The sequence below is a fragment of the Cygnus atratus genome, chromosome 13 (assembly GCF_013377495.2).
Source record: "Cygnus atratus isolate AKBS03 ecotype Queensland, Australia chromosome 13, CAtr_DNAZoo_HiC_assembly, whole genome shotgun sequence".
NCBI classification, from domain to species: Eukaryota; Metazoa; Chordata; class Aves; order Anseriformes; family Anatidae; genus Cygnus; species Cygnus atratus.
In genome coordinates, this window is record NC_066374.1 from 5,879,801 (window position 1) to 6,011,832 (window position 132,032).

A 132,032-nucleotide genomic window follows, 5' to 3' on the forward strand; every position below is an offset into this window, starting at 1 on the left:
GTGCCCGGGCAGAATGAAGGCGCTCAGCTGGTGGCTCAGGGCTGCTTTTCCTCCTGGCACCTGCCCCTCTGCGGGACAAACCGGGGTCCTGGCCGCTGCCTGTCCCCAGGCACCGTCCTGCCTCCAGCGCACAACCACTCCCCACACTCACATACCCCTGCTGTTAAATTCCCACTCCCCTGGGCAAATAAACACCTTTCCTCTGACATCCCTGTCTCCAAAGTGCCTGGCATGGGGCTGCAGAACCACTTGAAGCAGTTCCAGCAGCAAAGCGAGAGGCGGGAGAGTTTCCCAAAGCTTCTGGCCTGCCCCAGGAGGTCCCAAAGGCTGCTTTGGTGGGGCAGGGGCTGGTCGGCTGCTGAGGCTGACGGGTGACAGCTGAAGGAAGGCCCGCTGAGCCAGTGAGCTGCACCCCCTGGAAAATTCCCCCAAAATCGGGGATGCGATGGACGCATTTTGCTGGCAGCTCCCTGCTGCGTGTGTGGAAGGGGTGCTGGGGCAGAAGCAGCGCCCACGGTGGGGGCACAGGGGACACCCCACAGCCCCCTCTCTCCCCGCAGCCCCGCAGCGTGCAGGTGGCACAGGAAGGAGCCGGGGCTCGCCCGCCCGCAGCGAACCCCACGGCGCCGAGGGGCTGAGCGAGAGCCTCCGACTTCCTCCCGGCCCAGGCGAGCGCAGCAGCCGCAGGCGATGTGTCCTGGCCGGCGCTGCTGGGGCCTCGGCTCCCTCCTGCTGCTGCTGCTGTTGCTCGGTGAGTTGGGGATGGGGCAGCTGCCTTCGCCCTGGGGACAGCCCGGGGGCTGCGGCTGGAAAAGCCAGCCGGGAGGTGGTTGGGGCCAAGGGGCTGGGGGTGCAGGTGGTGCAGAGCCCACCCTGGGGTGGCTGCATCCGATGGGGTCCCCAAAAATAAGGGTGCTGCGCTGAGGTCTGGTGTCTGGGCATGAGGCTTCTGTCAGCGGGCGGTGGGGCAGGGTGGTCTGCGAGCGCTGTGCTCCAAGGGGGGAGAATCTGCCGCTGATCTGCTGATCTGCCTCTTCCCCTCTGCAGGGAGAAACCTGGGCTTCCTCGTGGAAATCCCGCAGGATGCAGTCAATGGCACCGTGGGGCAGTCCGTGCTCCTGCCCGTCTCCTACACATTCAACAGCTCCCCTTGCTTCCCATTGCCAATTCACTGGATGTTTGGTCACCCCTCACAAGTAATCATCTCCTGCACAGTGCTGAACTGCTCCTTGGGTGCTGGGGGGGCTCCCAAGAACTGCTCCACAAAATGTTTCTATGCTTCACATGTGGGCCGTGTTGAGCTCTTTCCCGACAACGCATCCCTGCTGCTGCGGGACCTGAAGCTCAGTGACAGCGGGGTGTACCACGTCAGCTTTGTACACCAACAACAAACCAGGCACATCACCCTGACCGTGCTTGAGCAGCCTGTCCCCACGGGCCCTTCCAGTGAAGGTAAGTGTCCCTGTGCCAGGCACAGGCATCTCCTGCACTGCTCTGGCCATGGGTAGCATCGGGCGCAGGCACAATTTTGGTCCCTCTTCCCACGGGGCCAAACTGCTGCAATGAAGAGAGGATTCCCAGGGGTGTCCTAGGTGGTGCTGGTTGTGCTCCTCCAGTTGTAGCTGGAAGCCCATCATTCCCCCTTCTGCCACCATTAACTAGAGTACGAGTGAGTGCTTCTTGCCCAGCTGCTTGTCTCTGCAGGAGAAAGGCTCCACTAGCAGCGTTGCCTTTAGCTAAAATGAATGGCTGCAGAGAATGAATGGGAGGGGTGGGCTCAGGAACCCAAGCACCAGGTCTGAGTCCTGTACTGGGGCAATTGTAATATTTGCTGGGGAGAATTGGGCACTTGGGGGTAAATCAGCGGCCACAGAGTCTGAGAAGAAAATGCACCAAATGCTCTCCTACCACTCACATACAACATAGATGAAATAATCACCACGGCAGTATCTGCTGCTACTGTATTCCTTTAGGAAGCACTTACAGCATCTGTTGTCTTCCAAATGTCAGGCACCAGCAATCAAGACCACACCCATAACTACATAATTGGAGCTTGCTCATTAATATTCCTCCTTCTGCTGTTCCTGGTCTTCTGCGTTTGGCGCTGGGGTAGGTGGTTCTGCTCCTGCATTGCAAACTTTGAGGTTGCACCTCTGGTTCCTTTGGGCATATTCCCTGGGGATAAAAGGTAGTGGGGAGGCTCTGGAGAGGTTCTGCTCTTCACGCCAGAATTATTCCTTTCCTGTGAGCTCCCCTTCAGTGTACCACCTCCTTCCATTTGTAAAGAGTCATAGTTTCTAGTTTGTGATGCAGCTTAACAAAGCAGAAGCACAGCATGGGGCTGTTGCAATGGTTTTCTGGAGAACCCATACCTTCTGGTGCTGAGACCAGAATAAAGTTACTGCATCACTTCTAGTCTGTAAAAGAGGTACAACGCCATGGACTCAGAAACGCATCCTCTAAGTGTGGCCAGACTGTTCTGTTGGGGACACTTTAAAACTCCAGCTGGGGAGAATACCTTGGGATGTGTGCACTGGAAAATAAACCAGCGAGGTGCCTATCTCCACAGCTCCCATCAAAACCTTCATCCCTGAGGATGCCTTTGTCAGGAGACAAGTTCATTTGTTTCCAAGTGGGAGATTTCACCCATGCTTGGCTGGAGCAGCCACAGAAATCTCTGTCTTGATGGCAAAATCCGCATCAACCCCCCTGGTGAAAGTGCCAGTATAGTACCTCTGGTTCCCCAGGGCTAGGAGAGGGGAGGGTGCAACCTGTCGGTAATAAAACCCTCTTTTTCCGAGGTGCAGTGCAGCAGAAGAAGATGAGAATCGTTAAACAACAGCAGGTACAGAAAAAAAATTTGAAAGCTCTTTGGGTAAATGCTAACTGCTGGCTTGAATAAGATGCACTGAGCTACAAGAATTGGTTCTGAATTTAAAAATAGGAAATTAATTCCGTGTTGTAAGGGCAAGCTGCAAAGTGGTAAGTGACCCTGGGGTACTCCCTTCCCCCAGCTGCACATTTCCCCTTTGCCTCCCTCCCCGACCCCAAAAGGACCTGATTTTACCTTCATGGCTGAGAAGCCTAGGGACAGCTTTGGCTGACAGCAGCAAGGAGGGTGCAGAATGGTTAAATGCAAAGCAACGTGCAGATAATCACCCTTCCCTGCTTGGCAGCCTCACGGGTTTATGTCGGGGCACTACTTCAGGGGTCTCTGTGGGCCATGCAGACAGCCAGGATCAACCCCAACCCTCCCATGGGCAAAGCCACCTGGGCTTTACATAGCTCCTGCTTCTGCTGACTCTTCCTGGCTTGCTGTTAGCAGCTCCAGGACCCCTCCTGATCCCAACATCCCCTGGAGAAGGCTGTCACCTTGTGTGTTTTCTCTGTGCTTCTCTAGGCCTTGAACACACAGGAGCCCCACGTGGACAACACTGCGGCGAGGGAAATAATGACCATTTATTCCAGAGTCGGAGACAGCTTTGAACATCCAGAGCTGAGAGCATCACCACAGGTCATCTACTCATCTATAACCTCCCTCAATTCCTGAGGACAGGACTGGGCACCACCAGCTCCTGCTTTGGCTGCGGGAGCTGCCTGGAGCAGAGCTCTGAACTTTGCAGGAGATAGCCCTGCCACAAAGGTGGCTGGTGATTTCGTCACTGACCAGAGGAAGGTGCCCAACGTAAAGGCAAATCAGCAGTGCATCCATGGGAAGCCTTATTCCACTGACTCACCTTAATCTGAGGGCTAACGGAGAGCACTGTATTTCAGTCCTGTGCTCCAGGGTCACTTACCAATTGTCTTGTCATATTAAAAGAATGCATGAAGAAGATCTTTTGACCTGGAAAGCTGTCCGTATTTTTATGAGTATGCCAAGTCACTGTAGAGCAGACTCTTCCTGCCATGAAATCTGCTTGGCCTTGGGATCCCAGGGCAACAGGTTCCTCTGCTAATCTTTTGAAAAGTCCCCTTGAAGGGCAAGGAGATGGGACTTTCTGTACAATGGAGTTCCTAGCACATGGTGGCATTCCTTTAAAACTGTTCGTACAGGTGGATGAAAGCTGAGACGCCTAACTCTGTTTTAAAATTAAAGGCCACATGTCCCCTAGCAGCACCAGCTTTTTAAAAATGCAGTAAGAGTATAAATTGATTTTGTTTTGCTCTGGGCTTCATGGAAAACAAGACAGTACATACCGATACATGGGGCCCCATCAGTAATAAATGGGTGCTAGGACAGGACAAGAGTGCTAGGCATCTCCCAACCATAGGAATGCCCAGAGAGAGCATGGAAACTGCTGCTGCTGCCTCCCTCTTTGCGTGCTCCTGTGTCGGCTGGGATGATGTTCAAGAGGGACAATGATGATGACGGTGGTGGTTCAAGCCCCAGCACCAGCAGCCCCTCTCCTAGCTCCGGGTGAAGGGCCTGGCTGCTCTGCTCTTGGAAAGTCCTACTAACCTTCACGACAGCAGAGTTTTTTCTTCCAGAAAACAGAAACTCTTTGTGACTTAATAAAACCGCAAAAGCTGAAAAGTTGCCTTAGGTATGCATGAAGCTTTTGCAGTGGTTAGCGTGAGGCCTTAAGTAGCAGGAGAGAAGAAAGTACTAAAAAAGTGAAGCAGTAGCAAATAATTGCACAGGAAATGTGGCTATCAGTCCTCAGACTAAAGCACACATGGTCACTGCTGTACTGGTTGTCCCCTCAGCAGACCTAATTTTGTTCCTGATCCCTGCTGAAGGATTTGGAAACACCATCCCCGGAGAGCGTGGCAGGGCAAGGGAGGACTGCTGAGATCTGCTCCTCCACAGCTGTGAGTGGAGCCCACCCCCAGCAGAAAAACTTCTTGATCTCCCTGGTGCCTGCTAGAGCACAAAATAACCTGCAGCAAAATGAAGACCTAGGTCTGAATTTGGACATCCAATGTTCACCCAGAAACACAACCACCCCTTTATGAGCCTTGTGTCTCCCAGAGCAGCTTCTTCTCGGAGAAGACATCTTTGGAGAGCCCGGTCCCTGAAATGTCATCTGCAAAGAAGACCTGCAAGGCAGGGGGGATTAAATCCTCCCTGTGGGACCAGGGTCTCAGGGGGGCACCAGGGAGCCCTTGCAGGAGGTGAAGTCCTGCTGCACCCATGCTCAGCTAAGGCACAGGGAGCAAAGTGCCCCTTCTGCTTCCACGGGTTTTCTCAGCTAAAATAAAGTTTTGCAAGAGTTCCCAGAGTTTTGCCTTATTCTCCTGCTCTTTGGTAGCATTGAGGCACGTTGTGGGTCTTGTGGTTTACTGCGAGCTTGGAGGAGTGGCTGGTGGTGGGGAGAGGAAGGGAGCAGACAGCTCATCCAGAGCAAAAGGGCAATTACATTTCCTGGACATTTCATACAAGTGCTGCAATTTTCGCTTTTGCTCTAACATGCCTATATGCTTTCTTTTTGGCAACTCACTTGCTTTTGAGCTAAAATTCACTTTCTGCCGTCCTTGGTCTCAGATGAGTGAGTTTGTCCTGCTGGACCGGTGCCACACAGAAGGGGCTGCAGGACATGGGATGATAGAGGAACTGCAGTGCCCAGTTCTGGAGATTTTGGGAAGCGTTTGGTCCATGCATCTCTAGAGGAAGGCCAGTGTCTGCTGGTGCTGCATTGGCACTGATTTGGCACAGTTTTGTGCTAGCGAGGCCTGCTGAGACCTGCCCTCCACGGTGGGCCGCACAGAAAGGGGATCCCTGCATTTGTGGCGTGGTGTGGGTGAAACTCCACGCTTTTTGGGGGGACTGCAAGTGTAGGCCAGGGGAGGGGAAAGCAGGCCCTACACTTGACTCACACAGCAGCACAGTGCAGGCAGACCCCACAGCGAGCCCATGGCTCCTCTCGTTGCCCACACTGCGTGCAGAGCGCAGAGGGAACTGCAGCAACCGATGGGAAAGAGAAACCGAAAGAGAAGAGGGGGGCTGGACAGCCACACGCTACATGGTGCTTTGCGTGCTTCCCCATCCCTGCCTTCCTCTCCCCCCTGCTTGCCCTGAGCTCCCACCACCAAAGGTCTTTTGTTCTCACCCACACTGCACCACATGTCTCGGCCTCTAGCCCCCATGCTGCAGTGTCACCAACTGCCTCTGCCTTTTCATTTCCTTCTCTGAGCGGCTTCCTCGCAGGGCTCTGCCTCCCAGGCCCCTTCTTTGCTTGCTCTTTGAAGCTCTTAAGCCAGTGTGGCTTTCTTTGTGGCTGCAGGCGGCTCGGTGCTTGCAGGTCTTGCAGGTGCTTCTCAGACACTCACTAGCTACACCTCAGAGCAACTTCCTCTGCTGGATACACGCGGCCTTTGAATTAACAACTTCAGGTAGTGCACTGGTCCTCTCAGTGGCCTTGCTGCTCATCCTAGTTTATTCTTCCATGTTTTAGTCACGGAATCACAGAATCACAATATTAGGGATTGGAAGTCCATCCCATGTGTCTGAAAGCCATTTTCTGGGCCTTACAATGAGTGGGGCAGGGGGTCTGGTGACAAGAGGGGTGGAAAATGCCAAGATACCCAGTGCCTTCTTCACTTCAGTCTTCACCAGTACTTTTGTTCAGCAATCCAAGGGCCTGGAGAAGGTCTGGAGCAAGGAAGGTGTGCTCTTGGTGGGAGGGGACCAGATCAGGGAGCATTCAAGCCAACTGGGCATATATAAGCCCGTGGGGCCTGAAGGGATGCACCCACAAGCTCTGAGGGAGCTGGCTGATGGCAGTGACAGGTCACTCCTGATCATCTCTGAAAGGCTGTGGGGGCTGGGAGAGGTTTCTGAAGGCTGGTGGAAAGCAAATGTCACCTTCAGAAAGGGGCAAAGAGAACATGAGGGAAATAGAGGACGGACAGATTCACCTCAATTCCTGGGCAGCATTTCCCAGCACATGATGGGCAAGTAGGTGATTGGAAGGAGGTAGCGTGGATTTATGGATGAGAAATCCTGCTTGACCAACCCAACAGCCTTCTGCAATGAAGTGGCTGATTGATGGACGAAGGGAGAGCAGGGGATGTTGCATACCTCGGTGTCAGTGAGGCTTTTGACACCACCTCCCACAGAGATGGCACCACAGCATCCTCACAAAGAAGCTGACAAAGTATGGGTTTGATAAGTGAATTTATCAGTCTGGTGGGGTTGGAAACCGGCTGAACAGCCAGGCCCAGACATTCAAAACCCAGCAGGACATGGTGGTGGGCAACCACCTCTAGGAGACCCTGTGTGAGCAAAGGGGTAGAGTAGGTGACCTCCAGAGGTGCCTGCAGACCCCCGCTATTCTGCCTTTCTTGGACTCTGATGCTGTTTGCTCAGAGGGAGAAGGTATCCCAGGGCTTTGCCAGGACTGACCAGGTGGAGGAGTCTCTTTACTGATTTTTTTTCCCTCTCATTTAATCCTAGGTGGAGAATTTAGGAATGCTCTGTGTGAACACTCAGCTGGGCACCTCCTTGGCAAAGGCTGGGGTCCTCTAAACACTGACAGAGCGATGCTGAGATCGACCAACAAACGTAATTATCTTTTTCACTCAGACATTTCTGTTTCCTAGCAGAGACCAATGACCATCCCTTCACAACTATTTGGGTTACAGTAGCGTGTGAGTGGGAGAGAGAGGCCTGGTGCTGTGCTTTTTGATAGGCTGTGGCATGAGATTCGCATCTGCTGGTGGTCAGACGCTCTGCTCATCTTTCTCCAACCACAATAAGCTGCACTGGCCCGAAGCAGCATGTGTGGAAAATCTTCCTCACAGCCAATATTTATAGGTTTGTGCTGCTGTATTTGCTGTTTAATCTCTCCAGGGCCCTTGAAAGGTGCAGGGTGCAACATGTGCCTGAAAGTAAGTGCCAGAAAAGCTTTTAAAAGTACATGTGAAAGGAGTTAACTTGCCTCATTTTTCATGCAGTTCATCCAAGATTAAGTGGAAAACATGATTTTAAAGTTTCCTTCCAAAAAGTTGTGGAAGGAATGATGTTAGAGTAGCCTGATATAGAAAAATGTCTCTTTGGAGAGGTGGGTCTGGATGATGGGGGCATGGTGGGACAAGTGGGTGGACTACCTTCATCTACGGCAGTTCATCCTTACTGCAAACAAATAACACATCTGCCCAGAGAAAGAAAGCTTCATCCTGTCACGTATTCTTGAAGGCAACTTCAACTGAATTGTCACCCTGATGGCTGTTGTTGCACGTTGATGCATCCATTGCAGCTGCGAGGGGCTACCCAAGCAGTGTGCTGCTCTAGGGAGGGGACAGAGCTGCTGCTCCCTGTGACAAATCACATTTCTCTGCTGCTGTTTTGCACCAGCACCCCTACACTTCTTTCAGTTGCTTTTAGTTTTGCAGCTCTCCAAGCTCACAGGATGCAGCAGTGCTTCACTATGACAGAATGCACATGGCCTGTGGTGTGACCATACATGGAGGAACCAAGGAGATGGGAACAGAGAACCTGCACTTTGCTAGGCACAGGGAGAAAGAGAAGTTCATTTAAAAATGAAAATACAAAATTGTGAAATGACTGGCTGCACGGACAGCTGTCTGGCTCAGCATCCATCTCACTCCAGTTTTGGTGGTCACACCGAGCCACACTCGGCAGGGCAGGAAAGCTTTCCCTGTTGCTCTGGGGCAGAGCTCCAACCTTCCCGAGCCTCTCGCCTCTCTGCTCCTCAGCCTAGAGCATGAAACTTGGCCCTCAGGTGCTCCTCTAGTGCAAACCCCCTTAAAATGAAATTCCCTTTGTGGAAAGCGTGTGGCACACGGGTGATCCCGTTCTGTATCTGTCTTGGTGGAGAAAGCCCCTGACAGTGGAACAAGTGTCTCAGAGCCCCTGCCAACACTAGAAGCAGGTTAGAGGACAAGAAACAGGCTTAGGGAGCTGAGGCCCTCTCCCAGGGGCAGGATGGAAGATGCTTGAGCTGCAAGAAAGGGATGGGGTTGGATCTTTGGCCTCAGGGCATGGAAACAACCTGGGACATCACCTGGAATTTATATTGCTTCCGGCATGGACATAGGAAACTCCTCCTAGGAGAGAAGTCAGATGGGTTCTTCTCCCTGGGTTGTCCTGGCCATCAGGCACTGCATTTCTTGTGGTGGGGCCGCTTCTGGGGTGCAGCACTGCTCTGCCCAGCTGCAGCCTGGCTCCTCGGAACGCAGTGCCACTCCTCCCCACAGGAACAGCAGCAGCTTCGCGGCACGCCGGGGCGGGAGCGGCTGCTGCCAGCAGAAAACCTCCCAGGAAAGAGGAGAAGAGGCAGCAGGAACAGAGAGGAGCGATCAGCAGGGAAACGGTGAGCCTGGAGCCAGCCCACCCTCAGCACTACCCTCCTGAGCATCAGGAATCCAGCCCCCTGCAAGCAACAACCTGACTTGCAATCATCATTACTTTTAAAGTACAGAATTTTTTGAGCCTTTTCTCCTTGGCAGATGCAGCTGCACCATCCCATAGAGCTGCTGGGGACCAGCTGGATGCTCCTGGCAGGTAAATTAGGAGATGATGCCATCCAGCAGGCTCGGGGCTGGATTCTCACCTGGTGCAAACCAGCAGAGGTCTCAGCAGAGACTTGCAATTGGGCATGGGGATTGCTGTTCCACGTGGATTAGGCTTTTTAAATGGGACAAATTGTTTGTCCTGTGGGGAAGGGCATCTCTGATCCACTGTCTAAAGGCAGAGGAGGTAGAAGCAACTCAGAAGCATGGTAGTGAGAATAAACATCCTCTGCAGGTAGGTTTATCTGAGACCAGTATATGTAACAACACAGAATTTATTGCAGTTATGGAAATAATCTCACTGTGGTCTTTACAAAAGTACTGACTGGCTTGAAGCACAAATGTACAAAGATTTTCAGGGTGAACATCTGAAATGGAAAATAAACCTGTTAAGGTATATACACTGTTTTCCAGATGCCATGGTTTCAGGGAGTGCTGAGCACCTACAGGAGGAGCTTTGGGTATTGCAGGTGTACAAAGATGCTTATAATGAAATATTTTCTCTTATTTTGTGCTGACAGTACCATGGAAAGTGTATTCTTCTAGAGCAAGGAAATTTTTCAATTATAAGCTTGTTTCTTCTCCTTGCAGACATCTTTTACAGTTTGGGGGGCACAAAAATAAAAACCGATGGCTGTTTCTAAATGTTGCTAGCCTGAGATGTGAAGAACCGTCAGGAGGGCTTGGTTTGTTTGCATTCTTACGCCTGACGCCTATCCTTGCGCTGCAAAATCACTGAGAGAGATTACCGGCCGGGGCCGAAGGAACAGTTCTCAGGAGGTTTGCAGACAGCAGGCGGCAGTGTGATGCACGCCAGCAGCTGCCCGTGGGGCAGGAGCGGTGGAGAGAAGGGAGGATGCTGAGCCTGCGCTGCCGGCTGGGGCTCCTGCTGCTGGCCCCGGCTCCGAGCATCTCCCATGGACACTCAGGGTCAGCCTGGCAGCCCCGGTGAGGAGAGGACCTCGGGCAGAAATCCCGGCTTCTCCATCAGGAGAGACACAGGAACTCTTGTCGTGCTGGGACTGCCACCGGCAATTCATTGGATCTGTGCCTGGGTAGATAAATACCCTGTATTTCATGGCTATCTTTATTTCTAAGTAAACAATTACCCTTCCTTTCATTTCCTCTGCCTAAGCTGGCTCCTTCCTCTAAACTCTTTGCCCTCACCTTTTTGCTTGTTTGTTTTTAAAGAATCCGCTTTACAGGCTGGGATTTTAGCAGTGATTTCTGCCTGACTTTCCCTGAAAACTCTTTTTTTCCACTCGGGGCTGGGCGCTGTGACCACTTGCAGTCCTTGGAGTGTCACTTAGAGCCCAAGCCATGGCAAAGCCATAAACTGCCACGCATTTGGGGGAAGCAGCTCCATCCTGCTCAGATGTTCACAGGTAGACGTTTTCAGCTCCAAACAAGACCAGGAGCTGGGGCTGAGATGCTTGGGAAGCCCTTTCTAGGCACAGACTGGGAGGGAAGGCCACCCACACACACACAAAACTCGAGCAGAAGTGCTCTCAGCCCTGCAGCCAGACTTCTTGAATCACACCTACCAGCTTGGGATGGGATGTCTCACTGCCTGGTGACGTGATGGTTGATGGCAGTGCTTTGTGAGACATGACGACCAAGCTGTCCAGGTGCCACCTGTGAGCCCTTGGCACAGCTTCTCCCAAGACTTGCTCCATCTCCCTGCCTTGTCTCCTCTCTGTCTTCTTCTGCCGTCCAGGGCTGCTGGTGCCTTTGCAACAGGCTGTGGAAGCAGAGGGAGCCCTGCAGAGAAGAGTGGTCGTGGTGGGATCCTCGGTGCTGCTTGCTGGGCCAGCTGATGCTGTGCACATCCACTCTGCGCAGTGGGAGTACCTCAATGGCACCGTCTCCCGCGCCATCGTGCAGTACAATGAGGGGTCGCACAATGTGGCCATCCACCCACCCTATGTGGGACGAGCCCTTTTCCATCCATCCAATGGATCTCTCCTCCTGGAGAACCTACAGGAAAGTGACAGTGGCATCTACAAAGTGACCTTCAACCTGGCAGAAAGGGAGAGCCTGAAGATCTTGCTGGATGTCCTCAGTAAGTGGTGGGCACGGGAGGGAGGAGTGGGGTGATGGATACAAGCAGAGTAATGTTTCTTGACTGTATATGGACAGACCATCAGCCGAGCCAAAGGGTTTGGAGAAGGGATGTGGGCTAAGTCTTATGGGCTGATCATGAGGATCTTGGACCAGCCATGGATGGAGACATCACAAGGGGGACTTGGGGAAGAGCCTCCTGGAGACCTCTGGGTGACCACCAGGTCTGGTGGTGCTGCCCAGAGAGACCTCCTAGAGCATCTGGCTGTGACAAAGGGCTGGACTCCATCCTAGAAGGTCCCTTCCATCCCTTGTTTTCTGCTTTCAGTGGAAGGACGGAGGGACCGGTGGGATTGTGTCCTTTGCTAACTCTGCAACATCTTTAGCAAGGGGTTCTGGTAGGACTAATGGAGCGAAGCCCAGCAGGGTGCTCTTTATGGAGAAGTCACCAAAAACCTCCCCATCAGACCATACTGGCTGAGCAGCTGTTTGCCATTCGCAGGCGCCAGCCGCTGTTGCAGAGATAAGAGCACATTTTAAACAACACACAAGCTCCTCCTGCTGCTCTTGCCAATTCCTTTAATTTGCTCTTGGGATTTCCTTCCTAATAAGGCTGTGGTCATGATGCTACCGCAGCTCCTCACCATCCATTTTTCCTTTCTGCTACACAGAAATCTGCCTGGGGACTGCCTCTCTTTCCTCTTCTCTTTTTTTTTTTCATATATTAAATGCTCTGTAATAACTCAAATGCAATAAAAACAATGACTCAGCTAGGAAAAATAAATACATACCAGAAAGCACAGCAGCTCCCAGCAGCGCAGGACCTTCCGGAGAAGGGCACCTGTGATTGCATCCTTGCAGACTCAAGGATGCTGTGGTGAAAACTGCTCCAGTTCGTATCTGAGAGAAGTGCTGGTGTTTCTGTCCTCTTTCCAGAGCCCGTGTCTCGCCCTCAGCTCTGGAGCAGTGGCCTGGTGGCCAAGGCCACCGGTGAGGTGCTCTGTGAGGTGGTGGAGGGCAGGGTGGACACCATCACGTGGAAGAAGGATGGGCAGGCGCTTCCCCGGGGCAGAGGTTTCTACGTCTCTGGCAGCCTCAGCATTCTGCACCTGAGGGCGGTGAAGAAGTCGGACTGCGGCTCCTACTCCTGCAATGCCAGCAACGGGATAAGCTGGCAGGAGACCACCCTGAACATCACTGTTGCAGGTGGTCACAAAAACGGCAGCTCAAGTGGCGCTTCCCCTGGGCCCAGAGAGAGATGGGGAGATGCTGCTCCCCAGCTCCCAGCACTCTTCCTGCTCTCCACCCATCCCCAGCATCCCTGAGTGGTTTCAGCCCCTTCTTCTTCCTCCATGCCCCAAGGCCTGGCCGCCCTCCCGTGAGGCGGTGGCCAACACGTGCCATTGAGTGGAGCTCCCCATCGTAGGATGATCAGCAGCAACTCCCAGTCTCCCATCGCACCTCTGCTTGCCCCCAAGTCATGGTTCTTGGTGTGATGGGCAGAAGGAGGTTGGCCATTCCCTCTTGGAGGAGGTCCCAAGGCCTGGCTGGTCATCCCAGCCCTTGGCAAGGCGATGGTGGGCAGGATGTGGGCAGAGGTTGGTGGGCAGGGTGCCTGTGGGCAGCACACATCCCGGCGCGGATGTTTCACGGACCAGACCCTCTAGCAGAGGCACTGATCCACCAGCTGGCAAGCAAAGCAAACCCATCGCAGCGATGGGGAGCTCCATGGCTCAGCAGAGCCATCCATGCTGGTCCTGTCGGTGGCCTCATTCCCAGAGCCGTGGGTTGTTTTTTTCCAGGTCTCTCCCCTCCCCTGAAGGATGTGCTGAGGATTGCAGTGGTCGCCGTGGTCTTTGCTGCTGTCTCAGGATGGGGATTAATTTTTCCTGTCTGCCAGTCCGAAAAGCTACGAATAAGTGAGTCTGCAGTGAGGGGCAGCCGAACCCCCAATTCCCGTACCCAGTGGGGCAGAGCGAGGAGCGATGCTGCCAGAAGAGCCGGTAATTGGCTCATTCCCCTTCCAGCTGCCTGAACATGTCACCTTCTCCTCATCTGGCGGGTCTTTTAAGAGTAAAGAGAGAAACCTTCCTTGGTGGATTTTCTTTTTAAGGGAGAAAACTGTTTTTGCTCTGTTTTCTGGCTAGGTTAAAGCCTGGCATTTCGTACACATTTTTGCTCAGAGGATTGAAATGACTGAGTGACACTCATAAAAATGAAGCGTCTCAAAGCATTATTTTTATGAGAAGGCTCCATTTTAATGAAGTCTTTAGCACATGCTGTGCCGTGGGCACAGAGCCCCTCCCAGCTTCCCTCCCTCCGGAGCAGGTCAACCCCTCCATGCCCCAGACAGGGACCCCCCAATGCTGCGTCCCACCCAGGGGAGGGCTGGGGGCTGGGGCGGGATACCCCGGGGGGACACGGATGTCACCTCGCACTGCTCTGGGTGTCTAGGGGGGGAGCTGTGGCGGTGGCTCAGCGCCTACACCTGCGGGCTGGTGTGCGTCTCCTCCATCCTGGCTGGCACTGCCGGGCTCCTCTGGATGCGAGAAGAAGGTACGGGGCGTTTTGGGGGGCGGTGCGGTGCGGGCCCCTCTCCTTTCCCCCATGCAGGGTGCAGCATGCAAGAGCAATCCTTGCTGTACAAGACACATGGGGTGGAGACCTTACGGGAGATGAACATCCCTGTGTGGGTTGGAGAGGACAGCAGTGCTCCATAGAAGGAATGGACCCGTCTGGGGTGATAGGTGGTTTCCCCGTTGTGATCTCAGCTTGTCATGGGCCACCCAGTGGGTTAGGCACCCATCCACACCACTGATGTAGTTACTCCCCTTTACAGAAAGCCCTTTCCCAGGAGTAATTGCAGAAGGGCACTTAAAATGATTAAGGGATGGAGCAGCTGCTTGCAGGGAGAGATTGAAAAGGCTGGAGGGGTGGGAAAGGGAAACAATGGAGCTTTACAAAATCCTGAAGGTGGTAGGCAAGTGGAAGAAGTGATGCTCAGCCCTGATCTGTTTTCTTTCAGGTCCATCCATTGCCATCATATTGCCAGAGATTGTCCTTCTGTACGTGATTGTGGTCACCTTCCTGGTGGCTGCCAACGTGACCTTCCAGCCTACAAAGCTCATCCAGCTCAAAAGCACAACGGGTGAGCTGTTCAAGGATGGCAGGGATGGAGATAAATAAAAAACAGGTGTGGGGGGGTGTTCTTTTGTACAAAATCTCATCCTTCATGCACACAGTGACGTCTCTGTGTCCTCTTTCCCATGGCCAGCACAGCGCACGATGGGCTATGCGGCTCCCGGCGGGGTGCTCTTGGTGGTGCTGACAAGCAGCTTCCACATAAAGAACATCCACCATCGCCACGGTGAGAAGCTTCTCTGCAGTAGCCCTTCCACTTGGCCATCTGGAGCTGGCGCCACTCAAAGAAAATGCAACCGATTGCTTTTTTTCAGGAAAATTTTGCTTTTTTTTTTTTTTAATAAGTACGCACATTTTCACAGTGGCAACCTGCCTTTCTCTTTTCTTTTCCTTCTGACTGAGTTTTCTTCTGCTTTTTTGCCTGTCTGACCGCAGAGGATGGCTGCACAGCGTTTGTGGACGTGACCGCCCTCGCGGTGAGCACAGCAGCAGTGTCAGCCCTCCCGCTCCTCGCCATCTTCCTCTGCTGTAAGTGCCCCCTCCTCCACTTCCCTCGCCACGTATGCGATCTAGCACCAATGTGAACTATACACAACTTGGCTTTCTCTGCTTTAAAGAAGAGCTCACAGCCTCTCTGGTGACCGTTTCCCTTCCCCGTTTGAGCCCCGGATGCCATCCCCCAAAATGCTGTGCCTCGCAGGCGCTTTGCCCAGAGCCCGCGAGCAGATTTGTCTTTTCGCAGATCACACCACACAGGGGTGGCAGAATGAACATGACTCTGGCTGCGCCGACAAGGAAAGGTAGAGCCTTCTTTTGCCTTTTTCTGTATAAGTTCACACCATTCACACCATCTTGGTGTGAAAAGAGTGAGATATGAAAATTATCCCATGTCTTAAGTTGTAGACCCCAAGAAAGGTGCAGCCCAGCTCTGCCCTCACAGCCCCTGATTTTACGCAGGATTTGGAGTGGGATGCTCCGATGGGGTCCATGCTTGAGCACCTGCTCAAATCTCTCCACAAATGTGTCACTCGTGGCCTCAACTTGAAGATTTGAGCCTTAATTCCTGCTGGTTTCCTCCACGCCCTTTGGATTTTGGTGGTGCTGTGGGTGCATGGGGGCTTAGCCCTGGGGTAAAGCTCTCAGTGCCCGTCCTGCTCATCACAGCCTCAGTCAGCATCTCTGTGCCCCAGCCAAAACCATCCAGGGCTGGTGGAACAAATCTTAGACATATCTGTAGGGTCTTGTTGGGTTTTGGAGCCATGCAGGGATGGGTGAGAAGGGAGGCCACCACAGCTCACACCTCTGCCTGGTGTGGGACAGGTCTGGACTGGTGGACGAGACCTTTGACTCCACTGATGTTCAGCACATGGGATTACAGCATGGTTTGGGTTGGAAGGGACACTTAGAGACCATCCAGTCCATCCCCCTGCCATGGGCATGGACATCTCTCACTAGATCAGGTTGCTCAAAGCCCCGTCCAACCCAACTTTGAACACCTCCAATGATGGGGCACCCACAGCTTCTCTGGGCAGCCTGTTCCAGTGCCTCACCACCCTGACTGTGAAAAATTTCTTCCCTGCAGGTCCTTCAGGTCCTTTGAAATGTCCCTGCCCATCAGCAAGGATCCTGTTCCCACCTGCTAGACATTGGGGGTGTTTCACACTTGGCTGACTCAACCCAATTTCTCCCCAACATCGAGTTTCAGTAGGTCTGAGCCTTCAATGTACTGATGATAAACAGCAATTAAATCAATTATTTCTGCCTTTTTTTTTATTCAGTGCAGCACTGGAGGATCCAAATGCACATTTTCTCTTTTATTTTCCTCTTTAAAACCAGGACACGGGGTAGAGAAGTGCCTTTAAGAATAGTTGCAAGTGTCTCTCTCACTAGTTCATTGCATCAATGAGGATGCAGCTGTGTGTGCAGTTAACCAAATGTACCCACCCCACCCCTTCCTTCTGCCGTGTGAGGCCACACTCGACTGCTCGCTCCCCATGTGCAGATGATTTCAACGTGCTTTGGAAGGGGAGGTCAGGCTGCTTTCCCCCACATCCACAGCTCTGTGCCTTCCCTGCCCACCCCCGATGCCCTTTGCAGATGGGACAGCATCTCCAAGGACCACTGTCCCCACCAGCAGCAGCACCCACGCCTGCAGCGACCTTGGCGTGCTTCTGAAGCTATTTGCTTAAATGCAAATCCCTCTGCAGAATTCCCCCTGTCACTGGGTGTTGACAGTAGCTACTCTGTTCTCTGATGGGTTTTTCTGCCCAGGACGAAAAATGTGAGGTGTTTTTTGGGGGGGCGTCATGGAGGCCAGGGTTTAGGTGTTGCCTATGGTCCTGCCCGTGCTGCAGGGCTGGGGAAGGGGAGGGCTCACTCCATGCAGTCAACAGGAATCTGGATCCTCGCTAATGCCTTTTTTTTGTTTTCCTGCTCTTCCCGTCTGGTTATTGTGTCAACTTCAGCAGGAACCATATTTCCTTCCTCCAAACACAATCCAACCTGGGACAAGCATGCCTTTTAAAGTTTGCCTTTCAGTGCCTGCCCCCCCCAATTATTCCTGCAACAGTAGCTGGGTCCTTGCAGTTCTGCATGTGGGAAAGCTCAGGGATGGCTAAGGGGAGGCAAACACAAATCAGACTGGTGATGAGGCCTCACTGCCCTTTGTAAGGGTGATTCTCTTCACGTGAAAACCAAGGTAACAAGATCTGGTTGGTCATGGATGGTAGTACCTTCTCCAGGGGGCATGGGCCATGTTTGCTTATCTCCCAGCCTTCTGTCACACTTCGTGGTTGCCCTGGTGCCAGAGGGTACCTGAATTATTTATTCACTTTGTGTTTGCTTAGCTTTTATTAGCAGTCTTTTGTTTCTCTGCAATACCATTTAGATAATTGTTGGACAACACTGGCCCCAGAATTGACCCCTGGGATGCACCGGTAGTGACCGGCCTCCAGCTGGATGTTGTGCTGCTGCTCCTAACCCAGCTGCTCAGCCGGTTTTCAGCCCACCCCACTGCCCACTTACCAGCCCCTGCTTGGTCAGCTTGTCTGTGAGGATGCTAGGAGAGATGGTGTCGTAAGTGCAGCTTGCCCAGCGCCATGAGGACAGGCAGAGCATACTTAGTGAGGTCCCTTGGAACGGGTTGGGCTGGATGTTTCCTAGAGCCAGAACTTCTCTCGAGGGGCAGGAAGCCAAAGGTCCAGGTCCCCACGGGGGTGGGCACATCGGTCAGAGCGAGCATCTCGGTGCGTGGCAGAGAAGCTGCTGCTTCCCATTGCTTAGCAAGAGGGGGAGCGTGGGGGGAGCCGGGGCTGAGCCGAAACCTGTACACGGCAGCTTTCAGGACCTCCTGCCACCATGGAGCTGGCTTTGGATAACACTGGTGTATTGGCTTTATGTGGCAAGGTTTTGGTAGCAGGGGGGCTGCCAACTGAGTGATGCTGATTGTGCCTCGGAGAGAGCAGACTTCAGAAAAGAAAAAAAAAAAAGTTGTGAAGTTGCTGTGAAGAAGCAACTGCTGTGAACAACTGCTGAAAACAGCAGGTGGGTAGAAGAAGGACGAACATAGAAACAGCCCTGCAGCCCCCAAGGTGAGTGCAGTAGGAGGGCAGGAGGTGCCCCAGGCACGCAGCAGCAGTTCCCCCGAGGCCCCTGGTGGAGCAGGCTGTCCCCCTGCAGCCCATGGGTCCCACAACGAGCAGATCTCCACGCTGCAGCCCGTGGAGAGGAGCCCACGCAGGAGCAGGGGATCTGGGGGAGCTGCTGCCCATGGGGTACCCATGTTGGAGCAGTTTGCTCCTGATGGGTGGACCCTGTGCTATGGACCCGTGTTTGGAGCAGCTCCTGGGGAGCTGCATCCCATGGGAAGCCCACGCAGGATCAGTTCGGGCAGGACGCATCTTGTTGGAGGAACTCCATGCTGGAGCAGGAGGAAGTGACTTTGTCAGCAGATAAATCGTTTTTTCACTATTTTTTTTCTCCCTGCACTTCCGAGGACGGGGAGGAAGAGAGCAGCGTGCTGAATCAGAGCTGGTGCTAGGACAGCTGCGCTGGGGCTCCACAGAACCACAGAACGGGTTAATTTTTTTTTGCTGGGAGGCTGGAGCGAGGCTGCAGGGACGGCACAGCCCTCCAGGAGTGCACTGCTGCTGCTTTAGGAGAAGAACAACAGGGCGAGGTGGGTACAGGGTCAGGAATGCACAAAGGGGTCGGGCTGGTGGGGTTGGGGGCGGGAAGATGGGGACAGAGCGATGGGGATGGGGACAGAGGAACAGTTACGGGGATGGGGACAGGGACAGAGCGATGGGGACTGGGATAAAGCCAGGGGGATGGAGCCATGGGGACAGAGGGACCCCCCTGCTTTCCCCTAGGGCTGCAGCTGCTCTCCCCCACAGGGTACTGGGATCTGCTCCCCCAGCTCAGCTTCCCCTCCTACCCAGCCCCATAAATATCAAATAAACACTCATAGGTAGTAGGCACTGTGTGGAGTTCAGAGCTCATAAACATCCCGTCTGTCCCCACTCAGCCAATTCCTGTGTTTTTCCATGGATCCAGCATCTTGCAAGGCTTTACACTTAACTCGGAGGTTGATGTAAAAGTTAATCCTCCTGACCACCATTGCTGGGTTCCCCCTTGCCTCCAACACCGTGGGTGGGGATGTGAGAAGCCTCCTCACCCCAGATATGTTCATCATTGGGCTTAGGGCTGAAATTTTGCCTTAAACTTTCCCGACGCATTTACTCCTTTTTGCTCACTCTCGCTTTTGTTTTGAGCACAAACTGCAAGACTAAAAATAATTTGCTTGCCAGTTTGCATTAGCTGCGAAAAGCCATGCTCCTCTACAGCTCTCCTGCTATTTTTAGAAGACAAAGCAAGATTTTTCCTTCTGTTTATTTACCGGTGAGTAGCATTTTTTCTGCTTTTCACCAGTTTTGGTAGTCCTTTTTGCTCTGTGAGACAGGGATAGCTGAGCTACACCTCTCTCACAACAGGGATTCGTATTTGCTAACCGGATATTTAATTTGAAGCTGTGGGATGATTTGCATCTTTTTTCATGTCAGGAGAGTCCAATAGATCATTCCAGATAATTCATTTTGCAGTGAGGTCTTTATATATGAGCTGTCAACAAGAAGAAATATTGACCTGCTGTGTATCTGCCCCATCCTGATAAGCACACCTAAAAGCACCAGCTCGTACCATGTGCTGTGGGAAAATACCTGTGGTCCTGAGTGTGGGAACTGAATTTGCACATTCCTGCTATTTCTTCCCATTATGAGGCCTTTTTCTTCCCTGTTTGAGGCCCTTGGCAAGGGCTGATAATGACCGACCACCTCTGCTCCATGCCCATCCTCTGTGCTTGCCCTGCACAGCTGCTGCAAAGCGATAACACAAGGGCTCACAGCAGTGAGGGGCCCACGAGCAATGCTGGGCAAAGCTGGCTGCAGACAATCCTGCTTTTGTCAGTCCACACAGGAAATTTTTTTTTTTGTTTTTGAGGTCTGAAGCTGCGTGCGAGCCGCCTAAGCTGGGGGAAAGCGTTTCCTTTTTCTAAAGGCTGTGTTGGCTCTCCAGTCAGCATAGAAATACCCCAGGCTGGTGTGGCTCCTCTGGCACAAATAGTGTTCCTGTTTGTTGGGGTGGCTTCTGGTAGTGTAGCCCTGGCCCCCGCAAGGAGCTCTTTTCAACAGCTGATATGCAGCTCATCCCTGCAAAAGGCTGGATAAGCGCTGCTGATGCATCTCCCGGGGCCGATGAGCTGGAAGCCCACGCCTTACAAAGAACTCTGTGAAACACCAGCAGGCTAGTGTGCTTCTGCTTCATTTTTTCCCCATGAGTGTTTTGTAGAAATGAAAGACAAGACACAGAAGAGATGCTAGTTATAGTCCTAAGTCCATCTATCTTCATGAGCCTGTCCCCCCTTTTCTGTGTTCTAGCTAAACTTCTTGAAATATCTGCCCTCATCAAAAGTCTCTGTGTTTGCAATTGCCTCTCATGCCACAAATATGTGTGGGAGGTGAGTTTGTCTCACTGAGATACAACGGCCTATGTGATTGCCGTTACACTTAACCAAGTGCCTGACTTATGTAGTCATTTCCTTCCAAGGGCTCTTCTCCATTTCCCCAGGTTTCTGAGGAATGAGATTTTATCTGCTGGAGGAGGGATTCATCTTTCAAAAGAACAGCAGCAAAGTGCACAAGAGGTGCATTGCACGCCCTTCTTCCAAATTTTCCTTACTCTCCATCACCTGGGGATCCTCAGTGCATCTCCATGGGCACAGGGAGAGCTGGGAGGGACTCCAGCCCCCAGCAGGAAAATAGGGCATTTCCATGCTGGTTGGGATGTGCCTGGAAAAAGGAAATTCTCCATCTATAAATGGTGCCAGCTTCCTACACAGCCATTGTTCTTACATCCTTAAAATAGTTGCATATGCCATAAAACAAAATATCTTTCCCATTTTCCTGTCAAAAAACACAACTGTTTCTTGCCCAAACTTTGGAGGATACCAGAGAAAAACAGCCAAAAAGTGGCTGATCATGGCACCAGCATGAGGAATAAGCAGGAGGAGTTAGAAATCCATGTTCAGTCGGGAGATTATGACCTGGTGGCAATTACAGAGACATGGTGGGACAGCTCACAAGGCTGGGCTGTGGCCATGGACAGGTATGTCCTGCTCAGGAAAGGCAGGCCAGCAAGGCGAGGTGGCGGAGTTGCTCTTCACGTGAGAGAGCAACTACATTGTATTGAGTTCTGCCCAGGGGCGGATGAGGAGAGAGTTGAGAGTCCGTGGGTGAGAATTAAGGGGCAGGCTGGTGTTGGGGATGGTGTTGTGGGTGTCTGTTACAGGCCACCAGATCTGGATGAGGAAGCTGATGAGGCCTTCTACTGATAGCAGCCTCACGATCACAGGCCCTGGTTATCGTGGGGGATTTCAACTACCCTGACGCTTGCTGGAAGGCCTACTCAGCCAGCCATCCGCAGTCCAGGAGGTTCCTCCAGTGCACTGATGATAACTTCCTGACGCAAATGGTGGACGTGCCAAATAAGAGAGGAGTGCTGCTGGGTCTTGTCCTCACTAACAAGGAGGAGCTGGTTGAAGCGGTGAAGGTCTAGGGCAGCCTTGGTTGCAGAGACCCTGAGATGGTGGAGTTCGGGATCTCATGTGGCAGGAACAGAATACTGAGCAGAATTGCATCCCTGGACTTCAGTAGGGCCAACTTTGGCCTTTTCAAGCAATTGCTAGGGGAATCCCAAAGGACATGGTGCTTGAAGGAAAAGGAGCCCAAGATAGTCGGTTAGCATTCAAGGACTGCTTCTTCTGAGCTCAAGATCAGAGCATCCCAACAGGTAGGAAGTCAGGAAAGAGAGCCAGACCTGCATGGTTAAATGGGGAACTGATGGGCAAACTCAAGTGGAAGAGGAGAGTCTACAGATCATGGAAGGAGGGGCTGGCCACTTGGCAGGAATATAAGGCTGTTGTCAGAGGATGTAGGGAGGCAACTAGGGAAGCTCAGGCCTCCCTAGAATTAAACCTTGCAAGAGGGGTCAAGGACAACAGAAAGGGCTTCTTCAAGTACATTGTGGATAAAACTAACACTAGAGGCAATGTAGGCCCACTGATGAATGAGGTGGATGCCCTGGTGACAGAAGATGAAGAGAAGGCAGAGACACAAACTGGGAGGAGTGGCTGACATGCCGAAAGGCTGGGCTGCCATCCAGTGAGACCTGGCAGGGAGAAGTTTAATGAAATATAATGAGGGGAAGTCCTGCATCTCTGAAACCTCATTTCTCAAAATCCTTTTAGCAGGGCAGAAGCCAGGCCATCAGCTCCATCACAGGGGTGAACACAATATGCCTGGCCTGTTTCCTCTTCCCTTGGGTTTTGGCTGCTCTTGGGGTGATGATGCTGGGCTGGGCATCTGCTTGGAGTGATCCAGAAGCAGCTCCATGGTTGAAATGGCTTTTGTCTTCTTTTCCTTCAGATGCTGTTCTGATGTTTGCAGGGGTCCATGGAAGCCAGCTGGATGCTGCCAGGAGGTAATGTCTCTCTGGAGTGGGCCCATCCTCCAGCACAGGTTCTCGTCTCTGCATGAGAAGCTCCTTTCCCACCAGCCTCAGGCTGTCTCTAAAACAGACCATGTCACTAAAACAGACCATCTTGACCTCTTCTGGTCCCAGCTGAGACTCTAATTACAGGACAGTGAAATCCCTTTGCCAAAAATATCAGCTCCTCCACTGTCATCTTTGCTCCAGAACTTTGCAAAACCCAGCAGTAAATGCGGTCCCTGTCATCCAAAAGCCAATGATTGCATCTGAGCTCTGCAAGCCTGCTTCAAGCAGTGTTGCACCCCATTGAAAAATGTGTTAGGCGCAGACAGTTTGTTCTTGTGATCTGTTGCACAAAGGGGAGGGGAAAGGGGATGTGATTGGGGTTTTCCAAGTCACCACGATGACGGATATGGCAGATGCAGAGCCTGCAGCCACACAAGTGCTCAAGAGCTAAATCTTCTCTTGTGGGGAGTGAGGGAGTGAGCTCAACCAGAGGAGACGAAGTGTTTCTGTACAGGCAGGGGGGCATGGCCGTCATGGGCAGCGGCTCTACAAATGGGTGTTGAAGGGACGAGGCAGAGCTGTAGCACTGCAAAGCTGCGGTGAAGGAAGGGCTGCAGAAAGCACCAGCACTGCTGCCTCTGTTGCCACCGGCTGGCAGCGCGTGGGAAGTGCTGATGGTGCTTTTCACGGTGTCGTTCACAGGCTGGTCCATCACTGCTAGAGCGACCCTCCTGAGAGCGCGTTGCTGCAGAAGGAGCTCAATCCTCGTGCCGGTTTGAAAGCACCTGCAGGTCTTTGCCATGTCCTTCGCAGGCTGTGAGTGTGAGAGGGGACCTGTCCTTGGGCTGGGTACCACCGCGCAACCCTGCTGCTCCAGCAGACCTGGGAGAGGTGGAGAGCGGGCACCTGCAGCATTTCCACGCTCTCTTGCACCTCTGTGCTACAGAAGGGCTGGTCGAGGCGTGAGCATCCTGACAAGTGCCTCCCAGTGCTGCAGCATCACCGTGCCTGGGTACCACCAGGTTCAGGTGCTGAGGGAACTGGGTGAGGTCCAGGGCTGAAGCCAAGCTGAACGTGGTGCCACTGAGCAGCTCCTGACGTGCAAAAGCCCCCAAGGAGCCCTGATTCCTGTTGTTTTCACTCCAAAAAGCAAGGAAATATTTGAACCAGCTAAGAAGCATTTTTATAACATGCCCATAATGTTATGATTTCTATCTTAAAAAGAAAAAAAAAAAAAGAAGGAAATCAGACGTTCACAGTGGGTTTCAAGAAGTCAGTTGGGGCCTTTCCAAGAAGAGCATAAGAGCAGATTAATTTGTCCTTTGGCTTTTGCTTTGAACTAACCCATCCTGCTCTGGCTTCTCTTCTGTTTCCAGACCTGCTGCTGCTTTTGAAGGGGTCCTGTCTTGCAGCAGAAATGACACTAACAGTGGCAGAGGAAGGATCCTCTGTCATGATGCACGCACCGGCTATCAAGAATGTGAACTTGACCGAGTGGGAATACATAAGAGACAGCACCCCCCAATTCATCCTGCAGTACTATGCGGACTCACAGTTAATAACCATTTACCCAGCTTACAAAGACAGAGTGGTTTTCTACCAAAACAATGGCTCCTTTGTCCTGCAGAAGCTGCGAGAGATGGACAGTGGCATCTATAAAGCAACAGTTGACTTGATGCAGGACAAAGCAAGAATGACCTCTCTTAGAGTGATCAGTAAGTCAAAATAGGTTGAAAGGATGTTTTTCTCTGATCATCAGTAGGATTTGCCGTCAGTAGGACAGACGGGTCCACAGGTATGCCTCCCCCTAAGTGGACTAGAGGAAAACTTTCTGGTTTCATTACTGCCTTGAATGACATGGACTGGAGACCCCAGAAGAATTGCTAGGAAATGTTATAGTGTATTCTGAGAATGAATCTGGCTGTGGGTTGAGCTCTGGGTCGGGAATCCAGGTTGCTCAGTGCCTCCATCCTGGAGTGATGGAGATGAGGGGCACCTTCTGCCCTAACATGTATCTGCTTGCTTCACCACAAGCAGTTGCTCACAGGAGGTGAATGTCATAAAATGCCCTCCAGAGACAGGATTTCTCACCCAGGCTTTGCAGCCTCTCCCTTCACACCAGCATTGCCTTCCCCTGCCTCTGCATTTCCCTGAAGGACAAACAGAAATGAGAGCTCACCCTGGTTTGCATTGCCCTTTCCTAGAGCTCAGCAGCACTGCGGGAGCACCCTCCACGTAGGACATCCAGGGAAGGAAGACTTAAGGAGCATGTGGTTGCTACCAGGTGAAGGTCCAGATGTAGCTAAGAGCAACCCCAAATGGTGCAGGCACCCAGGTGCTAGGTGAGGGATGGAGTCTGACATCCTTTTGCCATGGCATGGGTCTTCAGCATTGCTCCTCTGTGCTTTGGTCCATCTGGGGTTTGACCAGTTTAAATGCAGGCAACAGTGGAGTCCTACTTTAGATCCGATGAACCATAGAATCACAGAATGGTTTGGGTTGGAAGGGACCTTACAGCCCACCTGGTTCCAACCCCCTGCCATGGGCAGGGACCCCTCCCACCAGCCCAGTATGCCCAAAGTGCCATCCAACCTGGCCTTGGGCACCTCCAGGGATGGGGCACCCACAGCTTGTCTTGGCAGCCTGTGTCAGTGCCTCACCACCCTCATAGTAAAGATTTTTTTCCTTATATCTAATCTAAACCTACCCTTTTTTAGTTTAAAGCCCTTACCCCTTGTCCTGTCACTCCACTCCCTGACAAAGAGTCCCTCCCCAGCTGTCCCGTAGCCCGCTTTAGGTACTGGAAGGCTGTTAAAAGGTCCCCCCAGAGCCTTCTCTTCTGCAGGCTGAACACCCCCAACTCCCTCAGCCTGTCTCCATAGCAGAGGTGCTCCAGCCCCTTGATCATCTCCATTGTGGCCCTCCTCTGGACTCTTCTAATACGTCCATGTCCTTGTGCTGGGGCCCCAGAGCTGAGCGCAGGGCTCCAGGTGGGGTCTCACAAGAGCAGAGCAGAGGGAGACAATCCCCTCCCTCACCCTGCTGGCAATGCTGCTGTTGGTGCAGCCCAGCACACAGCTGGCTTTCTAGGCTGCAAGCACACGTTGTTGGCTCATGTTGAGCACCAACACCCCCAGGTCCTTCTCCTCAGGGCTGCTCTCCATCCTTTCCCCACCCAGCCTGTGTTTGGGCTTGGGATTGCCCCGGCCCAGACGCAGGACCTTGCACTTGGCCTTGTTGAACCTGATGAGGTTGCACAGGCCCAGCTCTCAGCCCTGCCCAGGTCCCTCTGGATGGCCATGACACCCTTCCCTCCAGCGTGTTGACTGCACCTTGCTGCTCTTTGGCTGAACATCAGGCCTTCTTTGACCTCCCCCCCACCCCACTGCTGTGCGGGAGCAGCGTCCTCCTCTTGGAAGTGTCCATAAAGTCCCCATCATCATTTCCCAGCATAATCCTAACGTGCAGCTCTTTCTGGTCGGTGTCGATGGCCCCAGGGTGCCATGCCTGAGCTCCAGGGGCTGGTGCTGCCCACCCCTGGGGAGGTACCGTGGCTTAACGGCAGCGGCTGGGACATCGGCTTTGAGCTTGGTGGATGTTGCCTTGCTCCTGCACTGTCTTCTCCCCTTCCAGACTCAACCGAGGCATTGAGCTGAGGTGCGAATGAGAAGGGGAGGTGCTGCTCACCCCTCATGGGGCTTGCCATTCTTGCATCTCATCTGGGGCAGGCTCTAAGGTGGGAGGAGAGGCAATCCCAGGCAGTGCTGCCATGTCGCTCTCTGCTTTCCAGAGCCCTTGCCCCAGCCCAAGCTCCTGAGCAGCTCAAACCTGGCCGGTTCACTCATCAACCTGACCTGCATGCTGCCAGAAGGAATGGTGGCTGATGTCTCCTGGAAGAAGGACGGACATCCCCTTCCTCCTGAAAAGTGCTGTCGGCTCACTTGGAAGACCACCATGCTGCAGATAAGGAAGGCAGAGAAGTCGGATTGCGGCTCCTACTCCTGCATAATCAACAACTCCGTAAGCTGGAAGGAGGCAGCCCTCAACCTGACCGTGACAGGTTAGCATTGCCCTGCCGGGGTGGGTCCGGTGGTTTGCCACCTTGTCACACCAGCCCTGAGCCTACAGGTACCTGGGTGAGACCCCCCAGCAGCTCTGCTGTGGTCCTGTAGCTGGCAGATGTATTGTTCGTTGGCTGTCACCTCACTTGGACCTGCAACCTTTGTGCATTTAGATGCCAGCTCAAGCCCGCTCTGTCTTCTCCATCTCTAGCAGGTCTGGGCACTAGCACTTTGTCTCTGAGACCCTCGCAGGTTTCAGCTGCCTCTCGTGGGATCTGCCATGCAAGGAAAACCAGTAATCCTTTAGGGTTTTGAGCTTGCTGCAGTCTCCTGGGATAGCCGCTCCATGTTGTGGGGTTGTCCTCCATGCAGGTCTTACACCTCCTGTCCGTGCTGCACAGATGATGACCGCTGCTGCGCTGGTGCTCGCTGCTATCTCTGCCGTCCTCTTCGTTATCCAGCTCTGTCAGCTGGGGAAGCACAAACTCGGTGAGTGCCCACGCCTGAGCTCCTCTCTCTGTGCCGTGGAGAGGGCAGAGAGCGAGGCAAGCCCCTTCTCTCCTAACTCACCACGGTAGTTGGAGGAACCTTGCTCGATGTTCATGGAGTTCATGCATTTCTTCTTACACTTCTGTGGCTTGAACAGAAAATAAAATTTCCTAGCAGCACTAATCCCAAATGGCTTTGTGAGAAATTGGGCCACCCAAAGGTATCATGGTATGAGGCACAGGAGATGTTCCTCTCTGTCCTCAGGAGTCCCTGGGTAGAAATAAAAAAGGCAGGACACAAAGAGCTTCCTGCGTGGAGGTGCTGAGCGCTGACCAAGGGCCACGTGGCATTGGGTTTGGCGACCAAGCACACTGGTGTTTGGGTCAGGATGGTGCAAACTGCTGTGCACCCATACCCAAGCTTACGGGTTAATGTGGGTGCTTCTGTAGCAACACGATGGTTAGCAGAAAGGAGACCGTAATACCTAGCCAACAGCAAGTACTCCCACACAGTCTTGGTAGCCTTCTACTGTGCTCTTCTACCCACCAAGAACAATCCCCAGAGCAACAGAAACCATCTGGAGAACAGAGGTAAAACCCGACAGCAGGTAGGAAGGTTCTCCCACATGGATTCATCTCCCACTACTAGCACTGGAGACATGCATTGGGTCTTGCCTTTGGGGTAATCTCTCCTGAGGAGCTCTACATGCCTGATGCTTGTGGCAAGAGCTTGTGCCATCTGGGCTCTTCCCCTCAAAGTGCAGTCTCCAGAAGAAATCCAGTGTGTGTCAGGTGGGCAGAATTGTATTAAGGTGTCAAACTAGGTGAAACTGGTGTCTTGGCCAGCTCAGAGCAAGTCCAAATCTGGCTGGCATCTCATGGTTCCTCCTCAAGTCAAACAAAGCCCTTTGGAAGCCCACCAAAAGCCTTTGAAGTCCACCAGGTTTTGTCTTTGAGGTTTCTACATCTCGGGAATTTGATTCTTTACAAGGGAAACCTGTGCCTGGTGTTCACCTTCCTTTCGCACGTTGCACCCTGGATCCCTTGGTCAGGTACCAAGCCCTAACTCAAATGTATTTGCCTTTTGCCCAGGAAAGGAAGCATGGAAATGGTTAATGATGACCATTCTAGGGCTGCTGTGCACCTCTTCTCTCCTCCTGTTTGCTGCCTCTGTCATCTGGATGCAGGAAGATGGTAGGATTCATTTAAACTGAGTTGTTCTTCATTTCTCTGGTGTCTTATCTTTGATGACACCGAAGACCTCCAGGTCTCTCCAGCAGCATCCTTGTCTGATGTAGTGCTGTTTGGTTTGGAGAAATCAATGTCAGGGTTCACTGCTCTGTAGCGTCTGCCTCGGCCAGGAGAAGCTTTTCCATCTCACCTCCTCGTTTAATTCTGCTCCCCACAGGTCATTCCGCTGCCTTCATCCTGCTCGGGCTTTTCCTCGTGGCTGTGATCGTGGCCACGGCGCTGACAGCGGTGGCGATGGCGCCGTGCAGACCAGCAGTGCTCACACACTTCAGGTCCAAAGGCTGTGAGTTGCTGTGGGTGGCCTAAACCTCTGGTGCAAAAGGCCTGGGAGCAAACTCGGCAGGTTGTCACTCCAGGAGGGACCAGGCTCTGCCGTGGTGCGAGTCCGTGCGCATGGCCCGAGCCTTGCTCACCACTGAGGCCCCTCTCCTCCACGTGCCAGCCTGCCCTCCTCTCCCATTTCTCTCCCATCCACCAGAACTTCTCCCCTCTCCCAGGGCACCGTGTCATCCTGTGCATTACAGCCACGACGCTGGTAGTCAACCTGCTGTTCACCAGCCTCCTGCTCCACAGCTTCCATCAGCTCCACGGTAATGGGTGGCCGGGTCAGCACAGCGTGTGCCCTTGCTCGCCTTCCTTCTGGGGAGGGGTGGGGTGTTCGGGGTGGGACTGGCCTCACCCAGGGCAGAGAAAGTCCTTAGGTGGCTTTGCAGGCTGGTCCTGCAGGAAGGGTGGCTCTAGTTGATGCAGTCGTGGCAAGCCTCGTGCTTAGCCAGGAGGTCACAGCAGAGCAAGGTTTTCCCCTGGAGCTCCACAGCGTGAAACACCAGGATGCTCCTCCCTGCCCCAGGGGAAGCCTCTGAATGACCTTCATGTTCTGTAGATGTTCAAGGGGGGCAGGAGAGCAACCACTGACAAGTTCTCACTGTCTCCTTAGCAGAGCGGGGCTGCTCAGAGGCTGTCGATCTGACCATCGGCTTCATCATTCCTGCTGTGGCAGCCCTCCCCATACCGCTGCTCCTCTTCCGGTGTTGTAAGTAGCCCAGTGGTTTCCTTCCAGCCACACCAAGTAGCTGCTCCGTCACTGAGACCCCGCTCTCAGCTCCCACCCCCTGGCATCAGGTCTTGAGAGAAGAGGCAAAGTGCCTCTGCTTCACCCAGGGATGCTCAAGGAGGTGTTCATGGAAAGCGAGTTTCTCCCCCCGAATGTGGAGGATGCTCTTTTGCTCTCCTCCTCACTCAGGAGACGTGGGCTGGTGCCCAGCTGGCCACTAACCTGAGCAGTAGTGAACCCACGGTGTGGCTCGCCGGCTCCCCAGAAACGCGTGCGCAGCCTTCAGCATCACCTGCAGGAACGGGTGCAGAAAAGGCTCCATGACGTGTTGAGGAGAAGGCTGGAAGGGGACCCCCTGCTTTCCCAGGGTGTGCAGAACATTTGGGAATCTGAAATACAAGAAATATTGCACTAACCTACCAATGGCTGGTACGTTAGAGATGCAGGGGCTTGCAGGCAAGGTGGGTGTCCATCTCTGTGCTGCCCTCTGGCTCTCCATCCAAAACAGAGATCTGGTTTTGGAAAGAGAGGGGTTTGGCCACGGGAAAGCCTCCAAAACCCATTCTTCCCTGCAGTCGCATTTTCACATGTCCCTGTGAAGCTCAGAGTGGCCTTGGAAACGCAGGAGCTGATGCCCTCTCCTTCATTTCCAGCTTACAAGAATAAGCGGGAGAAGCAGCAGCAGCCGGACACCCAGGAGGCCACCCACAGCTTACAGGCCACGTCCACCTCGGTGACTCGCTGCCCACTTCAGGTGTCTCCTTCTCCGGTTGCTGCAGAGCCTCATAATGTAACAATGAATATTTAATACTCACCGGGAAGCATCCATCTGCCTTTCTGCAGAACGGCATGGGCAGCTTTGTCACCACCCGGGGGGGTGACATCAAAAGAACCAGTCATTGGAAAATCTGGTACATTCCTCCTAGGCCAGTCCAGAAACGTAACGAATGCCAAAGTGGATACTGGATGATTTTGAGTCTTAAGGATTCTTTGTAATACATCTAAGTTAGATTGCTGCTCTTTTGTAAGTGAGCTTCCCGTGGTTCCTGACCGCTCACCTCCTGTCCTGCAGATCGGTGATGGGTGCTCGAGATCCTTTCCTTTTCCTCCAACTATGGTTGGGTTGGGCATTGCCACCAGAATGGACTGCTACAGCCTCACTTGTGCCACACGTTGGTACCATGTATGGTGACGGAGTGCACGGACTCTTACTGTGATCAAGTAAGAGTCTCTATTGCAACCCGGCTATGCTCCTTTTACACACTTTCCTTCCAGAGGTTTTCCTTCCACAAAACCCTCCAGCCCCCCTTTACAGTCCTTTGATCCTTGTATTTCTCAGGCTGGTAGGTACCTTATCGCAACCTCCTGTTCCCATGCCGGGTTTTGGTCACGCTTCGTTACTTTCCTCTTTCCTGGGCCTCATGGCAGTCCTTGCTCTTACCTCCTCTTGTTATTTATGTATCCCCCACATGTCTCTTGTCTTCAGAACTCCCTTCCTGGATTTTCATGAGTCTTATCCACATTTCTAATTAAACCTACTTTTTCTACGTTTCCCACAATTTATCCATATACATTGTTAATTAAACCTACATTTTCTATATGATTACATATCCCACACTGGTCTACCTTTTTGCAGTTGCCCTTTCCTGGGCCTTGACCATTATTCTTGTTGGCACCCTCTCCTTTTCTGATTTTTTATTTATAAATATATATGTTCTGTTTTTCTATATATATATTCTGATTTTTTATATGAATTTAAAAGCACCTGTGACCTAGCCTGAGCTGATTTCCCTTGCACAGGCACTTAGCTGACCTTGTAGTCATGCCACAGCTGTCAGTGGTCTCCATATTTGTGGGTTGAAGTGTTTTAGGTGGAGCTGAAGGTCCTTTTTTGTCCCTCTGGTATCAGCTGAGAAACGTGTTCATATATGAAAATAAAATAAATAAGTAAACAACCTACCTTAGGTCACCTTTTTCTTCGCTTTGCTAGAGCCGCTCCAAGACAAGGATTTCATTTGGATCCTCTGTTTGTGTCCCCACTGCGTCTCCTCAAGCAGAGGATGGCTCAGTGCTATTTGGGCCCCAGCTCTGGGGCCAGATCCTGCCTTGGCCAGCTCTGGACCAGGTTTCTCGAGGGGGTGGGGGGCCAGGGCAGACTGCATTAAAGACCAAACTAAAGCTAAGCAGTGCCCTGGATTGCAACAGATCCCGTCCCAAGGGAAAGCGCATCCCCAGGGCAAGGAAAGCCCCTGTCCCAGCCAGGCCAGAGCACAGCTTGCCAAGATGCCTCCTCCAGGCCAGGGCAGGAGCTCGTGGGGCCAGGACCCAGGCGCTGACAACGGCACAGCCTCGTGGCACTTGAGAGAAGAGCAGAAAAGCTTTTCTGCTTGCAGAGCTCGGTTAGCCCCCGCCCGGGACGCACCAAGCCGTGGTGCTCGGAGGTGCCCGCAGCACCCTCCCGGTGAGGTTACGTGGTCCGAGAGAGGACGGGGGCAGCACGCGTCCCCTTACAGGGGTGCCGGGGGGGCTCTGCAGGCCAACAAGGGCAGCCAGCGGTGGGAAAAGCACCGTCAGAGGCAGCAGAACTAAACCAGGTAAGGAACCAAGATCTTTCTGGCTTTCTGGATACCTGGCAGTGGGTGACCAGGTGACAGAGTCCCACAGGGTGGCTCAGACTCCTTCTCATCTTTCTTTCTCCGTGCAAGAAGATGCCCGTTGGCAATGACAGGCGGGGGAGAGCCCCCAAGGACACATCGCCCATCTCCGCATCCCCACACCTTCTCCCTTGGCCAGCCACTTCTCAGGCTACCGAAGTCTCCGGTCACTGATTGTGGACCGCTGAGAAATGGTGAGCACAGCTTCGCAGAGGGCTTTAACCTGGAGTAGCCAGGGGAGGCGAACCTCAACTCATCCCGCTCCTCCCGGCTGGATGCGTGTCAGTGACAGACGCCCACAGCCTGGAGAAGGGCCTGGAGTGCACTGATGACAAATTCCTTCTCCAAGTGACAGAGGAGCCAACGAGGAGACGTGCTATGCTGGATCTCATTCTCACCACCCAGGAGGGGTGGGTGGGGACTGCGAAGCTCAAGGGCAGCCTTGGCTGCGGTGATCATGAAACGGTGGAGTTTTGGACTCAGAGGGCAGCGAGGCGGGAGCACAGCACACTCGCACACCTGGGCTTCAGGAGAGTGGAATCCAGGCTCTGGGCTCCTAGCACAAATTGGACATGGAAGTATTAGAACGAGTCCAGAGGAGGAACATAATGGAGATGATCAAGGGACTGGAGCACCTCTGCCATGGAGACAGGCTGAGGGAGTTGGGGGTGTTCAGCCTGGAGAGAAGGCTCTGGAGGCACCTTACAGCGGCCTGCCAGTGCGTAAAGGGGGCTGCAGGACAGCTGGGGACAGGCACTTTGTCAGGGGTTGCAGAACACGGGGGAATGGCCTTAAACTAAATGAGGTTAGGGTTAGATGAGGTACAAGGAAGAAATTCTTTACTCTGAGCGCAGTGAGGCCCTGGCCAGCTCAGCTGCTGTTAAAGCCAGACAGACATGACATTTTTGTCATTATCATCCCCCATTCGCCACCTGATGCTCCAGCTGCCACTCCTGCCCGCATATCCCTACCCTGCTGTGGGTTTTGGTTACTGCACGGGGCCTATGTCCCATAGCCACAGACCACGGCAACGTAACAGGGATAACGTGTGCACTTTTATTTGTAGCAAGAGACAAGAAAAACTACACTTTCCCCAAACGATTTATAGACAACACTCAAAACAATTTGAAAATATATTTTTTCTGTAACATTTGGCTGTCCTGAATACCCGCAAGCACTGCAGGGAACTGAACAACTTGTAATACAGCTTAAAAATGAGTCTGAAAACTAGTCTAATACATCCAATTTGCTTCACTTCCTTTAATATTTCAATTGTGCTTTAAAACCCACAGTTTAGAGATGACATTTTGCTGCCAACCTATTTTACACTGGATATTTCCAGGACTTGTGCCATGCAGAGCCCAGCTGCACCTTCCAGCTCATCCTGCCACAATGCAACAAGCACAAACACAGCCAGAACCATTCAGCAATGCAAACAAGCACCAAACAATGTCCAACTTTTTTTTTTTTTTTTTAAGAAAACAGCTTCACTGAAATTTTGTTCTTCTGCATGTCAGCTTTAACTCCCCCTTCAGAGAATTCTGCTAGGATTTTCACCATGAAAATGGTGTAGGATGGCGTAGTCCTAGCCATAGGACATGATTTGACCCTCTCCTGGATGCACTTCCACTCCAAAGAGGTATCTCCATAGGGTTAATGCTGAGGACAATGAAACCTCTGGCTTTCCAGTGCTAAATTTTCAGAAATAAAGGCACCTTACTCATAGTCATCATCAGGGATGTTCCTCAACCTGCACCAGTTGAAGATCCCTGTGGACAAACATGACCTCTGTTAAACACCCCAGGGATGAAGATGCTCAATGAGTGGCAACACCCAGGCAAGGAGCCTCAAGCCTGGAGGCTTTTTTCACCACCCACAAGGAGCTTCCTATTTTTAGCCACCATATTCACTCCTTGGGCCCCAGTTTGGGTGCTTCACGACTGCGAAGCTGGCCCCAGCACTCACCTGCCAGCAAGCCGATGCAAACGAATACCAGGATGATGATGAAAAACGCCTTGTCATTGTCTGAAAAAAATAAACAAAACCCAAAATTCCCAGAATTTTGCCCAGGGCAAGAAAAACTCCTGCCACTGGGCAGTCTGGTACAGGGACATGAGGACACGAGTCCTCCATGAAGCTCTGCTGTTCCCACGCCTCGTCTCAGGCAGTGCTGGGAAGCCACGAGACCCCAGTGAATGGGGCCAGAGTGAACGTTTTGGGGCCATTTCCCAGCTTTCCATTCCCGTGCACGAGGAAGGAAGCCCCACTTACTGTGGACGCGCAGCAGGAAGGAGGTTTCGTTCTGGCTGACCGCGTTGCTGACTATGCACGTGTAGTAGCCGGTGTCGTTCATCAAGGCTCGGTGGATCTCCAGCGTGTTGTTGTGGACGAAGTGGAGGCCGTTGCTCTCCATCAGCAGCTCCCCGTTCCTCTTCCACCAGTACAAGTCCACCTGCCCCTCCAGCACGTTGCAGAAAAGCTTGGTGTCGCCTCCCACCTCCACCAATGAGTTGCCCAGGATTTCTGGCTCGGAGAGCGGCTCTGCACAGAGATGGAGCACCCGTCAGCACTGACACCCCCGCGTCGAGGGTGCCAGGACCCGGGCACCACCCTGGGCAGCAGCTCAAGCTCTCCGGCTGCGGCGCAGGGTTTTGGCACGCACCGACCACGCGCAGCTCGAACCAGCCCGTGGCCTCCGACTCGGAGCGGAAGCGGTAGAGCCCCCCGTCCCACCACCGCAGCACCATCTGCAGCGAGAAGTCCATCTCGTTGAAGCTCACGCGGCCCTCGTAGATGCCGGAGATCTCGGCCGACTTGTTGGGAACGTACGTGGCGATGACCGCCTTGCGCGGGCCGGATTCGTACTCCCAGGACGCCGTTGTGCCGGCTGCCGGCGGCTCGACGCTGAAGAGCACGGTGCAGCCGCTGGCTGAGACGAGGACCTCGGACGCCGGCTTGAGGTCAGCAGAGTAGCACGGGAAGAGCGTGCGGGCTGGAAGGGAGAAACGCAGCGCGGGGCTAGCGGGACGCACCGGCATCCAGCAGGCAGCTGGGCAGGGAGAGCAGCCCTGGCTCGGCTCCCGCGCAAGAGGAGGGGGGGGACGCGATTATTTCGGGGGGGCTTGCGGCGGGGCTTTAAGCAGTGCCACGGAGAAGCAGGAGGCTGCGGAGGAGCTGCCTTCATCTCCCTGAAAACCTGCGCTGCTTCGCTTCGCAGCCGGCTTCTGCCTGAGGAGTTTCCATGCATGGGTACGGCTGCGAGAGCTGCCTGCTCCTGGCCCTGCTCTACCAGGGGGGTCTTGGAAGCAAAGGAGCCCCCAGGGAGCTGCGGTCGGAGCCAGGGCAGCCCCCTCCCAACTGCCCATTTGCTCCCCGAAATGTTTTGAGAGTTGCTCCTGATGCTGTGGGCACACAGCAGGGGCTTTGGGGTGGGAAAAGCAGACGGGAGAAGCAGCCTGGTGGAGGGGGAAGCCTGCACCACCTGGCCTACCACAGCCACCACCAGCACCAACACCACCAGCACCACCACACTCACCACCACCACCAACAGCACCACCGCCACCACAACCACCACCGCCCCCAGCCCCAGGACTTGCCTGTGAGGGCCAGGCCGGCCGCTGGGCCTCCCCTGGCGGAGGCCAGGAGGACGAGGAGGGGAAGGGCGAGCATGGCAGACCCGGGGCGCAGCGCGGCCTGCGGCGGGGCTGGGGCTGGGACCAGGACCAGCACCGGGTGCCACCGCCTCCTGTCGCCGTCACTCAGGCCCCGACACGCGGCTGGGCTCGGCCCGGGGCACCAGGACACCGGGCATGGCACGCCCCGCGAGGCCGGGGGTTGTGGGGTGCAGCAGCCTCGGGGCGCCCAGGAGCTCTGCGACTGCAAAAGCAGCCCAGGCTCTATATAACGTCGTATGCCTTACAGATCTTTCTCACAGACCATTATTTATCTGCACGAACCAAGCCCGTGTTCTGCTCCACACCTTCTAAGAGGTGGTGAGCCCCAGAGCCCCCTGCTCCACCTTCCGCCAGCTGCACGCTCCATTGCCCTGTCTGGGCCTTGACCGTTACCATTGTTGGTGTTGGCACCCTGTCCTTTTGTGAGCCCCAGAGCATCATATCTGTTGCACAGGGGCACCTCAGGGGCAAGGGGGAGATGCCTCACTCTGCTCCGAGCAGAGACGAGGCTCCAGCCTCCCTTGTCATGCGAGTCCATCGGTTCTGATGGCTTGGGGCTGGAAGCCACTTTACCACTCCCCTTGCCAGGACTTAAGACAGGGCTGCTCAGCCCACACCAGCTCATGACACCTTGCTAGTCAACTTAACAAGTCCAAAAAAAAAAAAAAAAAAAAGACCTAAGTGACCTAAGTGCCAGGCTTATGGACTCTTTTGAGGGGTCTGGTCCAGCTGCCTCAATTGTAATGCATTGCTGCTATTGATTGGCATAGAAGACGGCATGAGAGCAATACTGACCAGGTCGATGAGGTTTTGGTATGAAAGGCTTGTGTATTGTTTGGCTTCCAGCAGAGCTTCTGAGGGTATTTCCTTCCTGCACTGCTTCCTTGCTGTTTCCTTGGCGTTATCTCTTTTTCGGGTGTCTTTCTGCCTAGAACCGTGGTGCCATCAGACCTGACAGCTCCATTACACTACGGGAGGGATTTTTTATATAAATTTAAAAGCACCTGTGACCTAGCCTGAGCTGATTTCCCTTGCACAGGCACTTAGCTGACCTTGTAGTCATACCACAGCTGTCAGTGGTCTCCATATTTGTGGGTTGAAGTGTTTTAGGTGGAGCTGAAGGTCCTTTTTTGTCCCTCTGGTATCAGCTGAGAAACGTGTTCATATATGAAAATAAAATAAATAAGTAAACAACCTACCTTAGGTCACCTTTTTCTTCGCTTTGCTAGAGCCGCTCCAAGACAAGGATTTCATTTGGATCCTCTGTTTGTGTCCCCACTGTGTCTCCTCAAGCAGAGGATGGCTCAGTGCTATTTGGGCCCCAGCTCTGGGGCCAGATCCTGCCTTGGCCAGCTCTGGACCAGGTTTCTCGAGGGGGTGGGGGGCCAGGGCAGACTGCATTAAAGACCAAACTAAAGCTAAGCAGTGCCCTGGATTGCAACAGATCCCGTCCCAAGGGAAAGCGCATCCCCAGGGCAAGGAAAGCCCCTGTCCCAGCCAGGCCAGAGCACAGCTTGCCAAGATGCCTCCTCCAGGCCAGGGCAGGAGCTCGTGGGGCCAGGACCCAGGCGCTGACAACGGCACAGCCTCGTGGCACTTGAGAGAAGAGCAGAAAAGCTTTTCTGCTTGCAGAGCTCGGTTAGCCCCCGCCCGGGACGCACCAAGCCGTGGTGCTCGGAGGTGCCCGCAGCACCCTCCCGGTGAGGTTACGTGGTCCGAGAGAGGACAGGGGCAGCACGCGTCCCCTTACAGGGGTGCCGGGGGGGCTCTGCAGGCCAACAAGGGCAGCCAGCGGTGGGAAAAGCACCGTCAGAGGCAGCAGAACTAAACCAGGTAAGGAACCAAGATATTTCTGGCTGGATAGGACAAGGGGGAATGGCTTAATACCATAATAATATTAAAAATAATTAATACCTTAAATTTTGTCATCATCCCCCCGATTCCCCACCTGATGCTCCAGCTGCCCCTCCTGCCCACACATCCCTACCCTGCTGTGGGTTTTGGTACCACACGGGGCTTATGTCCCATAGCCACAGACCACGGCAATATAACAGGGATAACATCTACGCTTTTATTTGTAGCACGAGACATGAAAAAATACACTTTCCCCGAATGATTTATGGACAACACTCAAAACAGTTCGAAAATATATTTTTTTCTGTAACATTTGGCTTCCCTGAACACTTGCAAGCATAGCAATCACTCCCACCATGGGACATGATTTTACCCTCTCCTGGATGCACTTCCGCTCTCGAGAGAGAGTATCTCCATAGGGATAATGCTGAGGACAATGAAACCTCTGGCTTTTCCAGTGCTAAATTCTCAGAAATTACCTGAAAATCACAAACAGAAGATAAAAAAACAACTGCAGGAACAGAACAGCAAAGAACGCACAGCCCGAAGCCCCCCATCTCTCTCCTTGAAGCTCACGACAGGACCCCAGCTCCGCGGCTCGCAGCCAGGAGAGGTCCCCAAGCCACCAGCACAGAGGAGCGAGCGCCTGGTGGCTGGGCACCGGGCCCCAAAACCCCATTCGACCTGCAGAGGTGCTGGGGATGGGCTCAGCCGGCTGGGACTGCCCCACAGCAAGGAACAAGCCGACGAGAAAGGCGCTTCGGAGCAGAGGCGGGCACGGGAGCATCCCCACATCTCCCCCACAGAGCACGAAGCCGTCCTCTGCCGCGTGCATCCTCCACCTCTCACCCACCCCGGGAGCCCTGCTCCAGCCTGCCAGGGCGACTCATGCAGGCAGTGGCAGTGCTGAGAAGTTCTGCACGCGGGCTCTGCTCCAGATTTTAGGAGCTCCCTTGGCAAACACATCTCTAGGGTGACTTATCTGGGCACTGGCCCTACCAGACAACCCGGAGCTGTTATTTTTGACTCGGGATGGGGTTTCCTGTCCTTGGGGCACCGTGTCCCGGTCCTTGCCCTCCTTCAGTTAACACCCTGCTGCTTGCACGAGTCACCTGAGAGTGAGCAAGCCTCAGGAAGACTGCAAAACCACAAATTTCCCAGAAACCTCTCAAGCAGTGTGGGGAATTTAAAACAAACAAAAAACAACAACTATATAAACATTAAGGAGCACATTTCAGGTCTGCACATCATCCCCATCTGCTCCACCCCAGAGGCTGCTGCAGCTATGAACCAATCTGGAAAACTTTACTGGAAGCCAGCGTCTGAGCCGCAGAGGTGCTTTGGGGAAGCTGTGTGTTCCTCCTCTGGGAGAGACCCTGCTCTGCTCGGAGAGCACAGCCTGACTTTTGGGCTGCTTCTGCAGCAGGAGACACCAGGAATGACTCTGGGCCAGCCCAGGAAAAGTTCTGGCATCCCTCAACACCCAGGCACAGCACACGGGGATGAAGGCACCTTACCTAGAGCGATCGTCTCGGCTGCTCCTCAACCTGCACCAGACAAAGATCCCTGAGGACAAACATTGCCTCTGTTAAACACCCCAGGGATGAAGATGCTCAACACATAGCAACACTCAGGCAAGGAGCCTCAAGCCTGGAGGCTTTTTCACCACCCGCACAGAGATTCCTACTTTAAGCCACCAGATTCTCTCCTTGGGCCCCAACTTGGGTGCCTCCCTGCTTTTTTTTTTTTTTTTTTTTTTCCCTCCCAGTTTGTAGCCAGCAATCTGAGAAGTCAAATTGCTGTCATCCTGGAGATGGATGGGCTTGGAAAAAGCGCTCCAAACAAGGAAGAGAAGCGAGGCCACAGGGCAAGGATGCACGCTTGTCTTCTGCGGGCAGAAAACCCCAGCGGGCTACACTGGGGGGCAAAACTGCTCCCACCACAGCAGGGATGCGAGGGCTCAAGCAGCGTCCATGGGACCGACCCAGGCAAGGACAGTGAGAGGATCTGCCTCCTGCTCTGTGCGCGGGAGGCCTGCTCAGCACGACCTCTGCTCCCGAGGCTGGGGCAGGGAGGCAAGGCAGCGCGCGGTGCCTGCCACGGTGCCCACCGGCAGTGCAGCAGAGCCCAAAAAGCCAGGGGAAGCTGGTCCCAGCACTCACCTGCCAGCAAGCCGATGCTAACGAACACCAGGATGATGGGTAAAAACGCCTTGTCGTTGCCTGAAAAACAAACAATTCCCAGAATTTTGTCCCCATGAAGAAAAAAATCCTGCCACCGGGCAGTCTGGTACAGGGACATGAGGACACGAGTCCTCCATGAAGCTCTGCTGTTCCCACGCCTCGTCTCAGGCAGTGCTGGGAAGCCACGAGACCCCAGCGAATGGGGCCAGAGTGAACGTTTTGGGGCCATTTCCCAGTTTTCCATTCCCGTGCACGGGGAAGGAAGCCCCACTTACTGTGGACGCGCAGCAGGAAGGAGGTTTCGTTCTGGCTGACCGCGTTGCTGACTATGCACGTGTAGTAGCCGGTGTCGTTCATCAAGGCTCGGTGGATCTCCAGCGTGTTGTTGTGGACGAAGTGGAGGCCATTGCTCTCCATCAGCAGCTCCCCGTTCCTCTTCCACCAGTACAAGTCCACCTGCCCCTCCAGCACGTTGCAGAAAAGCTTGGTGTCGCCTCCCACCTCCACCAATGAGTTGCCCAGGATTTCTGGCTCGGAGAGCGGCTCTGCACAGAGATGGAGCACCCGTCAGCACTGACACCCCCGCGTCGAGGGTGCCAGGACCCGGGCACCACCCTGGGCAGCAGCTCAAGCTCTCTGGCTGCGGCGCAGGGTTTTGGCACGCACCGACCACGCGCAGCTCGAACCAGCCCGTGGCCTCCGACTCGGAGCGGAAGCGGTAGAGCCCCCCGTCCCACCACCGCAGCACCATCTGCAGCGAGAAGTCCATCTCGTTGAAGCTCACGCGGCCCTCGTAGATGCCGGAGATCTCGGCCGACTTGTTGGGAACGTACGTGGCGATGACCGCCTTGCGCGGGCCGGATTCGTACTCCCAGGACGCCGTTGTGCCGGCTGCCGGCGGCTCGACGCTGAAGAGCACGGTGCAGCCGCTGGCTGAGACGAGGACCTCGGACGCCGGCTTGAGGTCAGCAGAGTAGCACGGGAAGAGCGTGCGGGCTGGAAGGGAGAAACGCAGCGCGGGGCTAGCGGGACGCACCGGCATCCAGCAGGCAGCTGGGCAGGGAGAGCAGCCCTGGCTCGGCTCCCGCGCAAGAGGAGGGGGGGGACGCGATTATTTCGGGGGGGCTTGCGGCGGGGCTTTAAGCAGTGCCACGGAGAAGCAGGAGGCTGCGGAGGAGCTGCCTTCATCTCCCTGAAAACCTGCGCTGCTTCGCTTCGCAGCCGGCTTCCGCCTGAGGAGTTTCCATGCATGGGTACGGCTGCGAGAGCTGCCTGCTCCTGGCCCTGCTCTACCAGGGGGGTCTTGGAAGCAAAGGAGCCCCCAGGGAGCTGCGGTCGGAGCCAGGGCAGCCCCCTCCCAACCGCCCATTTGCTCCCCGAAACGTTTTGAAAGTTGTTATCGAGGCTGTGAGCACGCAGCAGGGGCTTTGGGGTGGAAAAAGCAGCCGGGACGAGCGCGCTGGTGGCGGGGGGAGCCTGCACCGCCCAGCCCACCACGACCACCACCGCCCCCAGCCCCAGGACTTGCCTGTGAGGGCCAGGCCGGCCGCTGGGCCTCCCCTGGCGGAGGCCAGGAGGACGAGGAGGGGAAGGGCGAGCATGGCAGACCCGGGGCGCAGCGCGGCCTGCGGCGGGGCTGGGGCTGGGACCGGGACCAGCACCGGGTGCCACCGCCTCCTGTCGCCGTCACTCAGGCCCCGACACGCGGCTGGGCTCGGCCCGGGGCACCAGGACACCGGGCATGGCACGCCCCGCGAGGCCGGGGGTTGTGGGGTGCAGCAGCCTCGGGGCGCCCAGGAGCTCTGCGACTGCAAAAGCAGCCCAGGCTCTATATAACGTCGTATGCCTTACAGATCTTTCTCACAGACCATTATTTATCTGCACGAACCAAGCCCGTGTTCTGCTCCACACCTTCCAAAGGGGGTGAGCCCCGGAGCCCCCTGCTCCACCTTCTCGGGAGACCACCGTGGCCGTGCTCACCCAGGCTTTGGTGGCCCCCTCGGGCTCTGCTCCCTCAGGGAGCTGAAGGTCCGTGAGCTGGTGACGGGTGGCACAACAGAAGAGGCGAAGCCACATCTCCTCCAGCCCTGCTGCCCAGGCTGAAGCTCTGCATGTGAAGAGCTCCGACGTCTTAAGGCATTGCGGCCCCCCAATACCTCAATTCCCCCAAAAGGTGCACCAGCTTCTCCCAGCACACCAGGTTCTCCTGGCACATTTTCCCCCGCTAAACACCTTGCAGGAAATCAGAGCTATAGAAATAACCAAGTGTAACCTGCTGCGAACCAGGGAGAGGTGAAAGCAGAGATGGGGGTCTAAGAGAGACCTTCACAGCCAGCCCTGGGTTCCAGTCAGGGCTGCAGGACCAGCATTCGGTGTTTTTTCCATCTCCATTTCTCATGCCCCCAGTGTTGGGGGGTGCAGGGAGAGCAGGGTCCATCCAGTGCCGAGCATCCACCCCCCTGCGGGGCAGGCGAGGCAGGGTGGAGGGGTGTGGAGGGCACAGAAAGACACGGGGAGGGTCCTGGGGTGATGGAAAAAAAGTACAGAGAGCTCCAAAAGGAGAGCCCCACTGCGCATTCTGCAGCGCACAGCACTGAACACCCCTGCGATCAAGTGTTTTCCCATTGCCCCAGCCCACCAGAGGGATGCAGGGAAGGTGGGCTGGAGGCAGCGTGTAGAGGGGACTTGAGGTGTCAGGCAGGAACCTCTCAGCCTCACCTCGTCCTTCCCGCTCCATCAGGGCTGAGCCTGGCCCACGTGGGAAAAGGGAAGAAACAAGCACAGGAGCCAAGGAAGGGCACCTACTCCAGTTCAGAGAACTGGGGCTGAATAAATCAGTTGGAGGAAACAAGGAGGAATGGTTGCCCGATAAAAGCCTTAAAAGGGAGGGCTCCCAGCTTGTAGAGTTGTCCAGGGGAGGGGAAGCAAGCCGGCAGAACCCAGGAGCTCAGCTACGGCCGATAAAGAGACAACCCCTGGACTGTAAGCCCAGCACAGGAGGTTTTGAGGCCGGAGGGGCTGAGCATGGGGAAGGTGGAAGAGCCCAGAGGCAACAGAAGGGGCTCGAGGCCGTCCTGGTCCCCCAGCCCACCGCTGTGCTCCGGCCCCACAGCCACGAGGACGCTCCTGCAGCCAGCGCTGCCCAGCCTCCGGCACCCCCAGCCTCACGACATCCCCGTCCCGGCTGAGCGCACGCTCTGTCCCCCAGCCGCGGCCTGGGCCACACCAGCAGCAGCCAGTTTGGTAGTTAATGTTTAATTGGACATCCTGGAAGGACCGCAGCTGGCCAAGCCGCAGGTTACCCGCTGCTCTGTTTGGCCGCCAGTCTCTTGTCTCTCTCTTCAGCGATGGTCAGCCGGATGCCCTTTCCACGGGGCAGGGAGATCCACGGCTTGTTGCCCTGAAGCAAAGGAGAAGCCACGTCACACCGAGAAGCACAGACTGCAGCAAGAGCCGGCCCCCGCCCGAGCCAGGCCACGTGCACGTGGCGACGGCATTCGCCCAGCAGGAGACCCCGAGGAAGCTGTTGTGTACTGTCAGCCCCTTCCTTCCACATCCCGCGGGGCTCCCTCCTGAAAACATCCCCACCCCTTCCGAGTTTATTGCCGCTTTCCCTTCCCAGAGCGGTCAGCCTGAAGCTGTCAGAACCACGGGAACAGAGCGGGAGCTTCACTCTGTGTGCACCAAGCGTGGGAAGAAGCAGCCTACAGGTGACACCCACGACTCCTGGCTTCAGCCCACAGCCCCCCAAAACAGGAGAGGACCCACCCACCTTCGGCCCGTGCTCGCTTTACCTTGCCAATAACAAAAATGTTTGAGAGCCTGGTGGCAAAGCTGTTGCCATTGGCGTCCTTCACGTGAACCACGTCAAACGAGCCGGGGTGTCTCTCCCGGTTGGTGATCACCCCGATACGGCCCAAGTTGGCACCACCGGTCACCATGCACAGGTTACCTAGGGCGGGGGGAGACGGGTGTGACAAGAGCTCGTGCGAGGTGCTGAGCTGCAGCCCTTCTGTTGGGAGGAGAAGGGCAGGGACAGAGCCGCACAGCCCACGGGGCAGCCAGCAGAGCCCCCAGGCACATCACGACATCCCACGCCAACATCCCACAGGAACCGTGGCACGCCTCGAGGAGCCCAACGGCTCTGTGGTCCCACATTCCCCAACGCATTCCCTGCGCAACACGTTCCCCATATCCTTCCCGCTCTTGCCGGGGAGGCTTTCCCATGCTGCTTGTGCCTGAAGCCTTCCCCCCACCGCCTGTTTTTAAAGCGGCGAGCAGGGAATCTTCCTGCGGCTGCCCAGGGAGCTTTCCTCTTTCCTCTCACAGCCCCACCAGTGCCAGCCTCAAGCATCCTCTCTGCCAGCCCCACCGGCTCCTTCCACCTGGCGCCTGCTTTCTCTGGGCGTTGCTCAGAGTGCCTACAGCCAAACACCTCCTGCTGCCCTGACACGGGAGGAATCCCTGCTCCTGCTGGATATGCCCGAGAGAAACCGCCCCCTTCACAAGGCTGCTGCCTATCTGCTTCAGGTCAAAGACCCCTGGACAGCTGTGTTTAACTTTCACAGTGCTCTTCGCTCTCCAAGAGCCCAGTGTTTTGCAGGGAATTCGAGACCCACCTGTGTCAAACTTGATGAAGTCCGTGATCTTTCCAGTCTCCAGGTCAATCTGGATTGTGTCGTTCACCTTGATGAGGGGGTCCGGGTAGCGGATGGTGCGGGCATCATGGGTCACCAGGTGAGGGATTCCTTTGGTGCCCACGAAGATCTTCCTCACCTTGCACAGCTTGTACTGCAAACAAAACCCAGCGCTGCTCAGATGAGGCACCCCAGCCTTCAGCCTCCCTACAAATGCTGCCTGCATTTTCTTACAAAAGCTTGTGCCCAGGCATTTTTCCTCATTTCTCCCTGAAGCCTGTGGCCACACAGTAGAGGCTGCCTTCTCCCAGACCCACGAGAGACCCGTATCCCTCCTCCAGAGCTTTCTGGCTTCCTTTAACCTCGGCTCCAGCCAGCCTGGGTCAGCACCATGTGGTAGCCAAAGGTAAAAGCACATCAGAAGGGACAGAGAGGCCCCACAAGCACGCCGTGGCCAGGCAGGCAGCTCTCCCCTCAGCATCACCACATGCCTGCGCCCCGTGCCCTATGGGAGAAGCTGTGTGAGGGAGCACAGATGCACCTTGCTGCATGGCACCTTCAGGCAGCCCCGAGACCCCTGTGCTCTGCCCCTTCAGCTACCACAAGCGAAGCTCCCGGTGAAGGTAACGCCGCCCGTGCCGACAGCCATCACAGCAAGCACCAGAGCACGCACCTGCAGACCCGTCTGGGAGCTGCCCTCGCGGCACCAGCAGGTTTCCCCCCGCAAAGACTTCGTGCCCCAACCCAGAAGGCCCTGATCCTCTCAAGGGTGGCAAGGACTCGGTGCTCAGAGCCGCCAGCTCCTGTTCAGGAGATGCCAGGGAGGAAGCACTGCCCCAGGAACACCTGGCTGGGCCCGCGCTGGCGCCAAGCCGAAGCCCCTCACCTTGGCCTCTTCAGCTGTGATGCGGTGAACAGCAAACCGGCCCTTGGTATCATACACCAAGCGGAAGTGCTCGCCCGTCTTCTCGATGCTGATGACATCTGATTTCAGAGAGAGGTAGAAAGAAACAGCAGCTGTTAGCGGCTAAGTTACCCAACACTCGCTCAGCACAAAGCTCACGTTTAAATAGACCTGAAGACGGCTGAATGACGCTCACTGTCACCAGAAAAACACCATGCCCCCAAATCCTGACAGCCTCACAGGACATTTCCCCCACCACGGCCTGAGGCACCTGCCCCGGCCCTCCCCACTCACCCATGAAGCCCGCAGGGTAGGTGATGTCCGTGCGAACTTTGCCGTCGATCTTGATGAACCTCTGCATGCAAATCTTCTTCACCTCGTCGCCGGTCAGGGCGTACTTCAGCCTGTTCCTCAGGAAGATGATGAGCGGGAGGCACTCCCTCAGCTTGTGAGGGCCCGTCGACGGACGGGGCGCCTGCAGGCGGAGAGGAGCCTTCGGCAGGGCGCAGGGGCTGAGGAGGGGAGCCCCAGGAGGGAAGTCCCAGGAAGGGAGCCCCAGCACCCCGATGGCTCTCGCAGTGACACCTGAGGGCACCCGCGGGGAGCCTGCGAGCTAAGCGGGCTGCGGGAGGGTTTTCCTGGCACGCGCAGCCTCGTAGGGTACTCCCCTCAGTGACAGACCCATCACAGAACCATTAGGGTTGGAAAAGCCCTCCAAGATCATCTGGTCCAACCATCCCCTACCACCAATGTCACCGCCCAGCCACGTCCCCAAGCACCACGTCCAACCTTTCCCTGAGCACCCCCAGGGACGGTGACGCCACCACCTCCCTGGGCAACCCGTCCCAACGCCTGACCGCCCTTTCTGAGAGGAAATGTCTCCTCGCTTCCCAACCCGAGCCTCCCCGGCACAACCTGAGGCCGGTCCCTCAGTCCTACCACCACTTACCTGTGGCAAGAGGCCGCCCCCCGCTCCCCCCACCCCCCTTCCAGGCACCACGGGGCCTCCCCCCAGCCTGGGCCTCCCCACCCCGCGCCCCCCGGCCCCGCACTCACGAAGACGCCGGTCAGCTTGTCCAGCATCCAGTGCTTCGGCGCCGCCACACGCTTCAGGTGCTTCTTGGGGCCGCGGGCCTGCGGGCGGGACGCGCCGGGGACGCCTCAGCTCGGGGCGCCTCAGCCCGGACCCCTCCCCATCCCCCTCCCCCCCCCGCAGCCCCGCCGCCATGCCCCCGGCTCCCGCCCCCCTCCCCGTGCCCCCCGTGGCGGCGGGGGCGGCCCCGGGCCGCGGATGGGGGCGGATGGCGGCGGGGAGCGGCGGCGCCGCGGACTCACCATGGCTGCGCTCGGGCGGGAAAGGGGCGGGGATGGCGGCGGAGGGGCGGATGGGAGGGGGAGCGGCCGCGGCGGTGCCGCCTCCCTGAGGGGCGACCCCTGGCGGCGCGGAGGGCCCCGGGGGCTGCTCGGGGCCGCCAGCGGTTGTCGGGGGGCGTCCCCCGGGCGGCCCCGAGCCCTCCCGCAGCACCGGGACCGGCGGGGGCACTGCCTGCGCTGGGCGGCAGCGAGGCCTCCCGGTGCCCCGTGTGCCTGTCGTCCCCGGGGGGGACGCCAGGTGCCCTCCCCAAACAAGATGGGACCCCCCATCTGCCCCCCATCCAGGCTGCGACCTCCCATATCCCTTCCCTATCCAAACTAGGACCCCCCACACACCCTCCCCCAAAAAGCTGGGACCCCCATGTCCCCCGCATCTAGGCTGGGATCCCCCCATGTCCCCCCCATCCCGGCTGGGACCCCTCATGTGTCCCCCATCTATGCTTGGACCCACCCCATGCATCTTCCCCCAAAAAAGCTGGGACCCCCCCGTCTCCCTCATCCAGGCTGGGATCCTCCCATGCACTCCCCATCTAGCCTGGGACCCTCCCCATGTGCCCCCATCCAGGCTGCAGCCCCCCCACGTGCCCCCCATCCAGGCTGCGACCTCCCATGCCCCTTCCCCGTCCATGCTTGAACCCCTTGAATGCCCTCTCCAAAACAGCTGGGACCCTCGATGTCCCCCTCATCCAGGCTGGGACCCCCCACATCCCCTCCCCATCTAGACTGGGACCCCCCATGTGCTCCCCATCTCTGCTGGGACCCCCCATGCACTTTCCCCACCCATACTTGGACCTCCCCTGGAACCCTCCCCAAAAAAGCTGGGACCCCCCCCCGTGTCCCCCTCATCCAGGCTGGGACCCTCATGTCCCCCCCATCCAGGCTGCGACCTCCCATGTCCCCTCCCCATCTAGGCTAGGAGCCCCCCATGTGCTCCCCATCTCAGCTGGGACCCCCCATGTCCCCCATCTATACTTGGACCCCCCCAAGCATCCTCCCCCCAAAAAGCTGGGACCCCCCATGTCCCCCCCAACCATGCTGGGACCCCCCACGCCTCCCCCTATATAGGGTGGTGGGCAAGAAGGGGGTCAGTTGGTGCCAGCGCTGGCATGGGTGACACTGGCCAGGTGCCTGGAGGGGGACCCGACCGCAGGGAGGTCCCGGGGGGGACAGCCTGGCTGGGTGGGGGTACCACATCCCTGCTCCGCACCCAAACCCCCCTCAGAGCCCCAGCGTTTGACACTCGGATTCTTTTTCCTGATTTGTTTTCCAATTGCATCCCCGCAGCCAGCAAGGGGGAGCCAGGCGATAACAGCTCCTGCTTAAACCCATTTTTTCTATTAAAAGGACCAAATCTCACAGAGTACCAGCAGGCCGGCTCGAAGGGGGCGATGCAGGCGTCAGCATCCAGCCATCCATCCCTGCCGGAGTTCCTGCTCTTTGTAGCAGTGAAAAAACAAGAGACCAAAACAAAAGGCCAGCCGCCTAGGAGCCCCTCCATCGTGCTATTTATTCCAGCACAAGCTAATTAAAGCAACAGGAAATCTGCTTTCCCACAACAAGCGGATGTTGCTTAAAAATGAAATAAAAGAATCCGCACAAATAAAAACTTCCCGGGCCAGGCGATCCCCCCGTGGGTTCTGGGTAGCCCAACAGGCGGTGACGTGACTCCACTGTGAGCGCTGGCACGGTAGGATGGACACAGGACGAAAGGAAAAGGGCTGGAGTATTTCAAATACTTTATTTGGGAAAAAAAATGCCCACCAGTTAAAAACAGAGCTTGCAGTGGCCCCTCTTTTAAAAAACATTAGAACCAGTAGTGAGAATAAACTCTGTCATGTTAAAAAAGGGAAGAGAAAGGAGCAAGGAAGGCTCTGCTGGCACGGGAAAGCTGGGGCCGGAGGGCTCATGCTCCTGCCCACGGAGAGCCATGGTACGCAGCAGGCTTTTCTTTTTTTTAAAAAGAGAAACAAATCCACCAACGAACCAACAGTAGTTTCTTCCAAATCCCCTCTGCAGCCACAAATGTCGGCAGCTGCTCCCGTAAACGTGTCACCTCCCATGGGGAAATGCTCTTGTGGAAACCCGAGCCTTCCTACACGACGTGCTTCAGATTCCCTGCAAATAAAGATGCACAAAAGGGTGAGCCCGGCTTCAGCCCAGGGACAACGCGGAGCGCCCAGGGCCATCCGTCCCCCGCCCCGCTGCTGTTCTAACACCGGCACATCGCAACGTGCAACGAGAGTGAAAACGGCAGCCCCGGCTCCCAGGGGAATACCGGGTGAGAAAACACCTTCCTCTGCCTCTCGACAGGCCCCAGCGCCACACGCTGAGCCCCACGGGCTGATGGAGGATGTGGCAGCGTGGCAGGAGCTGACTGCTGCTGCACAGGGGTTTTGCCCACAGGGGATCCCAAAATCCAGCCCCCGTAGCTTCCCACTCCGTTTTCATGCCTGACACCGGCTGGGAAGCACCCGGGTCCAGATCAACAGGTCTGGATTGCTGCTGTCTTCACCACCTGATTTCCGTTCATTAAATAATTCGGTCAAGAGCTGGAGTGAAAAGGAGGAAAGAAAAAAAAAAAACAGGCATGGGGAGGGGGACGTTTTGGTCTCTATTACAACCCCTTGCTCCCTAGGCCTGACAGCTCTGGGGCCAGGTCTCCGATCCCACTCACTGCGTGGCTTTGGCACTGCTTTATTTTCTGTTCTTTGGGCTCATCAGGCACATCTGATCAGCACGGCCTGCCCTGGGTGGGTTTTGGGGGGGCAGGAGAATGCAGAAGGGGTGCCAGGGCACGCCACACAGCCACAGCTCTCCCTGTCTCTGACACTGGCGAAGGGGCACGGAGGCAGGAGGGCATGAATTTCCAAAAACTTTGGTTCCAGAGAAGTTGTACCCCTTGCGTCCGTCAGTTGATGCCTTCCTGCTGCTGTGACAGCCTGGCGAGATCTGACAGCAAGAGAGAGGGGTCCTAGTTCAGCTGTGATTGCCTCAGGAGCCCGTAAACCAAGAAAAGACACTGCTCATTTGCACGTTGCTTCCATCTGCTCAGAGCAGCAGAGCTCTCCTGGGATCAAAGGATGGGAACTCCACTCTGAGCACTGCCTCAGAGAAAAAACTTGCTGCCGGGCTGAGTGTGCCATGGATGTTTTTGCATTGCCAGGTAACTCCTGCAGTGAAAAACTCTTATTTTTCACCTAAAAGAAGCTTGGAGATCTTTCTCATTTCACCCTTGGGAACTGCAGCAAGCTCTGAGGGTTTATAAAACTGCTGATGGGCCCAGGTAGTGCCAGGTGGAGATGTGCTGCTTGCAGAGGTGGAGCAGACTGAGGAGCTTCATCTTGGAAAAGAAATGGTGGCAGTGACACAGGTCTGTGAAACCACAGATCGGCACTGGGGAGGCGAATAGGAGCCGGTTACTTGCTGTTTCTCAGTCTACAACAAGACAGCACTCAGGGAAAATACCCAACACCAAGTTTTATGCAAAAGCAAGTGCTTTTCCACATGCCAACCACGACACTTGCTGCTACGTTGTGTGTTGGCACCCAAAGTCTGAATAAACCTGCAAAACGAATGGAGGAATTAATGGAGGACAGGTTCCTTGTTGGGTCCGTAACATGCAACCAGCAACAATGCCTAGCTTAGGAAGCCCCAAAACCAACGAACTCAAAAAGCTGGGAAGGACACCAGGAAAAGGCACCAGAAAACCAGCTGCCATACTTCTGTTAGAAATGCACATTTAAAGACTCATTTACTCTGTGTTCACAGATGCACCTCCGGAGCCTACCTTCCCGTGGTGAGCTACCCTTGCATCCAGTGATGTTTTTATTAAACACTAAATAGTGTTTATTAAATTCTACCTCTGCCCAGCCAGAGGAAAGACAATGGCAACCTTTGCTAACTGGGACCCACAGCCCCATGCTGATGTGCTACTAACACCGAGAATCCCAAGTGAAGGAGCAGGAGACATGACACTGTATATGAAGGGCAACCACATAAATGGGGTTTAACTTTCCAGTCAGCACGGAAGGCTTCAGCGAGCCCAAAGTCCTCCCTAAAAAGACCCATAAGCCCAAAGCAGGAGTGTCAGCTTGGGCTGGACTACTCACCTTTGATCAAGTTGAGAATTTCTTGAATTCTCTGTGGCTCATTGCGGTCTGGTCTGCAGCTGGGCGTGATCTCCAGCACGTAGTCAGGACCATACTCCGTGAAGAACTGCAGGAAGAAGAGAGGAGAGTCACCAGAGGGGTCCCTGGATGGCTGAGGCTGGAGGAGGGCTCCCAGGGGTACCTGTCTGTAAAGAGGCAATACTTATCCTCTCCTTCCAAGGAGCACATTTAGCTTAACTACACAGAAAAGATGCTTCTGCCGTGCCTCTGCTTTCCTCTGGTTTGCAGCTGCATCTGATGGACTATCATGGTCCCAGAGGCATCAGCCTCATGCTCTGTCCTCCTTCCCTCCCTGTCCTCCTTCTTCCAGGCCTGTTTGAGTCTGTTAATGTGACCTTTCTCTGTTTTGTGAGCTTTCTGGGTTAACTAAATAAAGCTAACGAGACTTTATAATCCCTCAGTTGTCTCACTGAGCACGCCCAAGAAGACGGAGCATGACCACACACAAGCACCATGGATCAGGAAAGCCGTCCAAAGCAAACATGCTCCATCTGACTTTGGCCAGCAGACGTTCAGATGCTCCTTCAGCAGTACATCATGAAATAATCTGATGGAGGAGGAGGGAAGGGACAGATAACTGCATCAGCCGAGGGAAAACAAAAGTGATCCTCCAACGTTCTTGTCAAGACAGCTGGTTTCGGAAATTGTTGATATTGGTTCTGGTTCAAGAGCTAAAAACACAGAACAGCGCTGATGGGAAGATGCAAGAAAACATTTAAAACCAATAAAGGAAATCCTCTGAAAAACTGCAAGCAGCAGCCCGTGTATCTGGGCTTAAGGGTATTTGTTGACACAAACTGCTTAATACATTTCAAAACAGGATTACAAGCTTAAATGAAAAATAGCATCTGGAGCCACTAACGAGGCTAGAAACGAAGCTCTTGATCTCCTGCCAGAGGACAGGGGCTCACACCCTTCCGGGAGAGGCACAAGCATCACACCCGGCCTTCCTGGCTGCGAAGCAGACACAGGCAGGGCAGGCGACTTGTGCCTTGCTCCAGCGTGAGCGCTGTGTGGCTGCAGGGCATTGCACATGCAGGGGGAACACACGACAGCCCAAAATCTCACCTTCAGCTGCAAGCCAGTCCCAGCCCCCAGCAGGCTCTGTAGCAGATGACAACGGAATAAATCATGCGCAAGGATCGCTCATCCCCATGCCTCTGAATTAGCACTCATCAGCACTGCAAAGCTGGTAGTTAGGAGCAGAGGCAGAGCTGTAACAGGGGGTTTGTTACCATCACTGTGGAAGTGATGGACCCTGAGACATTTCTCATGACACGCCTCCATCTGTTGCTCCATTTTCTCTCCCTCTTGAGAAGGAAAGTCTCCCAAGACCCGCAGCTGTATCCTCCTGGGACGGAGGGGTGGCAGAGCAAACCTGTGCTCCCAACTGAGGGCAAAGTACAAGTTTCCACCGTGTTTTTGGGGAAAAGTCGTGTTCATTTGGCCGTTGCTGATTGAATGGAGGCGTACACCAACCTAAGGGCCGTGCCTGGAGGTACTTCACCTTGTGCTGTTCAAACACGACCTCACTGCTCCTGTTCGGTAGCTGAGCGGCCTCATCCTTGGGGCTGTGCACCCCACTGAGTTGCTTGGCTGCTTTCTCCGTGTCACAGGAGAGATGCAGATTCCCTGAAGGCAGGCTGCTGCTCCGTGCTTAATGAGGTGAATGCCACCATCGTCCGGCTGGTTTTAGATCCAGAACTGTTCAATTCACGTATCAAACCTATTCCTTATTACCGAGATTACTTTATTACCTTTGACGAAGGACGTGGCCACAGGCTCTAAACAATCAGACAACCCATCATGTGCCTGCGTCTCCACGTATTCTTTCTGAACCCAAAGCAGATCAGAGAGGATTTCTAAATTGCTCTTGACTCAGCTCCACCCAACTCCATTTTCCCAGGACCTTTCTGGCTGTGCTGAGCCACTTCACCTGGCACTCAGGAAGCGCTGCAGTTACGCTCCTGATCCGCACCGGCAGCCTTGGGGCTAACATCATCACCCAGATAGGATTCTTAGTAAATCTTCTCTGAGATGCAGAGTCGAGATGCACTTGTGCATGGCAGGGACTTGGTTTAATCACAAAAATTCTCCTCCAGGTGGGACCAGTGACACTAGGTGACTGCTTCATTCAAGGCAGCTCACATTTTCCCTGGCTCCAGCTCATTCCTCTTCAGGTGCCGCACCACAGCTCCACGAGACAGACTGGGCTGATCCCCAGGAGCGTGTTTCTCCAGGAGGGTGCATCCTGAGCAGCTCATCTTGTCTCCGGAAACAAAAATCACAAGCACCATTACGCTGCAAGGGGAACCCAACTTGGCTGGCCAGCAGCGGCACCAGAAGTCGCAGCCAGCTCAGCTCTGCAGCCCAAGCGTCGGCTGTCCCAGAAGAGGATAAATATTCCTTTGAGAAGGAGCAGCCAGAGCACACAGGAGCCCATTGTGCACCTTGTGACATATTGCACGCAACTCATTCCTGAGTTTTAAAACCTGTTTCTGGTTAAAGGATCGTATCTAAGCAGGACAACCCTCAAAAAGCGTCTCGTATCTGCAAGCACCAATGTCCATGACGACATATTTTCAGTTTAAACCCACACATACGCTTTAGTTCCTCATGCATACTGGTCTGTGAGATCCTCAGACAAATCAAAATGTAATTCTCCTCCGTAGTCACTGCAGACTAAAATATAGAGCCTCGAGAAAGGTCTGGCTCCTTCCTGGCACATCCTAAAGAACTCTTTGAGCAAGCAGGTGACTCCACCTCCCCACCCCCTGTGTAATTACCTGAGGGTTGACTTTATTGGCTTCTCAGATCCCTTCCAAAAAGATGTGGACAGCCCTAGGTTTTGGGAACAAGCACCCACTGTGCTGCTAGGACAGTGTGTTATTGTTGCAGGAGCCTCTCTCAACAAAACAGCATTGAGCGGCCAGGGTGCCGCTTGCATTGGGTGGACTGACTCTGCTCTTGGGCAAGGAGGAGGGAGGGTTTGGCAAACCTTACCTCGTGATCGGGGATCTCTGAGGACAGCGTTCTCCCAAGGATAACCCCAGTCAAGTACGTCCAGCAGCGGGCCGTGTTGGCAAGGTTGTAGCCTCCTGTCTCCAGCAAGAATTGCGATTTTGGAAGGAGAAAGATGAGGGAAAAGGGAAAAAGCGGATTTTACTAGCAGGAACAAGCCACGGAAGCTCCTCCAGCCACGTCTGCAGACCCAGCACAAGCCCATCTCTCTCTTGACAACAAGGAGGGGTTTTCATGGGTAACAGGGACAGAAGTGCGAGGGCAGCAGCAGAGACAAGGAACTACTGCTTTTAAACACCAGCCTTGGGCCCATAAAGCATGCTCCACATGTCCGGCCATTTGCTGGCGAGCTCTTCAGCACTGTCATGCTTGAGAGGACAAATACAAAGCTAATTAGCACAACGAGTGACTGCTTTACAAGTAAATGACGTTTCACAGGCAGTATGGCAGTGGTCATGTCCATCGTTACTGTGCATGACCTCACAAGGAAAAACCCTGGCTGAATGCAATCCCACAAGACTCTAAAAAAATTTTCCAGCAGACTGAAATAATGAGAGAAAAGCACTTTGAAACGAGAGGAAGACTGTATTTTTCAATGTTTCCTTCCCCTTGTTTTTTTGCCAAGTGTCATTTCCCCTCTCTTCCCCCAGTTTCCACTCCAAACGCTTCCGCAAGCTGTGGTGCTGGGACACTCCTCCAGTATTTCCACCATGGTGACAAAAGGTTTTCCTCTTATTTTTTTGAGGAGAGTTTTGGGGGTTCTTTTTGCCTGAAGGGTGCCTTCACCAGCATGCCCACAGACATGTCACAGCAGCACTGAATTCTTATCAGCTTTCTAAAATGAACTGCACCAGGCACATCAATTTTTAGGCTTATATATATGGTATATACCTGATCTCCTCCATCTCAAAAAGGACAGCTGAGCTGATAAGGCTCCAAGCACAGGGCTGGGGTGCTCTCCCCAGCACAGGGTGTCTCTTGTTATCTGAAACGCTTCCTGTTGCAGGAAGCCTGTCCTGTGCTTTCCCCTCTGGACCACCAGCTGGTTACACAGCACAGCAGAGCTCAGGCAACCCTCGTTTTGCTGGGTGTGAGCCCTGCCGCACTGTGCAGCAGCCAGTCCTTTCCTCAGCCCCTGCCCGAATCCAAACGAGACCGTTGATTGCTAGGTGCCCGCAGCGAGTTTGGGAACACAGCGCTCACTTTTAATGAGAAGGGCCACAGGGCTGCTCAGCAGAGCTGGGAATCGGAGGTAGCACTGAGGAGCCACAGTCAGCGTTCATCGAAGCTAACAGCCTCTGCTCGCCCCTGGAGGAGCCAGGCAACTTTAACTCAAGGTCTGAGAGTCAGGACTGAGCCTTGCACTTGCCAGCATCAAGGATTTCACGCCTGACGCTCCCCAGCTGTTGAGCCCAGGGGTTTGCTCTCCAGGAGGACAAACCTGCTCCCTCGTGAGCGGCGCGACGTGCACGTACTCACCTCCTCCCAGGATGAGAGTCGCCAGCTGCCACTGCAGGACGTACTTCAGGCACTTGCCCACTCCCTCGGGGGTCATGTTGAAGGAGCACATGGGGTCACCAGCGATGGTGTCAGCTCCCAGCTGCAGCACCACCGCCTCCGGGTTGAAGGCAGCGTACACCTCCTTCAGCACGCTGAGGGGAGAAGGGGGGGGGTTCTGTAAGCGCGGCCCGGCGTGGGCATCAAACCAGGCGTTTTACATCAGCTGCCCTGAGGAAAGGGCAGGAATCCAACCCCAGGGGCCTTCCTTCCCTGCGACAGCCACAGGGAAGAGCAGGGTCAGGTCTCTGCCACCTCTCGCAAGGACAGGAGGAACGGAGGCCTCCATCCACGTTCTCACTCTCCCCTGTCCCCTGCAGCTCTTGGGGCAGAAACACATCTCCCTTGGCTCTGGCACACGCTACATATTATAGGGACAGTGTCCTCTTGATGATTTATTACAAGTATTCTCTTGTGGAAGGCAACCAGGCACATCAGGCTTTGCCCTACAAGATTTTTAGCATTATAAACACCACGAAGGGAACAATCCTGCTCCCTGCGCTGTGCTCCAGAGCCCAAAATACAAGGTAGGTAACAGAGAAGAAACATGTTTGTTTCACAGCAGTGTTTTCATTTTGCAAAAGTAAGAAACAGATGTGATCCCTGGAATAAATGCTTCTGCCTTGGTTGAGAACCTAAGCATCTCCTGTATCATTTGATTATTATACCCGATATAACCACTGCGGTGTCAAACCAGGGAGATGCATCCCTGGGACAAAGAGCTCGCCCGTACCCAGCGCTCACCCCAGAAACTTCACCAGCAACTTGCCCCAGCACAGAAACCCCACTGAGGTGCCTGCAGGGCCGAGGCCATCAGCTCTGCAAGCACGGCAAGCTAAGGGCTGCCCTCACCGCTGAAATACAGGCGCCTTTGGGGAAAACTCGACCCTGCTGAGACCAAATACGTCACCCACATCTTGTCAGAACCAGTTTGATTCATTAAGCTGGGCAGTTTTAGAAGGTGATCAAGCAAATCAGCTACTCTTATGATTAGACAGACCCTTCATAATTTCCTCTTTTGATGGAAACACTACATGAGCAGCCAGGTTTACAGAAGGCTCCGGGTAGAAGCGTGCCTTGGACACATCCCTACACGAGCTACAACTCTTGCATATCACAGAAACTCAGCATCCAGCTCTGGTGCTGCCAATCTCACTGCAGCTCCGAAATCTTCATTCTTTGTCTTCAACATTTTAAAGACCCGTCAGATTTTCCAGGAAAAAAAAAAAAAAAAAAGTAAAGTCAGATTTTGGCCCCCCACTTCCACACGGTAGTTATTACTAACAATGTATTTTAACTGGAGCCCAAGTCATTTGACTTGCAGAAAGAACAGGCAATTATTCACGTGCCATAAACCCTGAAAGCAAGATAGGAGCTCACCTACTGGAACAAAGTGATCAAACACAAATGCCATAATTTATCGCAAGGCGAGTTCAATGTGCATGAGCTCCAAGACTCCGAGAATCACAGAATGGCTCAGGTTGGAAGGGACCTTAAAGCTCACCCAGTTCCAACCCTCTGCCAAGGGCAGGGATGCCACCCCCTAGATCAGGTTGCCCAAGGCCTCGTCCAGCCTGGCCTTGACCACCTCCAGGGATGGGGCATCCGCAGCCTCTCTGGGCAGCCTGTGCCAGTGCCTCACCGCCCTGAGTGAAGAATTTCCTCCTGACCTCTAATCTAAATTTCCCCTCTTCTAGTTTAAAGCCTCTCCCCCTCGCCTTGTCATTGTCTGCCTGCGCAAAAAGCTGCTCTCCATCTTTTTTCTAAGCCCCCCAGTCCGTCCTCCTGGCTGGGATTGCCCCAACGCAGGTGCAGCACCTTGCACTTGGACTTGTTGAACCTCGCGCGGTTCGCATGGGCCCACTTCCCAAGGGCAAGCTTCCTCCCTGCGCACTTATGTCATCGTGCTGCAGCGGGTCGGCCTCCACTGGGAGCGAGGAGGCAGCTGTCCTCGGCACTAAAGGAGGCAAGCTGGCTTCGCCCAGCATCTCCCTGGCTTCTTGCTCTGGGAATGCCTGCACTGGCAGCATATCGGCAAGCTGAGGGCTGTCAAGGAGCAGGGCTCCTCTCGCCAGCAGGGGAGGCAGGAGAAGAATGCAAGGAAATGCTCTGGGCAGGGCGTTGTCAGTCTGCAGAAACCCCTGTCAGGAGGAGGCACGGCTCCGGGAGGCACAGTCAGCCACCCTACCTGCTGACCAGGACAGGACTCTTCCTCTTTGCCCATGAAACCTCAAAACCTCTTGGTAGATCTTTTATTTATACGTAGCTTGGAACCTATGGCAGCTTTTGATGTCCTTCAACTTGGAACACACGCAATGGGCTAATCCTGACTGGGCTCCTAACTCCTCTTCAGCTCCTAAAGCTGTGCTGCTTTTTGGAAACGTAGCCCCCGGCAAGACGAGGCACAAGCACCCACAAGCAGCGACAAGCACCCACAAGCCAGTAGGAGGCACAGCCACAGCGTGACCACCCAAAGGGGCTCCAGACCTTGAGTGGTTTCAGCCCTCAGCTGTTACAGCTGAGAAACAGATGTGCTAACATGTCCTGCAGCCCTCCACTCAGGTTCTCCACCCCTAAAAATGAACAAGCCCAGCAGTCCGCTTTCAACGTGGATAATAGCTCATGAGGTTTGTCACAAATCAAGTGAGAGAAGGGCCTGTGGGGAGGCAGACATTCAGCCTTTCGTTTTTCCATCACAGACAAAAGGTGCTTTGAAAATACTCTTAGTTCAGTCCCAAGCACATATCTGATGGATGGCCAGGGTTCAGAGCATTTATTTGAAGACAAAGCACGTAGCCCTAAGTCCACAGCTAAAAAGTACTTTTCCCTTCTCATATTCTCCTTAAACACACCAGGCTGACCTGTGCCCAGGAGACCCTCCCACCTACACCTTTGTTCATTCAGTTTGCCCAAAGATTTGAACAAAACCTCTGAGACCTCTTAAGATCTGTGTTTGTTGTAATCAAAAACAGTAACAGGGGAAGGGGCAAGCCTTAACCAAGGAAGAACAGTAATTAAAAAAAGTAAATAAGCAAAATCTGTGCAGTCTGTTCGCTAAAATCCCATCCAAGCAAGCCATATCAGAGCAAGAGGACTTACGTTTCACAGATCTGGTAATATTTCTCATCCTGAATGCCATCTTGAATAGGCACGTTCACGCTGTAATAGCGACCCTTCCCCAAGCCGACATCTGTCACATCGCCTGTGCCTGAAAAACAGAAACACCAAGGGGTTAACGAAGAGGAAAAGAGGCTCAGCAGCAAGAGAAATGTGTGGCATGTCTCAGGTGAGCGCAAAGTGCCAGGCATGTCCATGGAGAAGCTCCCTTACCACCACTAACACGGGAGGGTTTTGATGGACCTGGTTCTAGCTGCCTGCCCTACCCTGTAATTAAGCTTCCAAGGGCAGCCCAGCAGTGGCTCTGCCCAGAGCTTGGCTACAAACAGAAAGGGGGAGATGTGTCAAATGCATACTTTCCCCCTCTTTCCTTCTTCTGGGTCAAAAGGGGGGAACATTTAGTGAGACACCTCTGCTGGTGAGGACGGGACGTGCCTTTGCAGGGACCTCATCAATGATGTGCGAGCCAAATCAGTACAAACCTCACAAGTTCAACTTGCCTGGGAAAAATCCTGGCGAAAACTTGTGCAGAGAAACAGTCATAACTTTTGAGGTGAAGCTAAAGGCATCTTCAACCCCTGTCAGAAGAGGGAAAAGAAAAAAGCTTTCAAGCATCATTTGCGTAAGCAACAGCGTCTAACCGCACAACGGATAAACGTGGGCCAGTGAGCAGAGCAGGAGTGAACGAACCAGAAAACCAGACGTGGCTTGATAAACCCATCCTTCATCAACAGAGACACGAATTCAAATGCAGCAGTGTTCACAACTGAAATGAATTCGGCTGGTCTCATGCTAATCGAAACTGAATGGGTCAGTGCCCCGAGTGCAGGGCTGGGGAGGGAGCCTAGCAAGGACGCCTTGGCTGGAGCGTGGCTCTGATTAGAACCAGAGCTACTGGGCTCTCTCGCTTTTTCCCCAGCACTGCTGCAATTCCACACGCTGCTTCTTTTCCTTAAATATGTATTAAAATAGCGGGGGTGTGCAGGGAAAAAGTAGTTACGGGAAACTTAACAGAAACCAAATGGTGGGGCAGGGGTGGAACGGAGCAAAACGAAACACACCATGAAAGTTAGGAGAGCAGGAAATGCTAAGTGGTGTTGCAATAACGTCCCTGAAGCAGAGAGCAGTCTCAGCAAGGCCCTCTTCGACTTGAGCTTTATAATGTCAATCCTTTTAAAAGCATCGTTTACTGCTGACTGCTTCTGCTTTGCTCTGGTGACATCAAAGAATCAAACAACGCAACCTCTGCGGGGACAGGCACACAAACCTGGGGAAGTCCTCGCCAGAGAGCCCCTGGCAGAGGGGATAACTGCAGTGGGAACTGACCGTTCATGCAGTTTGTTGCTTTAGGCACGAGAGTGCTGCCCAGAGCCTCACAGGAGGGCAACACACTCGAATAACACCAAAATAATGAGCAGCACGAGGCAAACCCACAAAGCAGGACAAGGCAGAACTGGATCGAGGGAATTCACGCTGGAAGGGGATACAGCCACAGCTGCTACAGCAGGGAAAGCCTTACTGCCCCATTCCTTCCCTCAAGTCTGCAGCTTGTGGTGGGCCTTACCATCCCCGTGATGCAAATCCAAGTCAATGTAAAGGACTCGGTCAAATTTCTGGCGCAGCCGCAGGATCCCCAAGACAGCGTCGTTCAGGTAACAAAAGCCTGAAGCTTCATCTCTGTGAAAAAAAACAGCCATGAGATTGAACAGTGCCAGTGCAATCGCCACTGATCTCGGCTTTGCCACCTGCACTTTGCAAGCCTCCACCCTGCAGGAGCGGAGAGAAGGAAGAGGAGCCCGGCCAAGGGCCAGCAGTGATCAAGAGGTGGGTCAGGAGCAGCCCAAAGCGCAGCTGGGAAGCACAGAGAGCACAGCACGATGGCTCCCGCTGATCGCTGCTCACACCTGGGCTTGCCAGCAGCAGGCCCTGCTGAGGGGAGGCTCTGACCCACGGGGCCCTTGGCAGGAGCTCTGCCCATTTTGCTGTTGTGCAAATAAAACGTTAGCAAAGGTGTTTTAAAGAAATTCAGGGTCACTTAAGTCGAAACCACTCTCCACTGTTCCCTCCTCTTCCTCTGCAGCAAGAAGACAGCAGCTAAACAGAGGACAGACGTGTTGTGGAGACAGTTGTCCCTGAGTGACTTGCTCCAAAGTCGAGTCCTTTGTCACCACTTGGCACCAGCCCATTTACCTGGTTTGGGTACGCAACGAAAGGATGTCAGCTCCCTGCAGCTTTGCAAGCTGCCACCAAGCCCTGTGTGCACTCTTAGGTCAGCCCTGGGTAGCTGATTTAAACCAAAGCTTTTTACTCTGCAACAGAAGGGCCCAGATCCCTCTTCCCTGGGCTCAAACGGCTCCACGACCTCAGGTGTGCCCCTTAGGAAGCAGCACTGCTCCACTCCCTGCTCGGGCAGTGGCTGCCCAGCCTCAGAGCCACCAGCAGCCCGTGTTTTGACAAAAGGACACGCCATTTTGCATGCATGCAAACCAGGACCAGCTCTGGGGCTTGAATGAGAAAGACCATACACGAAAATACTCATCCTCCAGCAGCAGAGAGGCATCTCGCAAATAAACACTGAAGAGAGGACAGCGGATGTTTACTCTTTCTCCGAACGGCAGAGCAGCTCGCTGCTGTCCCACGCCAGCCTGCAGCGAGCTAACGGCACAGCTCCAGTGCCCACCTGCTGGACGAGCTCTCTCCCTTTCCATCTCTCGCACAGGAAGGTCACAGCTTGGGCAATTATTCGCTCGTTGCTCTCAAATTGCTGGGAGTAAACGCAGCGTGGACACAATTCCAGCTTGGCAGGACTTCGGCGAGCTCCCAGGCTGCTGGTTCCTTCCGAGAGGAACCAGGAGGAACCAAACCCTGCAGCCTGAGGAAGGAATGCAGTGCACACCGAAAGAAAAAGAGGAAACAGCGTCCCTCCGCAGAGTCACCCAGCCAACCGGAGCTGGAACACCAGGAAGAAGGGAGAAACCCATGGCAACTGGAGCCAGAAACTTGAAGCAACGCAAGAATCAAACTTCACAAGTTCAGAGCTCACAAGTAACTCTGAGGAGCTTCCCCTGCTGCTCCCCAGGTGACAGGCTGGGCAACCAGGGCGGGCAGGTCTTTTTGAATATGACTTCCTTTACTAAATTCTTCCTCTTCCAAGAGCAGGCTGAGCTCTCCCTTTCCAACAAACGCCAAGCCCTGAGAGCGAGCACGAAGACAGCAAGCTCCAGGTGGAGCGTGGAGCGGTTTAAGGCTGTAACTGGAACCTGAAATAACCCAGACAAATTCCTTCCCCTCCACCACCCCAAAATATTTTTAGTTTTAGAACAGGCAGATCTCTGTACTTCTGCCTTCCCCACTCTCCTCCCTCCCCACGACTGTTCAGGCTGCTCTCCTGATGCACGCCTGACTAGCAAGACCCCTACCATGACTTGTAGAGACAAGGGCTACGCTTTCACAGAAACGTTATTTCCTCCGTTAAACAGGGGTAAGGGGAAGAAACCTGGAATCATTCCCAGTGAATGTCACAGCTCCATGCCTGCAGCTCTGCAGAGCTGCCCTTCAGCACCATTCACTCTCACCAAGTAGCGAGAAGCAAGCGTGCAGCGAAGCTAGCAGCTGGCAGGATGCAGCTACACAAAGGGGAACCCAACACTTGGTGACACCACAGGCAGGGCTCGATGCCACAAAGTGCCACGAGTGCAACTACTTCATACAGGCTCCAGAAGTGATTTTAACAAACCAGCAGAAAACTAACCGCTCAGCCCAGTGGCAGCAGCAAGGCGAAAACTTCTTTGCTGTTACAGGTGTTTTCTAAACTAAGCCATCAAAATAAAAGAAGGCAGAAGAATTTTAGAAAACCATCCACGTCACAAAGAGCCAGAGCACTCAGCTCAGCCAAGCCAAACCCCTTCCTGTCCCAGGAAGCAGCAGCTGAACCCGGTCAGCGCAGCGCCAACCAAGAGAAGGGCCACGGTCAGACCTCGCCATTGCGTGACTGTGCACGCCACTGTTACAACTGTAGGAGCTCCTCCGTCAGAAAAAGAAAACACGCTGCTGCAAGAAAGGAAAGCTGTGCACTTGTGTAGAAGGAGTTAGGGTTAGAGATGCGGGTTGTGCAAGCTTCTGGGACTCTCCTCGTCTGCATTTGCTGATGTGATGTTTTGGAAGATGGGAGATTGAAGTTAAAACAACACATTTAGCCTTGGGAAACAAGGAAGCCACAGAAATAAATTGTTCTAGCACTACAAAAATCACAGGACTCGGGGACAACATTGAGGCTTCCTCTCCTGCTGTTCTGGAGGGCTGCTACTGACACCACAGCTCAGAGCCAGCAGAGCAAAACAAAAACCAGAGCTTGGGCCTGCGCTGTTTCACTCCTCTAATTAATAAGCCAAGACAGCCACACCAAGCAACATGGACAATGTCTTGCCACACCAATCATTTGCCTCTCCACAGCCCTGCTCTGTGGACCACAACATGCTGTGCAAAATTAATTCTCGCTTGACTCCCAGGGGAGAGGAAACCATCTCTGGCGGCGGGTTCAAGCCCCAGAGCCACGCTGCAGCCTCTGCCCTGCGCCCCGCTTCCTTCCCACCTGCCTCCTCTCAGCCCCCTGCCAGCACAGCCACCGCCGGGTGGCCTCCCCCGAGGGCTCCCGGGGAAGCTGGGGGCGAGGAGGCTGGGGTCAGACACCAGGTGAGAAAACGCAAGGGAAGAGAGATTGTTTTCTTACTTCTTCGCGTGATGCCACCCTCCAGGCCAGTTAATCGCTACCTTGCACTTGCCGTCCAGCAGGCACTGGGCTGCGGTGATGGTGGCTCCCCCCACGGCTGCCGCATAGTCAAAGATCCCCTCGGTAGCCGGACAGTCGTAACCTGCGGGTGAGAGCCAGCGTCAGACGTTTCCTCTGCGGAAAGCATGCCCTGAGCTATCGCTCCTCAAGTGCAACCCTAACTTTCCGTTAAAAGAGAAAGAAACAAACCAAAGCACAACACCCGCTCAACGGATATCACAGCTGGACTTGCACAGAAGATTTAGGGGTTATAAGTAGGAAAAAAAAATAAAAAATCTTCCTTGCACTTGGATCATTCACAGAAGGGTCTTAAGTGCAGGCAGAGCAGCTTCAGAGACACAAAGGGCAGGTGCAGGGCAGACTCATGAGGTCTGCTCAGAATTTGCACCGCTGCCTCAGTGCTGGGTCACTCCACAGGTTCCTCGGACAGAGGAGTACCCACAGCTACGTTGCTGGCTCAAGGTTTTTAAAGTCCAGCAGGCAAGAGCTCACTGCTTAAGACGTAAGTCAAGCCAGCGTGCAAACTGCAAATCTGGTTCCTGGCTGCAGCTTCAGGCTGTTGTTCACACGTGCCCTCCACCACAGCAGGCTGTGGCAGCCCTTCCTTAGCTCTCAACCAAGAGCACCATGCCAGGGCCTCCCACCCCCCTCAAGATCCCCAAAGGAGCACGAAAAGCTGGTAGCTGGGGACAGATGGAGCAGCAGCATGGGGCTGACAGTACCCTCTGCTGGCAACACGGGAAGCATCAGCCTGACCAGCACCGTGCCAAAGCTACAGCAAGCCACTGGAGCTCAGCTTCACCTAGGCACCAGCAAAGAGCACCTCGCACCTGATACCTGGTCACCCTCCCACAGAAAGCTCGTGTCCTTACCCAATCCATACTCCACGGACTCCGGATGGTCGTCATCCCCCTCCTCGCTGACCTTCTGCAGGTGCTGCAGGTAAGCGTCCGTGTGGAAGCTCGCCATCTCCTCCATGGTAGCCACCTTCGGCTTGACTATCCTAGCAGGGAGTGGAGAGGGAGCAAGTCAAGACGCCGCTACAACGCCCAGCTGTAACCTTCTCAGACAGTTCGGCACTTGCTGTTGAAAAATAACACACAAAATCCCTCCTCCTCCTCTCACACTGTCACCTTGAGAGAGAAAGCCACCCCGCTGAGCCGGAGCACGCCTCTCCCCAAGCTTGGCGCTGCCTGCTGCACCCACCCCAATGAGGACCAGCCGCAGGTGCTGCCTGCATTAACCTTTCCACATCACTTTGAGATTTTTTTTTTCTCCATTATTTTTGTTATTGCAGCTTGAGCAACTCCTGGCAGGTCTAGTTGCGGTTGCTGTGGCAGGACAGCAGTCTGCTGGAGCAGGAGCTGAGCAGCGGTTCCTACACACTCTGCACTCTGCCTGCAATCAAAGCAGGGACCAACCCTGTCTTCAGCAACCCGCGTGCATCTTCCCCAGGTTTGGGTGCTTTCCCATCTGCACAATTAAAACTGAGGATGTGCCTGAAGCCCTCTGCAAACAGGCAATGTGGTGCAGGTTGTGGCTAGTGGAAGATCGCTCCAGGCTCGCCCACAGGCCGGGCATTTCTATCCCCACACCCTTCGAGTTCACCTCCACGACAGTTTGTGCAGCACCCTAACAAAACAACCACAATTAAACCAATTAAAAGATCTGTAAACAGACCAAAGAAACAAAAAGAAAGTCCTGCAGGGACTTCCTGGCCCCTGCTAAACAGGAGTGTGATGACATCCTGAGATGCTGTGCAAGAGGAGCCTCTCCTTTCCCTTCACACCCAACCCGAAGGACCCAGAGGAAGGCGGAGGGCTTCTCGCTGCTCTGCCCCAGGCCCCTCATCCCGACTGCTCCCCGAAAAGCACCAAGGCCCAACACAGAGCCCCCCGACGGCAGCCCGGCACCGCCAGCTGCGTGTGGCACCACCGCCGTGTCCCTCCAGCCGTGGGGCTCCCCGCAGGCCCCAGACACGCTCGGCGCGCCCCGTGCCCGCAGCACGGCGACACTCACGTCATGTGCTCCAGCAGCGAGTACGCCTCGATCAGCGAGTGCACCATGCTGGCCTGCAAAACGAGGGTGGGGGGGGGAAAAAGGGGGAAAAAAAAGGAGGGCGAGGGTGAGCGCGAGGCCGGCGGGCAGCCTGAGGCCCCCCGTCCCGCCCCGTCCCGGCGCTGACCCGGCGGGGCGCCTTGCAGAGCGCGTCGCAGCGGGCCATGTACTCGGGGCTGTACACGTAGGCCACCGGCGGCACGGCCGCCATCAGCGCCGCCACCACGGCCCCGCGCAGGGTGACGGGAGCCGTCGTGCGCGTCCTGAGGCAGGCTGGGAGCTGTAGTCTTCTGCCCTGCGATGGCAAACATGGCTGCTTTCCACCCCCCTCCCCGTTATCCCCCCCCCACGAGGAGCACACTCTGCACACGCGTGCTGGAGACATTTTATTGCGGGCTCCCACACAGCACGAGTGGGTTTTTTTTGTTTGTTCGTTTTAAAAACGTTTGTTAAAAAAGGCCCGAGGCCCGCAGGGGGCCCCAGGCCAGCTCACAGCCAGGCAGGCCCTGAGGGGCAGGGGGCTGCTGGCAGCAGCCCCCGAGCAGCTTTAAGGCAAACCAGACCCAGAGGTCAGCAAACACACGTGGAAAACACTTCCCCCAGTATTTTGGGGGTGGAAAAAGGGGTGTGGGGAGGGCACGGGCTGCCTGCTCCCCATCAGTCCAACAGCGCTATCTCTATCAGCAGCTGGAAGAGCACCAGCTCTAGCTAGAATACACCCCGCAGATTTGGAGGACAAAGCAGCACAGAACGGGTTAAAAACCTCCAATCTGCTGCAGGCAGGGGAGGTCCTTCCAGGCCCCCTCAAACACAGCCAGCCCTGAGGAGAGCTGCACCACAAGGCAGGCAGGTGCCGGTACCGCAAGCTGGCTTCGAAGCTCAGCCCTTCCCTGCCGGCGCCGCTCTCCCAGCGCGAGGCCGTCTGCCTGCAAACCCAGCCCGAAGGTCCGTCATCACACGTGGCGTTCAACAACCCTCCCGCCGAGTCCGCAGGCCGGGGAGGAGAGCGGCGAGATCTACTGCATGGCGCAGCCGTCGCCGGGCAGGAATTCGTACACGTACAGGGCCACCGACTTGGAGAGGTAGGTCATGGTGCCGAACCGGCCGCTCGGCGCGCTGTCGTACAGCAGGCTGCAGATGCCCGTCGTGGGATCCCTCTCCAGCATGTCGTCGTCAGCACCCAGGGCTTTCTGGATTTTGGATGGGGAAGGAGAAAGGCAGCATTAGGAACAAGCTGCCACCCGCCAGCTGGCACCCCACACAGGAAGCAGTGGGAGGAGGACGCCGCATCGTGGCCGTGCCCCAGTGGGGACGACAGGCAGGACCCTCAGCGTGGGTGACTGAACCTTAGGTAGCCTGGGAGCTGACTGCAGCCCCTACCTGCTCCTCGTAGAAGAGGTCATTGGCCGTGTGTACGATCTTTTCCACAGCTATGATGCCCCCAATGGTGTGCACCTCCATGTCCACCAGCATGGTGAGCACCAAGATGGCCTCCACCAGCAGCTGCCGGTACTCTGGCTGGGGCACGCGGTTGAGGACTGCCTCCACGTGCACGGCAAACTTAATTTCCCCTGGAGTCATCTGCGTGGAGGGAGGAAGAAATGCACCTAGAGTATTGTTATCACTAGCACAAGTCCTGAGCCACGCTGGGCACTTGTCCAGGGCAGCTTCGCACCCAACACCAACCCCCTTGCTCTGTTTCCTGCCTCAAACCTCCTACCTCTCTGGTTGTTGAAGAGGGGAGAACAAAGCCCTCCACGGAAAGACCATGGCACTGCAGAACAAGATGTAGAGACCATGGTTACAGCCTGGAGCAGCGTTGTGCACTTGTTCCCAGCTGAGCATCAGTAATGTGCTGCCCACACACTCCAGCTCCACCTCCCGACTCCTTCCAGCACTCCATCACTCCTTAAACATCGGTTCGGCATCACCTGGAGCACTCCCACACCCAGAACGGGGCTCTGCTCCCTGGTTTACCATGCCAACGATGAGCACTGCCTGGAGCTGCCTCAGCTGTGGCTCCAGCACTGGGCTCCCACAGCTCACAGCCCTGCCCAACACAAAAAGCTCCTCAGCAGACCCTAGCCCCTCTCTGCAAGGGTCAGAGCAGGGTGAAGTAGGCCCTGCATGCCTACAAGGCAGCTCCAGCTCTTCCCCCAGCTTTCCAGAGCCAGAAGAAGGCCTTGTCCATGAAGCGTGTGTCACCACAACCTTGCGGACCAGCCCTGGGTGTCAAATTCACCCTAGGAAGGCTGGTGCCGTGCAGTGTGGAAAGGAGCCAGCTGGACGTCCAGCTCACCTTCTGCAGGATCTTCCAGACCTTCTGGTAGAAGCCCATGGGGACACGGTTGAGGGCCCCATCCAGCCGCCGTCTCCGCTTCCACTGGCCCTGGCGGCTGTCCTTACTGCTCTGGTCTTCCAGCATGCTCGAAAAGGAGCCCTTGCCCAGCAACTCCGAGTGCCCAGTGGACTGGGCAGACAAAACAAGGACCATGGAAACCGCTGCAGAGTTAAACAGCCCACAAGAGAGCAGCCCGCTGCCACCCAAGGGCTTGTGCTCACCCAGCCTGGTTCCCAGGGCAGAGCTGCCACCCCCTGTCCCCAGCAAAGCCTGACCCACAGCCCCAGCTCCCTGCAGCCTGCAGGGCAGCAGCCCCCACTGGAGCACAGCTCCTTCCTGCAGCCACACAACAGGACAGACCCCGTGGACGCAGCCAACAAACGTAGGTTACCAGAGAGGACACCAGGTCACCATCCCCGGACTGCAAACTGATGGGCTGAAGGAGAAAAGGAGAGACAGAAATCAAACCGTGCCAGGGCTGGGCAGCCGTCGCGGCGAGCGGAGCAGCAGCAGCACAGACCAAGCTCAGTTATCCCAAGGGCTGCGGTTAGCTGGAGACTGAGAGGTAGTTTTGAGAGGCGAGCTGTGGAAAGTCTCACGTTAGCATCAGAGGGGAAAGACCGCACTGGAGTAGGAGCAGGGCTGTTGTTGGCTGCTGGCACGGGCAAGGATTTAGTCTCAGGCGGGGTGGAGGGCCAGCAGCAGGTCACCACCCGCAGGTGACTGTCCTCGCCACGTGCACGGTCCCGCTGCGCTGCCAGGCTTCATGCTGCAGCAGGTCAGCCATAAACCTGCTGCATCAACCTGGGCCCCACAGGCTCTGTGAGGACAGCACCTCGCCAGGACACAAGCCAGGCACCAGAGGAGGTCCTAGTCCAGCACAGTGCCCAAGAGGAGGTAGAACAGGGGGTACAGGTGGGATCCAGTGATCACCAGTCACTGTCCTGGCAGGACCGCTGCTGGTCATGGCGGTAGAGACGCTGTGCCATCTTGCTCAGCACTTCTTTTTCAGTATTATGGGATCTGTTCAGCCGTGGCAGCTATGCAGCACAGCTCCTAGCTGGCTCCAATGCCAGTGCACCCATGGCTTTGAGAAACCTTCCTCCCTGATGGCCTCAACAGAGCAGGTCCCAAAGGGGAGCTGCCTGAATGCTGTGGGGCCACCCATCCACACCGACCTCTTCCCGGGGCGCCTCCCCCCAGCCCTAAACAGAGCAACCCTGAGCCTGCCGAGAGGGGAAGCCAGCTCATTGCTGCAGCAGCTCGCTCAGCGGGTTCGTTTAGGAAAGCTCATTAACTCATGCACGCTCGGAAGCTGCCCTAGTATGCAGCATGAGGGATAAAAGCTGAGGCTGTAGGAGGACCAAGGTGGCTTCACCTTACTCCCGGTCAGAGACTGCCTACGTTTATCCAGTTGCTGAAAGAGAAGAAGGAAATGAAGTTTCTGCTGCTGCAAGAGGCCCACCAGGACACCAGCCCCACGGGGGAACTGCATGGTCCTGCCCACCCCTGCACCTTCTCGAGCACCCCTGTGCTCCCCCTGTGCTGCACTGCCGGAGCGACCCCCACATTACATTTACCCCACATCCCCTTCAGGGCAGAACCGAGCCAAAAGGGGCTCCTGGAGACAGCGCTAAGCTCTAAAGCCCAGGGGCAAGCTCTATTGTCTCTCCCATCAATCCTGCTTGTCCCGGAGCTGCTTGTCCCCACAAAACTCCACAGGAGCAGCCTGCACCGCCTGCCCTCACCTGTTTGATCTCACTTTTCAGCCTGACGATGCCAGCACGCTCAGGCTTGGTGGCCCCGACAGCGCCCACCTCGCAGATGGAGATAGCGGTGGTGACCGACGAGTCCACCGATCGCACTGGAGGAGAGGAGAGGTCCACAGTGGGTCCCACAGCTCAGGACGTAGATGTCTGTTCACACAGCCTTGCCCTCTATCCCAACCAGCACCACAGCGCAGAGCTGCTGCAATTCAGGCTGGATCAGACCAAAAACTGAGCTAAGGATAGCCACACGACTTGGGCTTGATCCTGAGAAACCTGCTCAGCACCACCCCGCTGATCACAGCTTCTTGCTGGACCACTGCAGTGCACAAGCTGTGCTGAACAGGCAGGAGAACGGGGACATTCTCCACAGCAGGGGACACCAGAGTTGGCCACACTCCGCACCAGGAACCAGCTCTGCCAAGAGACTCACCACTCTTCTCCACCCCAAACTCCTTGCCAGAGAGGATGTGGAAGAGGAGGCTCTTCATGTCGGACGGGCTGAGATTCATCAGGTTCTCAGTGGCTTCTCCAGCTGGAGAGAACAGAGTTGGGACGTTGTACCCACTTCACAACTCTCCTGGGAGATTTCCAGCCTGCACCTCGGTCAGTTAGCAGGGGGTACACCCCGTCCTCCAAGGACAAACATTAACTCCAGATGTTGCCTACAGCAGGGATTCTTCCCCACGCCCACCCAATGCATGCCTGGATAAACATCGCCACGAAATCACCTACTTGTGCTACCCGAGAGCAGTCCCAACCACAAACCCTGACGCTTTCATGCAGGGTCTCATCCTGGCACTGAGCGCTGCCCATTTTTAATGGCACTTCTCCTCTCTCTGGCTGACAGGGCCCCCAGCATCACATCCCCCATCCCACTGACCTCGTCGCACGTACCCGAGCAGCGCAGGGAGTGCGCCAGCTCTGTGGCCATCACCTGGATGATGAGCCCGATGCGGATTCGAAACATCTCAGCGAAGAGCGCGGGCTGGGTGCGCATGTACATGGCCAGGTAGACCATGATCTCCTGGAGGGAGAGACGCAGGTCACCCCACCGCTGCTCACCGCAGCTGACACCCAGCCACGGGGTCCCCCGCTGCCCCAGCCCTTCACCTGGGTGAGGATGGACACGCTGAGGTTCTTCTCGCTGGCTTCGTCAATGAGGTGAACGAGCTCCTCGTAGGGGATCGGGCTGGGGAGGGAACGGCAGGAAGAGGTAAGAGACAGCCCCGCGTCCCTCCTGCTCCTGGGAGGAGACGCAGCCCCGCGGCCAGCCCCAGCCCAGCACACGCGGCGAGGGAGAGGTGCCGCACTCACGCGGAGATGGTCTTCTCGCGTGGCTCTGGGGGCAGCCCCACCGTCAAGTGCTTCTGGTGAGACAGGAGGTCCGTGCAGGCCTGGGGACAGAAAGGTCACCCCAGGCATCACCACCAGCTCTGGGTTCGGGGCTTCAGCACCAGGCAGAGGGACACAGAGCTGATGTAGCCACAATTCTCTAGCCCTCCCAGCTGCCTCCTCCCTGATGCCTCAGCCCACCAGAGCTCTCCAGCAGGGCTCATACCTCATCCAGAGCTTCCACTTTCTTCTTCAGGATGCCGGAGATGTAGCGGATTAGAGCCCACTGGCGCGTGGCGCCCACCCGCACGTACAGCTCGGTGAGGAGCTCCTTAACAGTAGGGCCAGGCTCGCTCTCCAACCCCGTGTGCCACTCGGGTCCCCTGTGGTGAAGGAGACGCTGGGTTACTGCCACCAGCTCGCCCTGTGGCAGCGCCCAGGCTCTGCAGGTCGAGACATGAGCATGGCTGTGCCTGCTCTCCGCTCAGCGAGCGGGCAGGACTCGGAGCTCGCCGTACTTGAGGATGTGGAGCATGTAGAGGATGTCCGCCTGCTCCTGCAGCGTGGGGCAGATGCGCAGCTGGTCCACCAGCGCCTTGCAGTCCACGTTGCCAGCCTCATCACGGGGCAGGTTCATCTCTGCATGGAGTGCGTGGCTCTGGGGAAGAGAGACCCACGCTCCTGGTTAGCACCCGTGAGCGTCCCCAACCACAAAGGGCCCAGCTTTCCCCACACAGCCCCAGAAGGGCCAAAAAGCCAGCGCTGCTCGGCCAGCCTGGCGGTGCTGCCTGCCCAGCTGGGAAGGGAAGGGGCTCACCTTGCCCTCCTGCTCATGCTGGTGGGGCGAGCTCAGCAACTTGACTGACTGCTGGGATGCCTGGAAGATCTTGCTGGGGACGTACATCCCAACATCTAAAAGACAGACAGGGTTGGTGCAGGTGCTTCTCAACTCCAACCGCCGTCGCTGTGCCCCAAGCCAGCTCCCACCCCACCTCCTGCTCCACCAGCAGCCCCTGCAGCACATCCCCCCGGGTCATGCTGGATCCCACGTGGATGGGGAAGCCCCCAAAGGCTCCTCAGGCTCCCCACCGGGACGGAGTGCTGGTGGGGAGGCTGCTGGCGTCACTCACTCTGGACGTGAAGGTCCTTGGCCTTGGACGCCAGGGACATGAGGTCGCGGGTGGTGTGCACGGCGGCGCGGAAGCGGCTCAGCCCTCCCCGCTGGGCGGTGGGAGGGAGGTTGGCCTGGGGAACCGTGCGCTGCAGCAGGTGGTCCAGGTACTGCGCCACCTCGTCGTACGTGTCCGCTGCAACGGGAGGAAGAAGAGAGGGCGTCAGCCACTGGGCGCCGCGGCATCCCAGGGCAGAGCTCCCCAGCCGTGCCCCGGCAGGGACGGAGCTTTGCTGGCTGCACAAAGCGACAGCGCGGGGCGAGCGCCGGCAGCCGGCAGGACAGACGGACGGTGGCAGCGGTGGCACTGCCAGGGGAGGCACTGTCTGTCCCAGCAGAGGCTGTTGAGGGTGCCCCAGCACGGCAAAGGCCTCGTCCCAGCAGAGCTCCAGCATGAGAGCAAGACAGGGTGGGTTTTGCGACCGTTATTTCTGATTAGAAATCGCCGGTTACTTCTAATGAGGAGTTACAGGAGGGCAGCCTGCTCTCCTTTGTAAGCTGCCATCTCCTGCGTGGCTCTCTGCCCTGCCTCCAGCAGCTCACAGCTCCACTTCGGAGGCACCAGGGCCGCTGCTCACTACCTGCAGCATGGAGAGAGCGCTCAGAGGCCACGTCTCTGCTGCCCAGGAGGTAACAGCACTGCGGAGCAGCGCGGGTGATGCCCCAGGTGGGAGGTGCCCCACGCCAGGCGATGCCACACAACACAGAGTTGTTGGTGCGTTTCCAGCTGGGGCAGAGCCTTGCTGCTGTCCAGAAGCTTTTCTGCTCCAGGAGGAGAGTTAGGGATGGCATCCAAGGCTGGCAGCATGGTATCTCCTTCCCACATCTGGCGGGGATGCCCTGACCCAGCACCTGGAGGCTCCGTTAGAGAAGTCCCCCAACACAGACATCGCATCTGAGAACATCGTCCTGTCCATCTGCGGCGTCAGACCACAGAAAAACTTTAGACGGAGCGTCTTTTAGGGTGGACACACTGGCCAGGCAGGCCCCATCTTCTGCTGGGGTAAAGGGAAAACAGACACCGTGGAGGAGCTTGGCCGCAGCCCGCAAAGCTGCAGCACTAGGCAGGACAACCGTAGAGCGTGGACGAAGCGAGAGAACGACAGTCATGCAAGAGAAATAAGCGTTCAGAGTCGCAGCGGTGCAGACGTTGGCTCCAGGAGCAGCAGAGGCAGAGCAGATCGATGGGAAGGCTGGGAAGATGGCCGACACTGGGTCACGCAGGAGGAGGTGCCCAGGGCTGCTTGCAAGGGGAGCAGCAAAACCTGCACCCTGCTGTGGTCTCAGGACATGGGGGTCCTTCGCGCTGTGATGGGCCGCAGCCCCTACGGGCACCCCGTCCGTGGCAGGGAGGCTCACACCGGAGCTCCACAGACACCCAAAGGCCTTGTGACAACACCACCCAGAGACTGCTGGGGGACGTGATGGCTCTTCCCCACCACCTCGGGCACTGTACCATCACCTTCTGCACCGTCACTTGTGCTGACCGCACCAAAGATCTTCAGCCAAATCTCCCGGGCAGAGGCAGGTTGCCGAGCCTTCGTCTCTTCCCCACGCAACGGCCTACGAAGGTTGGGGCGGCTCGCTCAGGAACAGCCCCCGCGCTCGCTGCAGCCACGTTGCCCAACCTCAGCCCCCATCTGGCCGGGACACCCCGTCCGGCGAGGGGCTGCGACAGCCACCTCCGTACACCCAGCCCCGCCACCCCGCGGGCGTCACCGTGAGCGTCACCCGGAAGGGGTTAACTGATGGAGGGTCAGACGGGCGCAGAAACACGGTGGGAACCCAAGTGGATGAAGAACTCGGTGGCAGGCGCTGTCAGGGAGGTTGGGAGCTAAGGGTTTACGGGAGAGTTCGGCACTTTCCGTGCCACAGCAGCGACTGGCCTGTTCCCCCTTACCATCCTCTGCCAACTGCAAGCCATGCAGCCACTCCTCAGGGTCTAGCTCCTCAAAGCTGTCAATGCCGAGCTCGTAACCGTTGGCAAAGACCTTACCCTCCGGCCCAGGGTCCATGAAGCTGAGGTGCGTTCGGCACGACGTTGTCAGGAACTCCGACAACTTACCCGTCTGGATCCTGGGCAAGAGGAGGGGAGGTCACACAGAGGAAGGGTGAGGCAGTGCCCTTGGCTCGCCTCCTGGACTCAGGGCAGCCCTTCGGCAGGGACAGACAGGCTTGCCCGGGAGCGTGCACAAATCCCACAGCCTGCTTTAGCTGTTTGCAGCTCCTCCAGCCGCGCATGGGGAAGGAAGAGCTGCCCAAAAGCTATCAGAGGGGTCCTACAGCCATGGATTGAATGGCACAAAGAGAGATGTCCTCTCCTGCATCTCCTCAGCTGGGATTGTAGCCTGGGGTGCCCTTGCAGCCCAGCACAGCCCCAGCACATCCTCCACAGCTCGTTCCCCAGCAGCCAAGGCTCGGGCCGAGCTGGTTCCCACACAGCCACGCTCCGGGAGGACACCAGCCCCCTCCCCTGCTGTGCCCCAAGAAGCTGCGCTCACCTTGCGCCACCGAAATACCCGTCCTGCAGCTTCCGCAGCGTTGCCAGCACCGCGGGGTGCACGCTGCTGCCCGTTTCGTCTGTTGGGGACAGAGAGACAGGCAGTCAGGCTCTCCTGCTCAAACAGGCTCCCGGTAACACGGGGCCAGGTGGGCATTCAGACATGCAAAGCACCACGGCAGCAGCCAGACCCTTGCTCTGGGGTGTGCAGCCAAGGCTGTGGCACCAACAGCACCACCCAAGAAGAGAAATTCAGGACTGTCTAGGCTGGATAACCAGCAAAGCCAGGCCAAGATGCACTCCAAGCCCCTGGGATTTCACCTTGGGCTGAAATCATCAGCACCAGACAGCAGCAATCCAAACAGCCCCCTGCTCCCGCCCTGGCTGTCAGGGCGCTGTTGAGGTGTTGGGGTACTGCTGATGGGGCAGAGGACACCACAGCAAAGAGAGACATCACTGAACACCCAAGGGGATTTCAAGTAAATGAGGAAAAAGAAAAAGGCCTGAAGGCACTGTGGAGTCACTTCCCTGTGCCGGCTCATGGGGAAGAAGTGAGAGCTGCTCCAGAGCAGCCAGTTTTGCTCTGAGCCATTGCGCAGCTTTCTGCTCCTTCTGGTTTTCTGTTTTCCCCTCCTTGTCGTTTAGGAAAGCCTTTAAGGGGCAGTTAGCCGTAGTGAAGAGTTAAGATGCAGGAAGAGCCCCAAGAACACTTTTACAGGAGAATTATTTTTTGGTCTTGCTCCCAAAAGGCTTCCCAAACAGGCCTAGCTGCCTGGAGACGAAATGCTCCCATGCCAACTAACCTGCCTCGAGCTTCAGGCGCTGCTGCTTGGCAGGCAGCCCTGCTGGCAACCAGGACAGCTGCCAACTCAGCGTGACTCCTCTGAGCTGCGAGCTCTTCACAGGACGCTGCTGGCTGGTCCGGCCCTGCCGTGTCCCCATTCCCCAGACTGTCCCCATCCACCCGCCCCGGCAGAGGAGGCTGGAGGATTTGTACCGAGCATGGTTTGAGAGATGGGGAAGGTGATGGTGGGCCGCCCGGTCATCCTCCAGCGGCTGCAGAGGTACGAGAGGTCCGTCCTCAGCATCTCCACAATCATCTTGTTGTCGAGTGCCAGGTAGAACTGCTGCTGGTCTATGAACTACGGGGCAAGCAGGAGATGTGAGCGGCCCTTTCTGCAGCCACCAGGTCCCTTTGGTGCCACCCGTGTCCTCCCATCAGCCACCCCCGAGAGCAACCGAGGCACTCAGCCAGCAGAGAAGCTTCCCGCCCAGTTATACAGTGTGGCAGAGCCCGTGCAATGCCACCCACCTGTGGGGTGAAGGTAAAGATGTTCTTCCTGATGTTGTAGAGCTTGGAGGTGCCAAGGACGCCCATGTGCCGGTAGGGCCGTCCCGTCAGGCACATCTGCTTGTTGCGACCTGGGGAAGAGGAGGTTTTATGGCATCTTCCCCAAGCCCTCTCACAAAAGGGGGTGCTGTAGCAAACGGAGACAGGCTCCTGTGCTAGCAACCAGGAGGAAAAGAGTGGTTTGTGTTGGGTGACACAGCAGCAGCATCACCCTCGGGCACGTCAGCCCCACAGAGAGGCACCCCAGCAGCTGCCAGGCTGCTCCCCTGCCCCTTTTGCCCATGTCACACTTGGCCTTTTGGTGGCTTAAATTAGCCAGCGCTCGCAGCCTGGGGCAGGTCAGGTTTCTCCTTTGGCCCAGGCTGGATCTCCAGCTCCTGCACAACGAGCCCTGTGCCCGAGGAGTTGTGGCATCAGGGAATGAGCGCGCAGATTTCAACACTCCCTCCCCTCGCAGCCTGCCTTCCCTCCAGCAACAGCCATCCTGCCTGGGCTGCAGACTCAGCCAGGAGACCCTCCCCTGGGGTCTGGCTGGCTTCCCTCACCGAAATTTGGGTATAGGAACAAAAACCAGCTCCTGCCCATACAAGGTCCACCCCAGTGGCACTGATCAGAGCCTCTGCCCGTCCCTGGGCTGCTGTGGAACTGTAACGCCAAAGCTTTAACCCTTCCAGAACCTCCCCGAACAGTCCCAGTCCTGCCTGCCACCCCTGCTCCCCTCAGGCAGAGAAGCAGCGTTACCAGGCCCTGGAATGGATGGCAACGTCCTAACCAGACGGGCAGGACATCAGCATCCGTGAGAGGATGGGAATGACCCTTCTGCACCCCCCTCTCCTGCAGCAGCCTGCAGCTCACACCCAGGCGTGCATAGATGTGGCTGAGGATGCGAGCAGGCTGCACTCTGATGGGGTAGACGTCGGCCACGGTCTCCACATCGATGCCCTCCTTCCTCAGGACAGCCTTGATTGCCCTCGGTCTCTGCCAGGATGCACACTGCGGGGGGAGGAGAGCAGGCTCAGAGCTCACGCTCAGGGGCACGAGGGTGTCACACCCACAAAAAAACGCGACTTGCCCCTGGCCTTTGTGGACGCGCACAAGGTTCCCACACCGTGCACAAGCAGCTGTCTGGGGTCTCTCTGGGGACCGCAGCTCTGCCCTGCTCCCCATGACACTCGCTACACCCAGCTGAGCAGCCGGAGGACAGGGCACGTTTTCAGCACCTGCAGAAGAGGCATGCAGCAGGAAACGTGTCCCTTGGGCAACACAGAGGCCAGCAGAAGGGCCTGCACCCCATCTTAACACCCCGCTACCAGAGGTGAGATCTGGCTCCACCAGCGACCAGAGCCACCCCACACGACAGCCAGCCCCCAAATTCCGCATGGGCAGAGTCCTCGTGCAGGGCTTTGGGACCGGTCCCTTTCACTCACCTTGCACCACTACGTCAGGCTTGGGGACAGTCGCAAAGCGGCGGTTGAGGGGATCGATTTCACCAGGAGCTAGAAACCCCTGGGGGAAAAAAAAGAGGCGTGAGGGGATGGACATTTCATGGGGTGCGCAGGGCAGGTGATGCTACTACTGGCCGCCCCCTCTTTAAGAAGTCCTGGGGCATGGAGGTGACAGCTTCCCCACAGCCGGTGGCTCAGGGTGCAGCGTTTGTCCTCAGAGCTGACAGCCTGGCCTGCCCAGCCCTCCCCAGTGCCACTGGTGACCATACCTCGGCCATCAGGCAGCCCAGGATGTAGAGGGACTGGCCCCACATGAGTGGCAGCTTGCCCATGGGTATCCTGTCCACAGTGTGGGGGTTCCTGTATTCTCATCCACCTGCAAGAGAAGCCAGGAGGTCAGCGAGGGACCCACAGACAAGGGATGCTGAAGAAAAATGTCACCGTTGCATTTTTAAAGTCTGCCAACACACCAGCAGGCTGTCAGCAAAGCACCCTCGTGTATGGGGGCAAGATACACTTTGGCGAAAAAAGTAGTTTTATTTATCCAGTAAGTTGTTGTTCTGTGGTGGTGTACTTTTTTGCAGACCCCCACCGCAGCGTCCAGGGGGGCAGCCCACCCTTGTCTGGCGGGACGCTGTACAGCTCCGGCAGCAGGCGGCACCCCGTTCTTCCCCTTGATGAGAACCCCCTCGAGGGCCTCCCGGTACTCCTGCACCTGGGGAGAGAGCAGAGGGGATGAGCCAAGGGCACGGCTCCCTGCCTCCTTCCCCGCACGCCTCCCTTGCCAGGGACTCACCTTTCCCTGGCCCGCCGGGTCCTGCCTCCCTTACCTGCTCCATGTTTCCGCTGAAAAGCCCGTCGATGATCAGGTACGTCCAAAACAGAGGCCACTCGCACTCAATGTTCTCAAAGAGCTTCAGCTCCGCGGGTTCGTAGTAGGAGCGGTTGGGATTCCTGCAGAGGCCACAACCACAAGGCAAGGGGTTGCAGGCAGGATCCCCTCAAAATCACGGGGTTCCAGACCCCCCCACCAAGCCCCCGGCCTCAAATGCCCCCGCTCTGTGGACAACGGCTGACAACACCACTGGCAAAAGCTCTCCGTGAGCGCTGGGGAAAGCCAGACTGTGAGAGCCCCAGCCACGCACGCTGCCAGCGGTGGTCAGGTTTGGGTGGCCTCTGCGTATCTGCTGCGGGGCAAGGGAGGGAACGTGGCCACGCCTCTGCGAGGAGCTGTGGCATTCCTGAGCAGGCCTTTGCCCAGACCCGTGACGCTGCCTGGGGCTCCTCGGGGCTCTCATCTTCGCCGTGCTCCTCCCCACCGCAGGCTTCGCACTGCGCCCGGGGGTGCCAAAAACGCAACCCAGGGCAGCCTCTCCTCGGCACGGGGACGCTCACGTACTCTCTGGGGGTCCTGTAATCCATCGCGGAGGAAGCGGCAGCAGCCGTAGCGCCCCTGGGAGGGAGGGACGGAGGGTGGTGAGCAGGAGGCACAGGGTGGCAGAGACACCTTCTCTCCTTTGCTGTCCGTAGAGGCACGGGGGGCCTCCTCTGGCCAAATACCCCCTCGCTCGGTCACCCGGTGCCCAGCACCCACAATCACAGGCCCAGGGCCACAGTGCAAACAGGACCTGGTTTTTTTGCAAGCCCCTGCCACAGGTCACAGAGATTGGGAGAGGGCAGGTCCCCGGCGCCCCTTCCCCAAGAACATTCCGGGGAAGGAAAGGGCTGCACGGTTCGGACTGATGCGTCTCCCGGAAGGGTGAGGAGGGGCAGAGCCGCTCACCTGCAGCTTGGTGATGATCTCTTGCTTGGTGATTTCCACCAGCTCGCTGTCCTCCACAGCGAAGGCCGGGTAGGAGATGACAGAGAGCACACTGGCGTCCACCTCCTTGGACGTGAGGCCCTTGGCAGCATCGAGTGGAGGATGGACTGGGCAACGGGGAAGGAGAGGGATTAAGTTGCCGCCGCTCGTGCCACAAACCCAGCGGATCGCAAATCGGCCCCGCGATGATGCAACACACACAGGGATCTCACCTGGCAGTGCTGCCACCTCGTCCGACAGCACCCGTATCACCGACTGCGGGCCTCCCTTTGCTCCAAAGAGATCCAGCTCATCCAGGGCCTCCAGGGCAGCCTGCAAGCAGGGCGACACCCAGAGCAGAGTGCTCCACCATGCTGCTCCTCTGTAAGAGCTCCCACCCCACGCCAGCCCCAATGCCCAGTTTGGAGCAAAGAAGAGATGCAAACACACCCCTGCATCTGCCGAGGCTGCAGAGCACCCCCTGGCCAGAGAGGGACCGCATCCTATCTCCCATCTCCCCAGCTCACCTTGGCCATGCCGACGGAGCTGGCGTTCAGTTCAGTGATGCCCTGGTTCGTCTTGTCCCCCGCGCTCCCATATCCCAAAGTCCTGCAGGGAGGCAGCGGTTTGTGGTATATGCCCCAAAAGCCTTCGAATCCCACCCAGTGGCAGAGCTCCCAGCAGGCTCCCAGGTGGGGCTCTGCTCGCCACCTCCCCTCCGGGACAACATCCCTTTCCCCAGCAAAGGCCCACAGGCTACCCACCGCTGTCTTGTAGGCTGCTTCGATGTAGAAGACAAGGTTCTGGATGAAGTTGACTTCATCCAGGCTGTGAATTATGTGGAGGCCTGAACCACGGGGGGGAGAATTCAAGTTAGTCCTCAGGCATTGCCAGGAAGGGGCTGCAGGAGCCAGCTGCCTCCTCCCCACCCACCCTGTGGCGTCCCCATCCCCGCTCCCACCCCATACAGCAGCTCTGGGGCTTCAGGGAAGCAGGGGCTCTCAGAGAGGTGGGCACTGAGGGACCCAAATCCACCCTGCAAGTGGTGTGTCCTTGCACCAGGGGACATCCAGAAGCAGAGCCACAGATCTGCCCCCAAAGCCCCAGAGCCCTCAATCCCCCTCCACGTCATGTGTTGCGCTCCCCTCGAGACGCAGGTTTCCAAATGGCGTCCCACCGGCAGCGTCACCTGAGGCCGTCATCTGTGCCAGCATGAGCAGGTAGAGGGAAGGTGGCCGTCCAGCTGCAGGTGCCCCCCACTCATGGTCCCCCACCACGGTGGCACAGGTGTGGGTGTTGTACTTGGCGTGGAGGCAGTCTCGCGTGCTCTGGCTGTACTTGAAGGCCTCCACCTTGTCTACCTGGAGAAGAAAAAGCGTCCCAGGGAAGCTCTGTTCTGACAGCCCTGCATCCAGAGCGCCGGCAAGGGAACGGATCCCACAGCTCCTGCATGAACCGAGGCCGTGGGTCCGGGCTCCCGTGCCACCCCAGTGCAGGGCTGGAGGGACCACGGCCACGTTTGCACCACAGGGAAAGGAGAGGGTCACCCCAAATGTTCCTGGGAGAAGAACCCCAGAGCCACAAGGCAGGGAGCAGCTTGGAGAGCACAAAGCTCCGCTGGCCACCAGCCCACAGCGCTGGGACCCCTCTCTGGGGGACAGACACCAGGTCAGGGCTTATTTTAAGACTTTCTGCAAGGACGCCATCCCTGCCCTCACGGAGGAAAGTTGGAGGGAGCTGGCACAGCCGGGGCTGACGGCCCTGAAGAGACCCCTACCTGCCTCATCATGCACTGGAGCAGAACCCCGCATCAGCTTCACCACGCTCTGCAGGGCAAAGTGGAAAAACAACCCCGTGATTACCGCGGGGCCCGCTGAGGAGAAGCCCTGACTCAGGACCAGCTGGTGCCTGACCTCCGCGGAAACTCGGTGCCCGTAACCATTAGCCCCCGCTCGCATTCCCCACACCACGGGGGGAAGCAGAAAACCCCCCGGCTCTGTCAGCGGGGCCGTGCCGGGGGGGGGGGGGACACGGCAGCCCCTGGACGGGGCGAGGGCTGCATCCTCACACCCCCCCCGCGTCCCCACATCCCCGTGCGTGTCCCCACAGCACCCCGGGGGTGGCCGGGCGGCGCTCCGGGCGGGCTCCAGCTCCAGCCTGGGGACGCGCAGCCCCCCCACCATGCCCCCCCACAGCCGCCACGCAGGGCGTTTGGGGGGGGGGCCCCGTCCCGTTGCCCCGTTGCCCACGCTGCTCCAGCTCGTACGCCTTGGCCTTGTCCTCGTCGCGGTCGGCGTTCTTGCGGTAAGGCCAGCCCCAGCCCCCAGACGGCCAGCAACGCTGTACCACGTTGTCGCGCACCCAGGCATCGCGGTGGTCGGCGCTGGCGGGCAGCAGCCCGGTGACGGCGTCCTGCGGAGGGGGGGGACACCGAGAAACTCCTCGGTAACCGGCACCGGGCACCGAGCCCCCCCCCCTCAAACCCCCCCCCCCCCCCAGGTCCCGCACCTGGTGCCGGAGGATGGTCTGCTGCACCAGCCGGCCGTAGCCGTCCACCGGCACGCCCGAGTTGCTGCGGCCCCGCATGGCGGCACCGGGAGCACCGTGGGGGGGTGGGGGGGGAACGGGGAGCGAGGGGGGGGGGGGGGGGGGCACGGCGGCGGCACCGGGCCGGGCAGCGCGGTCCTGGCAGCGCCGCCGCCTCCTCCAGCGGCTCCGCGCCGCACAGAGCCGCAGCGCTCCTCGGTGCCCCGGGGTGTGGGGGGGTCCCGGGGGGGGGGGGGGTGCTGCGCCGCCCGCCCGGCCGCTGGCCTGCGGGGGGGGTTGCGGGGGCGAAGCGCAGCGGGGAGCTCGCTATGGAGCGGGCAGGACCTGGCGGCCCCCCCCCCAACGGCCGCCATCTCGGGAGGGGGCGGCGGCGCCCCCTGCTGGGGGGAGAACAGGGACACGGGGGGGGGGGGGACACCCGGAACCTCTGGGGATTGGGGGACCCTGCCCCCCGCCCCCCCCCCCCCAGGGTAGAAGGGGCACACAGGCCCCCAAAGCAGCGCCCCCAGAAGCCGGGGTCCCCCTTGATCCATCCCCCCCGGGGCCCCCGGAGGCCAGGGAAGCCCCCCTAGGATCCGCAGATGTCCCCTGAGGTCCCCCAGGATCAGGGATGTCCCCCCGGGACCCCCCAGGATCCGCAGATGTCCCCTGAGGTCCCCCCCAGGAGCCCCAGATGTCCCCCCCCCGCTGCCACCCGCACGCGAGGACAAGGGACAGGAGAGGAGCCTGGAGCTTCTCACACCACCCTCACCAGGGGTCAGGGGGGCTCGGAGCAACCCCCCCCCCCCCCCCCCCCCCCAAGCATGAACCCACCAGGCATGGAGCAAAGAAGGCACCAAGATGGTCTTTAGCAAAATCCAGCAGTTTATTTAGTTACAGTCAGCAATAAATAGAGGAAAGCCAGGCTGCGTGGGCCTGGGGGGGCACCAGCACCTCCGGGGACAGGGACAGACCCGGAGCAGAGCCCAGCCCACGCGGGACAGCAAAGGGAGACCGTGACAGAGGTGGCACCGCCGTCCCCGTGTCCCACCGGTTTCCATAGCCACCCCAAGCAAAGCCGGGGGGCTGCGAGGGGGGGAGCCCCCAGAATTCCCAGAGCTGGGACAAGACGGCTTGGGGTGCGCAGGACGGAGTCCCGTGGGTGCTGCCAGCGTGGGGTGGCAGCACGGGGACACCCCTCTCCACCAGCTTCGTGCTCCAGTCCCCAAAACAGGCAGCGGCTGCGGGACGGAGGGATGCTATGGGGCAGGTTCCCGCCTTTAAAAACCTATGTTTTGTGTTTCTTTTTTTTTTTTTCTTCCATAAAACTGTAAAACTTTCCCGCAGAGGATCGTGCCAGGGCGGAGACGAACCCCTCCCCCCCAAAAAAAAAAAAAAAAAAAAGAAAACAACACCAAAATCCAGCTCCAGGCGTGGGTTACCGGCAGGTGCAGGACTCTGCAATCATGTTCTCGTACTCCTTGTAGAGGATGCCCCCATCGTGCTGGATCATCAGGACGCTGATGGGGCTGTAGCGGTAGGGGACGCAGGACGGCCGGGGGACGGTGGCATCCACCAGCTGGTGGACCAAGTTCTGCACCACGGCGTGGTTGGGCGCGTGGTAGCCATCGCGGAGAAGCCGCGGGCAGGCGCCCTTGCAGTAGCGCGGGTTGTAGCGGTGGGGCGCGATGATCCAGTGGTCCCAGCCCAGCTGGGCGAAGCTGACGGGGAAGGAGCGCAGGGAGCAGTCGCTTTTATCCCCCCCGGCTTCCCGCAGGTAGCCGGGCAGGTCATGGACCAGCGTCCCCGCGTCTCGCCGGCTCCGCCGCGGCTCCGGCAGTGTCCCGCTCTGAGTGTCATTGAGGAAGAGGAGGAGGAAGGGGTCCGCGGGGGCCGGTGGGGCTGGCGGGGCGGCGGCGCGGCCAGCTCGCACGCAGACGTGCCGCAGGGCCAGCGTCCTCTCCGCGCTGCCGTTCCCCGGAGACAAGTAGGGGGTGACGTCCGCTTCGGTCCAGCCGCGACGCGGTGGGGCGGTGGGGCTGAGCAGCACCGGGGGGGCTTCAGCGGTGGCCACCAGCTCCAGGGCGCACAGAAGCCGGCCACGGGGCAGCGACAGGCTCTGCGGGTAGACCACGGTGGCGCGGAGAAGATGCTCAGCTTCGGGTTGGCCGCCCAGGCGGTAGGCGAGGGGCTGCACGTACCAGCGACCTGCGGGATGAAGCCATCAGCGACCGCCTGGATGGGGCGGCCACGCTCGCGGCATCGCCACCTCCCACCCCACTGCAACCGGGACGGGGGCTCTGTTCACGTTGGGACCCTTGGCAGAGGGCATCGGGGATGGGTCCCACCGGGGATGGGTCCCACTCCTCGCACCAGCATCACCGCCCTGGTGTGGTGACAGAAGGGTGGGACAGGGATGTGGGGATGGGGAGCCAGGAGCACTCACAGCTTGAGTTCCAAGCGATGCTCTTGCCCTCATTGTCCCCAAACCAACGTCAACCCCATGGCCAAGTGCTCCCCAGGACACGGTGAGGACCCCAGCAAAGGCAGCGCCCCCAAACCAAGGGGGGATCCTGTGGCCAGATGCTGCCCTGCAGGGCACAGCGAGGACCCAAGCAGAGACCCCCGGGCTCAAAGCCACCCCAGAACCTTCACCAGGACGCCGTGCCCCGTGCCACCCGTTGCCACCTTACCTGCCCAGGGCTGTCCCCCGTGGGAAGCCGCCCGCACCAAGCGGACAGTGTTGGTGCCCGGGCTGCGGCCACGCCGTGGCCGGCCCTCGCGGTCGGCGGCACGCCGGTACAGCTCCAGCATGTACCGCAGGGGGGGCCCGCTCGCCGGCCCCCCCCGCCAGCCCCGGCTGCCCGGTGCTTGCGCCCGCAGCGCTTGCAGGAGGGGCAATGGGGGGGTCTGGCTCGCAGCCCGGGAGAGCGGCACGGCAAGGAGGAGGAGGAGGAGGAGGGTGGTGGTGGTGAAGGTACGGAGCAAAGCCATGGTGGGCAACAGGGGGTGAGGTGGCGGCAGGATTAAGGGAACCCTACGGTCATGCTTTGTGTCCCCCCCCAAAAAAAGGCAAAGCTGGGCACGGGCACCAGCAGAAGGAGGTCCCAGGGTGCTGTCACACCGTGGCACCCATGCCGACTGCTTCGGCTGGGCACAAAGAGAAAAGGGGGTGGGGGGGCTCTGCAAAAAGGAGTGCAAGATCAGGACTAAAACCCAGTCCCCCAAAACGGGGGGGCAAAGCCAGCTGGACAGGAGCCTGGCTAAGGAAGGAGGAGGCTTAAAAGTGCCAGGGGGGGCAAAAGGGAGAGGGGCAGGGGTGCGGCGGGGTGGGTGGGGAGGACCAGCTTGCTCAGCCCACCTGCTCCTCACCAGCCCGGTCCAGCAGGGTGAGAGGGCTAGGGGCCCATGGGGCATTTTAAAGGCATGGTCCCAATTAGGGTTTAAAGGGGCAGGAGCTCCCTGGGGCCAGCTGCTGGCTGGGGGGCTCCTCCTGGGGTCACGCTGAAGGAGAGAGAGCATCGTGCCCATCACGCGCTGCCCACCGCGGGCACGGAGCCGGGGGCTCAGCGCTTGGTGCCTCAGTTTCCCCTGCCGGGAGATGGGAGGTGGGACCCCGTGTCCGGGGGTGGTGGCACCAAACCTGGGGGTGGTGGCACACACGGGCACGGTGACCCAGAGCCCAGCAGGACAAAGCAGGCTGGTGGCACCTGTGCTGTGACTGTCACCGTGCTCGTGGCTCCACCGGGCTCGGCCGTGCCGGCTGCAGGGGCATTTGAGGCACGGCCCTACAGGGGACGTTGTCCCCCAGCCCGGTGCCATGCTCGTGGTGGGGTGGAGAGAGCTTGGGGGGGGGGTGGGACGACACTGCATGGGGACAACCAGTGGTGGCACGGGGACACTGGGGACAGCTGGGAGGGTGGCAGGGGCGTCTGTGCTGGGGGGCTCCCACGTCCTGGCGGCCTGGGGCCAGCGCGGAGCTCCCGGCGCCGCTGTTTTGGGCAGGAGGCGATGAGTCAGAGCTGCCGGGGGGACGTGGGGTGACGTCCTGGGGGACAGGGTGGGGGCCAGACGGCGGCCTTGCGTCACCCGGTCCCCTCCCGGGCGTGGTGACGGGTGGCCCGCGAGTGGGCCCCTCGCAGGCTCCAAGCTGAGCCGTGCCAGCCCACGCCGCGCCGACCCGAACCCTGCCAAGCGCAATCGTGCCAAGCCCGCGCTCCTCGAGGCGTGCCAAGCTGTGCCGGGCTGAACCGTGCCACGGCGGGCCGGGCCGTGCCGCGCTGTGCCAAGCCGGACCACGCCGAGCCCGGGCGTGCCAAGTGTACGCGCGAGCTGTGCCAAACTGTGCCGTGCCGTGCCGTGCCGTGCCGTGCCGGCCCTCCTTGCTCCATCGGGCCGAGCCGAGCTGGACCGAGCCGAGCCGTGCAGCCACCCCCCCCCCCCCTCCGAGCCGAGCCGAGCCAAGCGGCTGCGGGCGGGTCCGAGCCGTGCCGAGCCGTGCCGAGCCGTGCCGAGCCGGGCGGGGCTGGCTGCGCTCCGCCCCGGCCTGGCGGGCGGGCGGTGGGGAGGGGGGTCGGGAGTGGGGGGGGGTGTCATTTCCTCCGCCGTGCCGAGCCGTGCCGAGCCGTGCCGGGATGGGGCGGTAGCGGCCATGGAGCGGGCCGAGGGCCGGCCCGGGGCCGTGCAGTTGGTGCATGTGCAGCTGCAGGGCGGCGCGCCCTGGGGCTTCACGCTGCGGGGGGGGCTGGAGCACGGCGAGCCCCTCATCGTCTCCAAGGTAAGGGGCGGCCGGGGCGGGTGGCGGCTTGGGGGCGGGGGGGAGCCCGTGTCGTGCCCCCCCCCCCTTCCCTGGGGCTCCCCTCGGGGCAGGGAAGGGGCCGGGGGCGGTGGCGGGGGGGTCCCGGGGCGGAGCGCCGGGAGCGGGAGGAAATTCCTCCGGCACATCCGTTGGGCTGGCGGGGGGGCGGCTACCCTCGTCCCCCCCCCCCCCCCCTCCGGCCCCGGGACGGCGATGCCGGGAGGGGGGCGACCCCCGTGTCTCCGCGGTGCCGCCCCCCCCACGTCCTCGGCATGGGACTTGGGGGGGCCCCGACCCGCTCCTGGACCTCCCCCTCCCCATCCCCGATGTGTCCCGGGGCGGGGGGGGGGGGGGGACACGGGGCTTGTCCCCGGGTGTGGTGGCAGCTGTGCCCCCCCTTCCCCGTGTCCCTCTCGCATAGGGGCGCGGGGAGCTGCGATGTCCCCCCCGCCCCGGGGGTGTCCCCCCGCCACCAGCGCGGCCCGGCTGGGAGCCGTGGGGCGCCCCATCTGCGTGGCGGGGGCCAGCCCCCAGCGTCCCCCCAACTTTGTCGTCTGCGTCCCCCCCACCCCGAGCTCGCCCAGGGCCCTCCCCGCCCTGCGCCGGGACGCGGGCAGCGAGGTCTGGCCGGGGGAGCTGGAAAAGTGGCTCCGGTCCCTGCCCTGCGCCCCGGGGGTGTCACCGCGGGGCTGCGAGCTGCCACCGCGCCTGGCTCGGCCCCGAGCTCGGGGGGGGCCCTGGGGACGCGTCCCGCCGCTGCTGGGAATAAGGAGGGGGGGGTCCTTGCGGTGCCGGCCCCCGCCGCCGCCGCCTCGTGTGCTGTGCAGACAAAGGGGGCTTGTTCCAGCGCTCTGTGCATTCACCGAGGGTCCCCCGGGGCGCCCGCGGCCGGCCGAGGTGCGTGCGTGCTGGCGGCGCGGGGGGCCCCCGGCCCCATGCCGGAAAAAGGCTGGGGAGGGGTCCCGCTGCGGGCCTCCGGCTGGGGTCCCATCCTGCGGTGGGCTTGGTGCGGGTCCCGGACCCTCGGTGGGCAGGTATTGCCGCGGTGCCACCATTAGGGCCCAGAGTGAACGCCGGGGTTCGGCTGCCGGCGGCCGGCTCCCCCGGTGCTGCGTCGCCCGTGGGGCCCCGAGCCCTGCCCCTGGGGGTGCCGGGGAGCGGCGGGGGCCCCCCGGCAGCGGGGCTGGCTGCCGCCCAGGCTGGCGCTGCGGGCAGAGCTCGTTCCTCCGCCGGGCAGGGCGGGGAGCCCGCGGGCAGGGTGGGCGCCTTTCGGCGGCGTGTCACCCCGCGGGTGGCTTTGGGGTCCGCACAGAAACCTCCGGGAACGGGGGGGCAAAGCCCTGCGCCGGGTGTTTTGCCCCCAGACCCCCGGGTGGGAGCTGGAGCAGCATCCTTACGGGGCTGGCAGTGAAGCCCCCATGGGTGCCGGGCACAAAGAGCCCTTGTGCTGCCCGCGCCCGCGGGGGAATCTGCTGGGACGGGACATTTTTCTTCCCCCCCTCCTCTCCCCATGCCCTTTCTTTGCTCAGAAACTCATGTGACTGGGGCGGACACCGCAGATCCCTCGCGTCCGCAGCGGGGTGCCCGGGGTGAAGGCACCCCGGTGCCGTTGGGATATGGAGAGGGGGGGAATTTTTGGGGTGGTGCCGCCCTGACACCCGTCTCTCGGCCAGGTGGAGGACGGCGGGAAGGCCGCGCTGTCCCGGAGGCTGCAGCCGGGTGACGAGCTGGTGAACATCAGCGGGACCCCCCTGTACGGGTCCCGCCAGGAAGCCCTCATCCTCATCAAGGGCTCCTACCGCACCCTCAAGATGATCGTCCGCAGGTTGGCACCGCCGCGGGGGGGGAGATGGATGTGGGGGGGGGGGGTTGGAAACTGCCCCCCCCTGCCCCGGGATGGCCGACGGGTAGTGGTGGGGACGCCCCCGGCATCCCTCCCGGTCCCCATGGTGGGGTGGGGAGGTCCCCATCCCGGTGCCGCCGGCTCGCCACCCCCTCCCTGGGCGGTATTGCCGAGCTCTGCCTTCCTGCCCGCCTGGGGAAGGAAGGGGAGGCAGCGCCGGCCCCCTCTGAGCCCCCCCCTCGCAGCCACTCCGGCGGCTGCCTCGCGGCCGGGCTCCAGCTCCCGCCGCACCCGGGGGCACGGGGGGTCCCAGGCCGCGCCGCTGCCTGGGCGCAGCTTCATCCATGGTGAGTTTGGGGGTGCTGGGGGGGAAGGGACCCTCGTGCCCCCCTCCCCAACCCCTCGGCTCTCACGCCAAGCCCCAGGGAGCAGCGGGGAGTGGGTGCGCTCCGCCCGCCCCATGGATGCTGGGGGCGGCGGGTGGCATTTTTGGGGCGCGGGGGGGTGGCATCACCCCATGGCTCCGCATGGTGCCACTGTGAGGGGCTGGGGGCACGGGGAGGGGGGACACAGAGGTGTCCCCAGGGTCCCTTTGCAGGGTCCGGTGGCTGAAACTCATGGGGGGCTGAGCTTGCGCTGGGCCCCGGGGGAGCAGGCGGCGGCCGTGCCCTGGGACGGGGACCCCGCATGCTGCGCCCGGGACCCCCTGCGCCCCCCCCCCCACCCCAAACTTCGTTGCTGTCCCCCTCGGGCGGGCTCTGGCCTGGGGTGGGGGGGCCAGGAAGCCCCGTAGGAAGTGACTTCAGCCCCGGTTCCTCGGCCCGGCTTCCTCCCCATTCTTGTCCTCTCCCGCTGTTGCTCTTGGCAAGGAGGAGCGTGCCCGTCCTCCGGCCCCATTCCTGGCATGTGGCCAAGCTCGCCGAAATCCGCCCCGACGCCCCGGCCATGCACTGCCCCCCCGACGCCTTCAGCCTCTCCTGGCCCTCGGGCTGTGATGTCAGGTGAGAAAATCAGGGCGGGGGGGGGGGGGGCTCGGCTGTTGCGGAAGGGGGGGTTCGGGGTGGGGGTCCCCTGTCTGCCCTGAGCCGCCCACGGGTTCGCCGCTGCCCTGCTTACTGCCGGCAGGAAGGGGTGGTGGCTCCGCTGGAGCCAGCCAGGAGGTGACGAGTCCCGGTGCCACGCATTCCCCGCGTCCCTATGTCCCCCGGGCAGCCCTCGCGCTGCCCCAGACCCGGGGGGTGCTCGCTCCCCCTCGGGGACACTGATGGCACCGTGGCGCTGCCAGCAGCGAGCTGTCCCTGCAGTGGAACCCGCTGTCCCGGCACTGCAGCACGGACCGCAGCAGCTCCATCGGGAGCATGGAAAGCCTGGATCAGCCTGGGCAGGCGTACTACGAAGGCACCCCCTCTCCGGTCGAGCACCACAGCAAGCGGGACTCAGCCTACAGCTCCTTCTCCGCCAGCTCCAACACCTCCGACTGCGCCCTCTCCCTCCGCCCCGAGGAAGCCGCCGGCCCCGAGGGACCCTGCAAGCCCCCCGACGGGCGCTACCTGCAGACGGGCTCCGAGGGGACAGAGCCTCGACACTCCACGCGACACCCCGTGCCCCCCCAGCCCCCCGTGCGCAGGGACAGCCTGCGGGCATCCCCAGCCGGTGGCGCTGACCGGCGCCGGGCATCAGTGCCCGCTTCCTCCTTGCACGCCCAGGGGAGGTGGATCTCTGACACCTTCCTGTGCCAGCGGGACAAGGACGCCGAGGCGACGAGCGGGAGGATGCCGGCGGCGTGTCCCCCGAAGGAGCACCTCTCTGCCGACCAGTATTACATGCTGAGCTCCCACCCCGACCGCTGCGTGGGGGACGGCGGGGACCGGCCGTACCCGGAGAGCGGGATGCACCGGGCAGCGGACGCGGGGATGGAGGTGGCGGGCGACACCGCGCTGCTGTCCCCCCTCCAAGGCCACCGGCACAGCGCGCCCGAGCAGCTCCTGGCCTCCCAGCTCCGTGCCCTCCAAGTGAGCACTGGCAGCGGGCGAGCGTCCCCGGCGTCCCCTGCGCCCGACGGGCACCGCTGGACCACATCCCCGCTGCACGCCGAGCACCGCGGGCAGGGCGGGCTGAGCCCGGCGCCCAGCACGGAGGGGCTGGCGGAGGAGAGCCGGGCTGGGGGCCGGCGCGCCGGGGGCCCCCCGAACCGCTCGGCTCACTTTCGGCGCCGCAGCGAGCGCTTCGCCACCAACCTGCGCAACGAGATCCAGCGGCGCAAGGCGCAGCTGCAGAAGAGCCGGGGGCCCGGCGCCCAAGCCCGGGGCGAGGAGCCGGTGGAGGAGGCGGAGGAGCCGGCCGAGGGCTCGCCGAGCCCCGCGCCCAGCGAGGACGGCAGGAGCTGCTCGGGGGAGTCGCTGCCGGTCCCCGAACCCGAGCGGGTGGCGCCGAGCCGAGGCCGCTGGCGCTGGTCCCCGGAGCGCAAGCTGCAGCCGCAGCGCTCGCCCAGTCCCCGCGAGCACAAGGGCGGCGAGGAAGCCGTCCTCCTGCCCTTCGCCGACCGGCGCCGTTTCTTCGAGGAAAGCAGCCGCCCTGCGCCCACCCGGCACGGCAAGCCCCAAAAACCGCCCGAGCCCGACGCTTTCCAAGCTGCCGAGCACCGTGATGCTCGCCGCATCTCTGGACCCTATGGCGAGTGCTGCCGGGAGCAGCCGCCCTACTATAAGGTGCTACCGAGGCACGGCGAGCTGGAATACCTGCGGGGCTGCACCTATCCCTACGGCGGCCCCGGGTTGCACGAACCTTGCCACTACTGCGCTGGAGAAATGTGCCCGGCGCTGCTGCCCCGCGGCCATGCCTACCGCTGCCACCCCTGGGCGCGCTGCCCCGACTGCTGCTGCCCGGCCACACGGCCCCCGCGGGAGGAGAGCGACACCTGGGCGCCCCGAAAAGCCTTCGTGCCGGTGAGCGAGCCGCGCTTTTGGGATTTTGGGGAAGCGCTTGGGGGTCACAGCTCGCTTGCACCCTGGGCTGGGGGGCTGGATCCTGCTTTCACGCCGCCTCTGCATCCCCACGCAGGAATTCCCTCCGGAGGAGTGGGAGCCGCCGGCGATCAGCAGGAAGGCCAGCCAGCCCACGGGGTGAGCCCGCGTGGGGCCGGGGGTGTGCGCTGCCCATGGGGACCCCTGCCCCATAGCACCAGGAGGGAGGGAGGGTGGGCTGCTGTGATTCTGGAGACGTGCAAAGCATCCCCATCCGCTGCCGTGCAAAGCGGGCTGGGTGCTGAAGGGTGGGCAGGCGCGATCAGGGGGTGACTTCCCGGGGGGGCCGGGTGCCCCCTTTTCTCCCCAGCGAGCTCTCCCACTACAAGCCGGGCTTCCCAAGGCTCGGCCCCTTCCGTCCGTGCTTCGAGAGCGCCGAGCCTGAGTGGCCGCCCTGCTACCGAACCGCGTCCACGCACGACCTCTCTTGGGACGCCGAGCGGCCGCCCCGCTCCCCCGAGCTCCCCCCGGAGCCCCTGCATCGCCCGCTGCGGGGCCGAGCCTTCTCCGAGAGCCACCTCAACCTGGAGCCCGCCAGCCCCCGGGGCCGCAGGGACCTTCTGCGGGCCAAAGCGGAGCCTCCGGGTTTGCCCAAAAAAAAGGGCCCCCCGCCCCCCCGACCGCCACCCCCCAACTGGGAGCAGTACCGGTTGCGCCGGGCGTCGCAGCACCCCAAGGAGGGCTCAGGACCCGGCACGGCCGCAGCGCCGTCCCGCAGCATCGCCGAAGCCGTGCGGCAGCGGTCGCGCAGCCTCGCCGCCGAGCCCCCCGGCCGCCCCCGCGGGACCCCAGAGCCCGAGGCTGAGGTTTGCAGGTTGGTGCCATGGGGCTGCGGGACCTCGGGTGGCTTCGGTGGCTTTGGGGCTGCGAGGTCTCCTTTGGAGGCCAGCATCTCCATCGCTTGGCTGGGGTGGGACGCGGCGGGTCTCTGGGAGGAAAGGGGGTCCCCGAGCTCCCTCCGTCCCCTCCCTGCATGTCCCGTGGGGGTGATGCCCCCCACCCACTGCTGCGGGTGTTCACAGGAGCAGGGAAGAGCACCCGATGGCGAAGGACCCCTGGGAGCAGGAGGAGCACCCCCAAAGGCTCGCCCGGAGCCGGGAGCGGGGCTGGTCCAGCGAGTGCCCCCTGCGTGTCCCCAGCCCCGCGGCCACCCAGGGGGGACCCTGTCCCCGCAGCCCCGAGGGGGCCAGCACCCGGGGGGGGCGGCCCCAGCCCCGCCGCATGAATTCGGAGGAGCTGCTGTGGGACGTGGTGGGCAGGGACCGCTCCTTGGCCGGCATCCTGGTGTCCCCCCCGGTCACCACCGCCACCGTCATGGGCGAGCTGATGGCGGCGGGGGACCGGCAGGCGTGGAGGGAGCGGGTCCAGCAGGATTGGCACCTGGAGCCGCAGGACAGGTAGGGTTGGCACCGTCCCCCCCGGGCGTCATCGCGTGGGGACCGCAGTGTCCCCAGCACTAAGCCCTTGTCCCCGCAGGCAGGGCTTCGAGCCCATCTCGCCGCCCCCCGGGGCCACCGGCAGCCCCCCCTCCTACGCGGCATATTACGGCAAAGCCGAGCTGCTCGGCAAGATGAAGGAGCTGCCGGAGGTGGTGGAGGGGAGCTCGGAGGAGGAGGAGGAGATGGATCGCGAGTTGGTGGAGAAGAAGGTAACGGGGATGGGGCTGCCAAATGGAGAACACTGGCTGCATGTCTCGGTCTGTGTGAGGACGGTGGCTGCACTGCTCATCCGTGCAAGGCTGCATTCATCTGTCTGTGCAAGGCTGTCGGCTGGCTGCACGCCTCCGATTGTGCAAGGGTGCTGGCTGCATGCCTCATCCGTGCAAGGCTGCTGGCTGCATTCACCTGTCTGTGCAAGGCTGATGGCTGCATGCATCTATCTGTGCAAGGATGCTGGCTGGCTGCACGCCTCTGCTTGTGCAAGGATGGTGGCTGTATGCCTCCATCCATGTAAGGATGGTGGCTGCATGCCTCATCCGTGCAAGGCTGCTGGCTGCGTTCATCTGTGCAAGGCTGCTGGCTGGCTGCACGCCTCCGTTTGTGCAAGGATGGCGGCTGTATGCCTCCACCCGTGCAAGGCTGCTGGCTGCATCCTTCCAGCGCAGGGCTGCTCAGTGCGGTGCCAGCACCCCAGGTCCCCCGCAGCAGCACCCGCATCTCCCCCATCCCTCCCGCAGCTGCAGCTGGTGGAGAGCCTGAGCCGCAAGCTGGCGGTGCTGCGGGAGGCGCAGCGGGGGCTGCAGGAGGACATCAGCGCCAACGGGGCACTGGGCGAGGAGGTGGCCGCCCACCTGCAGGCGCTCTGCACGCCGGGCGAGTTCGACAAGTACCGGCTCTTCGTGGGTGACCTGGACAAGGTGGTCAACCTGCTGCTGTCCCTCTCCGGCCGCCTGGCTCGGGTGGAGAACGCGCTGAGCGGGCTGGGGCCCCACGCCGCCGCCGAGGACGAGGTGCGCACCCGGGGCCGGGCGGTGCGTGCGAGGTGGGGGGGGGGGGACACCGGGACAAAACCAGGGGGGGCCGTCACGGGGCTCGGCAAACCCGATGTCCGCCCACAGCTGGCCCTGCGGGAGAAGCAGCGGCTGCTGGCGGCGCAGCTGGAGGACGCCAAGGAGCTGCGGGAGCACGTGGGGCGGCGGGAGGAGGCGGTGGGCGCCATGGTGGCGCGCTACCTGCCCCCCGAGCAGCTGCAGGACTACCGGCACTTCGTCAAGATGAAGTCGGCGCTCACGGCCGAGCAGCGCGAGCTGGAGGAGAAGATCAAGCTGGGCCAGGAGCAGCTGCGCTGCCTGCGCGAGAGCCTCGGCCAGGCACCCACGGGGCACTAGCCTCCCCCCCCCCCCCCCCAGGCCGCACCGCGCGCTGTCCGGCCTTTTGTTTTTTTTTCTTTTTTTTTTTTTAATTTATTTTGCAGGTCCATCAAAGCGGGGGGTGCCCGTGGGAGTCACCCCGGCACCCGTCCCACCATGTGCCTTAGAACCCATGGATGCCGCAGTGCCTAAAGGGTTAAACCCTCCGCACGCCCCCCCCCCCCCCACCCCCCATCCGTCTGTCCATGTCCATGTCCGTCTGTCCGGAGGCAGAGGAATGCGCAGGCCCCCAGCCTCCTCTTCCTCCCCATTGTGTCGGGAACAATGGCCCCAGTCCCTCCGTCCTTGACCCGCTCCCCGCCGTGTCCCCATGGGCCGTGGGGACACAGGGGGTGGCACCGGTGGCACCCGGCCCTCGGCTCCCCGCACCGGCGGGGGGGGGGGGGGGACACAAAATCACCCCAAGGACAAATCGGGGCGCCTGTCCCCACGTCCGTCTGTGCTGCAGTGTCCCCACGTAGCACTTAGTCCCCCGCCCCGCCGCCGTCCCTCTGTCCCTGCAGGACGGACGGACGGACGGACGGCTGCCTTCACGCTGATTTTGCACAGGGGTCTGGCAGCAGCAGGTTCCTTTTTTTTTTTGGGGGGTGGGGGGGGGGGGGTGATGACAGGGACATTTTGGGGACCCGAGCACAGGGCCACCGCTAGGACCAAAGAGTGGGTGTCCCCCAGGGAGGGGGCACGGGGCGGGGGGGGGGGACGGTGACCTCGTGCCTTTCACACACTAAAGGAGCAGCAGCAGCTGCACAACTGGCCCAGCCGTGTCCCGCCTGCTTTGTCACCCGGCGTCCCCAAACGTCCCCACGGGGGGGGGTCCCAGCGCCACCAGCACAGCCACCAGGGGCTGGGGGTGAGGAGGTGCCACGGGTCCCCACGCCCCCCTCCCCCGCGCTGCGAGGGCAGGGCCGGCCGCTGGGCGGCACCCGCGGGACGCCGGGCACGCGTGGGGGCAGCGGGAGCGTGGGGGGGAACACGGGGGGGGGGGGCGCTTGTGCACGGGGGTGGGCGCGTGCTCGGGTGGGGGGGTGGGGGGGTGAGCCCCCAGCGTGGGCCCGCGCGCTCGCGTGTGAGCGCGGACACGCGTGGCCCAAGCGCGCGTCTGTGGAGACCCGGGTGAAGGCGTGCATACGCGCGTGGGTGGGCCCGCTGGTGCAAGCACACGCGTGGCAGTGAGCATTCCCACGGGGAGGGGGCACACGCACACGTGTGTCACGGGGCCCCGGGGGCCCTGCTGTCCGTCCGTCTGCGTGTCCGTCCCCACCGCGGGAACCTCTGCACCCACAGCTCCCCACGCCAAGCCCCTTCCTTGCTGCCCCCCCCCCCCCCCCCCCCGCTGCGCGTTCGTGGGCACAGCCCCGCGCGTGCACGCGCATGTTCCCCGGCGCCGCCGCGTGCGCTCGCCCCGTGCCCGTGCACGCCCGTGCACGCGTGGGCGGATGCAAAAATGCCCGCGCACGGCGGGGGGGGGGGGGGGGGTTGGGGGGGCGGTGCCTGCGCTCACCTGTGCCGGGGAGCGCCCGGCGTGCCCGCGCACGCGTGGGTGCGCTCACCCGCACACGCGCAGCCCGGCTCCCCACGCGCACACCCGCGGCGGCGACGCGGGTGCTCCCGCGCACACGTGGGCGGCGCACACACGCATGTGCACGGCGGCGGCGCGTGTGCTCGCCCCTGCCCGTGCACGCGTGCTCGGGGCCGTGCGTGGGCCGCCCGTGCCGCAGCAGCAGCAGCAGCAGCAGCAGCAGCAGCCGGAGCAGGCTGGGGCTTGCGGCGCAGGGGCAGGGCCGGGGCTGCCTTGCAGAGGCGGGGGGGGGGGGGGCGGGGGGGGGTGGGGGGGGCGCACGGGGCGGGGGGGGGGGCGCGCAGCGACCTTGCACCGGCATCGGCGGCGGCTCGGGGCTGCAAAGGTGCGTGCCCCGGAATATTTTGGCGGGGGGGGGGGGGGGGGGGGGGATGCGCGGCCCCACGCTTGGGGTGGTGGTGGTGGTGGTGGGGTTGTGCATGGGGTGTGTGGGGGGAGACAGCAATGCGGTGCCGCCGGTTTGCTCCCCACCCCCCCCAATAAAAAAATAAGCAACCCACGCTTGTTGCTGCGCGGGGAGGAGGCAGCGCCTTTGCTGGGGCTTGGAGGGGAGATGGGGGGCTCCCAGCGGGTGCCCCCCTCCCGGCCCTGCCGCGCTTCCCTCGGCCCGCAGCGCTGTCAGGTAGGCGCCCCCCCCACCCCCTGCACGCGGGGAGCCCCGGGACCCCCCATCCTGTCCTGCCCCACAGCACCATGGGGATGCTCCCATCCCTTCCCAGCGTTGGGTGGGGGTGCACGGAGAGCCCCCTATTCCCCCCCCAGCACCCTGGGGAAGGGCACCCATGGGTGGGGGCAGTGCGGGCTGCGGGGCGGGCAGGGGGTGGCCGTGGTCCTGGTAAGCTGGGGGGGGGGGGGGGGAGCCAGAAGGGGTGACAAAGAGTTGGGCCACCAAAAATAATAAAACGAAAAGCTCACGGTGTGTGTGGGGGGGAGGCTCCGCGCCCCATTTCAGGGCTCTCCTTGTCCTGGCAGGGCCGTCACCCCCGGGCGAGCGGTGGGGAGAAGATGGCCGAGAAGGTGGTGGCCGGGGACCTGTTCCTGCGGCAGGCGCGGGAATCGGTGTCGTCCCTGGACTCGGACAAGCTGTCCCCCGTCTCGCCCGAGGCGGGCGGCGAGGAGTCGTCGGACAGCGAGGGCGAGCAGGAGGGCAGCACCCACAAGCTCATCCGCAAGGTGTCCACCTCCGGGCAGATGCGGAGCAAGGTGAGGGGCGCGGGGACCCCCAGCTCCTGTCCCCTCCTCGCCACAACCCCCCCAACCTTTGTGCTTTTGCTTGGTTTTTTTTTTGTTGTTTTTGTTTTTTTTTTTGTATTTTGTTTTTTTTTTTTGTTTTTCCTTCCCCTCCCAGCCATTGCTGTGGGTTGGCGGCTTGTGCGCGGCGCGCCGTTTTGGTAGGTCCTACAAAAACGTGGGGTGCTGCCATGGGCGCGGGGGCATGTGCTCAAGCCGGTGGGTCCGGGCTGTGGGGGCTCTGAGCCCTCGGTGCCATTCGGGGACCGCTGGCCCCTTGCGGTGCTGTGCCTGGGGGGTGCCGGGGGGGGGGCTCGCCCCCAGCCAGACGGCCGGGCAGCGTCCCCGCGTCCCCCAGGCCGGGTGTCAGCGCCTGTCCTCTCGGCCACATCCTGCCCGGCGCGGCAATGAGCCATGCAGGAGGCGATGCTGGGGACGGACGGCGGGCGGGAAGCACGTGTGCCGGCCGAGGTGGCCTCTGTGCACCCGTACGGGGCGGGGGGGCAGCACCCCGCAGACCGGGGCTGGTGCCTAATTAGCACGCGGTTAATGAAGGAGGGGGAGCCCGATGCTAGGGTTCCCGAGAGATGCCCGGCTCGGTGACAAGGAGGGGGGACCTGTTTTTGGGCGTCCTCGGCTGTACTCCTGGCCGCTGCTGACAATCGGGGTCCGCAGGCACCTGCTGAGTTTTGGGGCTCCCACCCCACCGCTTGGGGGGGGCGAGCATGGCCCCCGCTTCATGGTGCTGTCCATACGGCGACAGGGCAGGGCGAGCATCCCGTCCCGACCTCTGCTGCATCCTCCCCTGTCAGCGTGCGCCCCAAAAGCCAGCCTGCCCCCCACCCCCGAGTGCCCCCATCCCTCCCCGTCCGTCACGCCCCCCCCGTACCCCCACACCTCCAGCTCGCCTTTCTGCGGGCTGTAATTGCCGGGGCGCCCCGCGGGGCGCTTTGTGCCGGCCCCGGTGCGGAGGCGGCGAGGCCATTGTGCTCGGTGACAATGACAGCTGCCAGGCGCAGGTGCCCCCGCCGGGCTGAATGGCCCCAGGACGGGTGGGGGGCCTTGCTGCCGCCCCCCTCCTCCTCTTCCTCCTCCTCTTCCTCCTCCTCCTCGCTGCGGCCGAGGACTGCTGGTTCCCTGCACCGGAGCTGGGGGGGCTGTGGGCACCGGTGGGGCCAATGGGATGGGAGCGTCCCTATGGGGTGAGCACCCCCGTGGCTTAGCAGCCATTAGTTTTTGGGGGTCGCCATTCCTGCAGCCCCAAATTCCTGCTGCTGGGGTACACCGCAGGTGCTCGGTGGGGCTGGGGGGTCCCCACGTGCCGCATCCTCCCATGGGGCACCCCAACAGCGAGCGCTCCCGTTCCTGGCTGGAGGCGCCGGGCGTCCTGCAGGACCTGAGTGTGCCCAAGAGGGGCCAAGCCGTGCCTGTGGGGGTCGGGTGCTGGTGTCAGGCGATGGGGAGGGTTGGATCCCGGCCGCTGGAAGAGGGTGGCGAGGAAAGACCCGTGGGGCCAGCCCTGGAAACCTCCTTCCTGCAGCACGCGGCTCCTGGCCGAGCATCCCCGTGGCACAAAGGGGCACGGGGGGGGGGGGGGGGGGGGCAGCTCCGTCCCCGGCCACCGGTGGAGCTGTCCTGGGACTGTCACCCACGGCGTGGCCTCCTCTGGGGTAACCCCAGCCGTGTGGGGATGCTGCTGGGTGGTGGGGCTGGGGCTCAGCTGGGACGTGTCACCGCTGGGTGCTGGGCTGGGGCAGGTGCTTGTCTTGGGGAGCTGCTGGCTGGAGCCCCATGCTTTGGGGTCCCCCGTATGCTTTTGGGTCCCCCTGTGTGCTCTGAGGTCCCCTGTATGTTTTGGGGTCCCCTGCATGCGTTGGGGACCCCTTGTGTGCTCTTAGATCCCCTGTGCGCTTTGGGGTCCCCTGCGTGTTCTTAGGTCCCCTGTATGCTTTGGGGATCCCCTGTATGCCTTGGGGTCCCCTGCATGCTTTGGGGTCCTCCTGCATGCTCTGAGGTCCCCCGTATGGTTTGGGGTCCCTCTGCGTGCTCTGAGGTTCCCTGTGTGCTTTGGCTTCCCCCTGCGTGGCGTGAGGGCCGCTGCGTGCTCAGCTGTCCCCGGCACGCTTTGGGGTCCCCCGGTGTGCTTCAGGGTCCTCCTCCAGGCTGCGAGGTCTCCTTCACAATTCAGGGTCCCCCTGTGTGCTTCAGGATCCCCACGCATGGTTTGGGGTCCCCCTGCATGCTCTGAGGTCCCTGCGTGCTTTGGGCCCCCCCCCCCCCCCAGGAGGTCTCCCCGTGGAGATGTTCCCAAGCCCACGTGCCCGCGCAGCGTGCCGCTGGCCACCCAGCACGGACGTCACCCCCGAGCCCCGCGCGGTGCCACCAGCACCGAAGCCCCAGCCCCAGCGGGGCCATGGCGAGGGGACCAGGCCCTGCCTGGTGGCACGGGCGGGGAGGGACCAGCGCCTGGGCCGTGCAGATAGCCCCGGTGGCACCGGCCGGATGTTTGTGAGGTTTCTCAGCCGCGCTGCCCTCGCCTCGCTCACACTTTCCGTTGTGCACGCGCCGCATCCCCGACCCCCCGTGAATTTTGCAGACCACCCCGCCCCATTTTCCTGCGTGCCAGCGCTGGGGCCGGAACCTTGCAAGGGTCCCTGCAGCACGGGGCTCGGGGGGCCGAGCTCCTGCCCTTGCAGCAGGACCCGTCCTCGGGGCACGGGGCTGCAGCCGAGCCCGGAAGAGCCCCGGCACGCTGCAGAGCCTGATAAAGGTTTGCAGCCGACCGCAGCCCACGGCTCGCGCCCTGACACTGCTGCCTCTGGGGGGAACGAGGTCGGGCCCCGCTGGAGCCCGGTGCCTGCCCCATGGGCTGGAGCGGGGACGATGCCCACGAGATGCAGGTTGGTGCGGCGGTGGGTCCCGGGCCCCCCTCTCCTCCTCCTGCTCTTGGCGCTTTTCGCTCCGAGTGGGGAGTTTTTCAGGGAGAAAACGCTTGCCGGTGTCGGGGTGTGGGGGTGGCTCTGCCTTTTGGGATCTGCCCCGGATGGGTTGCGTCCTGTACAACCCCTGCGTCGCCGGAGCTTCTGGCACCCGGGGGGGGCCAGGGGGCCGCCAGGCTGCGGCGCTGGCACCTGCCGGGCTGGATCCTGCCGCCCACCTGGCCCCCAGCCAGGCAGAGCCGGGCTGCGGCGCTGGCTGCGGACCCCGCTGCGCCAGCACCGAGCCGCTGGCACCCACCCTGTGTCCCCTTGCTCCTTGGCACCGGGAGCTCCTGGTTCTCGCCATCAGGAGCCCCCCCCGCCGTGTCCTCCTGCTCCACACGCCACCAGGAACCTCTCACGTGGTCATCACCGTCCGCTCCTCACCATCATGGACCCCCCGCATCCCCTCGCCATCACGAGCCCCCCATTTCCCCCCACTCATCCTCATGCCCCCCCCATCCCCGTGGTCATCGCCACGGTGCCCGCCCTGAGCCCCTTTTGGGGGGCCCTTTTGGGGGTTCCCCTGGGGGGCCGCGGGAGCTGATGTCCCTGTGGTCTCTGCAGAAGAGCGTGAAGGAGGGGCTGCTGCTGAAACAGACGAGCTCCTTCCAGAGGTGGAAGAGGAGGTACTTCAAGCTGCGGGGCAGGACGCTTTATTACGCCAAGGATGCCAAGGTAGGCGGGGGGGGGCCTCCCGAGCCCCCATCAAGCTGCCCGCGGGGGGCTCGAGCCTGCAAGCTCAGCAGTGAGCTCTGCTTTGCCCCTGCAGTCCCTGATCTTCGACGAGGTGGACCTGTCCGACGCCAGCGTGGCCGAGACCAGCACCAAGAACATCAACAACAGCTTCACGGTGAGGGCCGGGGGCTCTCCGCGGGCACCCCCGTGCTGCTGCAGCGGGCGGTGGTGCTGGAGCTGACACGAATGTGCCGTGGGGTTTGCAGTGGGGGGGTCCTAGGGGCTGGCTCCCTGTGGGGTGGCCTTACAAGGGGTCGCGGGGCCCCTGGCTTGCTGCAGGTGATCACGCCTTTCCGGAAGCTCATCCTGTGCGCCGAGAACCGCAAGGAGATGGAGGACTGGATCGGCGCCCTGAAGTCTGTCCAGAAGTGGGAGATCCACGAGGTGGGACAGCCGTGGGCACGTGGGGTCAAGAGCCCCGAGGCTGGTGGTCCCGTCAGCTGCCACCGGGTCCAGGGAGGTCCTCAGAGGCAGGCTGGGGGCTCGGGGGGGTTCCCAAGGATGCTGACGGAGCTGGCTGTGCCCCGCAGGCCACGCAGTTCAACATGGAGCACTTCTCGGGCATGCACAACTGGTACGCCTGCTCCCACGCCAGGCCCACCTTCTGCAACGTCTGCCGCGAGGCCCTCTCAGGGGTCACCTCCCACGGCCTCTCCTGTGAAGGTCAGCGCCCGGGGGGATCACCCGGCCCCGGGGGGATGTGGGGTGATGCCCGTGGCCATGGGGTTGGGGACCTCACTCTTCTTCCTCCCCTCCCAAGTGTGCAAGTTCAAGGCACACAAGCGCTGCGCCGTCAGAGCCACCAACAACTGCAAGTGGACCACGCTGGCCTCCATCGGCACGGAAATCATCGAGGACGAGGATGGGGTGAGCGTCCCCCCCACCGCCCATGGGGGTCCCTCACGGCAAGGCCACCTTCACCAGGTGGTGAAGGTGATGGGAGGTGACACCGGGTGCCCTGGGACATCCCCTGCCCTCCTCGTCCCTGGTGCCTGGGGGCCACCCCTGCGCTGCGGCAGGGTGGTGGCACGCAGGTGACACCTGCCCCTCTCCGCAGGTGGCCATGCCCCACCAGTGGCTGGAGGGGAACCTGCCCGTCAGCGCGCGCTGCGCCGTCTGCGACCGCACCTGCGGCAGCGTCCGGAGGCTGCAGGACTGGCGGTGCCTCTGGTGCAAAGCCATCGTAAGGATCTGTCCCCCCCCCCCTTCCCCTGCGTGCGCCCGTGGGGAAGCTGAGGCTGGCGGCGTTGGCGCCGTGTCCCCCGGCTCCTGCCTCAGCTCGCACGAGTGTCCCTGTGCCCCCCAGGTCCACAGCGCCTGCAAGGAGCTCTTCGGCAAGAGGTGCCCCCTGGGCCAGTACAAGGTGTCCATCATCCCGCCGACTGCCCTGAACAGCATCGATTCGGATGGTGAGTCGGGGAGGGGCAGGGCTCCGTGAGCTCCGTCTCTGCAGGCTCTGCCTGGTGGCACTGCGCCCGCTGCCTCCTGGCACGCTGGGGGTAGCAGCATCAGTAGGTTCCAGAGTGAACGTCACCCAGAGACGTTCCCTCACCGCCTCCCGCACCCTCTCCGGAGGGGCCCAGCTGGCCTCCTCCGAGCGAAATCTGTTCCTCTCCTCCGGATATTTCTTCTCTTGTTCTTTAATGATTTCCACCGCTCCGCTCAGCCGGTGGCTCATCTGCTGCTCGTTACTCATCAGGATGCTGTCAGGGCAACCATCACGCAGCTTCTCCTCCCTCTTCAGAGCCCTGCCTGCTCCATCCAGCCTGGGGACCGGGGTGGCCGAGGTGTCCCCAGGCCGGCTGCGGGCCAGCTCTTATCGATCCTCCCGCCTCAGGCACATTTCATTCCCTGTCTCATTTCTCTAAAAGCACGCTGCTGGCTGCCAAGCCTCCCCGGGCAGCTGCGTCATCTGCACCCGCCCGCCAGGTTGGCAGGGCTGGGCGGGACGCTGCAGCCTCCGGGGGCGGCGGGTCCCCGGGGGGCACCGGGTGCCACTGGGGCGGAATGGGGATTCCCACCTGGGTGTGCTGGGGCGGTCCCCACAGCAAGGAACGGAGCCCCCCGCGTGCCACCCCTGCTGCCCCCCGTGGAGTGGCAGGCTGGGGACAGGAGCCAGCTCCGTGACTCACTGGGTGCCTGCGGGGGCAGCGATGGGGAAGGAACCAGACTCGGCTCTGCCCCTTGTGCTGGCCTGGCACAGCCTTGCCTGTCCCTGTCCCTGTCCCTGTCCCTGTCCCTGCCCCTGCCCCTGTCCCTATCACATCCCCTTCCCCTTCAGTGTCTCCATTCCCATCCACCACCTCATCCCTTCGCATTCCCCGTCTCCATCCCCATTTCCATCTCTATCCCATCTCCAATATCATCCCTTCCCCATCCTTGTCCCATCCCATTCCTTTCCCCATGTCCATCCCTTCTCCACCTCCATCCCATCCCATTTTCATCCCACCTCCATCCCCTTCCCCATCTCCATCCCCTCCCCTTCCACTTCTCCTTCCTTATCCCTTCCACATCCCTGTCATCATCCCATCTCCACCCCATCCCCATCTCTTTCCCTGCTCCCACCCCTCTCTGTCCCCCGACACCCCTGGTTGCCCTCCTGGTCAGGCACAACGTGGTCAGGGGCTCCAGAAGTGCCTCATTCGATGTCCTGGGGGCCGGGGACAGGGCTGGGGCTCACGCCCGCGTGCTCCCCGCAGGTTTCTGGAAGGCCACCTGCCCCTCCACCTGCTCCAGCCCTCTCCTGGCCTTCGTCAACTCCAAGAGCGGGGACAACCAAGGCGTCAAGTTCCTGCGCAAGTTCAAGCAGTTCCTCAACCCGGCCCAGGTCTTCGACCTCATGAACGGGGGCCCGCACCTGGGGTAAGCGCCGGCACGGGGTTGGCACCGGCAGGAGCCCGGCGGGACCCCCCCAGCGCCCTCCTCCTGCCCCCACGCAGGCTGCGCCTCTTCCAGAAGTTCTCCACCTTCCGCATCCTGGTGTGCGGCGGCGACGGCAGCGTGGGCTGGGTGCTCTCCGAGATCGACGCCCTGGGGCTGCACAAGCAAGTGAGCGGGAGGGCACCGCGGGGACAGCGGGCTGCCACGTCCCCCCCGCCGGCCCCCTCCTCATCCCCTGGGGAACGCGTCCCCGCCGCCGCCGCCACCTGCAGCGCCCAAGGGTGCCGCGTGCTGGGTGCTGGGTGTGGGGCTCGTTGCGTGCCCTCGGGGTGGGCGCAGGGGCTGAGCCCCCGTCCCCGTCCCGCAGTGCCAGCTGGGCGTCCTGCCCCTGGGCACCGGCAACGACCTGGCGCGGGTGCTGGGCTGGGGCAGCCTCTGCGACGACGACACCCAGCTGCTGCAGATCCTGGAGAAGCTGGAGAGGGCCACCACCAAGATGCTGGACCGGTGAGCGCGGGGGCACCGGGGGGCTCGGCTCGCCCCCAGGATGGGGTTCCCGGGGCGGGATGCAGGCATCTGTGGTCTCTGCTCGGCAGGTGGAGCGTGATGACCTACGAAGCCCCCAAGCAGTCCCCACCAGCCCTGAAGGAGGAGGAGGACGGGGACTCCAACATCCAGGTGGGCACCTTTGGGGGCAGAGGGCCTGGGGGGATGTCTCTGGCATCCCATCAGGGATCCGATGGGGAGAGGTCCCGCCTGGGGAGTAAGAATGGCGCAATGTGGCATGAGATGAGCACGGCAGGGCTCAGCCTGGCACGTGTCCTTGTCCCAGTGCCAAGGGGGTGGTCAGACAAGCCCGTGTCCTGGCTCGGGACACCCGTCCAGGTGTCCCAGCCCGCGCTGTCCCCTCCCAGGCCCAGATCTCCCACTACGCCGACTCCGTCGCCTTCCACCTGGCCAAGATCCTGGAGTCGGACAAGCACTCGGTGGTGATCTCGTCTGCCAAGTAAGGGGGAGCTGGGGCCGGGGGTGACGGGGCTGGGGGAGCTGAGCCCCCCAGCGCTGCTGAGTGCCCCCCCAGGACCAGGCCATGCCCTGGCCGGTCCCATCGCTCCCCCCAGCCGCTTCCCTCGGCAGGTTCCTCTGCGGCACCGTCAATGACTTCGTGGCTGAGGTTGGCCGGGCGTACAAGAGAGCGACTGAGAACAAGCAGGAGGCCGAGCTGATGGCGAGGAAGGTGAGGGGGAGGGAATTTGGGGTGTGTGCCTGGGGGCACAGCCCCAGGGTGGCTGGGGGCCTGGCGGAGATGTGCGTGCCATGGGGGTGCACGGACACTTGGGGTGCCCAGGACAGCACAGGGTGCCCAATCTCTCAGGATGCCCAGGCCCTTGGGGTGCTCAGGCAAGGATGAGATGCTCAGGACCCTGGGGTGCCCCATCAAGCACACGGTGCCCGGGCATTTGGGGTGCCTGGGCACTTGGGGTGAGCACGTGGGCGCCCCGCAGTGCGCCATGCTGAACGAGAAGCTGGACTCGCTGGTGCGGGAGCTGACCGAGGAGGCTCAGGCCATCGTGGTCCCCGAGGGGACGCCGCAGGCCACCCTGGCCGACACCAAGGAGCTGGAGAAAGGCGGCTTCAACCCCAGCCCCGTGCCCCGCATCTTCAAATCCAAGGAGCAGCTGATGCTGCGGGCGAACAGCCTGAAGAAAGCCCTGCGGCAGATCATCGAGCAGGCGGAGAAAGGTGAGGGGGCGGCGTGGGGGCGGCGAGGGGTCTGTGCCTCGGTTTCCCCATCTGAATCCTCAGCGTGGCAGCATCGCTGTGCGGTCCCAGAGGAGCATCACTCCTTCTCCGGGGCATTTCTCTGATGCCGGTGAAGATCCCAAATGTAGTGGCAGGCTGGCACGCAGCCCCAGGGATGGGGGGCAGCTTTTGGGACATGGGGCGGGTGCCCTGGGCCCGCTGCCAGGCCTGTGTTTGCACCCAGCTGTGGACGAGCAGAACAAGCAGACCCAAGCCTACCGTGCCAGCACAGCCCCCAGCAAGAAGGACAGCTCGGAGGAGCTCAATAAGGAGGAGGAGAGGCTCTGTAAGGCGCTGTTGTGGCACACAACATGTGTTTTTTTGGGGGGGGGGGGCAATGGGGAGAGCCGTGGGATGGGCTCATTCAGCAGCAACCCACCACGTCCAGGTTCCCGGCGGGAGACGGTGACCTCCGCCACGTCGTCCATCCTCCTGGAGCGGCCGGACACCTTCGGCAGCCTGCAGTTCCCCGAGGACCCTGGCGCGCTGTGAGTCTGGGGTCCCAACAACCCCCCACGGGAGCTCACAACCACGGCTCCGACGGGTTTTGTGCTGCGCGTCCCGGTGCCAGCCCCGCTGTGCCTGCTGCTTTCAGCCACTTCTCGGAGAAATGCGTCATGAACAACTACTTCGGCATCGGCCTGGATGCCAAGATCTCGCTGGAATTCAACAACAAGCGGGATGAGCACCCCAAGAAGTGCAGGTTGGCTGCGACTCCCCCCGGGAAAAACACGGGCTGCTTGCCTCACCATGGTGGGAGGGACCACTGGGAGAACTGGGAGTTACCGCTGGGATACTGGGATGCTGGATGGCACTGCTGGGATGCTGGAGGGGGGGGGGGAACGCCAGGATGCTGGAAGGGACCACGGGGATGCTTGAAGGGACTGCCGGGATGGCGCACAGGGATGCCAGGAGGGGTTGGTGGGTCACTGGGGAGCTGGCGGCAGCGGGGGGGGCCTGCGGCCCCGCTCAGCCCCCCCGCTGCACCCCGCAGCAGCCGCACCAAGAACATGATGTGGTACGGGGTGCTGGGCACCAAGGAGCTGCTGCAGCGCACCTACAAGAACCTGGAGCAGCGGGTGCAGCTGGAGGTACGGGGCCGGGGGCGGCACGGGGTGGGGGGGGGGGGGCGGCACGGCGGCCCCCAGGCTCAGCCCTCTCTTGCAGTGCGACGGGGTACCCATCTCGCTGCCCAGCCTGCAGGGCATCGCTGTCCTCAACATCCCCAGCTACGCCGGGGGCATCAATTTTTGGGGAGGCACCAAGGAGGACAACGTGAGTGCGAGGCGGGGAGGGAGGCAGCGGGAGCAGCACGCCTTTGCGTCGTCCCAGGGGGGCTCTGGGGGGGGGGTGGGGGTAAGGCTGAGCCCAGCCTGGTTGTGCTGGCCCCCCGCAGAACTTCGGAGCCCCGTCCTTCGACGACAAGAAGCTGGAGGTGGTGGCCGTCTTCGGCAGCATCCAGATGGCCGTGTCGCGGGTCATCAACCTGCAGCACCACCGCATCGCCCAGGTAGGGCCGGGGGAGGTTTTGGGGCACCGAGCCCGGCGCTGCCGCGGTGCCAGCCCCGACCGTGCGCCCCGCAGTGCCGCGTGGTGAAGATCACCATCCGCGGGGACGAGGGCGTCCCCGTGCAGGTGGATGGAGAAGCCTGGATCCAGCCGCCCGGCGTCATCAAGATCCAGCACAAGAACCGAGCCCAGATGCTGACCAGGGACCGGGTGAGCCTCACGTGCCGGGACGGGGGGGCTCAGCGGCTGCGCGGGGATGCGGCACGAGCTGGGGGGGGAATCTCCTTGCCCCCCCGCAGGCGTTTGAAAGCACCCTCAAGTCCTGGGAAGACAAGCAGAAGGGGGAGAGCTACCGTGCGGGCGCGCGGGCCGCGGCTCAGCTCGCAGCAGTCCATGGAGTACCTGACGGAGGAGGAGAGCAGCCTCCTGCAGCAGCTCTCGCGGGCGGCCGAGAGCCTCATCGCCAGGTCAGGGTGGGGGCCGAGGGGGCCGCGGTGGCCGCGGGGGACAGCCCTGCTCCATCCCGTCCCCGCCGCAGGATCCACGAGGCGGCCAAGGCTCACAAAGCCGTGGAGCAGGAGCTGGCCCACGCCGTCAACACCAGCGCCCTGGCGCTGAGCGAGGCGCTCTCCAACAAAGCCTCCAGCACCGCCGAGGTGAGCGGGAGGGGTGGGGGCGCGACGCCCCCCGACCCGCACCCCCAGCTCGATGCCCACCCCTGTAACCTTCCCCCTCCCCCCCCCCAGTTTCTCAGCAGGAACGCGGCCGTGGAGGTGGTGCTGAGCATCAAGGCGCTCTACGCCGAGACCAGGGCGTTCCTGGAAGGGAAGGCGGTGAGTGCGGGGCCGGGGACCCCCCCGAGCCCCCCAGCTGAGGGGTCCCCCCCACTGGCGGGTGGCAGCAGGGCTGGGGACGGTCCCTGTCCCCCGCAGCTGGACTCGCCCCAGGAGGAGGAGGCGCTGCAGGGCCCCCTGAGCGCGCTGGGCCAGGAGCTGCAGCGGCTGCTGGACATCCACTGGCTGGTGCCCATCGCCCACCCTGCGGAGGAGGTGGGGGCGTAGGGATGGGGGGGGGGGTGAGGAGGGGGGGCAGGAGCACGCTCAGCCCCAGTTCTTGCAGGAGAGCGGTGGCAGTGCCAACAAGGGCAGCTTCAAGCTTCGCCTCAACATCCCCAAGCCCAGGAAGGACAAGGCGCAGAAGCAGAAGGCCAACAGCGCGCTGCCAGGTGAGGAGGGGACGTGGCTACGTGCTGACCCCCCCCCACCAGCCCCACGAAGGGGACAGGGCACGTCCCTTCTGTACCTTTATCACCAACGCCCTTAGGGTGCAGTTTTTCTCCTAACAGCCATACAGAGCCACCCCGCTCTGTATCTCCAACCCCACTGCACCAGGGGGGAGAAGCGGGCTCTGGTGCTGCTCAGCCCCTTGGTGGTTTTGGCAAAGGGGAGGCGTTTGGGTGCTCCACCCATGTAGGAGAAACCCCCTCCAAGCTGAGCGAGGGCAGTGGGAAATGGGGGGTGCTGTCTGCCCCCACGCTGCCCATCCTGTCCTGCTGCCCCCTTCTACCTCTGGGTTTCCTCCCCGCCAGCGGACAAGTGGGGCGCTGAGGAGGTGGCTGCTTGGCTGGAAGCGCTCGGTTTAGGGGAGTACAGAGACATTTTTGTCCGGCATGACATCCAGGGCTCAGAGTTGATCCTGCTGGAGAGGAGAGACCTGAAGGTACCGCTCCTCTCACAGCCCCCCCTGCGGACCCTGGTTCCGGGGAGCATCCTTAAGCTCCTCAGCTCCTCTCTCTCCTCCCCGCAGGACCTGGGCATCACCAAAGTCGGCCACATGAAGAGAATCCTCCAGGCCATCAAGGAGCTCAGCAACCCGCCCTAGGCCGGCAGCAGCGCAGGGGGCCTGGGTCCCCGCTGCCTCCTGTGTGTGTGTGGAGCCCCCCCGCTTGCCTTGCTTTGTCTGTTCGTCCCCCAGCATCCCTGGAGCCGCTGCTTCTCGCCGAGCCTGCGAGACTGGAGGCACCAAAGCGGAGATTTGGTCCTGCCAGCACCGGAGCGGCACGGTCACTACAGGAGCCAGGGAGCTGGGCTGCAGTGTGGGGCCAAAGCAGAGATTCCCCCCCCCCCGCCCCCCTTTCCCCAGATGGGTATTTAAGCTGTGTAAATATTTGGAGAAGAAATATTTATTGCTGCTGCTGGTGTGGTGTCATTGCTTTAGGGAAGGAGAGGGAAAGGGGATGAGACCGGGACCCTTCCAGCCTCTCATCTACTCCTGCATCACCTCCACAGGCCTCCAGCAGCCACCGCTACAGCCATATAAGATATACACAATATTTTATTGACAGTTCTACACGGCTTCTTCTTTTTTCCCCCTCCCTCTCCCTCCCCTTCAAGTAAAAACAACCCCATTATTTTTATGTACACAGTGCTCCCAGAGCAGGACACCCAGCTATTTACAGGCTATGTACAGAGGCAGGGCTAGCTTTTCAGCTTCTCCTCCAACTTCAGCATGTCCATGGGGGTCATTTTGGCGACCTCAAAGAAGAGCCTGGAAGGAGGCGCAGGGGGTTAGAGCTCAGCACCAGCCCTGGTACCCCCGGCAGAGCCCCCCAGCTCCCTGCAGGGCCCAAAGGCTGGTGCTGGGACGCTCACCTGTGTGAGTATTTGGTGCGCACAGCCTTCAGCTTGTCGCGGGGCTGGTATGTGAGCAGGAAGTTCAGCCTCTTCACCAGGGGGTGCAGGTCCTGCGAGCGGTACCCGCTGTAGTACTCCAGCGTGGGGGTCTGCGAAGCGACACGGTGTGAGCCAGGGGCTCCCCCGGCAACGTGGCACCTGCCCTCCCTGCCCACCCGCGGCCCCGGGGCTCACCCAGCCGCCCAGGTTCTTCATGGTGAGCGCCAGCAGCAGGCAGCTGGCGGCCAGCTTGGAGGGGCGCTCCCGCGCGTAGTCGTACTCCTGCAGGGTCATCTCGCAGAGGAAGCGGGCCAGCGTCAGCGTCTCCATGGTGGCACGGGCACACTGCGGCCAGAAGGCTCGGGTTGTTGTGCAGCACCGCCCCGGCGTCCTTTTCTGGGGGCGCGGGATGCCAACCCCGCGCCCCCAGAACGACACCATCACCCCCCAACCCTGCTGCGGGGACCTGGCCACCCCCCCCCCAGTGCTGCGGGTGGCCCCCGGGGAGGTGGCAGGAGGGGACAGCCGCCCACCTTGGCGAAGCGCCGCAGGAAGCGGTAGGGGATGGGGATGTTGATGTCGAAGTTGAGGGTGCGGAGGATGCTCCTCTCCATGGCAACGAGCTCTTCCCGCTTGTAGGCGTCGTCGCAGATGTAGAGGAAGTCATCCACGCACGGCGGGCACCGCTCCTGCAGGGAGGAACCGCTCAGCACCCGCACAGGGCCTCATCCTGACAACGCTTAAGGGATCCTACAGAGTTTGCAGGCCCTCTAGGGGCACATCTCCTGCCAGGACCATCACAACGTCCACCTGGGCTGAACCCCGGTGTCCTGGTTGTTTCCGCACAGTGGAGAAGAACCAGATCTCCGGGAGGCAGGATCCAGCCCACCAGGACCACATTTGCAGCCCCCGGGATGGGAAGGAGTAGCACAAGGATGGACACGCCGCCTTCAGTTCCCTGGGGTCTCCGCATTCTCCAAAACACACCCCAACACCGCACCCCGGGATTCACCTCGAATTTGGAGGCGATGAGGATGGCGGTGGAGCCGATGAGCTGCAGCTTGTCCTTCATGCTCACCACCTCCACCAGGTAGTGGTCCACCAGCTTCACCGCCAGGTACAGCGTCTCGTGGTTCAGCTCAAAGTTCTCCTGCAAGGACACGGGGTTGTGGGACAGGAGGGGTTAGGAAAAAGCTCCTCCCAAAATCCTGAGGCACCCACAGGCTCGCCCCCAGCACTGGAAGGGGGGAAGGTGTGAGCTCTGCACTGGGGATGCTCGTGGGTCCTGTACACTAAGTGGGGTTGGAGCTGCTCTGCAAAAACTCCAAGCCCCCTCCCCACGCCCACCTACCTGCACCTCCACCATCCAGTCCACCAGGATGGCGCGCATGTCCCCGCTGATGTCCACCTGCTTGTCCATGTAGTCAGGGAGCAGGAACTTCTCCTGCCAAGGCAGCAGATGTCAGGGACTCACAGACACCCCCACACCCCAAAAAAGGCCCCCTCCCACCCCACACAGGCCTCCCCAGCAGGCATCACCCACCTCCCTCTCCCGCATGTAGTCAAAGATGTCCTTGGCATATTGGGCATTGGCATAGGGGTCGCCCAGCTGCTCCTTGTCGATGTCCTCCAACACAGGTGCCTGTGGGATGGAGGAAGCTGCAGTGAGGGGGAGGCTGGGGGGGCTGGCAGAGCTCTGTGGGGAGGCAGCCCCTCCCCACCTGCCCCACAGCCCCCACTCTTCCCCACTGGAGGTGCTTGGAGGAGGAAGGATGAGGTTTAACCCCCAGCCCCCATCCCACCACCCCAAGCAGCTCCAAGGCCCGGAGATGTCCCGGTGCCACCAGGACAGGACCCGGCTGCACCCTGGGGCCCACAGCCTAGCAGAGCTTCGGTACCTGCACAGGCTCCTCAGGCACGGGATCTTTCTCAGACTCTTCAGGATCCTCTGTCAGGGGCGTTTTTCTCAGGGACCTGGACAGGATAAGGACATAAGTAGGGGGGCACATCTGGCTGCCAAAACCCCATCCATCCGCTGCCTGCTCCCATCACCCCAAGGAAGCCCCCCACCGCCGCAGCGGCCTCCCACCCCAGCCCCATCTCACCTGGGTACTCACTTTTTCAGGTTGACTTCGTTGTTCTTGGCTACCCCCGTGGCAGCGGGGGCCCTCAGCGCCTTGCGGGGGGCAGATTTCACCCCATCCTTCTTCCCCGCCACCGCCTGGTTCTTGTGAGCCTGGTTTTGGGGTGGGGGAAACAAGGACGGCAGGGAGAAAGGGTGAGGTGAGCCTCGGGGTGCTGCCAGGAGGGCAGCACAACCCCCTCCCCACAAAGAGGCACTCACGTTGGTGAGGTCCCCAAACGCCGACCGCTTCTTGGGCCCCCCCTGGGGCGAGGACGGGGACCGCTTGGCCTGGCAGCTCTCCTCCTGCAACAGAGCGGGGTGAGGGGGCGCAGGGGGCACCCCGCTACGAGGACCTCCCCTCCCCACGGCCCAGCCCGGCCTCACCTTCTCGGGGGGAACATTCTCGGTAACGGGGGCCCCCTTGCCTGCTCGGGGCTGCTTCGTGCTCAGCGTCTTGGCGTTGCGTGCCACCGGCATCCTCTTCTTCGGCCTCTGCGAGCAAAGAGGGGGGGCACGTGCATGTGGGGGAACCCAAATCCCAACACAGCCCTCCCCCGAAGGTGATGCAGGGCTCAGTAAACCCATAGACCCAAGTACGTGTGGAGGCCCAAATCCCAATGCACCCCCCCAAGGGAAGAGGATGCAGAGCTCAGTGACCCCATATACCCCAATTATGGGGGGGCACACATATGGGGGGACTGCAAATCCCAACACACACCCCCAGGGAAGAGGATGCAGGGCTCAATGACCCCATAGACCCCAAGCACGGGGGGGGAGGACCACACATGTGGGGGGACCCCAAATCCCAACACCTACCCCCAGGAAAGGGGACACGGAGCTCAGTGTCCCTATAGTCCCCACGTATGGGGAGGTACATGTATGGACGTGCCCCAGAGCACGACACATGCCCCCGGGGAAGAGGATGGAGGACTTAGTGACCCCATGGACCCCATGTATGGGGGGCACACGTGTGGGGGACCCCAAATCCCAACACCTACCCCCAGGGAAGAGGATGCAGGGCTTAGTGATCCCATAGCCCCCGTGTATGCAGGGGCACGTGTATGGGGGTACCCCAAATCCCAGCACCCCCCCCTCCCAGGGAAGGGGACACAGGGCTCGGTGACCCCATAGCCCTCAAGCAGGGGGGGCAGGCACATGTATGGACGCGCCCCAAATCCCAATACTCCCCCAGGGAAGTGGATGCATGGCTCAGCGACCTCACACACCTCACGTACGGGGGGAACACACGCATGGGGGACCCCAGATCCCAACACACCCCCCAGGGAAGGGGACGAAGTGCCCAGCGACCCCATATCCCCCCTAGCACCGCCTCTGCCCCCCAGGGAAGGGGCCGCAGGGTCCAGTGACCCCCTGGCACGGGTGGGGGGGTCCGCGGGAGGGGTCCTCATAAGGAAACGGGGGTGCCGTGGGGCTGGGGGGGCCCCATACAGCCCCGTAGGGCCCCGTCCCCGCTCACCTGCGCAGCCGCCGCCGCCGCCGGCCCCGGCTCTTTTGAAAGTAGCAGCGCGGCGGCGGCGGCCGGCACTGGCCGAGCCTCGCGGCCAATCAGCGGGCAGCGTGCGCGGCGCGGCGGCCAATGGGAGCGCCGGCAGGGATGCGGTTGCTAAGGGGTGGGGGGAAAAGTTTAAAATTCGGCCGCGCTGCCCAATGCCGGGCCGCGGCGGCGGCGGGGGGGCGGGCGGTGATTGGTGGGGGCGGTGTCATGGCGGAGGGGGCGGCATGGCGGAGGGGGGGGGGGTGGCTTACGGGCCGCGCGGTGTCATGGCGGCGGCGCTGCACGGCACCCCTCAGCGAGGCGGGGCCTGCTGCGCTCCTACGGGGACGTTACGACGTGTGTTTATCGGCTAAATAGCAAACTTGCTTGTGGCAGCACAGCCAGGTTTCTCGCTCATCGACCTGTGAGCCAAGCCGCAGGCTACGGGAGCAGAGCTTCCCTGCAGAACGTCCCCGCTCCCAGTTTGTCCCTCGGAAATCCAAGATCCCAATTTATCATTTGGAAATCCCAGATCCCAGTTTATCCTTCAGAAACCCCGGATCCCAGGTTATCATTTGGAAAACCTAGATCCCAGTTTATCCTTCAGAAACCCCAAATCCCAGGTTATCGTGGAAATCCCAGATCCCAGTTTATCCTTCAGAAACCCCAGATCCCAATTCATCATTTGGAAATCCCAGATTCCAGTTTATCATTTGGAAATCCCAGATCCCAATTTATCTTGCAGAAATCCCAGATCCCAGTTTATCCTTCAGAAACCCCAGATCCCAGTTTATCGTGTGGAAATCCCAGATCCCAATTTATCATTTGGAAATCCCAGATCCCAGTTTATCCTTCAGAAACCCCAGATCCCAATTCATCATTTGGAAATCCCAGATTCCAGTTTATCATTTGGAAATCCCAGATCCCAATTTATCTTGCAGAAATCCCAGATCCCAGTTTATCCTTCAGAAACCCCAGATCCCAGTTTATCGTGTGGAAATCCCAGATCCCAATTTATCATTTGGAAATCCCAGATCCCAGTTTATCCTTCAGAAACCCCAGATCCCAATTCATCATTTGGAAATCCCAGATCCCAATTCATCATTTGGAAATCCCAGATTCCAGTTTATCATTTGGAAATCCCAGATCCCAGTTTATCTCGCAGAAACCCCAGATCCCAGTTTATCCTTCAGAAACCCCAGATCCCAGTTTATTGTGTGGAAATCCCAGATCCCAGTTTATCATTTGGAAATCACAGATCCCAGTTTATCGTGTGGAAATCCCAGATCCCAGTTTATCCTTCAGAAACCCCAGATCCCAGTTTATCGTGTGGAAATCCCAGGTCCCAGTTTATCCTTCAGAAACCCCAGATCCCAATTTACCATTTGGAAATCCCAGATCCCAGTTTATCCTTCAGAAACCCCGGATCCCAGTTTATCCTTTGGAAATCCCACATCGCTGTGTTTATCCTTCGGATATCCTCTAGGGTAGCCCCACACCCACCGTCTGGGAAACTGGGACGCGTCCCGCCGCCACTGGAAACTCGGTGGAGCAGCAGCCTTGGGGTGTGATCCCCAGCCAAAAATCCCCCTCCCGGTGTGCCTGTGGCGGCGCGGGGGCGAGCTGCCCGTGCCGGGACGGGTCGGTGTCTGCCTGGGCTCGGCGTGGTGCAGCCGGCTTTTCCAGTCCCTGCGGTGCCGCCGCCGTTGAGAGGCTCATGGGTGCGCTGAGAGCACAGCCGGCCATCGTGGGAGGGATGGGGGAGAGATGGGGGGACAAGGACAGGCCCTTGTGAGGTGAACGCGGGAGGTTCGCTCCAGGATGGCTTCCCGGGAAGAGCCTTAGTCTTGAGAGAAGGAGCAAGTGCAGGGAAGCGTTGTTTGTGGGACCTACATGGACGGCTTTTCCCCCCTCTCCCTTTCCCAGGCTGAAAGCTTTCCTTTTCCAGACTATAATAGGCCCGACTCGTTGCTCCTCATGGCCCAGCGCCAGGAGCAGCAGCGGGGGGCATGGAGCTGAGCAGCGCAGGCAGGGCTGAGTTTCAGCGTTTAATTCCGCCTCTCTTTTCACCGTTAATTGCAGGGGAGGGACATTGTGGCTAAAGGGGGATGAAAGTTGGTGGTGACACAATGCAGGTGGTTGGAGGCACCACCACGCCTCTATCCCCTGCAGTCCCTTTTGGGGATGTGGGAACCGGCCTGCGGGCTGAAGTCCCTTGGGGATGGGGCTGGCAGGAGCTGGGGCTCAGCAGCTTCGTTTCCTGAACCATGAGCTTTTGCTTTTATTCACTAGAAAGAGCAAGCTCATTCCCTGGAAAGCACAGGTCGCCTGCTGGCATGTGAAGCACGAAGGGAGGCACAGAGTAAGATGAGGAGTGAATGGTGGTGGCCCCTCGTCCCTCCTCACTTGGTGGCCGATTTGATCTTCTGGATGGCGTACGGGCTGGACTCCTTGGGCATCCAGATCTCCTCCCCGCCGCAGCCCTGCTGCTCGGCCGCCCCTTCCATGGCTGCCGTCAGCTCAGGGCTGAAGATGCTGTCGGTGGCGCGGTAGGTGCGGGTGAGGCGGCGGAAGGAGGAGTCGGAGGAGCTGTCGTCGGGAAGGTCCTCGTCCTGCTCGTCCCGCAGCTTGGTGCGGCTTGGCTCCGAGCTGCTGCCCGGGCCCTGCAGAGCCTCCCTGGCCTCTCGGAGGAAGGCTGCCTTGGGGCTGATGATGCACAGCAGCAGCGCGAGGCCTGCCGAGACCCCGCAAAGGAAGTAGAGGCCGACTTTTTCCGGGACGTCTGGTGGGAGAGAAGAGCAAAGAGAGGCACCGCGGTGCAAACCCCCGCCGCAGCATGCAGGGTACCTGGGCCTGGAGACCCCCCCACCCTGGCACGTGGGGGCCACGTACCCCAGAGCTGGGCAAAAGCTGTCAGGGAGCTAGTAAAAATCATCCTGTCTTCCCGGAGCCTGGAGAACCTGGGCCCTTTGTACCAGCCACCTGCAGTGAACAAGGGGGATGTGAGGGGCCAGCCCCCGGCCTCCTCCCCTCTGCCCTCGGGGTGCTCCTCTGCGAGACCTCCTCCTCCCCCCAGCAGAAAGCATCTCCCCAGCCTCTTTGCTTGGAGACGGGGACCTATGGGGTCCTTCATCCATGGGGGAGCACGAGCTGGTCTCTCACCCCTCCCCGAATTACCATGCATGTAGTCCGAGAGCACGAAGGGATCCGAGGTGTCGGGGCCTGCCTCCTCCAGCAGCTGCTTGGGCACTGCAACGAGACACACGCGACACACGCCGCTCTGAGCATCACCACCCTGCTTGTCCCCGGGGGCTGCGTCCCCAGACCCACGGCCAGCTCCTGGTCCTGCTCTCACCGCAGGTGTAGGAGACCCGCAGCTGCTTCTTCGTGCCAGGCAGGCACGGGTCCCCGAAGGTGGCCCAGTCAGCAGCCACGGTGCAGTTTCCCTTGCGGTGACACTTCTTGGAGACCCTCCTCAAGGCGTCCGGAGCCAGGCACTCTGCAGAGACACGCGGTGTGGACCTCTGGCCATCAGCACAGAGCTCCTGCACTATTCCCAGATGTAATTTGGGCTCAAACCATGTCCCCCCCGTACCGATATGGGGTCCCCCGGCGTTTGGGGCATCGCACTCAGGCTTGCCCCGCAGGAATCGTCCATAATGCGCGGAGTAAATGGCCAGGACGGATTTTGGCCGGCATTGCAGCCTCAGCACGTTGTTCTCGCACACCGTCTTGACCCGATGGTTGTCTGGGGGTGGGGTGACACCGCAGGGTGTCCCAACACAGCCCAAATCACCCCAAACCCCCTCCTCTTACCCAGCCATGGGTTCGAGAGGTGCCCCCGTGGTGCTGCCCACCTGGCCGGCACTTGTAGGACGCGATGAGGTACTTGTGTGTCCCGGGGCACGGGTCTGGCCCGAAGACTTGGCTGTGCACTGAGAACTGGCACCACTGCTGGTCCTGACACTCGGCCAGCAGCTTCTGCGGGGCAGAACAGGACAGACGTGAGCACCGGCAGTGAGACCCCAGGCTGATCTCACCTCGGTGCTGTTGCTGGGCTCGGGGCCAGGCCTTCACCCCACAAGAGGCGTCCTGTGGCTGCTGGCACCCCCGCCGCGGTCACTTGGCCTCGTGGGTGGCTTTGGTGGCTGCTTCCCTGTGCCCACGCAGCTGCGAGCGGTACCTGTGCGGGCAGCACAGCACCGCAGCACGAAATGTGTGTGTGCAACACCTGTGCAGGTGTGCGGAGCGACACAGCTCCGTGCAACGCTCACACGGGCGTGCACACTGCGCTCGTGCAGGTGTGCGCGCTGGCACAGCACCCATGCACGCTGACCCGGCTGCGTGCAGGTGCGCACACCGACGCAGCGCTGCAAGCGGGCACTCGCGGGGCTCCGTGCAGCACCTGCAGGCGTGTGCACTCCCGCAGCTTCACGCAGAGCCGCACAGCTCCGTGCAGCAGCGCCCTTGCAGCCCCCCCGGTCCCCCCCCCCTCAGCACGGCCCCGTGCAATGCGCGCTCCCGGCCACGAGGTGGGGACGAGGCTGCACGCCGCACCCTGCCCCGCTGGAGTCCCCGCTGGTCCGGAGGGCAGGGGACATCCCGGGGACATCCCGGGGACATCGGCCTTTGCTGCTGGCTGCGCTGCAGCAGGGCCTCCCCCTAGGCTGCTCTCGCCGGGACCCAGCGCCGGAGGTGCCACCCCCTCGCCCCGATCTCCCAAAAATGCCCCAGGAAAAGGGCCCCAAGGGTTCCCCGCGCTGCCCTTACCAGGTGGGCCGTGGGGGACATGCACTCGGTGCTCTCCTGGGACGCATCGCCCGGGCTGGGGCAGAGGTTGGGGCTGGGCACGCGGCGCCCGTAGAAGGCGCCCAGGATGCTGATGGTGGTCTTGCGAGGGCAGAGGATGAGGAGCTGCTCCCCGTCACACGTGTGGATGGTGTGGTTCCTCAGCACCTTGCGCAGGTACCCTGGTTGTGGGGAGCGGGGAGGAGACGGAGGTGATCACCGGAGATGGTCACCCAGAGATGGCGAGCAGAGATGACCATCAGCAGATGGCCTCCAAGAGATGATCGCGTAGAGATGATCACCAGAAATGATCACCAGAGATGACCACCCAGAGATGACCACCCAGAGATGACCCCCAGGAGGAGATGATCACTAACAGAGGGTCACCGGAGATGAGGAGAGCCCCCCACATCAGTGCGAGCCTTTCCTAGCCCACATCCTTTCGGAGTCCTTCTCTCCTCAGATTCCCAGCAGGGGGTGTTTCTCTCTCTTAATCCTACCTACTCCGTGTCCCAAACCACTTACCCTGTTATTTTCCCCCTGTTATTTGGAGGTTTGGAAGTGGGGACAGGGCAGGACGCCACGTGCCAGGGAGGATGCAGGATGCTGAGGGACGCAGGACGCAAAATGCTGGGGACACAGGGCACAGCCAGCAGCCTGGCAGCCCCCAGACCCACACAAACAGGTGGGAGCCTCAGCTCCCAGCCCTGCACTTGTCCCTCTGCCCGTCTGTCTGCGAACCAGTGCCGGGCACGGAACAAAGAGTCCCTTTCACCTCCCCTGTGGCCACAGGTCTATGGAGCCACCCCCGTCCAAGGGGGACAGCAGGGACGTGGCAGGGGCTTTGTGCTTCAAAGCTGAGGCTCCCCCGGTGACGGAGGAACCGCGCCGCCTCCACCCGGCACTGCCACACGCTTGCTCAGACGCTGTTTTTGGGGCGAAATGGCAGCGAGGAGGCTGCCGTCAGATTTTGTGAGTGATTATCCTCGCCTGCCGCTGCCGCTGACTCAGTCCCCATTGCTGCGGTCGTGCAGTTGGCTCTGCCCAGATGAAATCACATCCTCCCCGCCACGCTCTGGGGCACCTTTCTGGGTGCTGGGGCAGGCTGGGTGGGTGCGGGGCCTTTCCTAGCACATCTCCCGTGGGGTCTTGCCCTTGGTGTGCCCTGAAACCGTGCACCCCGCAACTCCCCCCCACCCAAACCTTGCTTGTGCCCCAGCACACGTGGTCCCCGATGTCCCTTGTCCCCCGTGCGCCACTCACCGCCGAGCTCCGGGCTGGCCTCCATCCCTGCAGACAAGCAGAGGAGGACCAGGGCCACCACGACCGTGGCCACCATGGTGCCACCACCCCGCTCTGCCACTGCCCACTGGTCCCCGCGGCAGCTGGCGCCGGGGCGGGGGCTGGCACGGCGGTGACAATGGCTCCTTCTGTGCCCTGCGGAGGGACCGGGGCCGCTTCGGACAGCTGGGGCTGCATGGGGACCGGGAGGAGGGGACACAGTTTCGAAGGCTCTGTATGGCCGAGCAGGTGCTCGGCAGCTGAGCAGGTCGAGGGGGCTCAGCTGGGTCCCCAGCCTGCCCCCTGCTCTCCCCAGGGGGGATGCAGGCGACCACCCGGATGCACGTGTGCCCTAATCTCCATCTCGGCACATGTCCGGTCATTCAGCGCCGGGGGAGGAAGGGAAGGGCTGCCGGCACTGCCTCCTGTGCCTGCCAATACCCACGGACACCGAGCCCTGCTCCGTGCGTGGCAGCAGCAGAGCCGTCTCCTCGTTTGCCAGCCTCAGATTAATTGCAGGAAGGTCTGGGCTTATCCGAGCTGGAGCGGGGCTGGTTCAAGCAATTGGGGGTGTGACAAAAAAGAAAAAAGGAAAAAAAAAAACAACCATTTTATGCAAAGTGACAAAAATGAAAAAAATACAACTTTCTAACTCAAAGCTCGGTATTGACTGTGTGGTACCACAGCACAAGCCGGGGCTCGCCCAAGCCGGCAGCTCGGGAGAGGAGCGGAGCCTGTGGGTGCCGGGAAGCCTGCCTGCTCCGGGCCGGCGGCCAGCCCCATCCGACGGCGAGCGCTTCCCTCCCATCCTGGGGAGGAAATCAGGGCAGTCATCTTTCCTGTGAAACAGCCAAATTCCAGGAACGGGGCCCTGGATGTCAGACACCCCCCCCCTTCCCATCACCGCGCCCCGATGTGCTCCGTCCCCTTTTGCTTTCCCTCCTTGGACGTTTTGCAATGCCTTTCTGCAAGGGGCTGGCTGCGAGGAGGCGGTGGCAAGCAGCCAGGCCGTGCCGCTTGCCCTCCGGGCTTCCCCAGAGCCTCGCCTTGCTCAGCCCCACGTCCTCGCAGCGGGGTGGGCATCCTGGCATTGTGCCTGCATCCCGAATTAATGGGGTCCCGCGGGGCAGCGGCGAGATGCTCGGACAGAGGGAGTAACGGGGAAAGGGGCTGGGAGGATGGCGAAGGGGTAGATGCAGACGCTTCCTGTGCAAAAAAAAAAAAAAAAAAAAGCAACCCAAAACAAAACAACAACAAACCCCGTCTCCCATCAGGGAGCTGACGGCAGCAGCCACCGGGCTGCTTGGAGGCGCCTGGGCGGGTGCGATAGCCTGGCCGGGGACCCGTCAGCGCATCCAGATAGACCCGTGCTGAGTCACAGCTGGGAGGCCCCGCAGCTTCCCCCTCCTTGCCTGCACCCCATCGCTCCTCCCCGCTTCAAAAAGGGAAGGAAAGGGCGAGCCCCAGCCCCGGCCCCAGCCCGGCGCGAGGTGCTGCAGCTGCGCGCCGCAGAGGACGGGCGAAACTCAGCGCGGCAGTGAGCGGGTCCCCCAACAAGTTCCCAACGCCGCCGGGATGGAGAGCCGGCCGTCGAAGGAGCCCGAGATCGAGCTCTTCGTCAAGGTGGGCTCGGCGAGGCCAGCTGGTGCTGTGGGCGGGTGGCAGGAGGTGGTGGCCGTCGTCGTGCTTCGGGAGACCTGGCGGGGTGGCGCGGGGAGCACCCGGCCCCGGGGGATGCTGTGGTCCAGCGGTGGCCCTGCCGCCCCGGGAACCACAAGGGCAGCAAGGGAGCGGGGCGAGCGTGCTCGGGGACCCCGATAAGACGAGCCACGGCTGGGAAAAGCAACAGGAGGGTGGGAACGCAGCAGGGCAGCTTCTTGAGCAGCTGCTGCAAGCTGGCATTGGGAAACGGAGTGGGTGCCCACGCGTGGGCGGGATGGGGCGGCTTCTTAGGTCAGCCCTGAGGATTATTCACTGGAAATGAGTTTTGCTCTTTTTTTTTTTTTTTTTTTTTTTTCCTTCCATTGAGCAATTTTTCAAGCGCCTCCTCGGGAACATTTCGACACTCCCGTTCCAAACATCTGCAGCCGCGCGGTCTCTGCTCCCCTCCTTGGAAATCAGTGCTGGGAAGGGTTATCCGAGGCTTTGCCCTATCCCCTTGCCAAAGCACTGCTTGCTGGGCGCCGAGCTTGGGCTGAGCCCCATGCGGTGTATTTGCTTAGAGAAAATCATTCAGGTCTTAAATTCCCTTTTCCACACCGCTTTTCATCCCACGGTGGCTGGGGAGAAGAGCAAAGCGCTGCATGAGGTGGCTGTGATGGCGGCAGCATGTTTGAGGGGTTTTTTTTGGAGGGAAGGGAAACAGAAAACAAAGCAGCGGCTTAGGACTTCCCCTAAATCTTAATTTAGCACCAAAAAACCCTTCTCGTGTGTCTGTCAGCAAACCGATGCTGCGCATCACCCTCTGAGCCCTCAGGGAACGGCGTCTGACTGCAGCCCACCCCAAGGTGCTCCTGAGCTTTTTTGGGGAGGAATTTCGGGCAGGTCTGGGGGACGTTGAGGTGATACAGGTCGGGGCGCTCCTTCCTCCTCGCGCTGCTTCACCGAGAGCAAAACCACAGGAACTTCTGAGCAACGTTGGGGTTTTGGTGCCTCGTGCAGGCGTGGGGCCTCAGGGTTGGGGCTGAGAGGCTGCGCCTCCCGGGCTGGGTTTGCCCATCATCTTGGAGGGGTTTTCCATCAGCTGGAGGGGTTTATTCATCATCTGGAGAGCTTTCTCCATCATCTGGAACGGTTTCTCTGACATCTGGAGGGGTTTCTCTGGCATCTGAAGGGGCTCATCCATCATCTGGAAGAGTTCAGCCATCATGTGCAGGGGTTCATCCATCATCCTGATGGGTTCCTGCATCATGTGGATGGGGAAACAGGGAGCAAAGTCAGTCAGGGTGGGGTCAGGGGGGCTGCAGGAGCCTGTGCTGAGCAGAGGAAGAGGCTCTTGCTGGAGAAGGAAGCAGAGAGCGATGACTTCCCCTCCTCGCTGCTTGGCTTTCGCTGGGGAGGGAAGACACGTGGCCTCCCCAAACCTTCCCCCGCGCTCCCTGGTGCCCACGAGCACCAGTGGAGCTTCCTCTTGATAAAGATTTGTCTCTGAGCATCCGAGGATGGGCTCTGGCTTAGGTTTGTTTTCTATTTCCTGCAGAGGCCATCCTGATTTTCCTTTCAGGGTGGCCTCACCAAGCCGTTGGTGCTGGTGATGCTCCAAGGGATGACATCGGCGTTGGCTTGCTGGGGATGGAGTCGGGAAGGGAGTGGAGATGCTCAATGGCACAAGAGCAGGGCAGCCCTGGAAGCTGTTTCCTATCCCTCCAGCCCCTCTCAGGATACCTAGACCCAAATTTTATCCATTCCCAAGCGGTCCTCTAGGGGCTGACAGGATGCTCCTGAGCTTCCACTACTCAGGAGCAACAACGTTTGTAAAGAGACACTCGGGTCACCGTGGAAAGAAGGATGCAGAGATTCCCATGAGAAACAGCAACTGAGAAACTTATCCCACTCTTCTTAGGGGCATCCTTTTGCGATAGCTGGGAATAGGAAACACCGGTTAAAGACCATTATCATTCTGGAAAGACTGGGAGGTGGTGACGTGGTAGAAAGGCAGAGCATCGCCTCCAGGTGACTGCTCAGAGCGTCGGTGTCCTGCTTTGGCCAGCTCGCCACCTCCGACGGGGGGAGCTGGGGGCCTCCAACCGAGGCCCCTCTGGCTCTCCCAGAGGGGCCGAGAGGGCTCCTGGGCAGGCCGCAGGCAGAGAGGAGTCTCCTAGCACTTGCCTCCACACCAGGGGAACTGGGCACAGGTCCCTGCATCTTCAGCTCCTGAAGCATCCTCTTCCTCCCTGCCTTTGGGTGCAAAGCCCCGGAGCTATCGCTGCTTCGTGCCTCCAGGTCCTCCGCAGCCCCGCCAGCCTCCCCCCTCAGCCCCAGACCCACAGCCGTAGTGCAGACCCCGGTGGCAGAGCCCCGGTGGCACTCGGTGTCCCCATGTCCCCACCGCTGGCGGGCTCCAGCCTGGAGCTTAGAGCACACGGCGACCGGCAGGTCACAGAGCATCCCACACACACATCCACGTCGGCGTGGGCAAGGATGGGGCTGGAAGCCCCCTGTTGTGCTCCCCCAGCCCCATATCCTCCCTGAGACGTGGACGATGCTTGTGCCTCCTGCCTGGGGGAGCCGTGCTTGGCTCAGCACAGCACAGGAGGCAGCAGACGAAAACAAGCTGCGCTTTTCCTGGCAAACATGAGAACATTTCCCCTCTCTGGCCTGGCCTCCCGGCCAAGCTGACCCTCCCTTCCTGTCCCATCCACTATCAATCCTCCTCCTCCTCCTCCTCTTCCTCCTCCTGGCTTTATCTTGGATCTCCGGGAAGGGTCCGACCCCAGCCATCCTGAGGGTGCTCTCTGCTTTCCCCGCAGGCTGGTCTGGATGGAGAAAACATCGGGAACTGCCCCTTCTGCCAGCGCCTCTTCATGGTGCTGTGGCTCAAGGGGGTGAAGTTCAACGTCACCACGGTGGACATGACCAGGTGAGGTGCCACCTCCACGCAGGTCCCTGCACTCCAGCCCTGCACAAAGATGTGCGAGCATCATTGGCACCCAGGTCTGAGGGCACACCAAAAGGTTGGGGGGCACCTCCCAGGCCCCCAGACCCCGTCTAGAATACAAGTGGGGATGCGCCCAGTACTGTGCGCCCACCCCAGCTTTGCCCCTTTATTTTCTCTGCTCCAGGAAACCCGAAGAGCTGAAGGATTTAGCGCCAGGCACCAACCCACCCTTCCTGCTGTTCAACAGGGAGCTGAAAACCGACTTCATCAAGATCGAGGAGTTCCTGGAGCAGACCCTGGGCCCACCCACGTAATTGCAGACCCGTGCCGCGTCGGGCTGGGCGGGTTGGGAAACCGAGGCAGGAGAGCGGCCGGGGCGGGGGATGGTGACAGCGTGGGACAGAAAACAATGGGAGGAAAAGCAGCACTCACCCTGCATGGGGCTGGAGCTGGAGCGGGGGGGGTGATGGTGCAGGTTTCCCCGGGAGCTGGTGGTTTTGCAGCTGGCAACGGCGACTGGTGTCGGGAGGGGGACGGGAGGTGACCCCCCCCCGTTTGCCTGCTCGTAGCCAAAGCAAACGCCCTGCACAAAAGAGGAAGCACTGGGCGCGTTTGTCAGCCACCTCCTCGGATGCGTCAGCCCTTGCGCAGCGCCCTGGGACACCTCTGCCTGCTGCTGCCACCCGCGGGTGCCACGCAGCCGCTTCTCTGCCCGTGCTGCCACCAGCGTCTCTTTTAAGGTACCCGCACCTGAGCCCCAAGTACAAGGAGTCCTTTGACGTGGGCAGCGACATCTTCGCCAAGTTCTCGGCGTACATCAAGAACCCGCGCAAAGAAGCAAACAGCAGTAAGAAAGTGGGCAGGGGCTGGAGGGGGGCACAGCCCGAGGGCTTCGCTCCTGTGGGCAAAGCCTGCTGAGGGTGTGGGAGGTGGCGGGGACCTGGCGCCTGGCTGAGGCCGCCACGTCCCCCCCCTGCCCTCCCAGACCTGGAGAAGGCGCTGCTGCGGGAGTTTCATCGGCTGGATCAGTACCTCAACAACCCGCTGCCCGAGGAGATCGACCAGGACAGCGTGGAGGACATCGCCGTCTCCAAGAGGAAATTCCTGGACGGGGACCACCTGACGCTGGCTGACTGCAACCTCCTGCCCAAGCTGCACATCATCAAGGTAGGGGCTCCCAGGGCCGGGCTGGGGACACCCTGTGAGCAGGGTCTCAGCCTCCTCCTCCTCCTCCTCTTCCTCCTCCTCCTCCTCCTCCTCTCCAGATTGCAGCCAAAAAGTACCGCGACTTCGAGATCCCGGCCGACATGACGGGCGTCTGGCGCTACCTCAACAACGCCTACGCCTGCGATGAGTTCAGCCACACGTGTCCCGCAGACGAGGAGATCATTCACACCTACGCCAGCGTGGCCAGGAAGATGACCTAGCCCCGCTGCAGGACCGCCGGTCCCTCCGCCTCCCACCAAACCCTGGCCAAGAGAGGGGCTGGAGGGGGGTTTGGCATCCCTAGACCCCAACCTGTGGAAACAGCGCCTTGCTTTGCACCCCCCCACGTGCCACCAGCACTGACCGCACCTATGGACCGGTCGCTGCGTGGCCACAGTGGCAACCGTGTCACTGTCCCTCCCCTCCCTCCCCTCCAAAGAAAAACCCAACACCCTGGTGTCATGACACATCATGGGAAAAGCCAAGCACCGGACTTCGTGGTGGAGACGAGACCTCCCAGCGGGTCCCACCACCGCCACCACCCGCGCTGGAAGAGGTGAGACCGCCCCAAAGGTCCCACCACCATCCGTGCTTGGGCCGGCTGCCTGTCCCACGAGGCATCCAGGCTCCAGCTGAAGACACCGAAAGCTCTTCCCCTACAGTTTATCTGCAGCGATAGCTTGCAACATGCGTCCGTGTCCTCGCGGGGACGTTTGGGCAGGTCGCTGCTGGGGATGGCGCTTGGTGTGCTGGTGCGGGGACCTGCTGGTGGCTGGGAAGGAGGGATGCGGGGACACACGGAGGGCTCTGCGGGGTCTCCTCACAGACCTGCAGCCCCAGGGCATCAGGGACATCCTGCAGGGGCCAGGCGGTGCTGGCTGTGAGCTCCCACCTGGCCCCTGTGAGATAACAGGTCCTGACGGACCCCCGCAGGAGATGCAGCCATGTGCAGCCCCACGTCCGCTGCCCCTTCCCTGCTCCCCACCAGCACTTCCCCACCTGATCTGGGGAGAGGCATGGAGCAGAGCATCCACCTGGTTCCCATACCCAGCACCAGCTGAAAGCTGCTTGGCAAAGCACCCAGGGAGACACCTGGGCAGGTTTGGTGCCAGCCCGGCTCAGTTTTTATGCCTTCCCACCAGGTGCCAAAGCCTCCCGGCCTCCCCATCCCACACCTCCACCTCCTCCAAGGGCTTCTGCCCATGCATGCCAACTCCGCCAGCCCCCTCGAGCCCCCATGGCCAGCAAAAAATACTGTACAGTGAGCGCCAGGGTCCCGCAGGGACCCGCGACGGCAGAGCCACCCGCCAGCTCTCACTGCCACCTCCCTCTTTGCACTAAAAGGTGTGTCCTCGCAAGCCTGCTCCCACAGCACCGGGTTTGGGGACTGGTTTTGTAACTGATGGGTTTCAGGTTGTTTGTTGGGTGTTATTTTTTTGTAACTAAGAACAGCAATAAACTTTATTTTAATACGCCTTGCTCGTGCACTGTCAGCGCCACGATCACCCCCACCCCAAGGCCAACCCCTGGCTTCCATGTCCCCTTGGCAGGTCGCAGGGGTCCCAGGGTCCCAGGACCTGCCAGGCCCCGGGCACTCACCTCTCTTTGCTGGGCTGCTGGGGCCCTGCTCTGTCTGGACAAGGGCATCTCCCTCAGCTCCCTCTGAGTGACCCCACAGCGGCCCTGTCCTTGGGTCCAGCTGCCCCTGAGCCCTGACCCTGCCCATTGCCGTCGGCTCCTTTCTGCTCATGGCTGGCTTCTGCAGCGGGCAGAGCCCGGACCAGGTTCCTGGGCACCAGGACTGCCGCTGGGGGCTCGCTGTCAGCCCCCCAGCCCGCTGCAGCGTCAGCCAGGCTCAGACCTGTCGGCACAAGGTCTGGGTTCAATGGGGAGATGGTGACGAGGATGGCCCCCAGCCCCCGTGTCCTTGCACAACTCCAGGGGCAGGGTGCCGGGAGCTCGGCCAGCCCAAGCACTTGGCTGCGGAGGTATTTTCCTGGCCTCAGGCACGTCATGGAGTTGCTAAAGCTCTGGAAGTCCCCGTGAGTCAGCCAAGTGGCAAGAGGAGCCGCGCGCCCGCTCACTTCCCAGCAGTGCCAGGCAGCAAGGCAGCAAGGCGACGGCCCTTCTCTGGGAGGCTGCTTGGCAGAGTGGCTGAGGTTGGAAGGGACCTCTGGAGGTCGTCTTGTCTCCTGCTGCAAGCCTTGAGCAGGTCACCAGGAGCCTGTGAGTTTTGGGGCACGCAGAGGTCCTCCTTTATGGCCCCCAGCCTCCCCCGGTGCTCTGCGACCTGTACGCACGCACCAGGTGCGTCGTCGCTTCTCCTGGCTCGGCCACCCCTCCCGGTGACAGGAGGGGACTGTCACTGCTCCCTCCACAGCTGTGTCACTCGTCAGTGAGGACGCTTGATAGATGCACGGCTGGGTTTCCAGGAGCTCTGCTGTTTGCCGGGGCTGTGCTGGGGAAGGAAGAGGGAGGGAAGGCCGGAGAGGTGACCCGTGCCCCCGGTGGGTTTGGAGAAGAGAACATGGGGCCAACACCTGGACAAAACACACAGATCCACACGTCCAGGCTGTTATGTCACGGCAAACCAAAGGGACCCTGGTTGAACATCATGCAAGGCATGGCCAGTGCCGGGGCCTGGATGTTTTTAGCTCCAACACCCACCTTTTTTCTCTGGAAAGCTGGTGGATGGAGGACTCGCAGCCAGCGTCCCAGCGGCAGGGTCATGAAAAGGGGTTTTCCTGGGAAAACAGCTACCACAACATCAGCCAGCTGGGATTGCTTCCCTTTAAATCTCTTTGCGTGGAAGGCTCAGCTCAGAGAAATCCAGCTGGCAGAGGGCCCTTTGGTGGCCTCAGACCAGCCACCTTCGCTGTGACAGCGTGTTCCTGGTGGCACCCTTCCTGGGAGCAGCGAGGAAGAGTTTCATGGGTCTCTGAAGGGGGGGGTGAGAAGGCACCAAGCTGGCTGCTTGCACCACTCTGCAGCCAGCCCCTGCACCGGGAGGACGAGGGGCATGGGGAGCCGTGGGGAGCAGAGGCGGAGGGGTGACACCCAGCCCTGCCACCTCGCTCCGGGACGCCAACCGAGCGCCCTGCAGACACTTGCCACGCGTCCCCAGACGAGGGCACTCCCAGACCAGTGCATGCAATGGGAAACGCTCTGCTCTGCAGCGAAGCCACCCCTGGGGCCACCTCCCAGCCAAGGGCTTGGCCCCGGCGTGGTCTGGGCACCCGCACTCGGGTCCCGCGGTGGAGCTGCCCATGGAGAAGCCGCACGGTCCGGAATGAGAAGTGCAGGAGGCTCATGCCTCCTGCAGCCTGCTCCAAAACCCACTTTTGGCAGCCCACACCGCACGGTCTCCAGCCCCAGCCCCTTGCATCTACTGCCTCCTGCCTCGTCCAACGCCAGGCAGGGCTCTTCCTGGGCCCCGGCAGCCGACAAAATGCTAGAGCTGAATTCGGCTCTGTCATTTCAGGAGCTGCCGTCTCCCTCGGGTTTGTTAAGTGCCGGATTTCCCATGCGGCAGCTGCAAAAGCCCCGCTAGCCCCCGCACAGAAAAATTCCCCTCTCCAATATTTCTGTAGCTGGCAGCTCAGCTCTCTGAGAATTAGTAATAAGAAATACCCTCTTGATAGCCCTTAACGGGCTGCTTCTAATAAAGAGCCGTTCCCAGCTGCATCCCCCTCATCGCTTTGATCTGGCACCAGCAGAAGTTCAAAACACCAACGGCACGGGGAGCAGGCCTGTCGAGGGGGGTGAGTCAGAGATTTTGCAGACTTCAGCAGCAAATACCCGCAGGCACAATGCCGAGGGGTGCCCTGGGTGTCTCGGGACCCATCTCCTCCTCTGCTGGTTCTGGGCTGCGGCGTGGGGCAGGAGCCAGGCTCAGCTCACGCCTGCAGCAGGGATGGAGGGATGGGATGCTGCGCGGGTGAGGGGCCTGCCCCTGCACGGCCCCATCCTGCAAAACGCTTTAACGCCTGCACAGACGGAGCAGAGCCTCTGGGCAGGCAGACCAAGCTGTGTGTGGCAGCACCAGGTCTCCACCGGTGCATGTGGGTGCGCGGCCCCGCGCTTTCTCACAGTGGCTCTGCATAGCCCCGCACCTGCTGGATGGTGCAAACCCCCCCAGCTCACATCCACTCAGAAACTCGTGCTGCTGAAATGCCAGAGCGAAATGTCACCAGCGCTTTGCCTTTTTCCACTCTCGCCGTTTCTGTTTCGCAGAGACTCTTCTGCCGCTTCAGCCCCCTGGGCTTGGGTGGCTCCTGCTGCGGCGAGCGCCTCGCCTGAGTCACCCGCGGGCTCAGAAAAGGGCTGCCTGTCTTCCGTGCTGTGAGAGCTGGCAGGCTGCTAGAAAAGCACCTGCTGCCTCCCGGAGCGAGCCCAGCACCCACCAGCCCAGCGTGGTCCCACCACCTCCCAGCACAGCAGCCCAGCACGGGCTGGCTGGCACGGTGCTCGGCGCTGAGGACCACTTCCAGGTCACCGGCGTGCGGACGTGACCTGGATTTTCGGGCTGTAGCTGGGATGCTGGCCAGCTGCAAGCAGGGCAGGGTCTCCACTCCTGGAGGTTTCCAAGCAGAAGCACGGCGTGCATCTCCAGAGCTCCTCGAGGAGATAAGCACCGCGGAGCTGCCGTTCACCTGGCAGCAGGATGCCGTGGCCACGGGGCTGCAGAGCAGCAAAAGCAGCCCCATGGGTTGGGTGCGGTGAGCTTGGGCAGAGCAGTGGCAACTGTAGATCAAATGCACCAAAAAGCTCCAAAGGAAGAAAAAAAAAAAAGAGAGGGTACTGTGAGGGAGGGAGGGAAGGCCAGTGTGGAACATTTTGCTCGAGGATTTAGAGATTACACCACTTTGACTCCTGTGTTTGCCTCAAAACCTCAACCCCTCTGAAGTCTGCCTGATGTGAAGATGGGGGAAATTCTTCTGACTTGGCTTTTGGGTTTGCTTTTTAAACACCTGAAAATGTAAAAGGCCATTTCACATAGCCCAGCGTGACAGCAGGTGTTTCTCCCCCCAGTTTTTTGTCGTAGCGAAAAAAGAAAGTGAAACCAGTGAAGGAAAATCAGACTGTCTTGTTCCAGCTGAGCCCGAGAGGAGCCCTGGCGAGGCACCACCTAACACACCTGCCCCAGGGACAGACAAAAATCCCAGCTGACCCCAGGGCACCCTTCTGGGGACAGCCCCAGAGAGGGGCAGCCCCTCATGCCACCGCTGGGACCTTTGGCCAATGCTGCATTGACAAGCGATGGAGCAATAGATCCCCCACCGCATTCCCTTCGCTCCCAGCCCAGGGAGCAGCGCTGGCCATGACACGGCAGAAGAAAAAGCCCCCAGATGCCACCGGAGCCAGATGCTCCCCCTTGGCCTTTTGCTCCCCAGCACGGGGCACTGGAGCAGCCCTCCTGCCCCGGTGGGGATGGAGCAGAGCCCCCATTCCCAAATCCAGACTGAACCTCATGGGTCCAGGAGCCTGGATAGGAGGGATAATAAAGCCATCCTGCTGAAGAACCGGCTTTTTTCCCATGCTGCAGCAAGGCACAGAGCAGCCACAGGTGCGATTCCCCCCAGGGAAGCCCCAGGTTTTCCCAGCAGCTTCCCCAGGACTGGCAGCACTCGCTCTGTGGCACAGAGGTAATAAGCGCGGAAGAGAGCTCCCATAATAAATTAGTGTTATTTAAAAATAACCGGGCACAATCAGTCTATCCAGACAAGATTAAAAAAAATCTCCTCTAATGAAAGAGATGTTTGTGCGTGTGTATACAGAGAGATGCATTAGTACACACACACACTTCTGTAGATGGATAAATAGATAAAGGTATGGGGGGGGTTCAGCTGTGGCACCTATTCCTCACATTTTGCCCCAGAAGCACCCAAAACCACAGAGGGATGCTCTGAAGATGTTGCTGCCACCCGTCCACGGAGCGTGCCCATGCGGGACGTGCCAAGAGGCACTGGGGGCACCGGGCAGGGGCAGTCTGGTGCTGCCCGCCCCGTGTCACCCTGCTGCGTGGCACTGTCACCCAGCTGAAGCTCGGTCCTCGGGGGGTGGACAGCACAGTGGAGCTGCCCCTCGTCCTCCTCCCTTCTGGCCGGCAGCTTCACGGAGCTGAGCGGTACCCAGCACCCTGCCTCGCTCTCCCGCAGCTCCCTGGGGCTGAAGCTGATGGTTTGCAGGGAGGGAGGAAGGCTGACACCCACTCCTGGAGCTGGCCACGGGCACTTGGAATAAAGCTGGAGGTGCAGGGGGAGCCACGTCTCGGATGTCCCATAGTCCCCATCTCCTGTGCTGCTGTCAGTGGAAGCTGTCGCAGCATCCCCATCATGTTCCTCCTCCTCCTCCACCAGCCGCAATGATGCCCAGGTGCCCAGCGCCTGCCCGGGCTGGCTGTGGGTGCAGGATGCGTCCCATTCCTCGGGGCGGTCCGTCCCAAACCCGTTGGGGCAGTAACCACTCGTCTCCTGGGGACGCCTCGCCCTGGGCTGCAGCGGGGCTCCAGGCGCTGCCGGCTCCTTGCCAGCTGGCAGCAGGAGGGCGAGCGCGTCCTCCTGCAGCGCGAGGGTGGGCACCCCGCTGCTCCCGTCCAGAGGGGCCTGGTGGGAAGCAAGCAGCAAAAGCGGTCAGTCCTGGCTTGCCAAAATCCCGACGGTGATGGACACCGGTGCTGCACGACCCATTGTCTGCACAAGCGAGCCCCATGCAGAAGCCAGCCGCTGGCACCCAGGTGGAGCAGCTGGCTGCCGCCTCTGCATGATGTACGGGGGACTTCTTAGCCTGGCAGGTCACTTGTGTCCCCAGAG

The 132,032-nt window shown here is 59.9% G+C and overlaps 12 protein-coding genes across 31 annotated transcripts; 4 read left to right on the plus strand and 8 right to left on the minus strand.

The window, feature by feature from the left end:
- Positions 1-18,564: 18,564 nt before the first annotated feature.
- LOC118245329 (hepatocyte cell adhesion molecule-like) lies at positions 18,565-31,538 on the plus strand. 11 transcript variants are annotated; one of them, XR_007708788.1, is made up of 12 exons: positions 18,661-18,853; positions 19,485-19,575; positions 22,656-22,710; positions 23,428-23,541; positions 24,102-24,440; positions 26,516-26,785; positions 27,159-27,275; positions 28,367-28,468; positions 28,683-28,808; positions 29,023-29,115; positions 29,466-30,040; positions 30,155-31,538. XR_007708788.1 is itself a non-coding variant. In XM_035541407.2 (12 exons), the coding sequence occupies exons 4-12, from the start codon at positions 23,526-23,528 to the stop codon at positions 30,385-30,387; spliced, it is 1,314 nt and encodes a 437-aa protein (XP_035397300.1). In that variant the 5' UTR covers positions 18,661-18,853; positions 19,485-19,575; positions 22,656-22,710; positions 23,428-23,525; the 3' UTR covers positions 30,388-31,538. The 11 variants fall into 11 exon arrangements, 7 of the variants coding, with proteins under 7 accessions (XP_035397302.1, XP_035397300.1, XP_035397299.1 ...); XR_007708787.1 differs by lacking the exon at positions 19,485-19,575 and adding an exon at positions 21,583-22,020; XM_035541407.2 differs by having other exon boundaries at positions 29,463-29,558; positions 30,233-31,538.
- Positions 31,539-33,949: 2,411 nt separating this feature from the next.
- LOC118245443 (HEPACAM family member 2-like) lies at positions 33,950-35,950 on the minus strand. Its single transcript, XM_050713445.1, has 5 exons — positions 35,830-35,950; positions 34,896-35,225; positions 34,421-34,774; positions 34,199-34,258; positions 33,950-34,002 (listed from the first exon to the last, which is right to left on the minus strand). The coding sequence occupies exons 1-5, from the start codon at positions 35,900-35,902 to the stop codon at positions 33,950-33,952; spliced, it is 870 nt and encodes a 289-aa protein (XP_050569402.1). The 5' UTR covers positions 35,903-35,950.
- Positions 35,951-37,955: 2,005 nt separating this feature from the next.
- On the minus strand, positions 37,956-41,679 carry LOC118245578 (HEPACAM family member 2-like). The gene is made up of 6 exons (XM_035541901.2): positions 41,473-41,679; positions 40,611-40,940; positions 40,220-40,489; positions 39,924-39,983; positions 39,279-39,327; positions 37,956-38,240 (listed from the first exon to the last, which is right to left on the minus strand). Exons 1-6 carry the CDS (start codon positions 41,543-41,545, stop codon positions 38,237-38,239), a joined length of 786 nt encoding a protein of 261 aa, XP_035397794.1. The 5' UTR covers positions 41,546-41,679; the 3' UTR covers positions 37,956-38,236.
- Positions 41,680-43,183: 1,504 nt separating this feature from the next.
- Positions 43,184-46,884, minus strand: LOC118245577 (40S ribosomal protein S4). The gene is made up of 7 exons (XM_035541900.2): positions 46,821-46,884; positions 46,542-46,619; positions 45,780-45,960; positions 45,468-45,565; positions 44,564-44,735; positions 43,739-43,896; positions 43,184-43,344 (listed from the first exon to the last, which is right to left on the minus strand). The coding sequence occupies exons 1-7, from the start codon at positions 46,821-46,823 to the stop codon at positions 43,243-43,245; spliced, it is 792 nt and encodes a 263-aa protein (XP_035397793.1). The 5' UTR covers positions 46,824-46,884; the 3' UTR covers positions 43,184-43,242.
- Positions 46,885-48,577: 1,693 nt separating this feature from the next.
- On the minus strand, positions 48,578-65,820 carry HDAC8 (histone deacetylase 8). Of its 7 annotated transcripts, none has more exons than XR_007708800.1 (12): positions 65,698-65,820; positions 65,532-65,584; positions 64,385-64,515; positions 63,453-63,594; positions 60,288-60,400; positions 59,224-59,301; positions 58,706-58,814; positions 55,529-55,701; positions 54,032-54,126; positions 50,969-51,074; positions 49,756-50,421; positions 48,578-48,974 (listed from the first exon to the last, which is right to left on the minus strand). XR_007708800.1 is itself a non-coding variant. In XM_035541587.2 (11 exons), exons 1-11 carry the CDS (start codon positions 65,779-65,781, stop codon positions 48,952-48,954), a joined length of 1,107 nt encoding a protein of 368 aa, XP_035397480.1. In that variant the 5' UTR covers positions 65,782-65,820; the 3' UTR covers positions 48,578-48,951. The 7 variants fall into 7 exon arrangements, 1 of the variants encoding a protein (XP_035397480.1); XR_007708802.1 differs by having other exon boundaries at positions 54,032-54,130; XR_007708804.1 differs by having other exon boundaries at positions 63,494-63,594; positions 64,385-64,510; positions 65,698-65,785.
- A 133-nt stretch (positions 65,821-65,953) lies between these two features.
- PHKA1 (phosphorylase kinase regulatory subunit alpha 1) lies at positions 65,954-81,866 on the minus strand. Its single transcript, XM_050713360.1, is given in 38 exon segments — positions 65,954-66,760; positions 66,951-67,151; positions 67,291-67,344; positions 67,870-68,040; positions 69,660-69,775; positions 70,111-70,212; positions 70,575-70,704; positions 70,791-70,869; positions 70,995-71,074; positions 71,239-71,395; positions 71,531-71,670; positions 71,830-71,924; positions 72,143-72,319; positions 74,084-74,259; positions 74,685-74,763; positions 75,681-75,825; positions 75,996-76,105; positions 76,892-77,003; positions 77,005-77,027; positions 77,462-77,540; positions 77,749-77,855; positions 78,097-78,133; positions 78,135-78,194; positions 78,310-78,433; positions 78,879-78,895; positions 78,897-78,932; positions 79,263-79,378; positions 79,381-79,408; positions 79,514-79,525; positions 79,527-79,613; positions 79,808-79,867; positions 79,869-79,889; positions 80,045-80,127; positions 80,470-80,641; positions 81,058-81,081; positions 81,083-81,110; positions 81,535-81,692; positions 81,789-81,866. Coding segments are annotated over 38 exon segments (3,648 nt in total). The 3' UTR covers positions 65,954-66,586.
- A 1,378-nt stretch (positions 81,867-83,244) lies between these two features.
- BMP15 (bone morphogenetic protein 15) lies at positions 83,245-84,800 on the minus strand. Its single transcript, XM_035541898.1, has 2 exons — positions 84,500-84,800; positions 83,245-84,014 (listed from the first exon to the last, which is right to left on the minus strand). Exons 1-2 carry the CDS (start codon positions 84,798-84,800, stop codon positions 83,245-83,247), a joined length of 1,071 nt encoding a protein of 356 aa, XP_035397791.1.
- Positions 84,801-86,457: 1,657 nt separating this feature from the next.
- SHROOM4 (shroom family member 4) lies at positions 86,458-94,297 on the plus strand. Its single transcript, XM_035541633.1, has 10 exons — positions 86,458-86,583; positions 88,278-88,429; positions 89,317-89,448; positions 89,736-91,392; positions 91,508-91,569; positions 91,781-92,284; positions 92,493-92,867; positions 92,947-93,118; positions 93,647-93,919; positions 94,028-94,297. Exons 1-10 carry the CDS (start codon positions 86,458-86,460, stop codon positions 94,295-94,297), a joined length of 3,723 nt encoding a protein of 1,240 aa, XP_035397526.1.
- Positions 94,298-96,910: 2,613 nt separating this feature from the next.
- On the plus strand, positions 96,911-109,144 carry DGKK (diacylglycerol kinase kappa). Its single transcript, XM_035541908.1, is given in 29 exon segments — positions 96,911-97,121; positions 100,694-100,804; positions 100,899-100,979; positions 101,144-101,248; positions 101,395-101,527; positions 101,625-101,731; positions 101,922-102,047; positions 102,171-102,273; positions 103,564-103,726; positions 103,804-103,912; positions 104,112-104,251; positions 104,341-104,422; positions 104,659-104,750; positions 104,882-104,981; positions 105,250-105,487; positions 105,732-105,833; positions 105,936-106,035; positions 106,143-106,250; positions 106,542-106,638; positions 106,715-106,822; positions 106,944-107,057; positions 107,132-107,266; positions 107,356-107,424; positions 107,426-107,523; positions 107,595-107,712; positions 107,803-108,105; positions 108,176-108,281; positions 108,645-108,775; positions 108,863-109,144. Coding segments are annotated over 29 exon segments (3,552 nt in total). The 5' UTR covers positions 96,911-96,923; the 3' UTR covers positions 108,938-109,144.
- Positions 109,145-109,372: 228 nt separating this feature from the next.
- CCNB3 (cyclin B3) lies at positions 109,373-113,398 on the minus strand. The gene is made up of 12 exons (XM_035541907.2): positions 113,331-113,398; positions 112,238-112,345; positions 112,073-112,156; positions 111,846-111,964; positions 111,627-111,702; positions 111,272-111,370; positions 111,080-111,172; positions 110,741-110,878; positions 110,262-110,417; positions 109,924-110,073; positions 109,708-109,838; positions 109,373-109,603 (listed from the first exon to the last, which is right to left on the minus strand). The coding sequence occupies exons 2-12, from the start codon at positions 112,328-112,330 to the stop codon at positions 109,534-109,536; spliced, it is 1,209 nt and encodes a 402-aa protein (XP_035397800.1). The 5' UTR covers positions 112,331-112,345; positions 113,331-113,398; the 3' UTR covers positions 109,373-109,533.
- A 1,986-nt stretch (positions 113,399-115,384) lies between these two features.
- Positions 115,385-120,754, minus strand: LOC118245579 (protein eva-1 homolog C-like). 4 transcript variants are annotated; one of them, XM_050713441.1, is made up of 9 exons: positions 120,677-120,754; positions 119,400-120,256; positions 118,119-118,318; positions 117,206-117,329; positions 116,944-117,096; positions 116,704-116,847; positions 116,526-116,597; positions 116,241-116,330; positions 115,424-116,130 (listed from the first exon to the last, which is right to left on the minus strand). In XM_050713441.1, exons 2-9 carry the CDS (start codon positions 119,473-119,475, stop codon positions 115,751-115,753), a joined length of 1,239 nt encoding a protein of 412 aa, XP_050569398.1. In that variant the 5' UTR covers positions 119,476-120,256; positions 120,677-120,754; the 3' UTR covers positions 115,424-115,750. The 4 variants fall into 4 exon arrangements, with proteins under 4 accessions (XP_035397796.1, XP_035397797.1, XP_050569398.1 ...); XM_035541903.2 differs by lacking the exon at positions 120,677-120,754 and having other exon boundaries at positions 115,385-116,130; positions 119,400-120,575; XM_050713442.1 differs by lacking the exons at positions 119,400-120,256; positions 120,677-120,754 and adding an exon at positions 118,662-119,092 and having other exon boundaries at positions 115,425-116,130.
- Positions 120,755-120,894: 140 nt separating this feature from the next.
- LOC118245580 (chloride intracellular channel protein 2-like) lies at positions 120,895-126,695 on the plus strand. Its single transcript, XM_035541906.2, has 6 exons — positions 120,895-121,040; positions 123,887-123,996; positions 124,199-124,324; positions 124,755-124,861; positions 125,000-125,181; positions 125,280-126,695. Exons 1-6 carry the CDS (start codon positions 120,993-120,995, stop codon positions 125,439-125,441), a joined length of 735 nt encoding a protein of 244 aa, XP_035397799.1. The 5' UTR covers positions 120,895-120,992; the 3' UTR covers positions 125,442-126,695.
- Positions 126,696-132,032: the final 5,337 nt, after the last annotated feature.

What these genes read in the sequence shown, in the direction of transcription:
- SHROOM4 (XM_035541633.1), top strand. Translation starts at nt 86,458, where the DNA reads ATGGAGCGGGCCGAGGGCCGGCCCGGGGCCGTGCAGTTGGTGCATGTG. An exon ending in CCCGAAAAGCCTTCGTGCCG is followed by an intron (nt 91,393 to 91,507) that starts GTGAGCGAGCCG and finishes ATCCCCACGCAG; the next exon opens with GAATTCCCTCCGGAGGAGTG. An exon ending in GCGAGTTGGTGGAGAAGAAG is followed by an intron (nt 93,119 to 93,646) that starts GTAACGGGGATG and finishes TCCCTCCCGCAG; the next exon opens with CTGCAGCTGGTGGAGAGCCT.
- LOC118245577 (XM_035541900.2), bottom strand. An exon ending in CTACCCTGCGGGCTTCATGG is followed by an intron (nt 45,566 to 45,779) that starts GTGAGTGGGGAG and finishes CTCTGAAATCAG; the next exon opens with ATGTCATCAGCATCGAGAAG. An exon ending in ACATTTTTGTTATTGGCAAG is followed by an intron (nt 43,345 to 43,738) that starts GTAAAGCGAGCA and finishes CCTTTGCTTCAG; the next exon opens with GGCAACAAGCCGTGGATCTC.
- LOC118245579 (XM_035541903.2), bottom strand. Translation starts at nt 119,475, where the DNA reads ATGGTGGCCACGGTCGTGGTGGCCCTGGTCCTCCTCTGCTTGTCTGCA. An exon ending in GCGGGTCTCCTACACCTGCG is followed by an intron (nt 116,598 to 116,703) that starts GTGAGAGCAGGA and finishes GTCTCGTTGCAG; the next exon opens with TGCCCAAGCAGCTGCTGGAG. An exon ending in AGCTTTTGCCCAGCTCTGGG is followed by an intron (nt 116,131 to 116,240) that starts GTACGTGGCCCC and finishes CTCTCCCACCAG; the next exon opens with ACGTCCCGGAAAAAGTCGGC.
- LOC118245443 (XM_050713445.1), bottom strand. Translation starts at nt 35,902, where the DNA reads ATGCTCGCCCTTCCCCTCCTCGTCCTCCTGGCCTCCGCCAGGGGAGGC. An exon ending in GTTCGAGCTGCGCGTGGTCG is followed by an intron (nt 34,775 to 34,895) that starts GTGCGTGCCAAA and finishes ATCTCTGTGCAG; the next exon opens with AGCCGCTCTCCGAGCCAGAA. An exon ending in CTCTGGCCCCATTCACTGGG is followed by an intron (nt 34,259 to 34,420) that starts GTCTCGTGGCTT and finishes TATTTTTTTCAG; the next exon opens with ACAATGACAAGGCGTTTTTC.
- LOC118245329 (XM_035541407.2), top strand. An exon ending in CCTCAACCTGACCGTGACAG is followed by an intron (nt 26,786 to 27,158) that starts GTTAGCATTGCC and finishes TCCTCCATGCAG; the next exon opens with GTCTTACACCTCCTGTCCGT. An exon ending in GCTGGGGAAGCACAAACTCG is followed by an intron (nt 27,276 to 28,366) that starts GTGAGTGCCCAC and finishes CCTTTTGCCCAG; the next exon opens with GAAAGGAAGCATGGAAATGG.
- BMP15 (XM_035541898.1), bottom strand. Translation starts at nt 84,800, where the DNA reads ATGGCTTTGCTCCGTACCTTCACCACCACCACCCTCCTCCTCCTCCTC. An exon ending in CGGGGGACAGCCCTGGGCAG is followed by an intron (nt 84,015 to 84,499) that starts GTAAGGTGGCAA and finishes TTCATCCCGCAG; the next exon opens with GTCGCTGGTACGTGCAGCCC.
- HDAC8 (XM_035541587.2), bottom strand. Translation starts at nt 65,781, where the DNA reads ATGGCGGCCGTGCCGCCGGTGGCCTACGTGTACAGCCCCGAGTACATG. An exon ending in TCGCTGCTGGAGCACATGAC is followed by an intron (nt 64,516 to 65,531) that starts GTGAGTGTCGCC and finishes ACTCCCTGCTAG; the next exon opens with GATAGTCAAGCCGAAGGTGG. An exon ending in GGATTTGCATCACGGGGATG is followed by an intron (nt 59,302 to 60,287) that starts GTAAGGCCCACC and finishes CTCTTCTGACAG; the next exon opens with GGGTTGAAGATGCCTTTAGC.
- LOC118245578 (XM_035541901.2), bottom strand. Translation starts at nt 41,545, where the DNA reads ATGCTCGCCCTTCCCCTCCTCGTCCTCCTGGCCTCCGCCAGGGGAGGC. An exon ending in GGCCGGCCTGGCCCTCACAG is followed by an intron (nt 40,941 to 41,472) that starts GCAAGTCCTGGG and finishes TCTCCCTTCCAG; the next exon opens with CCCGCACGCTCTTCCCGTGC. An exon ending in CTTCCTGCTGCGCGTCCACA is followed by an intron (nt 39,984 to 40,219) that starts GTAAGTGGGGCT and finishes TTTGTTTTTCAG; the next exon opens with GCAACGACAAGGCGTTTTTA.
- LOC118245580 (XM_035541906.2), top strand. Translation starts at nt 120,993, where the DNA reads ATGGAGAGCCGGCCGTCGAAGGAGCCCGAGATCGAGCTCTTCGTCAAG. An exon ending in GCGCAAAGAAGCAAACAGCA is followed by an intron (nt 124,862 to 124,999) that starts GTAAGAAAGTGG and finishes CTGCCCTCCCAG; the next exon opens with ACCTGGAGAAGGCGCTGCTG. An exon ending in CCAAGCTGCACATCATCAAG is followed by an intron (nt 125,182 to 125,279) that starts GTAGGGGCTCCC and finishes CCTCCTCTCCAG; the next exon opens with ATTGCAGCCAAAAAGTACCG.
- CCNB3 (XM_035541907.2), bottom strand. Translation starts at nt 112,330, where the DNA reads ATGCCGGTGGCACGCAACGCCAAGACGCTGAGCACGAAGCAGCCCCGA. An exon ending in AACGAAGTCAACCTGAAAAA is followed by an intron (nt 111,703 to 111,845) that starts GTGAGTACCCAG and finishes TATCCTGTCCAG; the next exon opens with GTCCCTGAGAAAAACGCCCC. An exon ending in TCATCGCCTCCAAATTCGAG is followed by an intron (nt 110,418 to 110,740) that starts GTGAATCCCGGG and finishes TCCTCCCTGCAG; the next exon opens with GAGCGGTGCCCGCCGTGCGT.